This window comes from Magnolia sinica, chromosome 16, assembly GCF_029962835.1.
Source record: "Magnolia sinica isolate HGM2019 chromosome 16, MsV1, whole genome shotgun sequence".
Lineage (NCBI taxonomy): Eukaryota > Viridiplantae > Streptophyta > Magnoliopsida > Magnoliales > Magnoliaceae > Magnolia > Magnolia sinica.
The window spans coordinates 69,071,813-69,215,991 of NC_080588.1; the positions used below are offsets into that span (position 1 = coordinate 69,071,813).

Here is a 144,179-nt window from a genome sequence, read left to right on the forward strand (position 1 = left end):
TTGGAGTCCCTTGCATAAGAAATGGTCGTCATACTATCACGGTGATGAACGACCCATATTGAAGGTCCATCGCATAAGGTCGGCCCACATGATGAACGACCCATATTGAAGATGGAGCCCCACATGATGAATGGTCCACATCAAGTGGGCCCACATAATGCACGATTCACAACAAAGGTGAGCCCCACATGATGAGTGGCCCACATCAAAGTGTGGCCCAACATGATGGACCATCCACATCAAGTGAGTCCCACTTGATTGTCAGTCCACATCAAAGGTGGGACCCACATGATGGATGGTGGACATTGAAGGTGGGCCCACATGATGAATGATCCATAATAAAGGTGAGGCCCCACATAATGAATGGTATACATCAAGGTGGGCCCACATAATGGATGGAGTAAGCCTCACATGATGGATGGCCTACATCAAAGTGTGGCCCCTCGTGATGGACAATCCACATCAAGTGGGCCTCATCTAATGGACAAGCCACATCCAAGGTCTCACATGATGGACGACACATATCCAAAATGGCCCAACATGGTGAATGACCTACATCAAGGTGGTCACCACAAAATTGATGGTCTAAGTCAAAGGTCAGCCCCTAGCCCCTGATGATAAATGGTCCACACCCCAAGATGGGCCTCACATGATTGACAACCCAATTTGAAGGTTTGGCCCACATGATGGATGGTCCACATCAAAGGTGGGCTCCATGTGATGGATGATCCACATCCAATGTCTAGCATAATAGACGAGTCAAATCTCTTAAAACATGAAAATTGTAGCCATCTATTCTTTTGTCATTTTGGGTGGAATCCATCTATGGTGAGATCCACCAAAACGACCATATTGGATTGATTTTACAACGGAGTTGTAATTTTTAAAAATAACATCAACTATCTTTATCTTTAAAGAAATTCTTATTTAAAAGTTTAGAAAACATGCTTATTTCAAATAAGAACTTATTTTTTAATTTTAGAAAAGTAATTTTACTAAATAAACTTATTTAAAATGAGAGTTAGAATAAAACAAATTTATTATAATAGCTCTATTTATTTATTTTTCGCCCACGGACTCGCACCACACAGTAGAATTTCACCGTGACGAGTACTCAAACCTATCATAGTAGCTCTTGTTTGAAAAGCTCTTATTAAATTAAAAATGCCAAACGAGTATGTAGAATATTTGTCTAGATCTAGTTACAAAAGTCCTACCCGTGACTGCATGCATTCCATGAGGATCTATAAATAAATCAAAAGATGTGGAATTTCTGATAAGGGTGCTATGCATGCTCTACTTCCACCTTTTCCTACTTATTTTTAGATTATGTTTTTTTCCTTTTTTGTTTCCTGTGGTTGGAGGCGTTTGCAAATGACCAAATGCTTATACAAGAAGTGTTATATTCCCATGATGCAACACTCTTATCTCTCTGCAGCCCGTAATATTACCTGTAACACCTGCTCCCTCCGTCAATTAAGATGCACCCGATGTGGCATGTGATATCGATGCAGGCCTCTCTTAGGATCTGAAAAGATTAAATGGTGTATGTCCAATCTCATTTATTCCCTGTGATATGACCAGCTTGATATTCTGTGATGTGACATTAGATATGAAATTTACTGGTCATAAGAAATCCACTCGGTCCATTATTTTCTCAACGTCATAATAAGACAGGACTCGAGAAATCAGTCAGATCCAAATCTCATGTGGACCATACGACAGGAAACACTGTGGATTGAACGACTACCATTGGAAACTATGTGGGGCCGCAGAAGTTTTGAATCAAGATGATATTTTTCTCCTATAGTTTACCCCAGTGTAATAACATTATGAACGGTTTGGATGGCATATAAGCATCATGGTGGGCTCCAGGAAGTTGGTTGACATTTCCATTCTCACTGTTTATACTCTCGTGTGGCCCACATGAGTTTTGAATCTACCTGATTTTTTAAGTCCAATGGGTACTATTGTGAGGTTGAGAAACTAATGGACGGATTGGATTTCTTACAGGTCCCCACATAGCTTCCGGCCACTGGAACTTCCTGTGGTGGGGACGGGCAATCCGCGTCCGTTGAAAACGGTAAGTTTCCAAAATTTTCCATACATAGGAGGAAGGACAGTAGATAGTAAAGGCATCATTAGTGGATGCAAGTGGCTAGTTTTTCGACCAATCCGGACCATTCATTTATCGGGCTCTGAAATAGATAGCATATGTATAAACAAAAATCCACTCATTAGACAATTCTATTCATGTAATTGATTTGTTACTAAAGCAACAGTAAAGAAACAAATATTTAATGGTCAAAAGAAAAGTGATGGGTAGGATTACGTAAGAAATTTGATTTTGGAAAAATAAGATATCCATGTTAGGTCCAATAGATGGACGACCCACTTGATAATTCATCCTGTCACCTGCACCGTGCATCACGTGATGCATGCATTTCGTGGGGGAACGTTGTGACAAGAGACTCATCTAGAAGGCGACGTTTTACGTTGCAACAACATAGATGGGCCATTGTTTCTCTGATCTGAACCATTAGTTTTGTGTCATTGGAAAACCTTTGTTGTTGGCTACACTTTTTATTTGCAATCCATCGGTTGGACAGTTACGATCTTTTGCTGGAAGAACAATTTGCAGACTAGACGGATGTCCTGGAACAGTGAAAGTGGATCCACCTGTACGGTCGTTAACGGGCCCACTTTTTAGTGATCCATCCCGTTTAATGGAGATAAATATTTATTACACCACTAATCAAAGATGGGACCGCCGGTTGAACGGCCCAGATCATTTAAAGTTGGGGTGCACCTTTACCATTACAAGATGCTAACCGAAACAAGGGCTGAGATCCACGACTTGAGGATATCCACAGTATACTGGGGTTTTCTTTAAAGTCCATTGGCTCGGTCATCCACACCATTATTCTGTGGCGACATACCGTGCTAGAAGATCAGAGCCACCCAATGATGGGATTTACTTCAGTTGACTGTGGACCATTGCAATGCTCTATGCATCCATTTGAAATCCAGAAAATGAAAGGCTAGGATTATCCTATCCAGGATATTTTTAGAAAATGGTCAATCGGCTGTTGGAAAAGGCCAATGCTGGGTTGCCTGAGACACCTGTTGCACCAAGTTATGCAGTCTACGAAGACATCTAGAAAAGCCTGTTATAATGAGCTGTAATTGCTCAAAAATATTCCTAGAAACTTCCTAGGATCTACATATGGGTATAGGATGATTTTTACATTGTTTATAAGAGATTTTGTGCCCGAAAGCTTGAGTTTTGTTACTATGAATGACGAAAATTCCTCTTACATTAGGTGTAGGGTTTTATAGTTCTTAGATAATCTTGTGTTAGACTTAACCATAAATCAAAATATCATACTTTGGAAGCCATTAGTATTTGCGCAAGAAACTGGCTTAATCTTCTATACTTTATATGCCTAAGGAAAGTGTTTCAATGGAACTCAGGTTTTGTATGTGTTAGTGAGGAAATAAAGAAGTTAAACACATCATAACTTCTTTCTTTCTCGAGAGTCGAGAGTATCCACAAGATAAAGAGTCGGTAATGCAGTAAGAGCGTAACTACCCAGATTTATCTTTAACAATCACGGATATAGTGAGGCCTACCGGTATGCTCATCATAGTAATCGAATCACATGATCTAGCATGATAATTATGTGGGGCCCACCAAATTAAAGTCCTCTATCTCGGGCATGTAGTTTTAGTACATTTACCTACACTGAGTTGATAACTCTCATCATTGTATCAGAATATGCTAGCTCAGTGGAGTTTTTTAACTTGGCAGAAGAGCACTTCTTTCATATTGCCTAATTCTTGGGCCACTGTACATGCATGGTGGGTGTAACGAATGAATAGCCTAGATCTCACACGTGGGCAACTGTGGTGAGCGTGAGAAGAGTAAATATGGAAACTGTTCAGGTTGCATTTGGATCATAAGTTATTTTGCTTCAACTACTTTTGCCTTGTGTAGTTGATCTCGCTTTCTACTTATCCAACACATAAGCATGTAATCGTAAAAGGAATTTATAAATTACAACATATATGTTAAAGTACGTCTGCAACATCACTTTTGATGTATATATGTTAAAGTACTGATGCAACATCACTTTTGATGTGGATCGTCCACCATCCGGACCCACTTTTAATGTGGAGCCATCCATCATGTGGAGTCCACCTTTAATATCCATCGCCTATCATATGGGGCTAACCTCTGATGTGAACCATTCATTATGTTGGGCTTACTTTGCCCTATCTTCAACCTGAACTGTGTGAGGCCTACCTTCAATGTGGACGATCCGCCTTACAAGGCTCACCTTCAATGTAGGCTGTGGGGCTACTTTGGATGTGGCCCGTCCATCATGTGGGACATTTGATGTGGATCGCCCATCATGCAGAGGCCCATCTTTAATGTAGACCATCCATCATGCAGGACCCAACTTTGAAGTGGGTTGTCCTTCATGTAGGGCTTGCATTAGATATGGGTCATTCATAATTAGAGGCCAACATTTGTTGTTGATTGTCCATTATGTGAGGCCCGCCTTGATGACTTAGGGCCCACATCAATGTTACTTGTCTATCATGTGGGGCCACCTTAAATGTCCACCCCATCATGTGGAGCCCACCTTTGTTGTGGAGCGTCCATCGTACGGGCTGTCCATGCATCATGCGGAACCACCTTTGATATGTACCGCCCATCATGTTGGGCCCACCTTCCCCCACCCCGAGCTGTAGATGGCATTTTACCTAGGTTGGCTATTGAATTACTGGTGTGAGCCAAATAAGTAGCTTATTAACGTGTTCCCAAACACACCCAAAAGCTTTCTTCTATCAATCATCGATTTTCATTTTCTTTTCTTTAGCAAGAAACCATACAAATTAAAATATAATAAATATTCTCATCTACCAATTTATAAAAAGAAAAACCATTTTCCAAACGAGTGAGTTGTGTACGTACATAGGCAATATCATGTATTACATTAAAATGAAGCTAACCAGGAAATCTATATATATGTGTGTGCCCCATGGAATCAAAATCATCTTCTTCTTCCAAAAAACCCGCATAACAACCCAGTTTTTATGGGATATCAGATGAACACAGAAGCTATGGCAGTCGTAGAGGAACGTCGCTCTGCAAATTACCACCCCAACATTTGGGATGGTGATCGCATCCGATCCCTGAGGAGCAATTACACTGTAAGTTTAGCAGTGCATGCTGTTGTCGTTTTTGTGTTTGGTTCTTTTAGCTTGTATACATGTATATGTGGATGGTCAAGTTGGCTGTATATAATTGCATGTCCAGGCTCTAGTTTCTTTCTTATCATATAATCATAGTTATCCAATGAAATGGATGATAATGACCAGTTGTCCACATCTAATAGGGTCCCATTTGGATTTTTTTGGATCATCCAATCCACCATGCAACCACTAAAAATGAATGGCTTGAGATGATGCAGGATACACAACGCGATCGCCATGAGGAACTCAAACAAGCAGTTCAGAGAATGTTAGACGTCGACATGGAACCTCTCGATAAGCTTAGTTTGATTGATGACATCCAACGGCTCGGTGTGGCCTACCACTTCGAGAAGCAGATTAATGATGCTTTGGATGATCTGTACTCAAACAATGCGGAACTTGCAAACAAGAACAATCTCCATGCAGCAAGTCTCTATTTCAGACTGATAAGGCAACATGGGTGCTACGTTTCATCAGGTTTGCACAGGGCGATCAGCTATATATGCTGTTGATGAATATTTATTTCTTATACACATGGTCTAGTTGGAGTGCGTTTGGCAACCCAAAAGCAGCCTCAGCTAGATTCTTTCTCGAGGATAGCTTACAGGAGCTTTTCTATGGCAGCTCATCAACAGGCGGCAACATGTGACAGCATGGCACAAATGTACAAGCGTCCACCACAAATCACAGGATATGATTGTTCAACCAATCTGGTTTTTAGATTTAAGTTAGCGACAGTAGGTCCTGCAGTTTAGTCGGTTTAATGGGTTAATATATTGACCCAGGGATAAACGTGATGAGGTCGATCACCATCTTCCTCACTAATAACTACTCTGAATTCACGGAGCTTCTCTAGACTCATAGATATTCCTCGAATCCATGAGGGAAAATGCAAAAATATAAATAATTTAAATAAATTTAAAAATAGATTGACTGATAATAAAAACAAAATTACAACCTTTGAAATAATAATCTCAAGCCTAGGAAGAAGTTTCATAATCAAACTCCAGCTCAAACTCCCTAAAAATGTGGCTTATTATAAATAGTAAACTTACTATTTATAGATGGTCATGATTTCTACTAGACTTCATTGTTTTCAGCTAAAATTAGTAAGTATCCAATTTGATCTAACTATGTGTTCTACTAAATTTTCTAAGCCCTTTTCATATTTCGCACAACTCTTAAAGCTCAAAGGATTAAGGGTAATGATCAAATTAAAAATTACTATAAATAGTAAAAACAAAATTAAAAAGGACTTTCCACCATCAATCTGATGGAATCTCCCAAATCCGGCATGGCAACCTGGCAAAGCCAGGTTGGTTGGCTAAAGTAGCTTCTCCTACCCAAAATCATATATGGTATGTCAAATAACTCATTCTGGTTTGTAAAATATGCCTTTTTTTAGGGTTTTGACGGTATTGATCACTTCTGCCTTGATCCATCTTGGACATGAAAGTGCCCCGACCTGCTCTACATCATGTATGCGACATGTAACATTTCTAATAGCCTGCATATCAAGTGTCATCTATATCAATATTATCAAATAACTCTGCATAGATTTAGTTGTATCAAATGTGTTAAAAACGCAGATATATTCATCAAATTCAAAGATGGAGAAGGTGGTTTCAAGCCCAGCCTCAGTGAAGATGTGGATGGCCTTTTGAGCTTGTATGAAGCTTCATATCTTGGGATCAAAGGTGAAACTATCTTGGATGAAGCTAAGGCTTTCTCCACATCAAACCTCAAGAAGCTGATGGGCGATGTCGAGGCGGGCCACGCTAGAAGAATAGAGCACGCGTTAGATCTCCCCTTGCATTGGAGGATGATCAGAGTCGAAGCCAGGCACTGCATAGATGTGTACGAGGAAAATAAGAATGAGAGGAGCAATGATTTGCTTGAATTTGCAAAGTTGGATTTCAATATGGTCCAATCCATACACCAAAAGGAACTCAAAGATTTGTCAATGTGAGTTCTCTAAGACCCTCCTTACATACAGTCATTGTATGTGAACTTCTCAGACAGCCATGTCTTTTCCGCTGACGTCGGCACATGTAGGATATATATATATATATATATATATAGCTGGTGTGGGTGGGGAGGTGGCCCACACTATAAGATCAACTCGTTCAAAAATCAGGGTGATCTACTCATTGGATGCCCCACATGAGAGGCATGGTCTGACTCAATGTGCATGTTTTGCCCACCAAATGATTCGATAGGCCTGTTTCATGCCAGGTGATCTTCATGGTGGACCCTTCTTCTGCATGTTTGGTTACAAAACACTCATTCTCTCCACTAGATGTGGACCGTTTTACCTACTTGGCCCCACTGTGGATAGGCTCATTCCAAAATTACAAGCCTGATTCTATCCATAGATTGGAGAATTTTTGCTCATGAGACATGGATATGTTGATTGGACTTTTCCTAACCGTCCCTTTCTACTTCACACAAGTCCGCAATTAGTGGTTAAGATCACTGTATAAGCGTGATTGTTGGCCCATACTCAATCCACATTGTGTTTGAAAAGATGAAAGGACTGGCCGGCTCCTATACATGTGTATAAAATGTATGGATATTGATTGCTTGATAACTAACTTAGATAATAATTCCAATATATATATATATATAATCCATTGGTCTAATTCAGATTTTGCAATATTTTCAGTTGGTGGGATTCTATTGACTTAGCAAGGAAGCTGGGATTCGTGCGAGACAGACTGATGGAGAGCTTCCTACTCTCAGTTGGAGTGGTTTTCGAGCCAAAATTCTCCGAATGCAGGATGTCAATTACTAAAGACATAACCTTCATTACCGCTATCGATGATATTTATGATGTTTATGGTTCACTTGATGAGTTGGAACTCTTCACTGATGCGGTTAACCGGTATAATTCAATCCAAACAGTTCCACTGTTTTAGCTTCTTTTCTTTCCAGCCCACTTTAGGACATCGTCCCAAAAATTAAGCAGATTCGAATTTCAGAAGGACCACCACAGGAAACAGTGGTGATTGAACGCTCACCATTAAAAACTTCTCAGGGCACCATAAGCAGATCCTTAATGTTTATTTTCAGGTAAATCAGACATGGATGAAGGGAAAATACAAAGATCAGCTTGATCCAAAACTTTTGTAGCCTGCAAAAAGTTTTCCAGAGGTGTTGTCCACCGGAGATTCGGATCTACTTAAGTTTCAGCATAACTTCCTGAAATGAGCTGAAAAAAATGGATGGGCAGCGTGGATATACATCATATTCATCAAGGTGGGCCTACTTGGGTGTTACCGGGAAACACCTAATCCACTCCCTTGAACAACATACCAAAATAAATGGACCCCACAGACAGGCTACTTCATACACAAGGAAAGAATGCTTGTGTTATACTATGAATGGCCCTCTTAACCAAGTCTAGGAGATGGGAACCCTACTTAAAATTCGAGAGTCCCGATGAGAGTCACACAGCAACCCACATGCATAGATAGCTAGAGCATCTGCAACCTGATTGCCTTCTCCAAAAGCATATTAATTTCATCATGGATATGCTGTCCCAGCTTTAATTTTTATAGTTAACATGTAGAGATTTTACTTTAGGATACATTTGATTACACAAAATATCACGAAACTACATGATATTTCATGATTGATTAGTCTAAATACCGATTGTTATATTTCATGATATTAATTTGGTGAAACCAAACACACCCTACAAAATTCATAATGACTAATTACTATTTTACTTTGGACTGCAGATGGGATTTAGGGGCCGTAGATCGGCTACCAGAGTATATGAAGCTGTGCTACTTAGCTTTGTTCAACACTACAAATGAAATGGCATACATCACCTTGAAAAAGACCGGATGGAATGTCCTGGGCTACCTTAAGAAATTGGTATGGCTCGAAAAAGGCATCACATGCTAAATGATTAGGGTGGTTGCACGGTTGTGTGGCAGACTTACTGAACCTTTTTACCTTCCAAAAAAAAAAAATTTCTACCTACCAAGAACACCTGATGTGGAAAATCAGGCAACTCCACTCATCATGCGGGTCACTACTTAGAAAACAATAAACACCTGATGTGTGGATTAGCTTGATTTCTGTGATGGATGATCTGATGATGGGGCCAACCTTTTGGAGGGATTGTATGGTACACACTCATATTGGCAACAATGTGCCAGTAAAATAGCAGTCCAACCATGCATCCATGACTTGTCCGAGTCCAAAACCATGAGTCCAGCTAGGTTTTTTTTTTTTTTAATTTTATTTTTAAAACACATGCGCGCGCGCACACACACACACACTCACACCGTAGTGGGATTTCACCACCTATGGATACTCAAACCCTTGACTGGGTGTTGAAACTCCTAAGAGTCCAGCTAGTTTCTTTTGAGCACTTAGCACCAAATAAGTTACTTTTTCTACTTACAAAAGTAGATAAGTAACTTATTTCAAATAAATAAGTTTGGTTTATGATTACTTATAAGTAATTTTTTTACTTAAAGTTACTTAATCACTTCAGCTAATTTTTTTTAGCTTTTCTACTTTTCATTAGTTATTGAAGAGAGAATCAAGAGAGATGAAAGAGAGAAGAAGCCGATACGTATGTTGTTTACCAAACATATTTATCTGCTTAATAAGTAAAAATTAGGATATGCTACTTGAAGTATAAGTAGTTTATCTTAAGTAACTTACAATTCAAATGCCCCCATATAAGGCATGTAATCTTGATTTTCTTTGAGTAAGCATACAATGTTTTCTTGTATCTTGTGACATGCAGTGGGCAATGCAATGCAACACCTACCTTGTAGAGGCTCAATGGTTTCATCAAGGGTACATACCAACAATGGACGAGTACTTGAACAATGCAAAAGTTACTATTGGGGTGCCCCTTGTACTGGCCCATACATACACTTTCACACAACAACGCATGACGAAGGATGAACTTGATCGCATAGACAAAGATCTCAAGCTCATTTCATGGTCATCGTTGATCTTTCGGCTCTTTGATGATTTGGGAACTTCCAAGGTATGCTGCACAAACTTTGTATCATTGCCGATGGTAAAACGATGGCCCACTTAACATAGATTGCATTTTTATTTTATTTTTACAATTTTTCCAAGTGCCAAACATACAGTATTCCATATTGATTGATAAAGGAACATCATCTACATATTCCCTTAAGGTTTTTATATCATATTAATTCACTAACAGGTGATTTATTTTCTATAGGCGGAACAACAACGTGGGGACGTATCGAAATCAATCCAATGTTACATGCATGAAACTGGTGTATCAGAAGAAGTTGCACGGGAACACATCAAGGATCTGATAAGCGATGCTTGGAAGGGATTAAACGAAGAGAGTCTTAAAGCTGCTTCTTTTGGGAGGACTTTCGTAAATGCCATTATTAATGGGGCCAGGGCCGGTGTGTGTACCTACCAACATGGAGATGGTTATGGTGTTCCTGACCATGAGACCAAGGGTCGAGCCATGTCTCTATTTCTTAAACCAATTCCAAAGGAGGCCGACATCAAGTTGGTTTAAGGTGTGTTTGGTTATATATGAAATTTGGTGCAACCAAATACACCTTTAAAAAATTGACTAGTTCTATTTATAGTTTCTGTCAAAACAGCTTTCAGCCTATTCAAAGAGAAATGTATAATGAAAGGAGTAGAATTCCTAATGGTTGTGAATTCCTTATTATGAATATAATTCTATGGAAAAACTGTCAAAAGGGACTCTCTCTTTTTCTTTTTCTTTTTCCTTTTTTTTTTTTTACACACACCCACTCACACCACATGGTCACTCGATCCCTCGTCTGATTGCTCAAACTCTTTTGAGTCCATCACTGAGCCATGAATGTAGACCCCTTGACCTGGGACTTGGGCTTATCAAAATAGGCCCAAGTCCAAGCTGAAAATTGGTTGACCCATACCTGACCCGACCCAGCCTGAAAATTGATGATATTTTTATTTCCCACTTGAATGTGTTTAATTTATTATTGACCGAGTGAGCCACATATGTGCAAAGAAATGGACATTTACTGAAATGAAACCAACCATCTACATGGGAAGATTGGAACATTTGCTATGATAGATGGTCTATATCAATGATCTAATCTTTTCTATTGTAGTAAATGTATATTATTCATTTAAATATCTATGATCGGGCAGGTAGGAGCATGCACGGTGATTTGAGATAGATGGGCCATCAAGAGACCCTACATGATGGATGAGTTACATGATGGACATAAGATTAGATTATATCTATTTTTGAGAAAATGTTTCAACACATAAATTTTTACATATGAACATAGAAGGTAAAATCAACATGAGGATGTATGCTATCCTATGTGCGAAGGAAGGCTAGGCATAAGAAGACTTGAGGATATAATGTTTGTCTTATATTGTAAGATGGCATGGAGACTTCTTGAGGGAAATTCTTTATGGGCCAATCTATTCCATGCGAAATACTTCACCAAATTCATCAATGTAAGAAATCAGACCACCATTGGAGGATCGAGCATTTGGGTACAAGTTAGAGACACGCTCCTGTTCTGCATTCTCAAATTGAGACAGCTGATTGGCAAAAGTAACATCAAATTCTAGTTTCAAAATTGAACTGGTAACGGGCTACTTATCGGAGCGGCTGTCGCCCCCCCTCTTGGCCCCTCCAAAGAGACTTTGGTGAAGGATTTTTAGAATCAAGTAGATGGTTGGAATCTCTCATCCATAGAAACCATTCTCCCTGCGTCTTCTACATGGATAATCAAAGATAGCGGCATCTCTCTATCAGATAGACAAGACAAGCTTATCTAGAAACTCTCGCCATCAAGGAAATTCACCTCTAAATCAACTTGGAATGTCACCAGAGCTTCCTGCCCCAGGCAGCCCTAGACCTTTTGGGCCTGGAACAAATTCCTCCCTCCAAAGATTGACATTTTCATGTGGAAAGTGATGCATTTAGCTACCCCAGTTGATTCTACAATCCTGAGATTAGGCATCAGCCTAGCATCTAAATGTGAGTGCTGCAAACACCCCAGCCCATCTCAATCAGGCATCTATCAGCCCCATCCTGCCCCATTTCTTCCTTCTCATGCACAGGCCATCATCCCTACCTTCACCCCTCCCACCACAACTATTCTAGCTCATATTCCACATCCATCCTCCACGGTCTCAAGCCAGATAGCCCAGTCCAGTCATATTGCTAGACTAACAATCAACCACATCCTCCCTCCTCCCACAACGTCGAAGACCTCGATCACCTTCTCTGCAATGGTCTAGTAGCATCCCAAGTGTGGAGCTTCTTTGCTCAACTCCTCAAAGTCCGTCTCATATTAGGACAGTCCATATCCAACCGAATCCATCAATGGACAATGACTGCCAGAAAATCCTCGTCTTGAAAGATCCTTTGTGGCCTAACTCCCCCTCTCATCATTTGGGAGCTTTGGCTTGGTAGCAATGCCGCCAGATTCAATAACCACTCTTTTACAGCAGCCGCTACCATCGCCAATATCTCAAAATGGATCAAAGACATTCACCCTCAATTACCTCAACTGGACATCTCCTCAGATCAAGGCTTGAAGATTGGGCGAGCTTTGGGTATGAACACTCTATCCCTCCCTTTTTTACATAGGACTCATACTATCACTTGGTGCAAGCCTCCATCTGGATGGGTCAAGCTGAATGTGGACAGTTCAGCTAGGGGAAACCCAGACGAAGGGGGTGGAGGATCTGCAGAGATCACCTGGGTAATTTTATCTTTGCTTTCCACAACGGATATGGCCCTATCTCTAACATAGTTGCAGAGCCCCGTGCACTTGTTGATGGGCTAACCCATTACAGAGATCGAGGCCTGTGTCAAATCATGGCAGAAACAGACTCTTGAGTGATTTTTGAAGCAGTGTCTGATCCCAACAAGTTAAGTAGCTGGAACATTTGGTACCATTTGGGCATCATTTAGCAACTGACTCGGGCCCTCAACATCCACTTTTGCTTCACATTTAGAGAAGATAACTCTGTAGTAAACGGTCTCGCTAAATTGGCAAGTGGAGGTGTTTCGAACAAGCTCGTCCTTCATCAGAATGATCTCCCAAGACCCATTAGAGGCTCCATTCTTCTGGACAGATCAAATTTAGGGCATATCAGAGTATCTAAACCGAAAACAGGGGTTGGCTGACTCATCCATCCCCCATCGCCCATTGCAGCGTGCGGCTCACTCTACAGTCTTGTCCTCTTATTCTTGGCTACATCTCCTAGAAGCCTCTCTCTCCTCTGGACAGGTTCCTCTGTCTAACAGCTTTCTCATTGCAGCTATCTTCTGCTCCACCTTCATCTAATTCCCCCGTCTTGCTGTATTTTTCTTTCTTTTCTCTCTCTCTTTTTTCACTTTTATTTATCATACTATAGCTGTGGCCTCCTCTCTATGAGGCCCATCTGAATCTTCATCATGTACACTTGCCTATATCAATACATAGCTGACTTTTCTTAAAAAGAAAAAAAAGAAAAAAAAAAAATCAACATGCGAAAGTGACTTACTTTTTTTTTTTTCAAAGAATCTTTCAATTATATAGCTAAAACTTTGTACAACCTAAGATTTAGGAGGGCCCCGCGATTAGAGCCAGCCTATCGTAAGAGACGAAAGAAAAACTCAAAAGCGCAAACGGAGTAGCAGATATTAGGCTATTCGGAGGTTGCTCAGACCGTTTCTGTCTAAGAAAAGAAGACCTCGAATCTTGGAGGGGAGGTCTTCCATTGCATGGAAAAACCGATCCACTTGGCCTGCACTCCTCAAACGAGCCAGCTCATCAGCAGGGTAGTTTGCATCCATGGGACAATGGGCAAAACAAATTTCAATAGAAAGGGTGAGAGCCTTGATCCTAGTCATCCAATATCACATGGTCCAAGAGGGACGAATTATGTGAGAGAACTGAAACGACTGACTTGGAGTTGTTGGACACTTCCACTTTGTTGAAACCGAGTCTCACACACAGGTTAAGACCATCCAGAATTGCTCTAATTTCGGCCCACGTATTGGATCCAAGGCCATAAATATGAGAGAAATCAAAGAGGGCCTGGCTGCATTATTCCTGGCTAGACCAACCAGGGCCTGAATTTCCTAGAGTTGAACCGTTAACATTGAACTTGGTCTAGCCATCCTGCAGCCTTGATCCATTTGACAACTTGAGCCTTAGGATGCACAGAAGGAAGAGCGCCGATGGCCAAGGATCTGAGCGCAGCTGATGTGGAAAGATTAATAAATTTAGAAACGGGCAGGAGAGGGCCAATTTGGCATATCCAGCGTTGGACGTGGTAAACAACTGCATGGAAAACTGCATACCTATGTAAATTGAATTCCTGGTAAATACATGTAAAGCATTTATAGGTGTATGCATCCGTTTGATCCAAACCCTCCAATTTCCAACGCGAAATGTTAAGGGTGGACCCTGCAATCACATAATCCAATCTGTCTGATCAGTTCCACCGCGGATGTCAGCGTGTGGTTGGAATTCCAACGACCTCCTAATTTTCTGCCCAGACAAACGAAAGAGCCGCCCTTGCGTGTGACTGCATCTCGTGCGAACAGCTGCATTCCAGCTTTTAAATTTTAAAAAATAATAATAAATAATAATAATAATATAATATAATAATAATAATAATCTGATAATCTGCTACAGTTGTGGCCATCCATGCACATGCATACAACCATTGTATACGTAGAGAACATTAACCGATTTCCAAACAAATCAAAACTGAGGGACATCGTAGTTGTATCATAACCCAGAAATTACATTAATATATCATTGTAACTGCACAATTACTGGTACGAATGGACGGTTTTGATGACAATATCCAACCGTTCAAATTCAAAAAAAATATTCATTAATAAAAAATAAACATTTTAAATCGATTAGATTTTTTCTCTATGCACTATCAACAGTGGGTCACCATTTGGACAGTTTGGATTATGGTATACATATGCTTCATGTACGTTTACAGCGTGCACGAATATGAATGTTCATATTCTACCGGAGCATCAAATAGACAAGAAGCTTGGGGAGTTGAAGTGGGATTTTTAGATCGGGAAGCGTGCCACGTAAGTGGGCTCTTAAACAAAGTCACGTGAGATCTACGTAGCGGTCGGTTACGCTATGGACCCACTTGGATACCTAAGCCAACCAACCTATTTTCCTACAGGTAACCGAGCACCAACTCGAGTGGGACTTTCATGAGATCCACCCCGTCCATCAGGCAGACTGCCTCATGGTAAACTCGGATCATAAAATTCATTATCATCCAAAACTCAGGTGGGCCATACCATAGAAACAGTTGGAATGAAATGTCCACCGTTAGTTTTATGTAGGACCTACCACGATGTTTATATGCCATCCAATCCATTCATCTGATGTGTCTCATCAAGAAGAAAGGATTTCCCAAAAAATTGCAGGATTTGAAAATTCATCTGAGGTAAGCCCTAAAATCTATTGGTTTTTGTATAATTATAAAGTGGGTTAGTGTTGAACCAGGCTGATTTTTGGAATCAAGAACAAAGAAGAGGTGGTCCATCTGATAAATGGGGTGGATTTTGTGTACGTTGAATCGTTTCATCATGTTAGATAAAGTTACTCCTGTTGGCTACCTACCCAAGTTAAGCGAGGGTTTTGCTTCTTTTATCCAACCATTTGATGGCCATGACTTGGATGGTCACGATTACACGAACTTTGTGATACGCTCCATCCACAAACGGGCCCCACAATCATGGGTATGATCGTCTGGATGGATGTGAATTGTGGATGAAACGCCGCTTTTCAAAAGAACGTGTCGGCTGGCCAAATCGTATCCCGCTAATACAACCCGTTGTGGGAAGCGCCTGCCACACCAGAGCTTCGTGGGGCCCACCGTGAAGTTTCTGAGACATCCAATCCATTCCTCAGTTAAGACACTTCAGGTTCATCGATCATGACAAAAATCAACTCAATCCAAAACTCAGGTGTGCCACTCCATGGAAACAATGTAAAATCGCGTCTAATTTTCTAATTTAACGTGGTGCGGCCTACCTGAGTTTTGATCAGGCTGACTTTTTTGGATTTCTTTTCATTCCGCCGGCCGCAGAAAGCTTGCTACGGTGGGTGGTCCTCACCACCACTCTTCCCGGGCTCATGGCCCACCTGAGTTTTGGATCCTTCTTATTTTTGGAGTCATTCCCTCTAACATGAAGCGTGGAAACTTATAAACGGAGGCACACCCGGATCCATAGCTCAAGTCGTAAACTGAGTGAAAGTTACTCATTTCAACACTGAGGTCTTGGTATCGATTCCCCAGTGGGGGTGGATTCAGATCTGGAGTGGACCCCACCACAGAAAATAGTAGGAAGAGTGACAGCCAGTACCCTTAAAACCTTCCTAAGGTCCACTATGATGTTTATCTGAGATCCAACGTGTTCATAAGTTAAGACAGACACGAAAGAAGAGAAAACACAAATTTCAGTTTTCTATGGTGGGTCCACTCGAGCTTTGGATCTGGCTCATTCTTTGGATCATGCCTTAAATTAATATCTAAAAATGGATGGACGGTGTGGATACAACACATAAATCATGCTTTAGATTGATATCTCAAAACGGATAGACAGTGTAGATGCAACACATACATCATGCCCTAAATTGATATCTCAAAATGGATGGACGGTGAGGATACAATGCAGACATCATGGTGGGTCTACAGGACTTGGTGACGTCACTTCAGTAGCAAGTCTTGCCACTCTCAGTTAGAGCTGAGCATCGGACCGAGTCGGATCGGATTAGGTCCAACTCGATTCGGTCTGAAATCTACACAGGCCAACCCGAACTCGATCCAATCCGGAACCGTGTCCCGGACATCTGACTTGAACCGATCTGATGCATGGTTAGCCTAACCCGAACCGAATCCGACTCGGTTAAGGAAACCGAGTCGAATCGGGTTGGGTACAGTTCGGATCGAGTTGGGTTTGTGGGCCAAACTATTAGGTATGTATTATATTCAAACCGTCTATCCATTTGGAGAGTTTGTCTTAAGGCTTGAGCTAAAAAATAAGACTAATCTAAAGATCAGTTGGACCACATTGCCAAAAATAGTGGGAGATTGAACGTTTACCATTAAAACTCTTTTGGAGATCACGGAAGCTTCGGATTAATATAAAATTTGTTTTTCTTCTTCATCCATGTATTTTTAACCTTATTTACAGATTAGGTGGAAAATAAACGTTATGGTGGGCCCTACGAATTTTTTAACAATGAAAATCATTATCCTCACTACTATTTTTGGTGTGGTCCATTCAAGCTTTAGATATGATTCATTTTATTTTTCAAATGCTCTAAAATGATCACGAAAAATGGATAAGCAGTATGGATATAATAAATACATCATTGCGGGGCCCATGTAACTTTGATCTCATTTGAGCCATTCATACAACTCGGAGCTCGAGGCGCGTCTGCCCTCGTCTTCGCACGACACATATCTACACCAGTTGTATAGCTGGTATGTTTTACTTTCACACGAAATTGGATTGCGTGTCTGAGTTACTCAGTACGCTCTTATCTACTGAGTAAACTTTGTTGGGCCCATCGTGAATGCATGTGGTTTATCCACGCCGTCCATTCATTTTTCCAGATCATTTTAGGGGTTGAACCCAAAATTGATGCATATCCAAAGCTCAAGTGGACCATACCATACGAAAAAGTAAAAGTATTGATTTCCATCATATATCGGATCAGTCCGGATTATATGCAATCAGATCGGATCTCGGATCAGATTGGTCCGGATTGACCACTGATCCGAACTCAATCCAATGTACGGTTGGATCTGAGTAGGCCTACTTGATCCGACCTGATCCCCAGTTCGGATCGGGCGGATCTGCCAGATTGGGTCAGATTTTGCCCAGCTCTATAGTGTCATGGCTAATCCGCGTCTCTTTATAAACGGAGTGAATGTTACGAATACTACAGTGGGCCCACAAAGCACGGGTGTTGCATGCTTTTCTACAGAGGGGTTGAAGGGGATTCACGGGTGTTGCGTGCTTCTCTGCAAAGGGGTTGGAGGGGATTCCTTGGTCCATGTCTCGAGAAGAGGCAGAGAATTCCGTAGGAGAACAGTAGCCCGCGCGACCACCTCAAATTAAATACCCAATCTAGAACCTGCATGAGCCCACAGGCCACAACAGAGTAATCACATTGCTTTATGCAGTGTGCCTACTGAATAAGTGGACGCGTATTGGGTACTACCTCTACTCGATATATATTTTATCTACACCGTCCATTTATTTTGACAGATCACTTTCGGGCATGAGTCCTAACAGGAGCAAGATCGAAGGCTTACGTGGACCACACCACAGGAAGCAGTGGGGATTGAACTCCTACCGTTGAAAACTTTCCAGGGCTCACCGTTATGTTTATTTGTCATCCAATCTGTTAATAAGGTTACATAGGCATGCAGTTGCAGCTGGATCCAGAACTTCTGTGGGCTATGAGAAGTTTTTAACGGTAGGCTTTCAACCCCCACATCTTCCTGTGGTGTGGTCCACTCGAGCCTACAACATGCCTCCTTTTTGGGCTCATATCCTAAAATGATTTGTAAAAATGGATCAACGGCATGGATAAAACACATACATCATCGTGGGCTCCAAAAAATGGCTCCAGTCACCAATCGTGGGCCCTATATATCTTGGTAATAAGGCAAACAATAATCCGTTAGCCGGTGGTTGAGTGGGCCAGGGATCCTTAGAAAACCATGATGGGGCAGAAAACGCGGGCTATGATAGAGAGCACTCTCCATGATAAAGATAGGTTACACTCATCGTTAGAGGGGAAATTACATGATGGAGGTGTCTCTATCGTGATGTGATGAGCCACAGTAGTTTTCTATCACCTGTTCCCCCAATGTCAGCCGTTAGATATTTTTGCCTTTCACTGTCCATTCGAAGGCCACCAGCCCGGTGCCTCGGATCACCCATTTTGCTTCAATTTTTAACTATGGCCCATCCATACTGAGCTCCAGTAGGCCGTATTAACTATTATTCCTGCCTCCTGGGCACTGGAAGGGGGCTCTTTGACATTGTCCTTTTCAGTTTTCACATTCCGAGATGACTCGTGCGTTCATCCGCGGCTTCAGCTACGTAGCTGCGTGGGTGGGGCCCACTGCGATGTGTATCTTAGAATCCAAACCGTGACTTCAGACCCAGATTTCCTGAGAAAGCCTTCCGCGGGAAGTTCTTGTGCTGGAAGCCTAGGTAGAGCCAACCATGATATTTTGAGAAATCTATCATGCCCATTTGTTTTTTGAGCTCAGTTTTGGACCTGAAACAAAAAATGAGTAGGATGAAAGACTCAAGTGGGCTGAACTATAGGAAAAGGTGGGTGGCAAAAAAAAAAAAAAAACACAGGCTGCCCACGGAGGTTTCAATGGTTGAAAATTCCCCCAGTCGATAGTGATTTTTTATTTTTTTTTGCCATTCATACCATTCGTAATGTCATTACCACTTAGATGAATTGAAAACACAAATATTAGCCTAATTCAAAGCTTCAAAGCCCCATAAATATTTCAACTGTGTGTGTGTTCAATCTTTACATTTTTGGCCCACTTGAGTCTTATATCCTTCTCAATTTTGGCCTCGTGTCCTAAAATGATCTCACAAAACGGATGGACGGATTGAATTTCTTAAAAGCATCACGGTAGGTCCCACTTAAGTTTCCAACGCAGGAACTTCCTACAAAAGGCTTTCACAGATATTCGAAGCGGATTAGCTACGAATAAGTTGAGTAGCTAAACTCACGACTAAAGTGACATCACCAGGTTCTGTGGGCCCCACCATGGTGCATATTTTGTATCCAAACCGTCCATCCATTTGGAGAGATCATTTTAGGTCAGGACCCAAAGAATGAGCCACATACAAAGCTTTAGTGGACCCACCACTGAAAACAGTGGGGAGAGTGATGCCCACCATTAAAAACTTCTCAGGGCCACAAAAGTTCTCGATCAAGCTAATATTTATTTTTTCCTTTCTTTTATGTCTGTGTTAATTTATGAACAGCTTGGATCTTAAATAAACATAATGGTGATCCTTAGGAAGTTTACAACGGTGGGCATCACTCTCCCCACTTTTTTATGTGGTGGGGCCACTACAACTTTAGTTCTGTCTTATTCTTTGCTTTATGCCCTAAAATAATCTCTCCAAATGGTTGGACGATGTAAATGTGACACATACATCATGATGGATCCCAGAGAACTTGATGGCATCAGTTTAGTATCCGCTACTCAACCTGTCAGTAGCTAATCCGCGCGGCATCCTACCACCACTCGTCTCCAGCTATGAATGGGTAGGAGCTTTGAGTGGTCACGTGATGTATGGGTTTTATGCACACCGTCCATCCATTTTTCCTTATCATTTTAGGGCATTATCCCAAAACTGAGGCAAATCCAAATCTCAAGTGGACCACACCACAAGAAGCAACAGTGATAATGATTCTCACCGTTAAAATTTTTTAAAAGCCCACTGTGATATTTATTGGACATCCAACCTGTAGATTAGGTCATACAAACCTGGATTATGGCAAAAAACAAATATCAGCTTGATCCAAAATTTTGGTAGCCCCAGGAAGTTTTTAATTTTGAGAGCTCAATCAACACTGAGTGGCCCACTTGAAATTTTGATCTACCTCAATTTTGGTTTCATACCATAAAATTATTTTTAAAAATGTATGAACAGTATGGATTTACCACTAACATCTTGGTGGGACCCACCTAGCATTCAAGTGGAAGAACTTCATGTGAAAGGCTTCTGTCGCATCATTCACAGAGTTAAATAATAGGGTCAAGAGGCATGCCGAAACTCATGCATAAGAACGCATTCATCCAGACCGTTTGCCTTATCGACGATGGATAGCAAGATTCGCACGTAATAACGTGTGGTCAAGCTCATGTGAACTTCCCATGAGGTCGAACTATGTGGGCCCCATTGAGATGCGTGTCGAACATAATCAAATTATGATTATTGCAAATTAGGATTCTTGGAATGAGTCCTGTTGATGCAAATGTCCGGTTCGTCCTCCTAGACCCTTGTATGCCTGCACAGAAAAAGGACAAAGGAGACCCTGGCTCGAGCAGGGGACCCTCCGATGCCAAAATTAGGCCTGGACTCTGGGTCTAAATGTATTGAAAGGTTTTTAGACCGAATTTTTTCGTACCTCTCAAGGTGACCGGGGTCCTTCTTTTATAGCTACTGGGGCGTTCTGTCGCACAAGGATTCTCTTCCTGATACTGGGCGCGGGATCTTCTCCTGGGATCACGGAGATAGGATCGTGCCCATCTTGAGCCTTCATCCGATCCCGTGAGCTTCGGGGTCGGAGATCTTATCCCGAGATATCCGGGATGAGACTCGTCCTAGCGATGGTCGGTCTGGCAAGGTGGTCCGCCCGATGCGTGCCCGGGACGCTGATGACTCGTCCGAACCGACTCAACCTTTGTCTCGGTTTAGCGAATCATGCCTCGGTCTTGACACATCCTTCTGTGACCCGAGGCATTAAGTCCGAGTCTGCGGACTTGTATTTTTTTATCCCCAACAGTAAGCCCCCCCTACTCCGTGTGTTTCATATGACACCTAGGAGTAGCGAGTTTTGAGTCGGTTCATAACCCAGTCCGAGACAGCAGGTGGTCATTTAATGCGTTCCATGCCGCCTCTGACGAGAGGCGGTTCGGTTCCTGACATCTCATGCGCCGTCAGCCGTCAAGTCGCTCATCCCGCCAATGAGGGTTGGACACGTAGCAAGGACATTATTACCGTCAGTCGACGAGCGCCACGTGTCGAGTGGGGGAATCGATGCAGGCGTCGAATCATTTCCTCATTAATTACTCCCGCCGTATGGCAACCTTATAAATTGGTGGGGGTCCCGCATTTTGAACTTCTATTGACGTTCCTACTTTTCATTCCCTTTGGAGCCTTTTCAGTCTTTCATCTTCTTCCTTTCCTCTCTCTTAACCGTCAGCGCTTCCTTCCGCCATTTCCGTTTTCCTTTCTCCCTCCGGTGAGTTTCTCCTTCCTCTTTATTAGATAATAATAGCGGATAGGGGTTCTCGAAGTCCCCAGGGGGGAGCTTCCGGAGACGAAGGCGAAGCGCAACGTTTTTGGAATGTTGCGGAATTGCCTTCCTTACTGACGGAGATAGCAGTGGATGCCAACGCTGCGTTTCTATCTGAGAGAGTCACAGAAGCTCCGGCGGAGCGCCCTGCTTCCGTCGTTCCTTCTCGGGGCGAGTCATCTCTATTAACCCGCCCGGGAAGGCCTAACTTGCCAAGGGACGTGGAGGAAGATGAGGAGGAAGAAGATGAAATTTTAATCACCGAAGGAACCCCTGATCCTGCTCCTGTTGGTGAATCGGCGCAAGCCGAGTCTGAAGAAGAAGGATCGGGGGAAGATTTAAGTGGTCCGGTTCCCTCAGTCTTGACTGAGACGGACTTGGACAGAATCCGAGTCGGGTATCATATTCCCGAGTCGGTCATCACCTATCTCCCCCGTCCGAATGACTTGCCGGATCACCCTCCTGCCGGGGCAGTCGCGATTTACCAAGTGTCGATGCAATGCGGCCTGCGTCTGCCCCTTCAGACCATCGTCCGGGGAGTTTTGTCTCGCATACAGATTGCCCCGGGACAGATAGTCCCGAATGGGTGGAGGAACTTACTCGGATGTGCGGTGTTGTGGGCTGAGATGGAACAGCCACCGCTTACAGTCGACGAATTTCTCCACCTGTATCAAGTGCGAGTAAATCCGAACTATCCCGGCTTCTACGTCTTCGCTGCTTGGCGAGGCGGAGGCGGTTCCCTGATAACCGACCCTCCCACTTCCAACAAACACTGGAGAGAGCGTTGGTTTTGGGCATGTGGTCGCTGGGAAACGGATGAGTCCGGGTCCTGCGAGGCTCGTGTCCCTCGGGCGTTTCAAAGAGCAGGTGACTTGGGTCTTCTCTCCCCCTCCCCTTTTTTTTTATTTTTGTTTTTGTAATATTCTGAGTCTGACGAGCTTGTGTTTGGCAGATATTCCGAAGAAGCGGCCGAAGCTCGGCACCAGTGCCTCGGCTCGGATCAAAGAGTTGAGGTCGTTGGATTCGAGGAACAGGTCTTGGAAGGTGCTTCTACAGCCGGAGCGCCTTCATCTTGCAGGTCTGGACTCGGAAGTTACAGGTAATTGAGAATGAATCTTCTGGATTTTCTGAATTTCCCCCGACTTACTTCGCCATAACTTATTCTCTGTTTTTTTTTTTTTTTTTTTTTTTACAGATCTGCCCGAAGCTCGTCCCAACCTCAGGATTGTCCTCGAACCGGAGATGACTGGAGCTCGTCCTGCCCTTAGGCCAGTCACGAAGTTGAAGGCTCCTCCGCGGTCAGTTCTTCTTTCGGAGCCTCGGCCGCCGAAGAGGCAAAGGGTGCTGCGGAAGGAGAAAGAGCCAGCGAGCTCTTCTGCCCCTTCCGTCGTCGTGATTCCCGACCCGGACGAAAGGGCGGAAGAGACGGCGATTGCTGCTTCGGAGCCTCAGGCGGCACCTGACTCGGCACGCGTTGAGACGGATGTTCCGAGTCGGGAGGAAGAGACCGGGGCCGCGTCCTCCAGGGGGGAGGGAGAGACGAGGACCGCGTCCTCCCGAGGGGAGGAGACGAACCAGGAGGGGCCGTCATTCCTGCAGCAAGTGGTGTCGGGGATGGTTCCTTGGGCCCTGGCCCACGGGTGTGAAAGAGAGTTCGTGAAACTCTACAACGCCCCGTCGTCGCAGACCGTCAGCCACGCTGCCAGGATGCTTTTTGAACTCGCTCCTTGCTTGATCAAGACCAGCAAGGAGCTATCCTCAACTCATCGTGTCACGCCCCGAACTCGGAAACCGGGCTCACAAAATTCCCGATCGCCGAATCCGGCGCCGACAGCCTCCGTAGAACCCCATTTTCGGATCCCGGCACCCATTCACCAGGTTCCGATCCTGGGATACTACAAGGAGGATTTCAAATCATCAGTCTGATTCATAATGAGCATAACACAAGCATAACCCACAACTAATAACCACAAGAACACCACCACAAAATCCACTATGATCAAAAACTTTTTAGTACAATGCGACAAAAGGGAAAATACAATGTAACAAAAGAAGCAAACTCCAGAAGCTCAGCTGCACGCTCCAACTACAGCGAGACTATGGCTGCGACTGCGTCCTGGCGCATCAATCGTGCATAAGCTTATGGAAAGCTTAGAGGGTGGTGTAAGTGTGTGCGCAATATAAACGTACTCAAAATGCAAGGTCAGAGTGATGCGGAATCATGGTGATGAGCACATGAATGCAATCAGTCGTATCAAGGCTATGCGGTGCAAGATATGAATGCTATCGGCCATAACACGGCCATGCGATGCAAGATGCAACTCAAGCATGCCAATCCTCAACACGTATCAGTTTCATTCTGGATAATCACCGGGTTCAATACACTCCAAATGGCACTGCCGCTCTCCTAGCCGCATAGCCAAATGAGCGTAAAAAACCTCACTATCCGCCCGACCAATAGTCCGCCAATACCTATCCAGCACGTCGATAGCGGACCCATTCGCGAGCCGGTCAAACTCACTAGTATTGCCCCCTACCCTCGGGCGAGTAAGGCCACACTCCTTTCCAACCGACCATGACACAGTGGAAGACACGGCCTCCTGGTATTCGGCCCTCATGCGCTCATATATCCACTCGGTCTCGACATTGGAGTCATCCTCTGGTACCATCGGGTTTAGGGATTTTCACCCAGGGACATCTATGGTGCCCGTATGCTAGAATCAAATATTTCCGGTCTCCAATCCTGCCATCCACGATGTATCTGTGGAGGCCATGGCCCTAATGTCGCTAGGGCATATAGTAACTATAATCACACAAATGCAAGTGCATGAGTCACATTATCAGTCATGCAACAGTCTGTATGTACCATGCACTTATATGGGGCAACTCTGCCTATCAGGGAGCCCATAAACAGTTCGCCCAAAGGCATATGCTATGATCGGTCACTCCTCACGCCAGGCATACATATGATGCGAATGATCATGAACCATGGATCTATACTAAACATGCATATAGGGATGGGCTCTGCGTATCACAGAAATGGGCCTAGACGGCCTGCAGAGTATAAGTATGAACCTATCAGTGGCCTTAAGGAGTGTGACAATGCGGACATTTAACCAACATTGTCCTTACAATGTGGACGTCAAACCAACATTGTTCCCAAGGCATAGCCCGCCATAAAGTACCATTACACAACCATAGGAAATCACACATTGCAATGGACTAATATACATCTCATTGGGCCTCGACCCATAGTTCTCAGATACATCAAATGGGCCATCTCATATGGGCCTTATATAAGTCAAGTGGGCCGCATTAGTGGGCCTTATGTACATTGCAATGGGCCATAACCCATGAGCCTTTGAAAACATCACAATGGGTCTCGTAACATGGCCCTTATATATATCAGAGTGGGCCTCGACATCGGGCCACCAATACGTCGAATGGGCCTAACCTCATGGGCCTTATATATATATTAAGGTGGGCCTCCCCAATGGCCAGAAATACGTCAATATGGCTCCACTACATGGGCCTAGGGCCCACCATAATATTTATTTGAAATCCAACCTATTCATAAGGTCACTTGGACCTTGGGTAAGGCCCACTGAAATGTTCATTTGAAATCCAACTTATTCATAAGGTCACACGGGCAAGGGAGGAGGGGAACAACAATTTTCAGCTTGATCTGAAACTTCTGTGGACCCAGAAAGGGTTTCAATGGTAGAGTTCAATTCACACTGTTTCTTGTGATGTGGGCCGCCCGAGCGCTGGATTGGCCTGATTTTTGAGGGGGGTCCATATCAAATAATGGCCCACCAAATGGACGATGTGGATACAAAATATACATCATGGTGGGGCCCACGGATGGAGCCGTGGGTCCCTGCCTCTTGGCCGCCCGTCACGGCAGCAGCAGCAGCGCTGCTGCTGCTGTTTTAAATTTTTTTTTTTTTTTAAATTTTTTTTTTTGTTTTGGGGCCCACCGAGATGTGATTCACAATCCAGCCCGTTCATTAGGTGTGTCCCATAATTTCAAGGGTCCAAATCAAGTTTCACTTGCATCCAAAACTCAGGTAGGCCCCACCAAGTGCTTTTATATGTTTAGACATGTCTTCATATGATTTCAGATGGTGTGGCCCGCCTGAGCTTTGTTTATGGCTGATTTTTGGAGTGGACGTGTGGGCTGAGGGGACCCATCAAATGGACGGTGTTGATCAACAAAAAACATCAAAGTGGGGCCCACAGCTGGGGCCGTGAGCCCCAGCTCGTCCGTCCGTCATCAGCCGTACGGCATGGCAGCAGCAGCGTCAGCGCTGCTGCCTCCCTCTTTTGGTTTTTTTTTTAAAAAAATTTGATTTCTTACGGATTTTCATAGACGGGGCCCACATCCGCAAAATCCACTCCAGCCATGGGTCCCTATGGCTTGATACAAGCCCATAGAGTCCAATATCGGGCTATTTTTGATATGCAGGAGCCTTAGGGAGTAAACCGAAGGTAGGAACACTGTTTCCTATGGTACGGCCCGCCAGAAAATGGGATCAACTTCATTTTTCGGCTCAACGCCTAAAATGAGTTGATGAACAATATGGACGGTTTGGATCTTACATATACATCAAAGTGGGGCCTGCATGAGTGGCCCACCTCTCCCTACTCTCTTTTTTTTTTTTTAAACACAAAGGGGGTTGCTCGTCCAGCGTCCAGTGACGCTGGACGGCGTGAATGAACACATGTCTTGTGGTGGGTCCCACATGGACGTGGCCCACCAAATATATATGTATATATATATATATATATATATATATATATATATAAATATATATATATATATATATATATATATACACATATAATATATATATCATATTATATATATAATACATATTAAGTTATATATATTATATATATTATATAAAATATAACATATAAGTATATATATATACAAAAAAAAAGTGCATTGGGCCCATCCAAACAGTGGATGGTGTGGATCATCACCTGTGATAGAGTGGGCCACGCCGTCTGGTGTAGATGGACGGGGTAGACGTAGCACATATTGGTGGGATCCACACCATTACAAAGAGAGAGAAAGAGAGAGATAAAGGGAGATATACGGTGAGATAGAGGAACCCCGCCACTATGGGCCCTCTTGATTAGATCACATACATCCAAATGGGTCCCACCAACAAGTGGGCCCTGAAATTCAAAATAATGACAAAGCACCCACCTTATCTTCCTTCTTCTTGGTCTCTTAGACTCCAATGCCCCTCAGCTTCAACTTTGATGGAGGATGATGGACTCTTGATGGTGAGGATGAGAGATGGGAGGGTGTAGATGGATGATGGAAGGTGGACCACACTTGAGAGGGAGAGGAGGCTTGGACGTTTGGGGCTTGGGGTTGCTTGGAGAGATATGAGAAAATGAGAGAGAAAATGAGAGGATGGGAGTGATATGAGGTGATGGAGTGATGGGTGTAATTAATGGGGCATGGGTTTGTTTGAAAAGTGAGTAAAGGAGGGATGGGTGAAGAGAGAGAGAGTTGACTTTGTGAAGAAAGAGGTATGGGTTGTTGTACTTGAGATAAGGTTGCATTTAATGATGATTGATGGGACTAATTGTGTAGAGATTCTCTCGAAATCCGCAACGCGCGGTGTTTCTTCAGAATAAACGCTGATCGGCATCTTCTTACCTGGGTATCGGTTCGGTGCGCAAGTCACGGCGTTGGAACCGCGGCGACGACGCGGTCGCTATGATACAACTTTCGGATCAAGCCGACGTCGGTGCGCGGGACCTGGCCTAGGATCGTGCGCAAACACCGAATACGGTGCGAAGGTTGCCGGAATTTGACCGGAAGGACCGCGGAAGCTAACAGAATGGTACGGATTAGGACACGGGTCTTACACATCGGCTGCAGGCTCTTCTGTCTGAGGCCGTAGGTCGACGCGAGGAGGCCGAGATCCGGGTCGGCGTCCTGACAGGCGAGGCGGCCCTTGCCCGGAAAGCTGCCGAAGACGCGAGGGCAGAGGTGGCTTCCACCAGAAGAGCCCTGGACGAAGCGAAGGCAGAGGTCGCTCAGGCACTGACTTTACTCTCCAAAGCTGAAGAAGAGAATCAGCAAGTTCTGGCAGTCCATGCTTCGTGCGCGGATGACTTAGCTCGGGCTAAGCTTGAGGCCGCGGAGCACATTCAGCAGGCCGTCGAGAAGACTAGGGAGGCCGAGAAGGCTAGGGACCAAGCCGTCCAAGCATTCCTCGAGTCGGCGGAGTTCGAGGATGAAAGGGACCGCTTGTTCCAAAGCGGATATCTGGAATGCGTCAAGGACATAAAGAAATCCTTCCCTGACCTTGACCTTTCAGAAATCGAGGGTGGAGCAGCCTCGGGATCCGAGAACCCGGACGCCACTGCTGAAGATACTGTTGGGGACGAGGCCGGTGCATGAGGACCGTTACCGGGGCCCTTGGACATATATTTTTTTTTTTTTGCTTTGATGTATTCGCTTGCTTTGTACATACATATGTTTTGATGAATGAAAGAGAAATGCCTATCTTTACTTATTTGACTTGACTTTATCCTTTCTTAGTTCAGAGTCTTTAATCGTTGAATATAGAACTAGGGATAGTAGACTTTGAGGTGTTCAGCGTTCCAAGGGTGAGGCAACGGCTGTCCGTTTAGGTCTTCCAGCTGATACGTTCCCGGTCTAATGGTACCCGAGACGATGTAGGGTCCTTCCCAATTGGGTCCCAGTGTACCCGACCCAAATTCCTTGGTGTTAGAAAACACTTTCCGAAGAACCATATCTCCCATTCGAAACCTTCTAATCCTAACTCGGGTATTGTAGAACCGAGCCACTTGTCGCTGCCGCGCCTCCGTGCGCAGCCGTGCCACTTCTCTTTGTTCGTCCAGAAGGTCGAGTCCGAGTGCAAGGAGTTCTTCGTTTGCTTCTGCATTGAATGTGGTGATTCGAGCCGAAGGTAATCCGATTTCAACGGGAGTGACGGCTTCCGAGCCATAAGCTAGTGAAAACGGAGTCTCCCCTGTGGCTGTTCGAGCGGTGGTTCGGTAGGCCCAAAGAATTTTCGGGAGCTCTTCGGCCCATTCTCCTTTGGCCCGGCCAAGCTTGGTCCGAAGATGTTGCTTGATAATCTTATTAACCGCTTCAACTTGTCCGTTGGTTTGAGGATGATGAGGCGAAGAGTAAACGTTTCTGATTCCGAGGTTGTCGCACATCCCGCGAAAGCTTCTATTATCAAATTGCCTTCCATTGTCTGTAACGATGGTACGGGGTACTCCGAATCGGCAGATAATGTTTTTCCATACAAATTCGGTGATCTTCTGCTCGGTTATTTTAGCTAATGGTTCTGCCTCGGCCCACTTCGTGAAATAGTCAACCGCTACCACAGCAAACTTGGTCTGACCTTTTCCCATAGGGAGCGGTCCTATGATGTCGACGCCCCACTGTGCGAAAGGCCAGGGACCAGTCATCGGCGTTAGTGCTTCGGGCGCTTGCCTCGGAATTGCCGCGAACCGTTGGCATCTGTCGCATTTTTGAACGAGCTCGCGAGCGTCGTGTTGGATAGTGGGCCAGTAGTATCCCTGTCGTAGGACCTTGTAGGCGAGGGATCGCCCTCCAGAGTGGTTTCCGCAGATTCCTTCATGAATTTCCCGTAACACATAGTTTGCCTCGCTGGGTTTGAGGCACCGCAGCAACGGGGCATAGTAACCTTTCTTGTAGAGGGTTCCGTTGAATACGGTATAACGGGAGGCTCGAATCTTAATTCGTCGAGCCTCGGCACGATCCTCGGGCAACTTTCCTTCGTCAAGGTATTGGCGGATTGGATCAATCCAGGAAGGTTCCGAGTCGATTGTATTGACGGCCTCGCTAATTGGTTCATCTATGCTTGGCTTGTCAACGTATTCGACAGGAACGGACCTGGGTATCTCATCTTCATCGGCTGAGGCGAGCTTTGCTAACAAATCGGCTTTGCTGTTTTCCGTACGAGGGATCCGAGTGACACGACAGAGTTGAAATCCGTTGATAAGTTCCTTTGCTTTCTGCATGTATGCCCTTAACTGGTCTTTTCGTGTCTGGTATACACCGGTAACTTGGTTAACAACCAACTGAGAGTCGCTGAAAACACTTAGGTGCGTGACCTCCATGCTAGCGGCGAGTCGGAGGCCGAGTAACAACGCTTCATATTCCGCCGTATTGTTCGACGCTTGGAATCCAAGTCGTAAGGCATACTGTATATAGGTATGATCGGGGGTTTCCAGCATAACCCCAGCCGCACTTCGAGTTGAAAGAACCGTCGACATACAGTTTCCACGGAATAGGGCAAGGGGGAGCGGTTGAGGTCGGAACTGCACCGTCCTTCGGTGGATCATTTACCGAAAGTTCGGTTGAAGACGTTCCCTCGGCGATAAAATCAGCTACGGCTTGCCCTTTGATTGCTGCCTTTGGTCGGTATTGAATATCAAACTCACTCAGCTCGATAGCCCATTTGGTGAGTCGGCCGGAAGCTTCTGGTTTTTGCAGTACCTGGCGGAGCGGAAGGTCGGTCATTACAATGATGGTGTGGGCATGGAAATACGGCCTAAGTCGCCGAGAGGAAGTTATTAAAGCCAAGGCCACTTTTTCCAAGCTTGGGTATCTCGTTTCTGCTAGCAATAACGCTTTGCTGACGTAATAAACCGGCAGTTGCTTTCCTTCGGATTCTCGTATCAAAGCCGAGCTAACCGCTGCCTCGGATACTGTAGGTAGAGGAGCAACGACTCCCCGGTTCGAGTTTTGATAAGAGAGGTGCAGAACCGAGATGTGATTTTAATTGCTGAATGCCGCTTCACACTCTTCCGTCCAACCCATCGCTTGTCTTCCTTTCAATTGTTTGAAGAAAGGGAGACACTTATCCGTTGCTGTGGACAGATTAAGTGCTGCGACTCGTCCGGCCAACCTTTGGACGTCCTTAATGGTTTTGGGGGATTCCATATCAATCAAGCCTTTATCTTCTCGGGGTTTGCCTCTATTCCTCTCGTCGACCAAGAAACCGAGGAATTTACCTGAGCCTACTCCAAAAGCACATTTACTTGGATTTAGCTTCATCCGAACTTCCGTAGGATTAGAAACATTTCTTCCAAATTATTCACATGATCTGCCGCGTATATATTGACGAGCATGTCGTCGATGTATACTTCCATGGTTCGGCCTATAAGCCGAGCAAAGATTTTGTTAACTAACCTTTGATAAGTTGCGCTGGCATTCTTCAGACCAAATGGCATCACTCGGTAACAATAAAGGCCTTTGTCGGTGACAAAGGTCGTTTTTGATTTATCTGTTTGATGCATTACAATTTGATTATATCCTGAATATGCATCCATGAAGCTAAGGAGCTCATGTCCGGCTGTACTATCTACTAGCTGGTCTATCCTCGGAAGCGGAAAGCTATCCTTGGGGCAGGCTTTATTTAAGTCGGTATAGTCAATACAGACTCGCCACTTCCCGTTGGATTTCTTTACAAGCACGACATTCGCGACCCACTCTGGATAGTGTATTTCTTCTATGAAATTAGCCTGGAGGAGTTTGTTGACTTCTTCTTCGATGATAGCGTATCGTTCAGGGCCGAGCGGTCGCCGCTTCTGTCGGATCGGTCGATACGACGGATCGATGTTGAGTCGGTGAGTCACCACAGAGGGGTCGATCCCGGGCATATCTTCATGACCCCAGGCAAAGACGTCGGCGTACCTACGGAGCAGGGCTATCAGCTTTTCTTTCAAAGGGGACTGCAGAGACGAGCCAATTCGTACCGTCTTGGATCCATCTGTCTCGACCAAGGGGACCGAGACAAGATCCTCGACCGGCTGTCCTCGTTCATAATTCTCGCCCCGAGGGTCCAACGATTCGATTGTTAATATGTTGGTCGGACTTTTGTCGGCGGCTCCTTTTACGGCTACCATGTAACATCGCCTCGCATCCTGCTGGTCTCCTTTGACAATCCCGACTCCCGACTCGGTCGGGAATTTCATTGAAAGATGATACGTAGATACCACGGCCTGGAGGAGACTCAATGAAGGTCGGCCGAGTATTGCGTTGTATACTGAGGGTTGATCGACGACTAGGAAGTCAACCATCATCGTCGTCTGACATGGGGCGCTGCCAGCAGTGAGTGGTAACGAGACAATCCCTTCAGGCAGGACCTGTCCTCCGGAAAAACCGATCAACGGGGTCCGAACTGGGCGCAGTGTGGATCGTTCGATCCCCATTTTGTCGAACGCCTGGGTAAATAACACGTCTGCAGACGACCCCGTATCGACGAGTATCCGAAACACTTTTCGGTTAGCGATCGCCAAGGAGACGATCAACGCATCATCGTGGGGGTGATGGATACCTCGGGCGTCTTCCTCAGTGAACGATATGCAATATCTTTCTCTTTTCTTTTCCTTTGATGGCCGATCTATAATCATGAGCTCGGACTGAGGCTGACTAAGTTTTCGTGCGTGATTCCTTCGCGCGTTGTTTGAGTCGCCCCCACATTGTGGACCGCCGATAATCGTCCGGATTTCTTCCATAGGCTGACTCTCGGTCGGGCGCGCCTCAGATGCCCCAGCTTTGACCATATGTTCTCTGAGTCGGCCGTCTTTTATGAGTCGTTCGATCTCTTCTTTTAAGTGACGGCAATCACTTGTGTTATGCCCGTGATCGCGGTGATAATGGCAGTACTTATCCTTGTCCCGCCGATTGGGATTACTCCTGAGCTTACTGGGCCAGCTAACAAAGCCTTCGTTTTTTATTTCCATCAGTACCTCTTCCCGAGTCTTATTCAGGGGAGTATATGTGGAAAATTTTCGATCCGGCCGTTTTCCTGACCTTCGCTCGTCACGCGCTTGATCCTCTTTGCGTTTCCTTCCTCCGGCCGAGTCGGCTTCTTTTTTGGTCGACTCTTTGGCCGAGGTTTTAGTTTCACGCAGGATTCGCGCTTCCTCGGCGTTGGCATATTTATCGGATCGTGCCATAAACTCCGCCAGAGTATCAGGCGGAGTTTTGTCTAGAGATGCCAGGAATGGCTTATCCCTAACTCCTTGCATGAGCGCATTGAGGGCCGTTTCTTCCGAATGTTTTCGAACTTGAAGGGATTCGAAATTAAAACGCTTGATGTAATCTTTCAATAGCTCTCCCTGCTTCTGAACTACGTTATTCAGATGTGCAGGGGGCTTCAATTTCTTCTTTCCGCCGATGAAGTTGGTGAGGAAGGCGTCGCTCAGCTCAACGAATGAACTGATGGACTTTGGTTTCAGCTGTTTGAACCACAGTCGAGCTACATCAGTCAACGTAAGAGAAAAGGCCCGACACATTACTGCATCCGAGGCATCGTGGAGTTCCATATAAGTTCTAAAGCACTCAATATGCTCGGTCGGGTCGGTCTTGCCGGTGAAAGGAGTGATTTGAGGTAATAGAAACCTTTCGGGCAATCGGGCCTTCAGTACCGAGTCCACAAAGGGGGACGCTTTCGCTTCGGACCCGGTTGAATATACATTCCGGCCGTGCTTTATGTCCGCCATCTCTTTTGCCATCTCTTCCCGCACTTCTTTTTTGAAATTTTGAATGTCGGCTTTCCAAGGTTCGCTGCTTTCTGCCGTGCCTTCCATGGAAGGGCGTTTGCGCCTTCTTCGCTCTATTTCGTGCCGAAGATCAATCAGGGGGAGGGAGGCGTTGGCTGACTGCGCTGGAGATGGTTCTGATCCGCCTTGGGGTTGGCTCGGCCGGAAAGACTGCGGCGCGGAAGGTTGAGGATCAACCGCCGCCGTCGGTACGTGCGCTGTCTCCCCGTGAGGATGCGGGAGTGGCTGCATTTGCTGCTGATACATTCGTTCCAGCATCTGCTTCATCATATTCATATCGGAGCGGATTTCTTGAACCTCCTTGTCCAACCGCCCATCGTCGCGACCCTGCTGATTGTTGCTTGTTCCGGTCGCCCCTCGTCGGCGGTTGTTAGGTGGGTTCTGGGCTGGGGGAACGGCGATTGGACCCGCTGGCCCTGTAATCGCGTTCTCATTCAAATCTTCTTCTGGGACCGTCCTTCTAGTCATCACCATTGGAATCAGTATAGAGATACGAGATGGCTTTTTGTACGTTCCCACAGACGGCGCCAAACTGTTGATGCAAATGTCCGGTTCGTCCTCCTAGACCCTTGTATGCCTGCACAGAAAAAGGACAAAGGAGACCCTGGCTCGAGCAGGGGACCCTCCGATGCCAAAATTAGGCCTGGACTCTGGGTCTAAATGTATTGAAAGGTTTTTAGACCGAATTTTTTCGTACCTCTCAAGGTGACCGGGGTCCTTCTTTTATAGCTACTGGGGCGTTCTGTCGCACAAGGATTCTCTTCCTGATACTGGGCGCGGGATCTTCTCCTGGGATCACGGAGATAGGATCGTGCCCATCTTGAGCCTTCATCCGATCCCGTGAGCTTCGGGGTCGGAGATCTTATCCCGAGATATCCGGGATGAGACTCGTCCTAGCGATGGTCGGTCTGGCAAGGTGGTCCGCCCGATGCGTGCCCGCGACGCTGATGACTCGTACGAACCGACTCAACCTTTGTCTCGGTTTAGCGAATCATGCCTCGGTCTTGACACATCCTTCTGTGACCCGAGGCATTAAGTCCGAGTCTGCGGACTTGTATTTTTTTTATCCCCAACAAGTCCCATGATCAAATTACAAGCTATCATATTACATTAAGCAAATTGGGATTCTTGGGATGAATCCCATAATCAAATTACATTCTATCACATTTGGTTGTGTTTATATGCTAGGGACCTAACAAATAAATATCACAATGAGCCCTACAAAGGTTTCAATAATGGGTGTCATTATCAATATTGCCTCTTTATGTTGTGGTCCACTTGAACGTTAGACCTACCTCATTTTTTGGATCATATCCTAAACCTCATTTTTTGGATCATATCCTAAAGATCTAGAAATTTTGATGAAGGGTGTAGATAAAACCCATACATCACGGGTGGCCCCACAGAGCCCCTGGCTGCAATTGGCTTGCCACAATCTCATGTGCACCGATGGCAAGACGCTATCTTTGGCCAAACACAATCATAATTCTACGGCATGAATGCAAAGTTCTTTAGTGTCTCCCTTTTATAAAACATATAATCATACTGCATGCTCACATTTTCTCTATCAACCCATGAGAAATAATCACCCCACACGCCCCATCTTGAGGCATCAAACACATACCCACCACATGTGCTGCATGTGCGTCGGATCCTCAACGTTTATGGTTCCTTCCCATGGTGAATGTTACTCATCCAAAAATCCAGTCTGTCCATTTATAAGGTGGGCCACACAAACAAAGAATAGACGGTGAGGAAAATTATAACCAACGGTCTACATTTGATGTGCATCTTTTGCTCACAAGATGAAAGGGCCCGACTGATATGGGTCGAGCTTAGGCGTGTATTAAGACTCTCGGGTCATGTCTAGGCCTGATTTTGAAGCCCGATGGATAAATAGACCGGATCCAAACTAGAGCTTGCAATTTTTTCTATTGAACGATACGTCGAACATTATTTATGGGCGGGTTTGCCACATAAATCAAAAGGACCGACGTCTAAATGCAGAATCGAGACCACCTGATGAACGGTGTAGAGATTGCCATGTAGGCTATTGTGGGCCATCGTTATGTGGAGCTTGAAAATGGGCCGCCTGGGTTCATCATTCCTCATTAACCTAATGATTCATGGGACGTGAGATGCAAGTGATTAAAAGAAGTGTTGCATTGTAATCAACGGCGGAAAATGCGCTAGAAATGACCCTAGTTTCTTTAATATTTTACTGGCTTTTTTGGCCCTGGCTTGAGCTTTACGCTAGGGAGGTTCCATGTTGGATCCGAGGCCTCGGCGGGTGTCCCACGTGGGATGTCAAGCAAAACGCGTGGACCCACTGCAAACCACCGGTCCGTTTAGGCCTACTTTCGATGCACCATGCCCAAAACTTTTCTTTTAAGATACAATCCTAACCATTCAAACCCTCATGTAAATACACCAAAGATCCACCACTTCAGCTTAAAAAACAAGGCGCTGGCTAGGATGTTCCCATTTCTTGTACACGGTCCATCCTACAGGGTCCCACCAAGACCAATGGTCAGAATCAATGAAACATGATTCCCGTTTGTCTCCAAACCAAAAAGCTGGGACGGGGTTTGCCAGTGACCCCAACACCAACCAGCTAGTTGGTGTCATAGGTCTGGCCCCGGAAAGTTTTGGACGGTAGCGTTCAATCCCAACTGTTTTCTGTGATGTGGTCCACCTGATATTTGTATCTGCCTCATTTTCCGGTTCATGTCCTGCAATGAGTCTGAAAAATGGATGGAAAGCATGAATAAAACACATACATTACCATGGGACTCATAGAGCTTTGACATTTTTATTTTTTTTTGTTAGATTGTTTGTACACCCACTGTGAGTTCATACTTCACTGTTAGCCACACCCGCTAGGGAGTCATACTAAGACCTCGGTGTTAAAACACATCTAGTTGGCTTGCACTGGGGCCATTAGCTTCCAACTGGAACTAGATCTGTACATCGAGCCGAGTCGAGTTGAGGTGAGTCAACCTTGGCTTGACTTGTATGTGCTCTTCCTGAACTTGAGCTCACCCTCAAACTAATTATTGAACTTTACTTGACTCATTCGTACTTCACTTGAGCGCTTACCATCCGAGCTCCCATCTCCCAAACCGACCTCCGTATCTTTCAATTTGTAAATCACATGTTCAAAATTTCAAATTAAAAATTTTCTATTTTCAAATAATTACATTTAAAAAAATAATAATTAAAAAGCCAGATATAATACTTTTATGGGCATAAGAATGTCTCAACGGTGAGGGCAGGTACTAAAATGATCTCACAAAACTCATGAACAAGGTGAATTTCTCACAAACAAAGGCTTTCACGTGAAATCCGCGTCAGAAACGAGCTCAAACTTAAAAACGCAAAAGAAAAAAAAAAAAGAGAGAGAGAGACAGATGCGCATAGGTTACAGAGAGATGCGCATAGGTTACAGACTTACAGTGGCCGCTCCTAGTTGAAACGGTTTAGTTGAACAGTCCAATCTATTAATCTGAATTGTCCATTAAGTCCAGAATACATTTTCACAGGCTATCATGAAAATGTTGCACTTATCAGTTGATTCAATCTCTCTTTGTTTGGGCCTTTTTTAAGATAACCATCATTTTTCCCATCCATAGATGAGATGTTTACGATGCCTAACGGACGTAGTTATTTAAAATGATATGAAATTCATGATGCGTCCTAACAAATGGATGGATTATATTGCTGATTGGACCTAATTTTGTCTAAATAGTCTTAACCGTTCATCTTAAAAGCCATTGATCAAACGGCTAATATTTGTTAGATCGGCATGATATTTGCGTGCTAGCCCAAAGAGCGATGGACCTAAAGACAAGTCAATTTTCAATTGATTAGGCTATGTATCCTTAATGCAACTAGGAAGACTATAACCTACCATGCTCGCAGGAGCTTTTTTCATATATAGAATAGGGACATATTAAAAACTATTTAATTAATATAGAATTTATATTTAATTTTTAAGAAAGTTTCCAAAAAAAAAAAAAAAAAACCCTATCTATATAATTATCATTCCACTACCTTGCCGGGTGACAGGAAATGGGTGGGTGGCTTGAGTAGCCCTACATTGATGTTCATGTAAAACCCCACATCACCAGGTGTGCCACCCCATTTAAGCCAACAATTCAAAAATCAGCTCTACTTATGATTCAGGTGAACCACATGATTCAAAACAGTTTATAAGACAACGCTCATCCTCTACATTGTGTTTTATTAGCATGTCCAGCGTGAATCATGGATGAATATCACTTTTTTGGACACATGCCTAAATGTTTGTGTGAATTTGTTGAGTGAAAGCGACTTTACATTAAATCTAACAAGAAATAGAGAATGAAAAATTCAAGCACACAGATAACACACAAGATTTTACGTGGAAAATCCTTACGAGAAAAAATCACGGCACAAAGTGATGATCAGTCCACTATAATCAGAAAAAGGTTACAAGAGATGGAACAACTTACAAGTAGAAACCCTAGCTTTCCCACGAAAACCCTTGAGAATGAGTACTAGGCTTCAAAACCCACAAAACTCTGTTTTACTAGGTTCTTCAGACCCTAATCTCAATTAACGTACAAGATATTTATACACTCCTATACTAGATAAGGAAATAAAACACACACTTACACATTCTATCAGTCGAACTTAAAGAGACCTACAGTCGGACCTAGAGGGAACTTCGGTCGGACCAAACCGAACCGACTCACAAATCCTCAATCAAACCAAAAACGTGCAAAAGTGGACAGCGAGCAATCCAATAATTCACTCCTGATTCGGTCGAACTGACCAGGACATGATCGGTCGAACCGAGACAGGACTTTACTGCACTAGATTAAAAGCACTTGATCAACGATCTCCAGCGTGGCTTTAATCCTCCATCTCCATCACTCCAAACTGCTACCACCATCTCTAATAATCTTCAATATAACATCATCATCGCTTCTCGTGCACACTCTGTCTTCATTTCTTTTTTGCCAAGCTCAGAGAAGTCAAGCAAAACTTGAACTTCTCCACATCAACAACCTTTGTAAGCATGTTTGCAGGATTCTCACTGATTTAAATCTTCTCAAGAGTGACATCTCCTTCCTCTAGCATCTATCGGATAAAATGATGATGAACATTAATGTGTTTAGTTCAGGAGTGATACACCAAATTCTTCGCCAAATTGATCATGTTTTCACTACCACAATGCACAAGCTAGCACAACTTCCTATTGAAATCACAACTCATTAATTATTCCTTTCAACCAAACAACTTCCTTGAATGCTTTCATTACCGCTATATATTCATCTTCGATTATGGAAAGTGCAAACACGGACTGAAGCTTTAACATTTAATTGATAGCTCTACCTGCTAACATAAACGAATAACTGGAAGTTGACCTTCTATTATTCAGATTCTCTTCATAATTCGCATCCATATAGCATACAAGTTTCTCCTCAGAATTTTCAAAAATCAAGAAGTAGTCCATCATAGTTCGTATGTAATGAAGTAACCATTTCGTTGTTTCCCAATGTTGTTTGCTGGGGTTTGACATATATCTGCTCACAACACCAACCACATGTAAAATATCCAGCATGTAAAAACCATGGCATACATAAGACTACTAACCGTCCTAGAGTAGGGCATACGAGATATATACATCTTTTCTTTATCTAACATAAGACATAACTCCGAAGAAAGCCGAAAGTGAGAAGCGTGGGGTGTGCTAACTGATCTTGCATTTTCCATTCCAAACTTGAGTCAGACATTCTCAAGATATTCCTGCTTAAATAACCATTGCATGCTCTTTTCTCTATCTATGTGTATATCGATGCTGAGAATCCTCTTTTCAACCCCTAGATTTTTCATCTCAAATATCCTAGATAACTGAGCCTTCAATATGTTAATTTTAGATATGTTATGGCTGGCGATAAGTATATCATCAAAACACAATACCGAAATAATGAATTATGTTACTCAGTGATGTAAAATAGACACAATGATTAAATTCACTTTTGATAAATAACTGACTCAATATAAAATAATCAAAATTTTTATATCACTGCTTATGCGACAATTTTAGGCCGTACAACAACCTCTTTAACCTGCAAACTAAATTCTCATTGCCCTGCACCTCGAACCTTTCAGGTTTCTTTAAGTAAATCTGTTCTTCTAGTTCCTTATGTAGAAACGTCGTCTTCACATCTGACTGTTCCGGTTCCAGATTTTATTGGGCAACCAAAGTCAATACAAATCTGATAAATACTTGATTTATCACTGTCGTGAATATCTCATCAAAGTCCACACCCTCCTTCTGAGCATAACTCTTTGCTATCAATCTATCCTCGTACTTATGCACTTTCTTTCGGTAAATCCACTTGCAACCGATCACTTTCTGCCCAATGAGCAGCTCTATTAGCTTCCACGTTTTATTTTTATACAAAGAGTTTATCTTATCATGCATCACTACCATCTACTTCTCTACATCTTTATCTTCCAGTGTTTCGTGAAAAGTAGACAGGTCTCCCTCATCTGTAATGTTAGTAAATGCAACGTTTGAGTCCATGTATCTCAATGGTACCCAGCGGTCCCTTTATGTATTTTTCCTAACAAGTGACTGCTCCACCTCTTCCCGTACCTTTACCTACAACCTAGGTTCTTCAAGTGTTTCACCCTTGTATATTTTAACATCAATTTCTGATTTTATTTATTTATTTATTTATTTTGTTTCCTTATGTTCATCCTTCCGAAATAAGGAACCTTCATTAAACTTGATATCTCGGCTAAATATGATTTTTCATGAAACCTAGTCATACAATCTGTAACATTCTACCCCATTTCCATAGCTGACAAAAGTATACTTCATAGCCCTTTACTATAGTTATTCTCTCTCAACTAATAGTACATGAAAGTTAGCATCACAATAAAATATCTGTAACCCTGAGTAATCAATTACCCGACCACTCTATGCTGCTTTAGGAATTTTACAATCAATTGTTGTAGAGGAAAATCGATTTACTAAATAGTAAGTCATAAAGATGGCTTCAGCCCATAGTTTTTTGTCCAACCTAGAATTACTTAATATACTCCGAGTCCTTTCCAAAAGAGTCAAATTTATATCTTTAGTTACGCCACTCTGCTCTGGTGTATGCCTTACTGTGTTATGCCTCACTATCTCTTCATTCTTATACTATTGGTTAAATTTTCTTTAAGTAAATTCACCGTCATTATCTATCCTTAAAATTTTCACATTCTGTCTTGTCTGATTTTCAAGAATTGCTTTTCATATCTTAAAAGTGGTAAAAACCTTAGATTTATGTTTCAAAACATAAACTCAAACTTTCTTGAAGAATTCGTTAATAAATGTAATAAAGAATGACGACCCTCTTTTAAAAACAACAGGAGGCGACCCTTCTCTAGAGACAACAAGCGATGACCATCTTCTAAAACACAACAGGCGACGACCCTGCCACATCCGAATACACATAATCCAGCTAACCTTACTGACGTGCTTCTCGATTTTAAAGCTTGACCTTAATTGTTTCCCATATATGCAATACTCACAGATATCAAAATCAAAACTTTTAAAATTAGGAATTAAACGACAATCAAAAAGTACCTTTATACCTTACTTACTCATGTGGCCAAGTGATGTAGAGTGGGTCGCGGACAGTTACATGGCCAAGATGGATCAGAAAAGACCCGGTCGACGACAGAAGTAATCCAGACCATCGAACCTTAAATCGGGCATATCTTGCAATCCGAAATGAGTTATCTGACGCAAAATATATGATTTTGGGGTAGAACGAGCTACTGAAGCCAACCAACCCGGCTATGCTAGGTTGCGCAGCCTGGAATTGTGAAAAACCCCTAGATCGATGGTCGTTTCCCTGTTTTAATTTCGTTTTTACTATAAATAGCAAGTTTTAGTTTGATTATAACTCTTCATCCGTCGGGCTTTAGAAGTTGCGCCCAACATGAAAAGAGCTTAGAATAATTAGGAGAACGGTTTGGTGAAGCCAAATAGGACACTTACTATTTTTGGCCGAAAACCTTGCGCACTAGTAGACATCACGACCGTCTATAAATAGTAAGTTTACTATTTATAGTAAGTCGCGGATTCTAAGAGTTTGAGTTGTAGTTTGATTCTGATTTCTTTCCCATTGCTTGGTACTTCTATTTAAAGGGTTGTGAACTCGTTTTTATTCATCAATGAATCAATTTCAAATTTTTTAGAATTTATTTCTATTTTCTACTTTCTTTCCCCGTGGATTCGAGAAGTCTTTGTGAGGAGTCCAGAGAAGCTCTGTGGATTCGGAGTAGTTATCCTCATCACGTTCATCCCTGCGTCACCAAGGCACACATGCCATAAATGTATCGACATAGACTCTACTATAGACACTGTAGCTCCGCCTGATATAGTATTCCCGATCAACTTATAAAAATTTTCGCTCATCTGTGCTTTTATAGCTGTAAGTGCCCATTTTGAAACTTTTAAAACACTTTTATAACTAGCAAACTTGCACCTAAGTGCATTTAGAGCTCCTAGAGAGATCATATTCTTCTTTAAAATTGAAACTTGCCTCATATTGGTCAGATTACGCTCCACCCCATAAAACATCCTAATGCGAACTGAACCAATTCCAACCATCTTACAAGCATAATCATTGGCCATAGGAACCAAGCCATCATCATACTCGTTATATGTGGTGAACCAACTCTAATGAGGACACATATGATATGATGCTCCTATATGTAAAATTCACTCCTGATAGAAGCAACCATTTTAGATACTAACAACACATCATAACCATCCAATTTTTCACCCGATTCTACTGAATTGGCTTCTTTTGACCAATCATCTGATTTCTCCTCCTTCTGGATTTTGGAATATTGTCAATCCTTCTTTATGTCCCACCCTCTGACAATTGCATCACTTCAACTTGCATTTGTCTTTTGATTGGATATAGATCACGACTTCTCATTCTTTTCCTCAAACAATCTTCATCGAGCAAACAATGCCTTCGCAGAAGTATTGCCTCCACTCTTCCTTCTCAACTGTTTCGACTAAAGGGCTGAAATAACGGTATCGACGTCCAAGGTACCTACCATAGCACAGAGTATCAATTAAATACTCGTAGGACTCGGGCAGATATGTCAACAAAATTAAGGATTTGTCTTCTTCGTCGATCTTCACATCCACACTTGTCAACTCGTAAACCAGTTTGTTGAAGACATTAATATGCTTAGAGAGATACGACCTTTCTACCATCTTTAGAGTGTAAAATCGTCTCTTTAAATATAGACGATTGATGAGAAACTTTGTCATGTAGATGCTCTCCATCTTCGTCCATAAGCTCGCAGTAGTCATCTCATCAATGACATTATAAAGGACTTCATCAGCCAAGCAGAATTAGATTGTGTTAATCGTCATCTGATCAAGTTCATCCAAATCATCTTCCTTCATAGATTCTGGACAATGCATTTTCCCAAGGAGTGCATACTGCAATCCTTGCCGAACCAGGAGGGCTTTCATCTTCAACCTCCATAGTTTAAAATGGTTTTTTCTTGTGAACTTCTTTGTCTCGAATTTCACATTCGATCCCATCGATGCCATGTTTTTAGATTCAAATTAATACCTACCACTTGTTGGGCGCAGAAGCAACCTCAGTTCAAATTAAACAAGCAATAGAAAATGAAAAATCTAAGCGCACACAGAGAACATACGAGATTTTATGTGGAAAACCCTTGAGGAAATAAACCACAACACAAAACGATGATTATCCACTATAATCAGAAGAATGTTATAAGAGATGGAACAACTTACAGTAAAAATCCTAACTTTTTCATGAAAACCCTTAAGAATTCGCACTAGGCTCCAAAACCCACAAAACTTCATTCTACTCTAGGTTCTCCAAACCCTAATCACAATTCATATGATATTTATACACTTCCGTACACGATTAGGAAATAAAATCTACACTTATGCATTCCGTCAGTTGGACCTAGAGTGACCTTTAGTTGGATTGAACTGAATCGACTCGCAAACCCTCGATTGAATCGAAAACGTGCAAAAGTGGATAACATGCAATCCGAGAATCCACCTCTATTTTGGTCAAATCAACCGGAACACCAGTCGAACTGAGACAAGACTTCTTACACTAAATTAAAGGCACTTCATCAACATAATTTAATGATTGAAGTAGATTTCATATAATTTTTTACAGTGGGCCATGTAAAAATCAAGGGTGGGTGTCTCTCCTAACCATTTCCTTTAGTGCGGCTCACCAAAACCATAGATCAATTTTTTTTTGGGCATCCTTAATAACATTATACATTATAGAGGATGTAAAGGGTTATGATTTTTGGCAGGGTCCACCTTGATGTTTATGTAGCGTCTACTCTGATCAATAGATGCGTAATCCTAATTTAAGTTCACATTAAAATTAAAATTAAAAAAAAAAAAAAAAAAAAAAACAAGAAGAAGAAGAAGAAGATGACTTGTGATTCTAATAGTTCATATAAAAGAAAACAGTTGGAAAAAGATGTTCACCCTTGATTTCTATAGTCAATGATTACATGAAATCTTAAATATTTAAGCTTGGAGCCTGTTGAGTCCATCTGTGATTCAAGCGGGCTATATCAAAGGAATCATCCTGGAGGATGATATACTTTTCAATCAGGTAGTGCACCTGAATCAACGAGGTGGGTGCTTTTTCGGCCCTTAGCCTAACATGAGGTGATGCATCCAATAATTATGATGAATTTTACGTAAATATTATGGTGGCGCGCCATACCCATCTGTGGGCATGCAAGCCCAACCACTGAACGAAGTGGTACGATGGTAATACAGATTAATAAGGCAGCTGTTTGCAAACCATTTCTAAAAAAGTAGCAAAATTTAAAATTTCTGGTAATGATTAGATATTACCTGAATACCTCCTTAGTGGGTGTTACCCTTACTGGGTAGGGCTCACCTTGATAAATTTTTTATATATCCAGGCTGTCCACACGTTTTTTAAGCTTATTTTAGTTCTATTTGACTTACTAATGGGTTGAATTTAAAAGAAACATTACAGTAGGCATTACTGTAGGCCCTAAAGTTTTTAATGGTGGATATTCTATCATCACTTTTTCCTATGGTGTGGTCCACCCGAAAATTTGGATCCGCTTAATATTTTGGACAACGTCCTAAAATGGTGTGGAAAAACGAATGGACGGTGTGGATATAAAACACATCATTAAGGTGAGTCCAATGGTAAGGGTAACACCTACTGAGGTGTCACCGCCCACCGGTGTTGCCCGGTTAAAACCTGATCCGGTCCCAAAAATTCCATATTAATTAGGTAGTTGTTGGTTAAAGTCCTTATGAAATAATAAAATAAAAGCCGACTACTTTACTATACTTTCTAAAGGTCTTCGTCCTTGAATTCGATCATGGGAGGAATGGGAACCCCACAGGGACTGATAGCAGCATTTATGTTGGATCCGTGCTAAGCTGCGCAGATTGCGCACGAAAGCACCACCCATCACCAGAACTACCGCGACCCACCGTAAAGCTCACATAATCATTTCTCATCGTTGGCGAGATTCAAAGGGCATTTCGGTCAAATCCCCCTTTTATGCCTTCTGCTCTACATTACGCGGAAGCGCGTAAAATGCGCCGCAAGTGTGCTGAGGTGGCAACGCCGAGTGCTCGTTTTAAAAGGAGAGCTGTCGCTGCTGTGAGATGACCTGAGCGGTGATAGAGCTTGATCTGTCGAGGAGAGAGTATTGCAATCTATCAGGTGGGCTTGTTTGGATCTACTTTTTGTTTTAGATCGGGATTTGATTTTATTTGATTTGATTTAGTTGAGATAGAAGTTGCTAGGAGTAAAGAATGGTCAGTTGTCCGTACAAGTATGACCCATGGTTACGTTGATCCAGACCGTTGATTTGATGGGCATTGTAAGTGGTCATGGTTGGCCTACTTGATTTTACTTTGTTCTGAATGGTTGGTTTTTTGTCGAAGATCAGTCCTATGTACAAGTGGGGCCCACCGTTTTGATAATCCAGACCGTTGGTTTGATGGGCATTGCGAGGGGGGGTTTCGGTTTCTGCCAGTTGATTTTAGTTTGTTCTGAGTGGTTGGTTTTAGTCCAAGATTGGTCGTCCGTACAAGTGGGGTCCATGGTTTTTGGTGATCCAGCCATTGATTTGATGGGCATTGCAGGAGGGGGGTCATGGTTGCTCCTGGTTGATTAGAGGGATTTGTTTTGATCCTGTGAAACTGAGTGGGGCCCATGTTTTAGTGGTTAAGACCGTTGATCTGATCATCCCCACCGTGTAGATCGACGATCATCCCTCAATGTCATCAAGATAGGAACTGCATAGCCATTCAATATGATATCTGGCGTAATCGCCCATCCATGGTAGAACCCACGAGATGGATGATCTGGATCCTCAAAAGTGAGCCCCACCCAACTGAAATTAGCAGCATAGCATAATGTTGCATTTCTAATCTTATCATAAGATGTTTGAGCATTTAGTATAATTTCTGGTAAGATTGTAATGCTTATATGCTATGGTGTTCTATCATCTCTGCCTTTCTTGTTCTAAATTCTCTGTGCTTGTATATGTATGGATGCAGAAACCAGAGTAGCGCCGAAGAGATCTCTGTCTACGAAAATGAGACCAGTGGTCCTGCATTTGTTTTGTCTAGCTTTAGCTTGTTTGAGCATCTTTCAGGTGAGAGGAGACGACCCATACAGATATTTCACCTGGACTGTTACCTATGGAACAAATTCACCTCTTGGCATCCCTCAACAGGTTGGTCTTCATGACTTTGGTGAATTGGTGTGTTAGACAAATGATGTTATGATGCATGCTACGTCAAAGTTTTATAAAGTGCTTTCCCCATACAATATATTTAGCAAATACGTTTATTGATCTCATCTAGTGGGCCACCAGGATGATGGGCAATAGCCCAAAAACACAAGGATTGGATAATACTCGCCATCTGATCGGTGCAAGCTGCCTGCCGGATATGAACACCAAATTTCTAGTTTGCAGGATATTGGTTGGTTGGTTTGTTGGTCTGTTGTTCATTCACATGATGGTCAACTAAATGAATGGTCTTTATGTCTGTATATGCATGCCTCATGCGTGGGGTAGATGTTTTGGTGCATTTCCTCTTGTTAGACAAATGCTTAGGATGCACATTAGAGAACTGTTTTTAGTTACATTATTTGATATGATGTGATATTTTGGTTGGTTTTATTTTTATTTTATTTTATGTTATCTTGATGTTTTGGGTTTGTTGATTTTTGAAGGTTATCCTCATCAATGGAATGTTTCCTGGCCCTCGGCTTGATTGCGTGACCAATGACAACATTATCCTCAACCTCATTAATAAGCTGGATGAGCCATTCCTCTTGACATGGTAAGTTTCATTTCTTTCTTTAAGAAGAAATAGGCACTGTTTGGTTGAGTGAAATGGACCTTACAGGTGGACACGGTTCACCACAAATAGGAACTAATGAACAGAACAGCAATCTCATTTTTTGGCATGACCCAACCATGGTCAGCCTCACCTGTTGCTAGGCAATGGAAAAACTAAAATCATTGTTTTGCTTGCCAAACATTATATGATACCACTTCTTTTTATTCCCCTTTTTACTGAAACAAATTGAATGATAGAGATTTGAACTTGTATCAATCTAAAATTTTCAGGTTTAGGTTCTAGAATTCCCCAACTTCCTTGCTAGGAAAACTCCTAGTTAGCTTTAGCTATGGAAACTAGTATAGGAAGGAAAAAAAAAAAAAAAAAGTAGACAACTTCTCCCACTGAGATTGCAATTTGAGGATACATTGTTTTTTTTTTTTTTTTTTTTGAAATGGTGATCACATTATTAAAAAAGGCCGAAGCCAAAGAAATACAAAAGGAAATAAAAATACCAAAAAAAAAAAACCCCACTACAGATTAGACCAACTGCTGGGAAACTGATGTGTGTGCATAACATTAGCTGAATTGAGGATACATTGTATTTTAGTGAAATTTCTCCCTCCTAATGAACTACGCATTTTAGTCATTAGATAATTGGAAGCCCAGTAGAGTTCTACAATCGATGCTAGTGGGTTAAGCTTAAAATTCAGCTCTGCTGCATTGAAAGAGGTGTTGTCTGAAAAGGTGGTCAAAAGAGCACAATGTCACCCATCATTCCTAAATTTCATGCTGGTTTTGTTCAACATCATTCCATGTAATATCCAGTTTCTTTCCTTTCCTTTTTTTTTCCCCCCTTTTCTTTTTTTCCTTCCCTCCTTTTACTTTTTGACATTTTAACCAAAGATTTAAGCTTTTGGTCATGTTTCATTTTAATCACATAATTGCATATCTTTTTCCTTCTTCTTTTGACATGTATTGATTTTCTGTTTGTCTTGAGTTAGAACTATGTTGGGACTGATAAGCATTCTTTGTGATGAAAATACTAGGAATGGCATTAAACAAAGGAAGAACTCGTGGCAAGATGGAGTGCTGGGGACCAATTGCCCAATCCCCCCAAACTCAAACTACACATACAAGTTCCAAACTAAAGATCAGATCGGAACCTTCACATACTTTCCATCAACCCAAATGCACAGGGCTGCTGGAGGGTTTGGAGGTTTGAACGTCTATGAGAGACCAAGGATTCCAATCCCATTTCCCAGTCCTGATGGAGATTTCACTTTACTAGTTGGTGATTGGTACAAAGCCAGTCATGAGGTTAGTAAGCCATAGAATTTCATTTCTTCTGTATGGTCATACATATGCAGATCATGGCTACATTAGTACTGGGAGCGTTTGAAATATTCACTGCAACAAGGCAAAAACTGGATATCTGAGTGTCATTTTCCTAAGTGACGGCTGACCCCAAAATAACAATGATGATATTGGTGAACTGATCCAAAAGGTTTAAAAAGGCGCACCTCTGTGTGCGTCTTAAACAGTATTTCAAATCATAAAGAGCTGCATCTGGCCAGCATTAGACTAAGACCATCTCAGCGGCTGAACCCTGACTCAAATATATAGGATAATAAGTTGATATTCTCATGTTTGATAGCGATGCGAAAGCAGAAGAAATAATGATTTCATATTTTGCAGGCATTACAGAAAAACTTGGACTCCGGGAACCCTCTCCCATTCCCTGATGGTGTTCTTATAAATGGTCAGCCCCACTCCACTTCTTTCAGTGGCGATCCAGGTAATCATTCCCATCACAATATCTCCTTTCCACTTTTAATTCCTTTTCAGTTCTCTGAAATAGGTGTTTCTACCCTTTCAGACTTCCTTCTTTAATTGGGTTTCTTGAATATTGAAACACAAATTTGAAAACCGTAATTTACACAGAATTTTCAGGGTAATATTTATGTACATGCATTTTATCTTAATTTGTTATTTATTTGTTTTCCAGGGAAAACATACATGTTCAGGATCTCAAACGTAGGTTTGTCAACCTCATTTAACTTCAGGATTCAAGGACATAGTATGAAACTGGTTGAAGTAGAAGGATCTCACCCAATCCAGAATTTCTACAGTTCTCTCGATGTACATGTCGGCCAATCAGTGGCTGTCCTGGTCAAGTTAGATCAGCCACCCAAAGATTACTACATTGTTGCATCGACTCGCTTCACGAAACAAATTCTGAATGCAACAGCAGTATTACATTACAGTAATTCCCAAATGACAGTTTCTGGGCCATTGCCCGCTGGTCCTACTTACCAAAAACACTGGTCCCTAATGCAGGCCAGGACCATCAGGTATACTTTTTCTTTAATGACTTTGACCTTTAACTTTGCATACAGGCACGCATGTCATGAACACCTGTTTTTCCCCCTTTTTGGGCTATAATCATAAGCTGTAGCCAAGGGAGTTGTGTAGAGCCCTTCTATCACTACTACTCTCTATACATATGATATGGGTATCTATGTGTGAGATTCGGGCTGTTCATTAGGTAGCCCGGCTGTATTTGTCCTGAAAATGAGACATTGCTCAATCATCAGGTAGGTGACACATGTATGATGAGTATGGACCATTAATCATTTGTTTCACGATCTATTTTTCTACCAGATAAATGGCACAGATCTCTCACACGTTCTACACTGGCACGTGTGGGGAAAGAGTATCAATTGCATTTCTCTAGTATATGCTTGGGGTAACAGTACCAGTAAGATGCAGTATCAGTAATGGAAGCCAATGTTGCACAGATGCTTGTGGGATATATGATTTAGCTGTACCATGTTCCTCTAGTCTACTCTGTCAGAGTCAATTCGTTAGATGCCATATCTGTATCCGTGTCCTGGATTTTGAGAAATATAAATTGGCATCCCGCTGCCTATAACCATCTGTACCCTCAGCCATATCCCGCCATTATAACTGCTCTTTCAAATTCAAGCTCGCACTTGGTCTAGTTCCATGTTAATAAAGTTCTAAGCTTTTAGACATTTTCCAGTCTCAACAATGTCTCATATATATCGTCTGAAAAAAAGAATGTCTCATATCTAATCTATTTTGGCTAATCTGTCTTTCCTTTTTCTTTTTGTTAAGATGGAACTTGACAGCAAACGCAGCCAGGCCAAACCCTCAAGGCTCATACCACTATGGAACAATTACGCCAACGAAGACGATTGTGTTGGCCAACTCGGCACCTCTGATAAATGGTAAGCAGCGTTATGCTGTTAATGGGGTCTCCTACATTGTACCTGACACACCTCTGAAGCTCGCGGATCAGTTCAACATCCCTGGCATCTTCGAATTCAACACCATCCAGGACCTGCCAAAAGATACCCCCACAGTCCTTGCCACCCCAGTCATGCCTGCTTCCCTCCATGACTTTTATGAAATAGTCTTTCAAAACAACGAGAACACCATGCAATCCTGGCATCTTGATGGTTACGACTTCTGGGTTGTTGGGTAAGCCTAGTTTCTTTATATTTTCGGCTGGTATTGTTGTTAATTTCTGATTCATGTGGACAATTAATAACTTAAGGTGCACAATGTATAGACATGTGTGTATGAAACCATCATATGTGAAGTTCACATGCAAAGGATTTCCTCTGCCAGTGTGTCATGCTTGAAGGACATCCAAGCATGCAAAAGGTGGGCCCCACCATGAAGTGCTCCCTGGGATCAGATGATGCTGGAGTTTAAACATAACTTCCTGTGCAAACTCAAGATGTTGATGGCCTCACTAATACGTTGATAGCTACAATAATGTCATTTGAACTTAAATTCTAATAATTGGTTCATTTGCCTCTCATGATTGCAGGTTTGGTAATGGGCAGTGGACACCAGCCTGCAAGAGAAAGTACAATCTTGTTGATGCTGTCACAAGGCATACCACTCAGGTAACTAAAAGCAGTCCTTTTCACCAAGCAAATTTTGGCATTTTCTGTGGTGTCCTTAGTTGGGTTTTATCTGGAATTTAGGCACTGTTTGGGTGCAGTATTTGTACAGTATCTCAGTAATTACTTTAGCGTGTGCTTGGTTGCACTAAATATCATGAAGTATGATGATGTTTCAAGATTAATCAGTCTAATTTGGTGCAGATTTTCATGATATTTGATGCAACCAAATGCACTCTCAACAATAATACACACACATGCAATTGTCTTGCTTTCAACTTGGACTTGAGAGATTTGTCACTTCAATCCAGGGGCTACATCCTCACAATGAATATTGGTTTATGTTCTGATGTATCGGAATGGTTTCCCTTAAAACCATTTCTGATTTGTTGTTTCACAAACATGCACAGAAGTACAAATGCGCAAGCATGTGCACATAAGAACATACCTTATAGAATACATTTGATCAATGCGTATTTTCTTGCAGGTGTATCCAAGGTCTTGGACTGCAATCTTGGTGTCGTTGGACAACCAAGGGATGTGGAACATACGGTCTGCAATGTGGGCTAGGCAGTATCTGGGTCAGCAATTCTATCTCAGAGTATGGACCTCAGAACACAAACTTTCAAACGAATACAACATGCCTCTAAATGCACTACTCTGCGGAAAAGCCAAGGGTCTTCACGCATAGTAAGGTTTGATATCTCTGTGAATTTTAATTATTTTTATGTCACAATGGTGTGACAGCAATGTAAGGGAAAAGAAAAGGGAAAGAATGTGTTTTGAGTGTATCTTTATGCACAGTTTGCTTCTCATAGTTAATAATTTTAAGCATTTTCAACCATGTTTGAGGTTTTTTTCTTTTTTGGGGGGCCCACAGATTGATTGTTATGGATGGTCCATTTGTTGGGCAGTCCATAATGGGGTCCACCTGTCTGCTTGCGGGTGATCTGAACCTTTCAATTATGGGCCCTGCAGTAGATGGGCAACTGTATAAATATCACATCAGTTGTACAATGTTACGAGTCTGTTCTTGGCATTCAAACTGATGGCCGAGTCACATTGCTGTGATTTTTATGTAGTCACCTATCTGTAGTATGGCCCACCAGATCGCCTGCTTGCATTTTCTGTCTTTCCAGGCGCATATGCCAGGCATGGATAGGCCAATGGCAACCACAGGGCAACTAAGACAACCTCTTGTAGTTCAATAACCATACCTGACATAGAAACAAAATATTTAAGAGAAGAAAACTGTTCAGTCATTTGCCACATGTATTGATCAACGGCTGATGTTTGCCATGGACGGACCGATAAAATTCGAGGGTAGTTTTCAAGTTATTAAAAATCCCAAGTCTTCAATCTTTTTAGCTAATAAATAAAGGATAAGATACTATAAAATCAAATTGGTTTCCTTTCACTTGGCTGGAAATGGACTTATCTTGGCAGCTTACTATAGGAACTTTCATGTTAATAAACCAAACAGTACACGAGTGCTTCAAAATGATCTCAGCCGTTAGAGAGCCATCAAATGCAATTTTCTAATATACTCAGAAAGCAAGTATAGGATTCAAGGATCCATATCAGAGGATGCTTGCCTGGATAATGTGCAAAATATACATGTATTTTCAGTTTGTGCAAATGGGTCAGATATTGAAGGATCTGTACAATTGTTGTATTTGTTGGTTTTTCATTTGGATGCATCAATTTTCTTAGTCGTCCTTACACAACTTAGGTATTTGGGGATGTATTGTACTTGTCATTTTAAAATTATTTCAATTCAAATAAATATTGGAATGATATATGCTGCTAGAATTTGCAAGAGTTCAAAGAACGTCTACCACTCGAGATGATGAAATAACTGACAGATTTCAACAATCTAAAATCTGGATAATTTTGAGAATTATAGTAAGTTGGGACGGTGAAGGCTGCCCCTCGTTTGGAAGGGGGCCCTGAGGCCCAAAGATCATACAGCTCTGATAGCACTTTGTTGGCTTTTCAAAGCCCAAATGGTGACAGGTGCAGCTCACATATAAGGAAGAGAGAAAAAAAAATGTATTATATTATTTTCTCAAACAAAGCTACTGCTGCTGGAGACTGCTACTGCTGTAAAGAGAATTTCTTAAACAAAGCTACTGCTATAAAAAGAATGACTTGCTGTTCTTTTTCTAATTTTTCTACACTTCACAACATGGCTATTTATAAGATTAGCTAGTGTTTACAAAAGACATTACTACCCCTATCTAGTACATTCACCAGGAGCAAATGCCATTGGGCAGCCAAACAATTCTTACGGAGAAACCAACAGTCTGGATGAATCTGGATGAGACAGGGAGGATGGAGGATGCATCTGTTGGATTAATCTGCAAAGGCAGGGAGGATGCATCTGGTTTGCACGTTCCAACAGTATTGGGCCCTGACATAGGTGGATCCCAAAAACCCCATTTATATGACAATCCTAACCTCTTGATTTGTGGTCTGAAAATTGATAGTTTAGAAGAGAAATATGGCAAAGATCCGAATTCAACTAAAGGAAAAACCACAATATTTTGGTGATAAGATCTTTCTGTCTGTAAGCTTTAGAGCCTGATTCATTCACTATGGAGCCAAACACATTGATCTGTATGACTGAACTACTGACCTAGTTGTCCAAACTGCAAAGTGAGATTTATCCTGAAATAGAAAAGCAAAAGGAATAAGAGAAAAGAAAAGAGATTTGCTCAAATAATGCAATAATCCACTTCCTTATAACTCACCTTGATTCAAGCTGGCCATTGACGTTTTTCATGATCATGTGCTACTTGGTTAAGGGCGTGTTTGGGTGAAGTCTCAAATTGAATTGTAATTGTTGTAGTCCATTAAGTGGAAAAGTCATCAACTTGTAGTTATTCACAATGATATTGATTGTCCAGATTTCAAATAGCAATTTCATGGACTTGGAAATGACTGCAATCTGAGCGCGACTTCCTCGTTGTGACTGGGGCGGTCGATGGGCTGGGCTCGGGCTAGGAAAAATTAAAAAATATTTGAATAGGCCTAGCCCAAACAGTTCCAAATCTGGGCCAAAGCCAACCCTATCTTGGCCTGTTGACAACCTTCGTTGTGACCTGTCTGATGTGTCCGGGAAAATATGGCTTCTGCCTATGGCTGCACATTACAAGATGCGGAAAGCATCTCCCTGCCTTAATTTTGAATTCCGCCTTATAGGAGACGTTTTGCACCATGTCATGTAGCCATGGACTTGAGAAAACATTCAGAGCCTGTGATTTTGAGTTCTACTGTGTTCATGTTTTTCATTTGCCCCATGATTAACACTCCATGAATTCAATGGCTTAAATTACTCGCATTGTGCCTGACCTTATCATGATAAAACCAAATGCATATGATTGAGACCCATGGTTCATTGCTCTATTATCTATGAGAAAATATGCTACAAAAACAGCTGCATTCGGTTGCACAAGTGAATTGAATTGAAGGCATTCATTTTAATCAAGCCCAAATGACCAAAAAAAAAAAGAAAGAAAGAAAGAAAGAAAGAAAGATAAAAAGAAAGAGAAAATTAAGGAGGCCAGACCCTTGATACAAAATGCTATGAAAATTACAACCCAGTTATTGTCACTTTACTAGACTAACTAATGCAATTCATTTTGATAATACATCCAAACAACCTAAAGTGAATTTTTTTAACATTTTCATGATTTCCCAAAGGAAATGCTTTGCTTGTGGGTCCTCATTTTTGTTCATCTTGGGCAAAGAGTGGCATTGATCAGTTAAAATCTTAGATATTTTTTCCTCGCACTATTAATACAAAACAAGTTTATTACAATTAGTATTTTCAATATTGGAGATATTATCAATAATATCAGCAATATTATTGGTATCGTCCACAGCAATACTGGAACCCTAACTGATACAAAAAAAAAAATCCAAATGTCAGTGATTTATCTCTGATATTTGGTAATGCCAACGATATTTTGGTCTATGAACAATATAAAAGTTCCTAATATCAGGCATGGTAATGATAATAGCACAAATACTGGGAATACTTCTATAAAATGCCAAAAATTTGTGAGAATATCACAAAAAATCCCCTAAATCGAAAAAATTAAAATAAAAATCTCCTATGAGGTTTTTTTTTTTTTTTTTTTCAGAATTTTGTTCCTTAGGTGATTTAGGTCGACCCTCTTGATTTTTGTTGAATTAAAACTTAGATTTGGGAGAGAATTTCCACTCAATGTAGAGATGGAGCCATAACTCAAAGATGACAAAATTAAATATTGATAAAGCTTCTTTCTTCTTTTGTTTTCAAATTTCAACATGGATTGAAATATCAATGTATAATTCTATGCAGTGACATGAATTTGTGGCAAATCAATTGCATTTGAATAGATGATGAGAAAATTGGGAAATACTAATTTTTTCCATTTTTATCTCTCAAATTAAGAATTGAATATTTTATCATTTGCATTCTATGGTATTTGAATGATGTGAACTATAGATATAATTGCACATTGTTTTTTCTAACAACAAATGGCTTAGGCCCTTATAAAATAGAAACTAACTATGTAATTTTTTTTAATGATATTTTAATTCCTAAATATGTAAATTATCTTTTAATGTTTTCTAAAGTATCATTGAAAATTTTCAAATATTTTTCCTCAATCAATAATATTTTTTCAAATATTGGCAATACTATCAATGATATCAGTATATGTTTCCTATATACCAATTATTTATACAAGTAGTAATACCAATACAATACTTTAACACTGGCTGCAACACATCCAATGTATTGCTATTTTTCCATTGGGATGGTAGATGTTGGATATCCTTCATGTTAGAATGATCGAAACCATTTATATAATGAACCTAACGGTGAATGGGTGATACCCAAAAATATTTTTAAAAAAAAAAAAAAATCTTCAAGATCAAAAGATCCCATCAATGGCCCAAAAAACAATAGCCAATGTTCAAAGGAAAAAATTTTAATGAACAAAGGTTGTGCTCAATATTGGTCCATGGGGCCCACTTGTGGACAATAATTAGTAAATGTGTCCCACATGTTTTTTATCCTCTCTGACCCATCTTTAAAATTCCCGTTAAGTTGGATGAGATGAGATAACCTTTCCTTCATCTTAAATTTTTGATGGAGGCATCATAAACCATCACACATCCTCAAAATGATAAAAATTTAAAGAGAAAATAGAGAATGAAAGATACATATCCATTGTCCATTTGGTCTATCCTAAAGACAATCTAAGTATTGATTATAATTTGGAGGCCATCTTAACCATAGAATCAAATAAGTGATAAAATTTTCTGTACTCACTGACGTACATGGTATATTTTCAACTTTTACAAAATTCCCCAGACCGCATAGACCATCGAATCTTGCGTGCCAACCCATTTGAGCTGACTTTAGGTTGAAATATTCCAATACAAGAGCCTTTTATGGATATCCCCATCCATGAGAAGCCCATCATATAAAAAGTTTGGTGATGGAAACATGATCCTAGATCCAACAACAGTAGTTCCATCGCCAATGTAAACATCAAGATATATTGTAACAAACCCAAATACAAAATCCCTTTTGAAAGATAATCCTTATACAATTTTCTCCTTTTGAGTAGGTAAGATCCAAACAAGATCCAATAGGGTTTGAACATGATTTCAACCTTGGGCTGTTGCTTCTTAATATTTTTTTGTCTTAACATGAATTGTCACCGACATTAAGGTTAAGGGCCTCTATCACCATTCATGTTGTTAGACCAAAATAGGAAGATGTTTGTTCAATTGATTAGTGACTAATTACATATAATAAGCATGAGAGGTTTGCCACGTCGGCGCATTTGCAGAATTGTGTTGGGTTTTCTTATACAGGCAGTTGGGATGATGAAACCTCTAATCTTGATTAGTTCCTTTATTTTTATTTTTATAAAGAAGTATGGTTTGAGACATGAAAAAGTATAGACCCATGTCATTTTCAACCTTTAATTTTCACATCTATATCAATTAGGTCACACCAGTGGCCCATCTTTTTCTCACTTAAAAAGAAGAGTTACCATGTATCCATACTATCCATTGCCCGGGCACTTTATCGTGTGCATCTACACTAAAACAATCGTCAATCTGATTAACATTTCCAAGATCCAATGGATAAAGGCTTCTTATATCCCTTAATTAAGGGATTGAATTGATAATATATACAAATTCCTCTACTTCTACTGTTAAGATGTTTCCCAATATGTGATTTTATTTGAAAGATAAATAAAATTTATTAATTTTAGATGGCTAATAACCTGAAAATTATAAGAGACCAAGAGCAAGAGGAGAAAACCCAGGAAGGCAAAATAATAATAATAAAGAAAACCCACATCCAAAATAAAAAAATAAAAAAACCCCCACACCTCAGGCCAATCTGCAGAAATTGGGCTTACTTGATGAATGGTTTAGATTACCATGTGGTAATATCTCTTGTTTTAATTTATAATTTGTTTTGATGTAAGATTTTTGATTGATTGAAATGAATTTCATTAGCCAGTATAACATGCTCTAAACCCATAATTTTAAAGCATGTTAATAAAGCCTACACGGCACATGGGGCCCACATGCAATGATGGTCGGATAATTGGAACTGTTCATCCTCTGGGGATATTTAGAATGGCTTATGGTCCAATGATCATGCTAAGATAATGATCTGGCTATTGATTTGTGGCGTTGAATGTGAGCTATTGAAAATTTTCATTTGGATGTTTTATATTCAAGTACATGTATTGATGATCAGAATGCTTGCTGCGGCTCAAATGGGGTAGTACCAGAATCTGTGTGCTTCTGACCGTCAGATATGTGGGTCCCAACGGGCTGACTAGACCAACCAAACTCGAATACTTTAGGGCTGTCAACGAGCTGATCTCTACTGGGACCCAAGCCCAGTGCTTCTCTACAGATGGTATAAATAAAAACCTATGGCCCAAAGCAGATTGTACGCTGACTTGTCATACAGCCCCATCTTTCCTGCTAGCATGCCTCTTCTGGAGGACATCCGTACCATGCAAACGGTGGGGCCCGATATGGAGATGAGCCATCCCGAAAATCAGGCTAATCCACTCGTTGGTTGGAATCATACGGTTGTCCATGATTCCGACTGCGTGTGGCCCATGTGATGAGCGGACAGGGGTAATTTTTGTAATCTTCGTGATGGGGGTGGTAGTTTTCATGTGGGATGCTGCCTTGAAACATGAGTCTGCATTACAAGTTTACCATACAACAGCTTGCAGGTGATCTGTTTCTGCATGTACGAGTATTACGGTGCGATTCCTATATATGGTGCAATGCGCTGTACACACCCCGACTCAACTCAGTTCATGACCTCTTCTCACTCATCTTTTAGTCACAAATATCGTGAGAATATGCTCACCGCGATATTTTGTCATTATATCGATAAATAATGACAAAAGTAATCTGAGAATAAGAACATAACAGCCGTCCATCTTGAACCGTAATCGCCTACTATGCCAGTTTTACATGGGGGCACTTTTTTCTTTTCGTTTTTTTTTTTTTGTAAATGTAAAATCCACTCCGTACATCAGGTTCTATCCTAGGTGTTAGGCCCTGATTTTAAAAAATCAGCTAGGTTCGTAAGTCAGATGGGCCGCACCACATGGAAGAGTGGAAATGGCATGCGGACCGTAAGTTTATTTGTGGGACCGCCATGTGGTGTATCTTTGGTCAAACCTATTAATTAGGTATAACTCACTAGGATAAAAGGAAGAGAGAGAATCAGCCTGATAAAAAATTCAGGTGATCATGCCAACTTAAAGTTTTGGGGAGCAATTTTAAATTGTAAGATTGGTGTGGCCCATATGATTTTTTAATCAGGTTTATATGTTTTAAATGTGGTTCAAAAAATGTTTTTCATCAAATGGACAGAGTGGATTTTTCATATACGACATGTGAATACCATCGAGCTTGGGTGTTTTTGTTCTGCATGGAAAAGTATTGTACATGATTCCAGTACGTCTATCTTATTTAAGGTGGGCCTATTCAAAATTTGGATTTTCCTTTGTCAGCTTGGTACATTGACAACACCGAAGTAGTCCAAACGGGTCGTGTCTGGTCAGGCTGTGGGGGATTTACACCCACCTCAGACCCGTCCCATTTGGTTATTGCACTCATGTGACAGAAGAATTCAGACCCTGTGCTTTCTATTAATAGAACTTTTTTGTTTGCTTGCATGCTGATTGGTCCACGTCATTACTAATATTATCAACACTGCGGCGTTAAATGCTGTCTGTGATATTTGGCCAAAATCTACCGTAGCCAACAGAAAATTTATATTCATGACAAGCAGTGAATCCTTGCTGATGATAGAAACATGGGTAAGACCCCACAATTGCAGTAATTCAGCCCATTTATTGGAATGAAATTTCACACAACCTTGCCATGGAAAGCCGTGTAACCAAAAGCTAATGGGCACAACTTAAGTGGGCCACACCACAAAAAAAAAACTATGGGAATTGAATGCACACGAATCAGGATATAATATCTGTTTTCACCTTTTATCATGATGGGGATCGCCTTTACCAATGGATAAATAAAATATGTCTTACATTTTGTAAAACAATGCTGGCAACAAATAAAGAAGAGGACGTAGGCTTATGTTACTAAGTAAAGAAAATGCTAAATCAAGAAAAGAGATATTATGAAACCTTTGACCTACACATCTAACTAGCTCTCGTGGTTCACCCAACGGAGTGACTCAATCAATATACAAAGGTGCTTGTGGTGATTTAGGGTGGAGTTGGAGGTTTTTATTATTTGAGAAAGGTAGAAAGGTTTTTCACAATTATATATAGAGCAGTACACGAACCGAGTTAGCTCGGTTAGCTCGCTCGAATTGACTCGGAAAAGCTAGACTCGACTTGGATTGAAATTGTGTTTGAGCCGAGTCAATCTAGTTTTATTGAGCTCGAAAAATTTCGAGTCGAGTTCGAGCTGAACCGAGCTCGACTCGACTCGACTCAATCTTGAGCTCGAACCCGACTTGGTTCGGCTCTACTCGATTTTTTGACTGTGTTTATACATTTCAAAACATTTAAAATAATAATTAAAAAAAACCCTAACCCACTCGAGTCTCGACCGTTCTCCAACACTCGACCCTAAAAATCCTAACCCACTCCAGCCGTCTAGCGGCAATGCCTGATCCAAACCCTATCAATCTCTCTCCTCTCATCTCTCTCTCTCGCCGTTCTCCATCGCCTGAATGGCAACTGACGACCACTCTCCTCTCCTCTCTTTCTCACACGTTCTCCAGCACTTGAACGGAACAACCGACAACTACTCTCCTATACTCTCTCTCTATTCTCTAGTGTACACATGGACGACCGACAACTGAAAGGTACTCTCTCCTACTCCTCTCCCCATCTCTCTATTCTCCAGCGTCCATCCAATTAGTGGACCCCACCTGACCACTGGCCCAGTGGCTATGGCCCAATCAAACATTTACAACCCACCCGAAAACTCGAACTTGGCTTGATCTCAGCTCAAACTGGACCGAGTTGCTGACCTATTCGAGCCGAGTTGTCAATCCAAGCTCGACGACTGAGCTGAGCCGAGTTCAAGTTGAGGTATTGATGTAGAGCGGGTCGCAGACAATTTCATGGCCAAGATGGATCAGAAAAGGCCCGGTCGACGACAGAAGTGATCCGGACCATCGGACCTTAGATCGGGTGTATCTCGCAATCCGGAATGAGTTATCTGACGTAAAATATATGATTTTGGGGTAGAACGAGCTACTTTAGCCAACCAACCCGGCTATGCCGGGTTGCGTCGCCCGGAATTACGAAAAACCCCTTGATCGATGGTCGTTTCCCTGTTTTAATTTCGTTTTTACTATAAATAGTAAGTTTTAGTTTGATTATAACTCTTCATCCGTTGGGCTTTAGGAGTTGCGCCCAACCTGAAAAGAGCTTAGAATAATTAGGGGAACGGTTTGGTGAAGCCAAATAGGACATTTACTATTTTTGGCCAAAAACCTTGCGCACTAGTAGACATCACGACCGTCTATAAATAGTAAGTTTACTATTTATAGTAAGTCGCGGATTCTAGGAGTTTGAATTGTAGTTTGATTATGATTTTTTTCCCATTGCTTGATACCCTTATTTAAAGGGTTGTGAACTCGTTTTTAATGATTCCTCAATCAATTTTGAATTTATTAGAATTTATTTCTATTTTCTGCTTTCTTTCCTCGTGGATTCGAGAAGTCTCTGTGAGGAGTCCAGAGAAGTTCCATGGATTCGGAATAATTATCCTCTTGAGGAAGACGGTGCTCGACCTCACGTCCTCCCCTGCGTCAGTTTGGTATCAAAGCGAGGTTTCTCCTCGGATTGATGGCTTCTAATAACGGGTCGGGCAACAATCCCATGGGCGGTGCTCCAGGGAATTTACCTTTAACGGCGGCAGCTTTCGAAGTAGCGCAACGAGAGAATAAGCAAGCCATGCTAGGGCTGCAGGCTTCCATCGACCGCATAGCGAATCTCTTGGCGGAAAACCTAAGGCAACTCCGTGTTCCTGGTGGCAATCCTTCACCCCCAATTAATCGCCCTGATCGCAGGATAGTACCGACAGTGCATCCAAGGGTCATTCCTGAGGAAGGGGGCTCCAGTGAGGAGGAAATCGACGACATACTCTTCCAACACCCCAGACATGGCGGCGATCGAGTAGATCGAACGGATCGAGAATTCAAGATGAGGGTTGATATTCCTAGCTTCAATGGCCAATTACACATTGAGGATTTTCTCGATTGGCTTTCTGAAGTTGAGCGATTTTTTGACTATATGGACATCCCTGAAGCAAGGAAGGTCAAGCTTGTGGCCTACAAGTTGAAAGGAGGAGCTTCAGCTTGGTGGGAACAACTGCAACTCGCGCGAACCAGGCAGACGAAAGCACCAATCCGCACCTGGCAGCGGATGAAGCAGCTACTACGTGCCCGATTCCTCCCTAGCGATTACGATCAGGTATTATTCCAACAATACCAAAATTGTCGACAGGGTAGTCGGTCGGTGAGAGAATACGCAGAAGAATTTTATCGCCTAGCGGCGCGTAACAATTTGGTCGAGACTGAATCGCAGCAAGTCGCCCGATTCAACGGTGGATTGCGTATGGCTATCCAGGATCGGGTCCAGATGCAGTCCGTCTGGACAATGAATGATGCGATCAAGTTGGCTACTCGTGCAGAAGTGCAACTTGAACGTCCTAACACACGGACCTATCCTACTGCAAGGATTCCTATGGCAGGTCTGCCCCAGGGAACTGCACAGCCTAAGGGGAAGGAGCCCGTAGGAGCACGCACTCAACCTCCTACGTTTGAGAACTGAGATCAGGGAAGTGAGCAAGCTAGACCCCAAAGGGGTGTATCGACTGCTGCTGGTCCAAGTAGAATCCCGAACCCCTATGCTCGGCCAAGGCCCGATAACTGCTATCGTTGTGGCCAACCGGGCCACCTATCAAATACTTGTCCCCAACGAAAAGTGGCAAACCTCGTCATCAATGATGGTAGTGCTGATAACGCTTATGAAGATCCAGATATTGAAGAACAGGAGCATACCACCGAGGACGAGGCAGATGATTCAGGTTGGATTCAGTAAGATCACGGCGAGTCGCTTGTCGTGAGGCGACTATTATATGCGCCAAGAAAAGAAGTGCATCCACAGCGGCATAACATCTTCCGCACTAGGTGTACGGTGAATCGAAAGGTTTGTGACGTGATCATTGATAGTGGGAGTAGCGAGAACATCGTCTCTAAGGTCATGGTAGAAAAATTGCAATTGAAAACGGAGCGTCATCCCTCTCCATATACAATCGGTTGGATCAAGAAGGTCAGCGAAACAAAGGTAACTGAACGGTGCACTATATCCTTTTCAATTGACAAACATTATAAGGATGAAGTAGTATGCAATGTGGTTGGCATGGAAGCATGTTGCATACTACTCTTTCGACCCTGGCAATTTGACCGTGACGCCACTCATAAAGGGCGAGATAACATATATATCTTCGTCAAGGATGGTCGAAAGACCATATTGACCCTTACGGATCTAGAAGAGCAACCTGAAACTTCTAAAGTGGAGGGCCGTTTTTTCTTAACCATACGGAACTTCATGGAAGAATCTAAAGAAACAGGATAGGCTTATGCATTAATTGTAAAAGGGGAAGAACTTGAGCCTACCATCATCCCTAAAAGACTGAGGCCCTTGTTACATGAATTCAAAGAAATTTGGCCCGATGACCTTCCCGATGGGTTACTCCCCATGCGGGATATCCAACACCATATCGACTTTGTCCCCGCATCCAGTTTACCTAATCGTCCTAATTATTGAATGAGTCCAAATGAGTGCGAGATTCTACAGGGGCAAGTGGAGGAGTTGATCCGTAAGGGCCTTATCTGAGAAAGCATGAGCCCATGTGTCATATTAGCTCTATTAACTCCAAAGAAAGATGGAAGTTGGTGCATGTGTGTCGACATTCGGGCAATTCACAAAATCACTATAAAATATAAGTTTCCTATACTACAGTTGGACGATATGCTGGATATGCTAGAGGGTGCAAAAATATTCTCTAAATTGGACTTAAGGAGCGGCTACCATCAGATTCGAATACGGTTGGGTGACGAGTGAAAAACAGCTTTTAAGACCAAGGAAGGATTATATGAATGGATGGTCATGCCCTTCGGTCTTTCGAATGCGCCTAGCACATTTATGAGATTGATGAACCAAGTTCTGAAACCTTTCATTGAGCGGTTCGTTGTGGTTTACTTCGATGATATTTTGATATACAGTCAAGACGAAACCACCCATATGGAACACCTCAAGAAGGTCCTTCAAGTGCTCACTAAAAATAAACTGTACCTCAATTTAAAAAAGTGCAGCTTCATGACTGATAGCCTATTGTTCTTGAATTTTGTCGTCACATCCACGGGCATTCGGGTGGATGAAGAAAAGGTGAAGGCAATCAGAGAATGGCCGGTTCCTACAAATATTCACGAAGTGCGAAGTTTTCATGGACTGGCCACATTCTATCGTCGGTTCGTGAAAAATTTCAGTACCATTATGTCACCAATCACAGATTGCATGAAGAAAGGGCAGTTTCAGTGGACTGACGAAGCCGACAGGAGCTTTGCCGAAATCAAGCGCAGATTATCCACGACCCCGGTTCTTATACTTCCCAACTTCGACAAACTATTTAAAGTCGAATGTGATGCCTCATATGTCGGAATTGGGGGAGTTTTGTCTCAAGAAGGTAGGCCGGTAGCCTTCTACAGTGAGAAACTTAGCGATGCACGTAAGAAGTGGTCTACATATGAGATCGAGTTATATGCGGTGGTCCAGGCACTGCGGCACTGGCGACATTATTTGATTCAAAGGGAATTCATACTTTACACGGACCATCAAGCTCTCAAATTCATTAATAGTCAAGCTAACATTAACCGTGTGCATGCTAGATGGATCTCGTTTTTGCAGGAATTTACATTCGTACTGAAACATAAGTGAGGGCAACAAAACAAAGTAGTTGATGCATTGAGTTGCCGTGCAACTTTGTTAGTCACTATGAGCAATGAGGTTGTCGGGTTCGAGCGCCTCAAAGACATATATGCCGATGACGACGACTTCAAGGACGCATGGGTTAGATGCCAAGAAGGTCACCCCGGCGATTTACATATGCAAGACGGGTTCCTTTTCAAGGGAAATCGACTGTGCATCCCAAACAGTTCGCTAAGGGAACAGATAATCCAAGAGCTACATGGAGGTGGCCTCAGTGGACACCTTGGGCGAGACAAGACGTGAGCTCTTGTGAAAGAACGGTATTACTGGCCGTAATTGATACGTGATGTGGGAAAGGCAGTCCAACGTTGTTATATTTGTCAGACCTCTAAGGGGCAATCTCATAATACAGGCCTTTACACTCCGTTACCCGTGCCTGACGGCCCTTGGGAGGATTTATCTATGGACTTCGTGCTTGGTCTCCCACGAACACAACGCGGCATGGATTCGGTGTTCGTGGTAGTAGATCATTTCTCCAAGATGGCGCACTTTATTCAATGCAAGAAGACTCTCGATGCAACACACGTGGCGAATATATTCTTTAGAGAAATTGTGCGGCTACACGGGGTTCCCAAGACTATTACTTCTGACCGTGACACGAAGTTCATAAGCCACTTTTGGCGGACTTTGTGGACTCGATTCGATACACGACTTCAGTTCAGCAGCGCCTATCACCCACAGACTGACGGTCAAACTGAGGTTGTGAATCGCACGTTGGGAAACCTCCTTCGATGTATTTCAGGAGAAAAACCGAAGCAGTGGGATTTGGCTTTGTCTCAAGCGGAGTTTGCATTCAACAACATGGTGAACCGCTCGACAGGGAAATCCTCGTTCCAGGTTATTTATGGACGAGTCCCTCACCACACACTAGACTTGGTCCCTCTGCCCAAGCTCCCAGGCATGAGCATTGCAGCGGAACATATGGCTGACAAGATCATGGGCATTCATGCGGAGGTACAAACCAAGCTACATGCCTCGAATGAAAAGTACAAGGAGCAAGCAGACAAGCATCGGTGACAAAAAGTGTTCGAGGTGGGCGACTAAGTAATGGTCCATCTACGCAAAGAACGATTTCCAACCAGAACGTAAAATAAGTTAAAGAATAAAAAGATTGGACCGGTACCAATCATCCGAAAGATCAATGACAACGCTTATGTTATTGATCTTCCAGATGACATGGCAATCTCACGGACTTTCAACGTCGCGGACCTGACCGAGTATCATGAACCAGCGCAAGATGAGAACTCGAGGACGAGTTCTTTTGAAGTGGAGGGGACTGATGTAGAGCGGGTCGCAGACAATTTCATGGCCAAGATGGATCAGAAAAGGCCCGGTCGACGACAGAAGTGATCCGGACCATCGGACTTTAGATCGGGTGTATCTCGCAATCCGGAATGAGTTATCTGACGTAAAATATATGATTTTGGGGTAGAATGAGCTACTTTAGCCAACTAACCCGGCCATGCCGGGTTGCGTCGCCCGGAATTGCGAAAAATCCCTTGATCGATGATCGTTTCCCTGTTTTAATTTCGTTTTTACTATAAATAGTAAGTTTTAGTTTGATTATAACTCTTCATCCGTTGGGCTTTAGGAGTTGCGCCCAACGTGAAAAGAGCTTAGAATAATTAGGGGAACGGTTTGGTGAAGCCAAATAGGACACTTACTATTTTTGGCCGAAAACCTTGCGCACTAGTAGACATCACGACCGTCTATAAATAGTAAGTTTACTATTTATAGTAAGTCGCGGATTCTAAGAGTTTGAGTTGTAGTTTGATTATGATTTCTTTCCCATTGCTTGATACCCTTATTTAAAGGGTTGTGAACTCGTTTTTAATGATTCCTCAATCAATTTCGAATTTATTAGAATTTATTTCTATTTTCTGCTTTCTTTCCTCGTGGATTCGAGAAGTCTCTGTGAGGAGTCCAGAGAAGTTCCGTGGATTCGGAATAATTATCCTCTTGAGGAAGACGGTGCTCGACCTCACGTCCTCCCCTGCGTCAGGTATCTTGCTGCCTGAGTTGAGCCGAACTGGGCAAAGATCGACTCGGATTGACTCATGTACACCTCTAGTTATATATAAAGCCCCAACAAGTTACATGCATGGGTCCCAATGTGAAGATTTGAACCAAATAAGATATTTTGGGTTTTTCTATGTGAGAGGTATAAATATTTTTAATAGGAATTGATTTACAGTTGTGCAAAAGAAGCTTTTCTAAACTTTTTGGATGTTAGAAAATTTGAAGGTTATATAATCCCATTTTCCTTTTTAGCTGACAGAGATTTCAACATGGTCTTATTCTAAAAGTAACACACTGTCGGATCACATAATACAACGAATATAGTTATAGGCCAAAGAAAGGTTTCAATGGTGAGCCCTTTCCTCCTCATTGATCCTTTAACGTAGCCAACTTGAGTTTTGAAATTGCCTCATTTTTTGGCTTATGTCCTAACACAGCTTGTTAAAGGGTTCAATGTTTATATTGCATGGCCCACTTGATGGACCAGTTGGATATTGTACAAATATCCATATTGGCACATACACTATATGGAATGGTTAAGGTTCCACCCAGGTCGGGTTCATTTTAGGTTTGTCGAAATTCAATCCATCCAAAATTCAACCCAATAAGTGTGTCATGACCGTACGCTTTTGAGCATGGCCCATCTATAATACGCCCAGTTGAACAATCTCTATCATCAAAATGCGAGGCCCACTTGCACTTATATAATTGCTGGGCAAGAAAAAAAATGTCACAGTAGAAATTAACAAGGTATGGTGGCAACAGGCAGTTCACCCACCGGCCTAGATTGGACAGGGCTTGGATCTATTAGCTTAGCCGGACATGGGCTTGGCATGGGCAGTTAATCTATTCCTGCGCCGTCCTTGGGTCCAGTCATTTTGGTGCGCACGGTCCAATATTTGAGACGACAAGTATCTGCTCCAATCGTGATTGGCATGGGCAGCTGATCTATTTTTGGGCCGTCCTCGGGATTTTTGGCACGGTCCTATGTTTTAGACAACAAATATCCATTCCAAACACATGCATCTTCCATGTAGACCATTGAATGTTTATTTCCAAGCCCACCTTGTCAAGTGTGGCCGGGCCGAGCTTGGGCCAACCTCAGTTGGACTGGGCTTGGGCCGGGCGGGCCACATGGTGGGTCCCAAACTTGGCCCACTCTTAGTTTCCTGAAAAATCTCTCCTTTCGGATGAGAAAAATGGACCTGGATTAGGTACCCTGTCAGGACCTACCTAGAGACTGACAGTCCGGTCAAGGGCTACGTGTGATGTATATGTTTTATATAAGTGGACCCCATCACATGGTAGGGTGGGAAATCCTACAGTGGAAAATTTCTCAATGCTTATTATAATGTTTATTTGCCATCCAACCTATTTATAAATATCATCTCAATCCAAAACTTATGTGGTCCCCCTAAAGGTTTCAACAATAAGCTTTTAATTCCTACTGCTTCAATAACAAGGTCTATCTAAGCGTCCGGTCTACTTTCTTTTTTGGGCTCATGTCATAATTTTTAAAAATAGATAAACAGCGTCGATGAAATATATGCATTATGATAAGAGCCACAGAGCCCCGACATGACTCATCCTGTTATTTTTGGACTATATTTTGTTCTTAATCAGTAATTCCGGGCCAGAAATTCGATGGCTAGAATTTTGTGATGAGGTACCTTTTAATAACGTTACACATCCAAAGTGGGGCACAAAAATGAACGACAGTGATCATTCCAAGGTGGGTCCCAGTTGTGCTTTATATAAATGGGTTCGCCTAAACTTTTTGGCCTAGTGCTTCTACAAGGTCGGTAGCACGTGATGCACCGTTCTAAACGTGGGAGGTTAACACGTGTGCCATTGCATGGAGGTGCATGAGGGCTTCGCACGTGCTAATTTCCCACTTTGATCGGTGATTAGCAATGAATGATACGGGGCCGGATTCACTACAGTGCGTTGCGGTTAAGTTTCACCTAGACCATGTGTGGGGGCCACCGTGATGAGTGCATGATATTCCATCTGTCCATCATGTGTGTCTTCTCATGTTCTTGTCACAGCTAAAAGTAAGTCTGACGCACCACTCTGGTAGGCCACGCCACCAGAAACGGTTGGAACCGGACCCTCGCCATTAAAAACCTTCCATACTCTATGTGGGGCCCACTTGTTTTGACCTCGTCCAAGGCATTAAAAAGATGTGCCACCAGATCATGAATGGACACCTCAAAAGTCAGGCCATATGCGGATTGCCTGCGACCGCCGACCGCTACGTGGGCCCACCGTGATGTTTGCGGGGAATCCACCTCCGCCATCCATCTCGCCAGCTCGTGTCAGGGTATGAGATAAAAAAATGAGCAGATCTAAAACTCAAGTGAGCCATACAATGGGAATTGAAGGCCCACCGTTGACACATTGAGGGCTATGGAAGTTTTGTATGAAGCTAGTATTTTTATATTTTCAGTTCATCCACCTAATGAACGGTTTATATGCCTATAAACATCAAATTAGACTTGGGAAGATTTCAAGCCCGGCCAATAGCAAACTCCAGCTTGAACTCAACTCTGCTCGATCTTTGAGTCTCTTTTGCTAGCTCGGCTCGATTTGGTCAATAGCTCAGGCAAGATCGGGCCAAGTCCAAACATATTCGAGATTTTCTCAAAAATATAAGAAGCATTTTTAATTTTATCACAAAATGTAAAACAGTAACAGCTAATTTATCAAATGACTAAAGAGCAGCTTCAAAATCTAACACTTGGGCCAACACTCTGTTTAGTCATTTCATTAAATAATTGACAAGCAATAATCATATCAAAATAACCACGTCATCGAGCTGATTCAATCTAAGCCTGTTTGAGTTGTGGTTCGACTCAAGTTGGGTCGAGAGTTCAGGCAAACTTCCAAAAACTAGCCGGACTCAGTTCAAATCCAATTTCAAGACGCTACGATGGGCCCCACCTAGCTTTTGCATACAAGCAATCTGCCTCCTCCCAAGCTCAGGTAGGTCACACCATGTAGAAATTAGAATCAAGCCCAAAACCTTTATAATCATGTTACGTGGACCACCTGATTTTGGATTGGCCCGGGGTGCGTACCTGATTGGATGGATTGAATCTCATGCAGATATCACGTTGGACCCCACACATCGCAGTGGAAGTTGAAGTTTACGTACAAAGCTTTGTAGTAGGTACGGGCCCATGTATGATCAATGACCCTGGATGGTCCATTTGATTGTGATGTGCTTTCCACAAGATACAGCTTGCATTACTTGGACTGTTAACACAAAAGTCACGCTGATAGGATGATCTGATCCACACATTCAATATGAGAACATAATGGATAACTGAGATCATTTTTGGAAAACATAGGTCCAACCTTCAATCGTAGCCGTTTATGTGTTTAAGCCGATCATGGATTTCTTTGGTCCAAAACATCGCCTCCATCAGACAATCCAAACCATCTCATCCATGGCTTGTATAACCGATGGTTACAAAAGGGTAGAGCTGCTTTCAGATAGATCTAATCATCGGATGAGATCGAATTTTTCATGGTAGATTTTGGAATGGGTGAGGGATCCAATGGATGGTCTAGATCAATCAATTGGACAGTCCAAGTGTCCAGATGCAACACAAAAGCACCATTACCCTTGGAGCCTATCATCAAGCAATCTCCACCGTCGGCCCGTCAAAATTCGATGCACATGCACAAGTCGTCCATTCAATTCGCCTGATCTATTCGTGGAAGGTACAGATATGATGTTGGAACCTCCTTAGGAACGGATCACATAACATACACGTGTGAGGGCAGCTGCCACTCAATTTATCACGATATACGTTAAAATAACGATAAAATTGCGAGAAATTCACAGAATGCAACAAAAACCAGTTCTCCACCTTACGCTTCTCTTTTCTTCCCTTTCATCATCATCTCTCTTTTCTTCCTTGGCAGAGAGATAGAGTGAGAGGGTTTTGTTTTGGTTTATTTTAAGAATCTGATGATTTTCAGCTACATTTCTGGACGAATGCCGCCAGCCGTTGGATCGACGATGTTGGGATTTTGAACAGAGCTTTAGATTCGTAGGTGAAGATGATCCATTTGGAGAACGGAGATGTTGGGGCTACACCTCCCCTAGAATGGAAGTTCTCGCAGGTATTTGGGGAGCGGTCCGCTGGAGAGGAAGTTCAAGAAGGTATGTTTGGATCATCATGCTGTTTTCTTCTTCTTGAGATTGTTTGGATTGATGGGTATTTTCCCCTTTTCGTCAGATTTTGAGGTTTATTTGAAGTGGGCTTTTGGTATTAGGTTGATTTGTGCATTGAATCTATCATTTTCTCGATTTTTGGTCTTCTGGCTCCTCAATTTTTAATTTTTTTTTGGTGAAATCGAAATGGGTTTTTGATATTAAGTCTTGCTTATGCGTCGTTCGTGATTTTTCCTTGGTTTTCGTTAGTTTTGCTTGGTGGGTGTTTTTTTTTTCTTTCCGATTTGCTTGATGTAATGGAAGTGGGTTTCTTATTTGAGTTTTCTAATGCGTAGAAGTGTTTTTATTTTCAATTTATTTTTTGAAGATTTTGCTTGACACGATTGTTTGGCCTTCAATTTGAGGTGTAACCAAAATGTTTTTTACCCAAAAAATAAAATAAATTTCAACTGTATATTCTTATGCTAATTGATTTTAGACTTTAATAATTTACCTTACATTATTGTATTTCTTTTGCTTTTTTTAATGTGTTTTTTTTTTTTTTTTTGAGATATTATTGACACTGAAAATGAGTAATCTGATTTTATTTTTTTTCGACAATTTATGAATCGTAAACTGAATGGAGTTCTTGAGAATTAGTATGTGAATTCAATGCAAATCGTTACCAATGTGAAATTTGAACTGTAAAGTGAAAAGTGATCCTGAGTAGGTCCTTAGAGATTAGAGTCGTGAGATTAAACCGTGGCTGAATTAATGAAGATAAAACACTGAATGGTAGTGAAAGTTGGAATGTCACTAAATAAAAGGGATGGATGTCTTGGATCGAAGATCTTGTCCCCCCATCTGTAACTCGTGAGCAGATACTATTGTTTTGTTTTTGCTTCAAGTGGGTTTATCTTCCACGCCTGTCTTGTGGTGGATAATTTGGTCGGGTTTCATGTTGTTTCTTGGTCAAGTGAGATGCTATCAATGCATGTTCTGAAGCGTAGTTTCCAGGTGCATTGTTCACATGGCTCGGGTTCAGTTTTCATTTTGCAACTATGTGGTGCCTGGTGAATCTCAATTTTGGTTTGAGTTCTCACTGTTAGTTGGTTTGGAATTTGGATAACAGAAGTTTGCATGCTTGATTTTTTAAGTTCATAGATTTCATGACATAATTGGGCCATATCCCTCAAGGAAAATCTAGGGTTACTATAAGGAGATTCTTGTAAATCTGGAAGAAAGATGAGAAAAAATTGTCCAAACGATAATGACCAGCAAACTCTTATTCATGCAATCCAGTTTCAGTAAAATTGGAGGAAAAATAATGCAAAAAATAAAAAATAAAAAATTCTGAACAAATATGAAAGTCCAGCAAATCGAAATCAATCAAACTTGTTTTTGATCCAACCAAAGGAACAAATCTGTCCAGAATTTCAGGAAAAACTTCAACAAAATCTCCAGGACACCACAATGCAGGACCACCTCTAACAAATCACATACAATCAGTGATTAAAACGTTAGGACTCTCAAACCAACAGAAATTATATGAAAAGAAAAAGAAAAAGAAAGATAAAAAGAAAGGAGTTTAGAAGAGAAGGGGAAGAGATCAAGAGATCAAGAGAAGGGGAAGAGATCAAGAGAAGGGAAGAGATCAAGAGATCAAGATAAGGGGAAGAGATCAATAGATCAAGAAATAAGAAACACTAGAGACCTCTTGCTCTGATACAATGTCAGAGGAAAGAAAGAACCTGGGAAAAAAAAAAGAAGAAACTCAGAGAGAGACTTGGATGTCCAGCCCTCTCTCTTTATACATGAAGTGAATGGCAAAATTATATAAACTATCATTAGAGAAAAGGCATTGAAGGAACAAAAATAAAAGAGAACTAATAAAAGGGAAATAAGAGACCCACATGCCATGTAAAGGGAATAGTCCATGGCCCAATTATGTCATTAGGTTCATTCAACCTGCAAACCTCATTCATTCAGTGTGTTTCTTGATCCTATGATATGTCTTGTTTAATGCTCGCTTCAGCCCAAATTTCTTTTTGGTAGGTGACAAATTTTTCACTCCTTGGAAACTTGAGTCAAATGAACTCCAAATGGACAAGGAGTTTCTATTGGACTTAATGATTCAATAAATCTGACAACTTATGCTGAAGCCATGAGATACACTATTGTGGTAGTGAAATTCTGTCAAACATTTAGAATAATTCATTCTGATTGTAGCTGAAGGCAAGCAGGGAGAATACGACATTGGACTCGGATAGGCATAGAAGTTTGACTGTGACGGAAAATCTTTGATGAAAAAGCGTGTATTTGTTTGGACGCCTCGTCTTTGATTTTCATTTGCAGCTTGTAGTGCATATGTTGTTTTGGGCTGCTTAAATTTGGTGAATACTTCCTCTTAGGGACCTCTGGAGAATGGCATTAGCCTTTATTTTATCCGACCAGTTACAGTTTTAATTTTTAATTTTAATTTTATTTTTTATGAGGTTAGCCACCTTGTGCTTTGCCATAAAAAAATATTCGTTGTGTGGTTTTCTATTAGTTTTGAGTTGATGGGTTTCACTCAAGGTATTCCAAAAAGGCTACGTAACGGTAATGGTGGTAATAGTTACGCACATTGTATACCAAAATGGTCTCTAATGGTAACGGTCATAACTGTTAAGTGTTATGGGGCTGAAACGACTGTAATGGCCATTACAGAAAAAAAAGCTCCATAACGGCTTCGAAACAGTTTTGTTTTGTTTTTTTTCAAAAAGACAAAAAAGGATATAACGGCGTTAGCAGCCTGTATTGTAACGGTAATAGCAGTGGCTGTTATGGCCACCGTTACCATTATGGAACACCTTGGTTTCACGTTATAGGTTTGTAACAGCCTCAACGGCCATTAGGGAAAAATTGACCCGTAGTGATCCTGTAGCCGTAACTGCCCCGTAACAGTCCACGGTGCCAAAATAGGCTTTTTCAAAAAAAGAAAAAAAAAACCCTTAGTGATAACAGCGGTGGCTGTTACGGCTACTGTTACTGTTATGGAATACCTCGGGTTCACTTGCTTCGAAAAATGGTACAAAAAGGATTTGTGATCAGAGTCATATCACGATCAAGTGTCACGCAGAATGCCATTCAACCCCCAATGAGAAAGTCCCTGTGATGTCCAATCTTCATCTCAATTAATCTCTGGACTTAACTAAAAACTAGTTGAGAATTCGTAAGTCATAGCTCATGCTATGGTAGAAAGTAAGACTTCGTCCAAATCCCGAAATGATCAGTGAGTTGATGAGTGATGACTATTATGAGTACAATGGTCACTTACATGTATGGATGCCATGTTATGCATTCTTGAAGTAAATGAGAATCACTAGTTCTCTTTTGTTCTTTCTTTCTTTTTTAATGGATATTACTTGGGAGTTTTGGCATAGCTGTGATGTTATATACACCTACATTATCCCCTTGAGCTAGATTAGCTTACCTTGTTTGTATTCATTGTTTCTTAGAAGTTCGACACTCTTTGAATGAACTCCATATCTGTGAGTTCTCTACCTAACTTTGTTCTAGCTGCATTCTTTTTTTATTGAATATTTTCTTCAACTAATTGCCTTTTCTGTCTGTAGTTGATATTATCTCAGCAATTGAATTTGACAAAAGTGGTGAACATCTTGCCACTGGAGATCGTGGAGGTCGGGTTGTCCTATTTGAAAGGACAGATGGAAAAGATGTAAGCTTGTATTCCATGACCTTTTCATTGGAAATTTGGTTCAGTGTTCCTCTAGTTTGCAGTTTTGTTCACTACGGCACACAAACGGTGGGTCTTCTGATGGACCCAGATCTTGCACAAAATTGCCCTGTGCATTGGATTCGAGTACCACTTGCTGCATGAGGAGCTTTCACGTTTCTCTTTACAGATACTGACTTTGTTCCATATTGATTCAAAAAAACAAAAAACAAAAAAAACAAAACAAAACAAAAAAAAGAAAAAAGAAAAAAGGAAAAGTAAAAGTAAAAGAAAAGAGAAAAACAAAAACAAAATAGAAAATAGAAAAATAGAGGGACATTAATTTTGTTCTATTAGTCTCACAATTTCATCACAAAAATTGCTCCATGTGCAGCATACATTGAGAAAGGATTTGGAGAGAATAGATTACCCAGTGGCCAGGCATCCTGAATTTCGTTACAAGACAGAGTTCCAGAGTCACGAACCTGAGGTACTATCATAGTTTGTAGCTGTTTTGTCTGAATTCCTTGGCTATCTACATGATTGGAAGGGTCAATGTCACTACCTCTACTAAACCTTATTTTTCCTTGTCTAGTTTGACTACCTCAAAAGCTTGGAAATAGAGGAGAAAATCAACAAAGTTCGATGGTGCCAAACAGCCAATGGCGCACTTTCCCTCCTCTCTACTAATGACAAAACAGTGAAGTATTGGAAGGTGGGCGACACGTTTACTTTGTTTTGAAATTGTTTTTTATGAAACTTTAACTTGGATTGATTTTTAGGGATATCTTGCCTTTATGTTGGGGTTTGCTTCATTGACACATATTTGGATAGAGAAGCCCATTGTATCAAATTGCTATTTTAGTTAAAAACATTATGATCTTTTATATTGCATCTCTTTTGTCTCTTTCAGCTCCCTTTTCTTAATAAATATCAATTATCTCTCTCTAAGGAAAGGGGAGGGAAAAAAAAAGGATGTAGAATCTATTGTTTGTGATGACTTTGTAAATTCATCATCAATGATGAGAATGTCAATTTCCTACTTCCCTACATGTATTGGATGGGGTTATAGAAAGTCCATGCCTTAAATAGGATATATGGTAATCATTATTAAAAAATGGTTACATAACGGCTGTAATGGCATGGTGTTTAACAATGGTTGCATAATGGCCGTTTTCTAACGGTAATGGTGGGATCCGTTATGTGTCATAGAGCTGTAACATCTTTTCTAACAAAATGGTCCATAATGGGTCGATGTGGGCCTGTAAAAGTCCAATCCGGGGCCTTTACAGTCTCTTCCTTATTATTATTATTATTATTATTATTTTAATACCATTATAGGGTTGTAATGGCTGAGGGCCGTAATGGACATTTTGACCTGTATCATGATGGCCATATGGTTGGCGCTTACGGTCACCGTCACTGTTATTGAATACCTTGATGGTAATGCAAATAGAATAAAATAAATTGAAACTAATTGCAAATTTAGCTTACCCAGTTTGGCTCAAATATCCACATGCATAGATGGATAAAAAGAAGAAAGATTTGGAGCAGGGTTTAACAATCCTCTAGTCTTTATGCTAGAATCACAAACCTCCTACCCTCTTCAACTGTAAGAAGAACTCTCATCAATTATTATTGAAAGAACATCGCATAAAAAGTTCTCCATATGTATGGCCCAAGAGCCTATTTATAAGTCATTGAAGATTGCTATTCTTAATCTTTTTTTTTAGAGAACTAAAAATTTATTGAAAAACTTGCGGAAAGCAAGAAAAGAATACAAAACACCTGAAAAAGACAGCACAAACAGAATTGCGTAGGTGTTTATGACACTAACATTCCAGCGAGAGATAAACCCTATAATTTTCCTTATAGTGGCCTCAACAGAAACCCTTTCGTTCTGGAAACAACACCCGGAAACAACACCCGTTCCTGACTCCCCAAAGAGTTCAAAGCACCGCCATTAAGGTCAGCCTTTATTTAGATTTACCGGCTTTGCCGACTCCCCCATGCCATGCCCACAACACTTCCTCCAAGAACTTTGGCATAATCCAGTCGGTGTGAAACTCGTTCAAAACATGGTCCTACACTTTCGTGGTGAACGAACAATGGATGAAGAGGTGATCGATAGATTTTGTGCCGGCCATGCACATAACACAAATGTTGGTAAGGACTACTGATCTCTGCTAAATGTTATCAATCGTAAGGACTCTTTTCCAACCTAGAAGCCAAACAAAGGCCACCACATGAGGGGGGTAGATAAGTGTACAACAGATCATAAGAGGAAGGCGGTGTAATTAATTCGTAGAGTGAGCGAATTGAGAATTTGCTGGATCGGTGCAACGACCAAATCAACTTCATCAACTGAAGGATTGTAGAGATTAAGGTGGTCCAACAAGCTGGTGTGTTTAGAAATCTCCATATATGTCATGTTCCTTTGACAAGGAGGGCTCCAGACAATCTGACCTTTGAGGGGAGAGAAGCAGTCCGCCACTAAGATGTAGCAGTCTGGGGCAAGACATGTAACTTTAGGGAAGAGATCCTGAAGTGTGCTATTCCCACACCATATATCCACCTAAAAGCGGATTCGCCTACCATTACCGAGTGAGAATGCTATGCCCCTATGAACCAAGTGTTCCATTGTTGCAATCACCTTCCAACTGCTTGAGGCTTTATAAAGAGAGGACCTCTTTATGAACTAATATCCTACATGCATCTCAAATTTGTTGGTGATGACCTCCCTCCACAACCTACCAGCCTCGGTGCCGAATCTCCAAATCCATTTCTCGAGAAGAGCAGTATTCATATCATCCAGCCTTCTGAGACCAGCTCCTCCCAATTCCACCGGCTGGCATAGCATGTCCCATTTGAGAGGATGAAACTTCCATCCATGGTTTCTTTCCAAAAGAAATCCCTCCTAAGCTTCTCGAGTCTGTCGAGCACTGATTTGGGACACTTGAAAAGAGACATGAAGTAAACTGGCATGTTGGAAAAAGTCATCTTAATGAGGGTCAATCGACCTCCCAATGATAGATACCTGCAGTTCTAACCTGTCAGTTTTGAATCCTCTCAATGACCCTATCCCATCGGTGTTTTCTTGGTTACCAATGCAGAGCGGCAACTCGAGGTACGTGGAGGGGAAAGATCTCGCTTTGCACCCAAATATGTTCGCCAATTGACCAAGCTCGTTCTCGCTCACATGAATACCCAACATTTCTGATTTAGATGCATTAATTTTTAAACCCGATACTGCCTCGAAACAGATTGTGATTTTCTCAAGATTATCAACTGATGTCGGCTTCGCATCATAAAATAGCAATGTATCATCAACATATTGAAGATGGCTGATATGAGGAGCGAAAGTCGAAGTCCTGAAACCACTAAAGAGACTGTTGCCCACACCTTGCCGAAGTATAAAACTAAGAGCTTCACCCATCACAATGAAAATATATGGAGATGAAGGGTCTCCTTGCCAAAGACCCCTAGTGGCATGAAAAAAAACCTTTCGGAGATCCGTTAGCTACAATGGAGAACGATGCTGAATGCACATAGGCCCTCATCCACCTTCTCCACTTTTCGTTGCAACCCATTCTTCGAAGCCTGTAATCAAGAAACTGCTAGTCTACGTGATTGTAGGCTTTCTCAATGTCCAGCTTGCATACAATCCCTCTTCCTTTTTCCCTAAACCTTTCATCAAGACATGAGCAATGAGCGTGTAGTCCAATATCTGTCTACCCACAATGCAAGCATTCTCATTATCGGAGACGATCTTTGACAAAATTGCCTTGAATTTGGAGGCGAGAATCTTGGCCAATATTTTGTATAGACCTCCTATTAAGCTGATTGACTTGAAATGTTTGAGTTTTTTTGCTCCCTCGATTTTTGGTATCAAAGCAATAAAAGTGGCGTTGAGCTCAAGAGAAATGTGACTTCGCGCGAAGAATTCAGTTATGAAATCCATCACGTCTTTTTTCACTGCGTGCTAAAACTTTTAGAAGAATGGGATATCCATCTGAACCAGGGGCCTTATCCTTGCACATAGACTTCACCCTCGCTAAGACCTCTTCCGATGTCGGGGCTTCCAAAGATGAAGCATCCGAATTGGACAATTGCTGAATTTCTAAGAGTTCCAGCCGCGACCTCACCCACTTCTCTCCAGAAAGGTGCTGCTTGTAAAATTGCACTATGGAATCACAAATTTCGCTCTGCTTTGAAGTTCTTACGTCATCAACAATAAGGTTGGAAACTCTATTGGATCGGGTCTGGGCACTGGTGATGCTGTGGAAGAATCGAGTATTCTTGTTGCCTTCTTTAAGTTACACTGCTCTTAATCTCTGGCGTCATTTTATCTCTTCTTATCTTGAGATGCTAGAGATAAGGACAATAAGGTTGGAAACTCTATTAGATTGGTTCCGAGCATTGGTGATGTTGTAGAAGAATCGAGTGTTCTTGTCCCCTTCTTTAAGCCACACCACTCTCGATCTCTGGTGCCATTTAATCTCCTCTTCCTCATATCGAGATGCTAGAGATAAGGATGAGGCAACCCTTTTGTCTATATCTTCAGGAGACCAGCTATCTGTCTCTTTCATCATATCTAGATTATGAATCTTTTCCACCATTCTATCAAACTCTGCCTCACGGGCACCAAGCACCTCCTTTTTCCACACACTGATTTTCGATTTAAGTAATTTCAGTTTCTTGTGGAGCCTAAAGCTAGCATACCCTTCCACCGAGGAGTTCCACCAAACCTCAACAAGTTGAAAGAAACCATCCACCTCCAGCCAAGACACCTCAAATCTGAGCCCTTTCATATTTGCACCCTAACCACGAACGTTCCATGAGAGAACAATCATTGGAGACCGGTTTTGCCCAATCTTTCCCTTTATCCTCTACTGATATTGCCTGTTGAACCGTAATTAATAAAGCATCGAGGATAAGTTCTCTCCATCCCTTAGGGGAATTTTTTGGTCTCAGCGTTTGCATCTCTGTTTTCACTGTGCTCTTCTAGATTTGACATACTGGAAAAATCATAGACGTCCTCATCTAAAGCTCCATACAATATCCCTACTAGGCTCCCCACCCTTTGTAAAGTGTCTTTGGCCAATCGAAACTGCTCTTTTGTGATGTCAAGCAATATCATGAGAGATTGATGTCCAATCCTCATATCAACATTTGATTTAGGGGGAGCCGGCACAATACGTGTGTCGTTGCTATCCTTCATCTTCTCAGCACATAGAGGAGTCACCACTAAAGCCTCCTCCAGAAGCTCTTTTTTGGATCAAACTCTGTCTAACTCCATTTGCCCTATGCTTGGAGTTGCCACATCCCTCAGCTCTGCAGTCATACACATGTCTGAATCTCTGATTGTTACTGCTCTCTGTTGTTCAGAAGACAATCTCTCCTTAGGGCCTGACACTACTTGGGGACTTGGGAAATTCCTAGGGGAAGCCACTTTGGATTCTCTCGGATCATCCTCTACTTTGAAGTCGCCACAAGTGATAGGTTCAAAGCCACTGCATCCCCTCTCGACTCCACCTTTCTTTGGGTGGGAAAAATGATCGGGATTAGGGATATAACAATTGGGTTGTAAGTCACACATGAAGCGAGTACGTGTGGCTTTATTAAAACCTTTCTCTCGTGTCGGGAGCTGCAACATTAACTCACGTGCCAGAGGGATGATTAAAGTTGCCTTGTGTGACTCCTTGGTTGATACTCCCCTTGTGTTGCGACATGTGCCATCCTCAAATATTGCATTCGCCCTTGTTTCGTGCCATCTTGGTGGTTGAAATCATCATCTGATTTATCTTCTCCGTTCGCTTGGACTTCTCCATTCTTATTAGTACAATCCTTGCCATCTAGATGATGGCTAGATGCCTCCCTACCGTCCACATTGCAATGGGAGGTGGAAATCACAAATGCTAGCAAAGACTTCTTGGCATCCCATGTGTCTCCACCCTCCCTCTGCGCCTTAATAGGCGTCTAGCTTGGGTTAGGCATGAGGCCCAAGCCAGCTTCCAATCCTTGACCAAAAGCATGCATCGGCAACACACCATCCATCGAAGCTTGGTTCAAGTGAGCACCATCGACGGATAGTGCTCCCGTAGAGCAGTTATCCCTTTTCAGACCCATATTATTGGTAGTTGCCCCTCCAATCTGCTCTTCTCCACTAATGCATCAACACGTTGCTCCCCTAAAGTTTGGTACACCGCCGTAGCTCCCTGGGCGTGCTCCTTCACCCTCAGCTCGACCATGCTTGATGCCGTCGCCCCCTTCTTCCTCCTCCCTTCGCTTCCATATATCGCCCCATCGTGACCACTGCCCTCCTTCCATTTCCTATTGGACCCATATATCCAGCTGATCTTCCTCGATGGCCATTGTGATTGTCGCATGAGTCCTAAGAACTTTCTTCCTTTGCACATGGATTCGAGCTATCCTTAGTTCTACGCCATTCTCCGTCTTTGGGTTGATGGCCATCACCTCACCCAAACAAGAGCCAATTGCCGTAAAGAAATCGTTGAACCAAAACGCAAGAGGGATCCCCCAAATTAGGAACCAAGCGTCTTCCATTATGAAGAAGGAATAGTCCTCCCACTTGCATAAAAGCTTGATCGGAACATCGTGACAACTGACAGAGGCTGCTATGATCTTATCTAGATCGATCTTTTGGTGGAAGGAAATCCAAACTTCACACATTCCTATCGGGTGTAGCGAAAAATCCTCCGAGTCGTGATCATAGTACTTCTTAAGCCAGAGCTTGATTAAGGGCAGTGAGACATTTTCTATCGACTTTGCGACCAAAGAATGCTGGACATTATTGCGTGCTTGTAGAAGGACCTCTGGTTTACCTTGACCACGAGTAACCCTTTAGTTGTCTCTACTGCTACCCATTTCTTCTTATGTTGCTGCTTTCCTTTTTGAAAAGCTTATGCGTCTATAGATCTTCCATCTTCTCCTTTGTTGAGCTGATTTTCCAACCATCCCCACTGATTGCATCTCTGAATGACTTGATACTCCTTCCTCCCGAGCATCTAGAGATCCCTTGCACTGACCGTACTTGTTTTTCATGGTAGGTCCCTGTGTTGGGATTTCCTTTCCTGTATCTTTGGCATCTCTCGGCCGATCCTTGCTCTTCATATCCGGACCATAGCGGGCTCGTTGAACTAGCAACTTCTTCCCCTCGAACCTTTCTCCATGCAACAATTTGACCGCCCGAGCTAATTCCTCTTCCAAGCTCATGCGAATGAATGCGAAACCTTGATTTGCTGTGGTAAGTTTGTCTCCGAGTATGACGACCTCCATCACCACTTTTGCCCGCCCAAAACTCTTTCGAAATTGATCGTCATCCAACATTTTGTGAAGCCCGCGACATATAGGGAACTCGTCGAGATTGGATTTCTTCTCGGTCCTTGTTCCATTTTTCGTTGGCCCCTTTCTCATAAGCTTCCAATTGCCTGCTTCATCTTCTCCTTCGATTTCCCCTCCCTCACTCGCTGATGAACCATGCGCTGAGGTGGAGCCAAAAAGCCGAGTCGGTGGAGCGCCAGTTGGAAGTCAAGAAGGCATGACTCTCAGTTTTCGAAGAATCATCTCTCGCCTTAAAATTAGCTCATGAGAATGATTCGAGAAGGAAATTTCTCACAAAATTAGAGCTGGGCAGATGAAGTGGAGATTGCAACAATTAATGGACTCCTGCCATGTGTGCTTAAGGGACCCCCAATCTGGACCTCTTCTTGTTAACGTGCGTGGAGTTTGCATGTGTGGAATGAGATGCAATTGCATCAATTACCCCCAGCTTGGAAGAACTCAGATTCGTTGAGTTAATGACAATGAACTCATGGAGCTCTGGGTTGATGTGCTTGAAATCGTCCATTGAGATCTATGTGCTGTCATATCGCTGTTGACCCCTCCACTTGATGAGAAACTTTTTGTCCCCTCCTTGGCGTGTGGAAACTACCTAATCATCCTACACATCTTCAATGATTTCTTCAAACTGGCACAATGCCTTGTGTATTTGGATAGCTCGTTCTTGTGTGGTTCCATTTTCATAATGTCCAATATAAATTGTAAGGTCTTCCACATTGAATATGGGGCTGATCTTCATTTCGGGTGGAAGCTTGATCATGATGTGAATGCATCGTATAGTTTTCAAAATAAATCCTGTCATAAGTGGTGGAAAATTTTATGGGAGAAACTATGTTGGTTGCTCAATCCAACATATTCATATTATGGTTCTGAATGTTGGTATCGGTCAGCGTATCGGCCCGACAGAAAAATGATACGATACGACATTGTGTATCGGTATCATGACTGTATCAGTCAGAATTTTTTTAAAGCAAAATAATATGGAAACTACTAGAAAAATAGGAAAAAATGAGATATCCAAGAATCTATCATATATATATAAAATTTTTTTTTTTCCGTATTTTGACCATATATTCAATGGTGTATCGGACCATTCTTTGATGAGAATGTTGTCTGTCGATTTGACTTATTGAAGGTCAACTAAATGGGCCCTAAGTAAACACAAATCAAGCATGGTTTGGTGAACAATGGCTCATTACATTAAAATACAACAAAAAGAAGATGAAAATATAAAAAAGAAAGTGAAGGTTTACCCTTCTTTTCTATTTTTCCCATAATGGTCCACTTCGCTTTGATTTGTCGAATCCTATTCAAATCATTTGTTTTAATTCCAAAATAGGTCTAGATCTAGCCTAAAATAAGTTTTTAAGCTTTTTCTATGGTTTAAATGAAAAAAAAGAAGAGAAGACGTGAAATTTTGGAAAAAAAAAAAAAAAAAAATCAAAATTGGGCTTTTATAAGCATATCGGCCCCTTATGAGCTGATACGGGTCAATTTTTTTGTACTGGACTGATATGACGTTGTATCACGTATCGGCTCGTGCCAATACGGATACAATATGGCCGATATGATACCGATATTCTTCTCCATGATTCATATAATTTTAGACCCATAGATACCTCTCCATGTCATTCCAATGAATCATTTTCATGTTCTTCTCCAAAGAGGCAAAGACTAATTGCATGATTGAAAAACAATCCTTGATGTGGGGAATAATACTAATTCAATAAGGACAGGAAGAAGCTCACTATGATGCCATTCTCTGAGAAGATCACAAATTCTGTGAAGCTTCTAGAAGGATAAGAAGAGAGGATAGGGGTTTGAACCAAAATCTTACACAGAGGAGGGTTTTGGTCCTCAAAATATACAAGAGTTTGAGTAAAGAGGCAAGGGGTCTAGAAAAAAAATGAATCAAAGGCAAAGCCTGTTGCCAGGAAGATCATGCACTTAATGAGTGGAGAGAGTCAATTTCAGAAAAGATGGTGAAAAGTGCAAGAGAGTTGCACATTTTTATCCACAATGAAGGCAAGGAGCGAGATCAAATAGAAGATAAACTATGCTTTTTTCATAGAAAAATCAGTCCACATAGAGGGCAGATGCCTTCTTGGTGAACAAGGAGGAGGATGTTCGCTTGTTTGATGGAGTGTCAAATAGAAAAGCATGCTTCATTCATCTTTGAGAGGAGCTGAAGGACTTTCACTTCAAATACCTAATCTAGTTCTCAACTCGAGGCTCCAACTAGGGGAGAATTATGGACTACTAAATAGGTGAAAGAGGAATTAAAAGGGTTAAGATGCCAACTTGTGGTGCTGTTATTTTGTCAAATATGTTCCATGCCACTTTTTGGGTGTTAAATATGTCCAGATGACACTAAATTGGTCCAATTTTATTACCAAAAAGTCCCATTGAAAATTGAGTTAGCTTTCAAATGAGCCTAACTCATGATGCAAATCTGACTACCAATTATGTTATCGCTGATTTATAGAAGGCTATATGGTTGTAATGTCATTTAGGGGGATTTCAGTCATCAATATTTATTAAAATAGATTGCTAAGATTAGGAATTAGGATTACATGAAGGTTTCTTTTGTTTTAAGGAAAAATATATATGCATGTAGAGGAGTTTTTATGAATAGTTAAGTGAATGATTGAAGTTTTTATGCATAGATAGTTTCTCTTGCATAGGAGTAATTCCTCCTCTCTTTCGGTGTGATGCTCAAAACTGGCACCATTGCTTTTTATTTATTTATTTTTTAAATGTTTAGCATTGTTCTGTTTATTCTGTATTAATAGTTTCTCTTGCATAGGAGTAATTCCTCCTCTCTTTCGGTGTGATGCTCAAAACTGGCACCATTGCTTTTTATTTATTTATTTTTTTAATGTTTAGCATTGTTCTGTTTATTCTGTATTCTTCCTGCCATTAACCCCCATTCTTTTTCGTACACTGAGGCGCTTCTGGTAGGTTGCCAACCAGACTTTTGCCCTGGGTCATCTACATGGCGTGGCTCATCTGATGCATGACCAGATGTCCTACATGTGCCAAGCAGGCATGTATGGTTGCATGTGGAGGTTTTTATGGGTGCAGAATAGTTCGTACTTTAGCCTGCTTGGGAAATGACAGCTTACAAACTTAAAAATGAGTAAACCGCAATATTTTCCTGCATGCTTTTTTTGTTTAAAATATTGCTTCCTAGGGTGAGGCACATCAACAGTATTAATAAGGTTGCCGCATGTGCAGTTTTGAAGCTCATGAAGTCAATAAATCCTCCATAGTCTTCTATTTTACAAAGTTTTCATTGCTTATATAGTATTTGTATTGCTATTTTGTGCTTCTTTGGCATGCTAGAAGGTTGATGGCATTGATTTTTGTCAACATGGTTCCATGAATACATTTATCGGTCTTTCTGATAATATTATCTCTTGATGGGAGAGTTAATTCTTGCAAAAAGGCACAACTTACCAATTTTTTGCTTGACTATTTTATTTATTATTTATTTTTAAATAGGTTCAAGAGAAAAAGGTGAAGAAGATATCCGAGATGAACTTGGACCCATCAGCTTGCATGGGAAATGGAAGCCTTTCCTGCCAGAATGGAGCAGTTGACTTTGAATTTCCCCCTGGAGGAATTCCATCACTTCATTTACCAGTGGTAGTTGTACTTAATCCTGGCTACTGATTGTATTTATTCAAATCCCCAAATAGTGTAGCTCTAAATGAATAGAGGAATATCGTATTATGAGAAATGTTCCAGTGCTCTCAGGGCACTATAATTTATATGCCCCCCACCCCCCCCCCTCTCTCTCTCTCTCTCTCTCTCTAAAAAAAAGAAGAAGAAGAAAGCAATGTAAGTTATAGTGTTCCTAGTTGCATTTGGGATACTTAGACATGATCTAGAATGTTCATTTGGTCCAGTGCACATTCCATGTGCTAGCATGCAAATATCATGCCGATGTGACAAATGTTAACTATTTGATTGATGGCCTTTAATATGGACGGTCATGACCATTTACACAGAAATAGGTCCAGTCATTCAATATAATCCATCTGTTTGTTAAGTCCCATCATGGATGCTTATGATTCTAAAGAATCAGTTTTTTTTAAGGCAATCATAACCATCTAATCCATGAATTGGAAAAGGTTGCTATAAAAAAAAAAGCCAAATCAAGGATGGGTTGGATCATCTGATCATTGTAATTTTTGCATGGTAGCCCATGAAATGTGTTGAGAACTTAATGGACAGCTCAGATCGATCAATTAGACTGTCCATGTAAACCAATGCAACAAGGAACACTATAACGTATAGTGCTCTGAGAGCACTGGAGCATATCTCTTGTATTATAGTTTATCCATCTCTCTTGTGAGCTGTGCACATAGTTGCCAGGAGACGCTTACTTCTGTTGGTTTTGGCTGGACATGCAATTTGCCATATGGCTGCTACCAGTCCTTTAGTTCACTTTGAAGCCTACAATTTGTATATGTATTTGCAATTGGAGAATTTCATACTATTTCACAATTATGTTAATTTGTAAAATAGAATTTCTTATGTGTTTATATGTATGGCCCTTTTTATCCAGAATAAATGTTCAATGATACTGTTGCTGGCCACATCTATAAAGAAGCTAATTGAGTTTTTGATTGTTTAGTTAACGGAAGATGGTTTCATACTTAGATCTTCTGTGTTAAAGTTTCAATCAAGGGGACTGATTTTGTTTCCCTGTTGCCTGTCTGTATGTCATTGTTGTTGATGTAATACATGGATTGAAATTTCAAAGCTTCACAGCAAGGAGAGCATGTTCTCACCTCTCTCTCTCTCTCTCTCTCTCACACACACACACACACACACACACACACACATGTAATACATAGCTTCACAGCAAGGAGAGCATGTTCTCACCTCTCTCTCTCTCTCTCTCACACTCACACACACACACACATGTAATACATAGATTGAAATTTCAAAGCTTCACAGCAAGGAGAGCATGTTCCCACATCTCTCCTCTCCCTTCTCTCTCTCTCACACACACACACACACATGTCCAAGGCGTGCACATCCAGTCATCCATAGAAATTCATTACGTGCATGCAAGTGAACATACACATGTGTGACTTTTTTGGATGGGAACTTTAGAATCTTTTGTGTGTCTACTTCTCTCATTGGCTTCTGTTCTGGTTAATTTTGTTCTTCTTATTATGTTATCTACTATCTTATATAAGATAAAATTATAATTTGGTTCTCAATCTCCACTTGTTTCTCTTTTTAGTTGTTTCTTAATTTTTGTTTGCCTGCATGTCCAGAAGATCTATTTCTTTTGACTTCTGTGAGGGCTTCGTTTGTAGTTGGTCAAATTCTTTAATGGCCTTCGCTGTAATTAACCAGAAACTAACTATGAATACAATCTTGCATGGTTTGTTTGAGCAGGTTGTTGGCCATGAGACAAACCTTGTTCCAAGATGTCGGAGAATATATGCTCATGCACATGATTACCATATTAATTCTATTTCAAACAATAGGTGGGTTGGATACTTTGTTTCTTTGAATAGAGCATATTTTGCTTTTGGATGACCTTCTGGTCTTTGTTTTGACAAAAGGAATATGAATTGTTCATTTGTTTGACGTACATTAGTATTGCAAGTACCTAACTGCAAACTGCTTATTTGTGGTTGTTGAAAGTATGTGAAAACCAATGTTTTAATGGTAGGTAGTGCACATGATATTGCACATTTGAGAATGGGAAATACCGTGGGATATTAATGGGAAATATTTTGGATATTGTGTAAAGTAGAATGAGGGAAACACCATGCACATGATATCCCAAGTGTTGGGCTTTTTGTTATGTTGTGAGTTTTGCTGAGGTCAATCGAATTGGGTAGAGCTGTGGGGAGGATGTCTCTTCTTGCTGGGCTTTGGGCTATTTGGGGGGAAGGAACAACAGATGTTTTCTGGACATTTATGGAAATCCAAGGGGAACCTTTCTAAGGGCAAATCCAAATGTAATAGCATGGTCTGCGGTCTCTTCCAATTAAATTTAGAGGTTTGTAATTAAGCAGATTAGGCTTGGGTTGCGTTGTAATGTTTCTTCTTTCTTTTTCTGTTTTCTTTCAGCCTTGCTGCTTCAATGAATAAATAGTCACCCTTCAAAAATAAAATAAAAAGGGAAAAAAGAAAAAGAAAAGTAGTATGAAGGAAACTTTAAAAATGGTGGAATTTTTCAATGAAAGCTTCAGGAGCTATTGAAAGACACGATTACACATTTTGAATTCAAAACATTACAAAAAAAATAAAAAAAATGTATGCCATGGTCTTATTTCCACGTGACTCTATAACGGTCATTCATTTTTATTTTTTTTTAAAGGAGGAAGATGTACAAAATGTATGCCACAGTCTTAGATCCACCTGACTTTGTAATGGTCATTTTTTTTTTTTTAAAGGAGGAAGATCTATCGGCCCCATATAGGCCATTTAATAACATTCTTCATTTAAAAAAAAAAATTATAATCATGATAGGGTGTCCCCACCCCTTTATTAAGGCAAGATTAATCCTTGCGGATGCATGCAATCACCTGCAAGCCACATGCATAGGGTATATCTCAGGGAGGGGAATTGAACTCGCGTTTGTGGGGGAGCAAACCCACGACACTAACCATTCGCTCAAACCCTGAAGGAAGAGGAGGAAAAAAAAAAAAAAAAAAAAAATCTTATGAGGAGGAATTATAAAAAAAATCTTACGATTTACGATAGTATTTGTAATTCAATATGATTCAACCCCTATTACGATTTGCAATATGATAATGATTTTGAGAACACTACAGTAAAAAAAATAATAATAAAAGAAAAACGATTTTGACAACATTGTCACCAACAAAGAATAGCTTGAAGAAGCGTTCTTCATATTTCAGTCTTTGTTTCGCAAAATTATAGAGTACATTGAACATGAAAATTCTATTGTGCACCAGCTTGCAAATTCACAGGTGCGGATGAATAATTGCTCCCTGATGATCCTTCGATAGAAAATTAAATACCATTTTACCCAATGTTATTCATAAACTATAGTTTCAAATTTTCAATCAAGTGATAAATTATGATGATTATTAGAGGGTGACTGGTAAGGACTTTGGAGAAGTATCAGTTGTCTTGGTTTTAATATTAATGGAGATTGTTCTGAGTCAGTCTGGCTCCAGACCTCTGGTTCATGTTCGGTAGCAATGGTTTTCTAACCTATTCAGTCTAGGTACATCCTAGGGTGTCCTTTTTCATAGTTCTTTGGCAGTAGTAATAACTGGAGATTCCACAAGTTTGAGCTTTTTGTTGTGGAATATTTGTCTTATAGAGGTGCATGGGTGCTTTCTCTAGTGTGACGCGTGTACCACGCGGCACTAGACACATCTAGATACTTGACCAACACACCATATATTGAGTTATGCTACTCCCTTTTAAATGGCAATTCGACTGGGACAGTTTTCAACATCGGTTGTCTTTACCATAAAAGACACATGCCTGGGTCCGAATCTGTTGTTCCAGGGACTGTTTCTTCCGATGATACCCCAAAAGCTACATGCGTTGGCATTGCGTTTCAAGGTGTTGCCAAAAATAATGGGCTGTGTGATTGCTGACCCATTTTGTTTCTTTGGAAGTATGGATACTCTGGTAGTTTGGTTATAATTTAGTTGAAGAATATTATTATAGCACACACTTGTGTATACTTGTACAAAATCTAGGTATGTAGCGAGTCAGCTGCAAGGCAAGCTTAGAGTAGTCACAAACTGGTTCCTCCTATTTTGTTGTGGGTATTTTGCTAAATTCTTGTAGCTCTAGGATATAATGGGTAACGTATATGTCACAAAGGAATGTTTAGACATTTTTTTAATTCCAATGTTTTGCACAAAGCCTAAAGTCTTTTTTTTTTCAAAATAATCCAACCCAACTATAAGGTCAGAATAGCAATATTTTAGGCAAAATTTTATGAATGTAATTGGGTGATTGGTTAATCCTTCCGAGTGGGATAGGCTGTCAAAGCCACTGAACAGGGTGGTGTTAAATCCTTCTTTTAGATGGTATATTCTCTCTTTCTATATGTATGTTTGTATATATAAAAAGGTTTATATAGAAGCGGGTCATTGACTCATTGTTAATTTCTTTTGGATGGTTTGAACTTATACCACTACTGTATTTGTAATATCTGGACACATATACATTCTTATGGTCCAGGTTGTTGTAATAAATGTGATATTTCAGCAACCAAGTTTTCAGATCCTTGGGCTTGAAATATTTTAACTCTATCCCATCTTATCGCATATAATGCATCATTAATACTCAATGGGATATTGAAATTGATGTCCATTCTTATTCTAATCCTTGTACAACTTGTGTTTGTGTTTCATTCATTCACTCGCCAAATATTCTGTTCTGTTGTCCTCAGTGACTGCGAGACATTTATATCAGCAGATGACTTGCGAATCAATTTGTGGAACTTGGAGATAAGCAATCAAAGTTTTAATATAGTTGATGTAAAGCCTGTAAACATGGAGGACCTCACTGGTATGCATTGCCAATTCTTGTTCCAAGTGATTGTGATTTGGTATAATTTCACTTATGTTTGAATCTGTTAATGTTTCATATAAACTAGAATGCCATTACTTCCTTTTTCTTGATTTTGGTTTGGTATATGATTCTATAGTTTATTATTTATTCATTCATTTATTTATTTAGTTGAAGGAGGGAGGGAGGGAGGGAGATTCACTGGAGGAAAACCAACTCTCCAATATCATGGCAAAAGTTAGTAAAAAAAAAAAAAAAAAAAAACGTAACTTGAATTTTTTATATAAATATATTTTTGAACTTTTTAAATTTATTTATTAGTTACAACAAATATCTTAAATATTTTTATTTTCAGCCAGATTTCCCAATAATATCCCCAGGAAAACCTCAAAATTTGAAATCTTCCGAGAAATTTCTGGACCAAGAAATTGCCAAGAACAGCATTTGCCACTGGCAAGGACCCGATTGACTCAGGCATCACCCAACAATAATGAAATAAGTCTAAAAAGATCCCTCAGATGGTGTGCATGAATAAATGATCCACGGACTCAGCATCCTGAAGGCATAAGTCACATTTTTATCATCATTTTCCATTTTCGAAGGATATCGATGGAGAGCACTTACCCTTTGCCCACTAACCAACCAAAGACTAATCTGAGGGGAACCACAGAATGACCAAATGGGCTCTATTTACTCACAAGATTCTTGTGGACTGGGAGAGCAAATTGCTGACTGAAAAGATCTAACTGTGAATCTGCCAACCTTTCTAGTCTCCAAATTAACCATCCCTTTAAGACATGAGCGGAAGCTGACATTGCAGAGGGTCCAGCAAACCCATCATCTCCTCCATCTGAATGTCATCCATATTCTTTTAACAAGGTGGAGCTAGTAATTCAAAAACAGTTATTGTGTAATGGTGCTGCCTGTTGCATGATACGGGGCCATAACACCCGATTTGAAAAAAAAAGGCCCTGTAACTGCCATAACAGGCTGACACATTGCCGCCCATAACGGACCAATATGGGCCTGTAAAGGGCTGGTACATTTTTATATATATTTTTTTTCAATTAGAATTTTGTTTTGACTGTTTTATCTCTCTCAAAAAAAGAAGACCGTTTTAAGGCCATAACAGCCTTTATGGGGGTGTATTGTAATTTCCATAAGGCTGGCCATCATGGCCACCGTTTCCGTTATTGAATTCCTTGAGGTGGAGCCTAAACCACATTGCCTCCTAGCACTTACAAGCACTGCAAAACAAACAATCAAGCCTGGAAAGATAAGACGAAGCGGCCTCTCTGCACACCAACTGTCCTTCCAAAAGCCAGTATGGGTTCCGTTGCCCACCGGATATGAGTTTTCCTTCTTGTACAGAACTGCAGTTCTCAAAATTCCATGGGAAATGCTTGACGCACTGTAAATTGAGATTTAGTGACCCAACCTCCCCCCTGTCCCATATTTGCATAAAATAACTTGTTTCCGTAAACTGTCCTCTTCCACTTTGAACCTCCATAGCCACTTCCCCAATAATGCTACATTCATGGATTTCAAATCCACAATACTGGCCCCTCCCCCACTGGTAGGCCTGCGGGCATTGTTCAATTCATAAGACGAAGTTTGCCTCGTCTTCTCACCCTCTATGTTGAAAATGAAGCTTTTCCAATCTGCTAATCACAGATGGCAGGCAATGCTAAGGGCCAGTTTTGGGTGTAAGAAGAATTGAGGGCAAAAGTGTCCATCCACTGCCCAGAGTGAGAAAGGGGTCTCTCACTGGCTAGCATTGTTTTCTCAATTTGGCTTGCATTTTGCGAATGGGAAAAATTAGTCTGCCTTACCATCCACATCTTGTGGAATGCATGGAAAGACTCCACTTCTGGAACATGTTCACAGGTCCATGCACATTGATAATCCAATTCTGTGGTATGTCCAAACAGGTCCTAAATCTCACACACAGACCATGCCTTCTTATTTCTTCTTTCATGATGGTTGTGTGCCTAACTATGGGGGATATTTCATTTTCAATATCTTGGCTTATGTGCTCGGATGATGCCTAAGAATCCCTTAATCAAGCCCTCATGGGAGCATTCCATTTATCCAACACAAGCCTAATATGCATTCAATACCTGGTACTTTAGATGCAGTCTCATAGAAGCGAGTGCCATGAAGAATTTGCATTTGTTGAGATATTGGGATAGTTTTGCAGAATGTTAAACCAAAGTATCAACAATTAAGTTTTTATGATTAACTAAAGTAGTTCATCATGAAAATTCTATCTTTGTTTTCTTTTCTGTTGAAGGTGATATGATGGTAATTCTTTTTCCTTCCTAAAGCATTCTCGTGGAATATTACATCAGATGACAATGTAATCCAATGTTTCAAACTCAATGATCACAATATTTGTGGAATGCTTTTGCTCATAGATAAGACAATACTTGCAAGTATGCAGTGCAATAGGTTGATAGCTTTATTTAAGTCCTATTTTGGGCTTCATGCTTTAATGTTATTTTACAACCAAGACTTTACTAAATTTGGATTTTTAGCTTATTTGGTCAGTATACATGTATGATCTATTCATTTTGCAAGATTACTTCCCACCAGTGTTTTAAATAGAAAATAGCATGTGGCATAGCGTTCACCCCTTTGAAGCATGAGGCATAAGCTACATAGCCTGTAGCGTAAGCTATACAACTTCTGGATTATTAATCAAGGTGCTTGGTTGCACCATTGTCATGATATTCTATACCAGATTAGGCTGATTAATAATGAAATTTAACAAAATTTTATGATACCTGGTGCAATAAAATGCATCCTAAAGTAATAGGAAAGGGAAATTATTAAGTATAAAGGTAAAGAAAGAGCAATGAAATTGATTTAATATTGCTAGTTATATTATTTTACTAAAAGCATTAAAAAGGTTAACTAATTTTTATTGGAAATGGAAAAATGTAACAAATCATTGAAAACATCATGTGAGCTACATAGCGTGTAGCGTATGCAAATTATGATGTAGCATAGGCTACATGACACTTAAGCTATTTTCATGAGCTACAAAGCGTTAAGGCTATGCTACACTTCGTAGCGTAAGCTACACGCTACATAGTGTAGCTATTTAAAACACCGCTTCCCACTTACTCAATTACTCTATCGAGGAATTGCTGGTTGGGTATTCAGTGGTTAGCCCATACTCAATTCCTCATTCAAGGAATATGTCAGGCTGGTTTCGGAAGTAGAGGTCATAGGAAGGAAGCACCCTAGGGATTCTATATCCATGGAAATGCAATTTACATAGTATGATGTTGAAAACCCTTCTATAACTGATGTGGACAAGCTTGCCTTGGCCTTTTTAGAAGGTCATGACTATCAGATGTCAGTCAAATGGTTCATGCGATGACTATACATGTTCCTTTGGACCCAATGGTTACAATTGTTCTTCTACTGGACGTCATCTCATCTTAGCTGCTGGACATGGAATGGACACCACATGGATGGACTTGGATAGCAGGCCCACACCATCCATTCATCTGTGAGTGGCCCCACCCTGGTGCATGTTATTAAAAACGGTTACATAATGGTAACAATGGGACCCGTTATGTGATATAGGGCTGTAACAGCCATTAGGGCCATAGGGCTGGCCGTTATGGTCACTATTTCTGTTGTTGAATGCCTTGCCTTGGCGCATGATTGTGTGAGTGGCATGACACGTGGTTCCATGGGTATTGCATCATCAATGGTGTCCGCAAGTAGGATCCACATGGCTCGCGCAGCAAGGTGGACTCTCTTTTACGCCTTTGCTTCTCTCTAAGTGTTTGCCTTTTTTAGTTTTTCATTTAATTAGAGAACATGTGTCAATTCCTTATTGGACTTTTCTTTGTTAGGTGACTCACGCAAGCTATAGCCGATTGCTATGGTCGGTAAGGGTTTCTTTCATTTCTTAGATATATAACATATATTCTCTCATAGTAAGAGGGGAAATGACTTTTGATTTTGAATTAATCTTATTTCTTTGAAAGCTTTGGCTTTTGTGAAAAGAGAGGAGAGTGGATGTTGCCCCTCCTTGATCTTGCATGGATTTATCCACGTGTGAGGTTTATTGTCTTCTTCCCTCATTTAAATCGCTCTGATTCTTGCAAACTTGGACAATCACAATTAATCCTTTTAGGTTTGATTCTGAGATTCTCCCTTGGGTTAGGAAAACTTGACCTTAAGTTTTGTTTACTCTATTCACTGGATGTATCACGTACAAATGGTACAAGGTACTTGATGTTGAACATGTTTGACATCTTGATGTGGCTAGGAGCTTGAAGTTGGTATGCATTGTCATTTATGTTCTTCATAATCTGGTATGGTTCAATCTCTCTCCTTCAACTTGTTGTACGCGTGATGCAGGACACGAAATTTAAGTATGAGATGCAAGAATTCAGGCTTAGATCATACTAATTCAGAAATAGTTACACAAATTCCACATCCCACATGACAATCCAAATCATTCAATTAAAAAGGGGAATCTATGCGGGTTCAGGCCGACATATGCTAGGACTGGAACAATAAAAATTATAAACCAAACGATGTCAAAGGGAAATAGAAATCAACCACACATGCATAAAAATCAGTCCCTAATCCAAGGGATTCCCCAATTTCAATTCAAGGAACCCTAAGGTGAAAAAAAGGGACAAATAAATTAGGGCTAATGCAAACTAAGACTAGAGTTTAGGAAATATGAATGAAAAGAGGAAAACCAGAGGAAAACCTGACTCTGAGAAAGCTCCTGCGTGCAGATGGTGACGCGGGGCTGACGCACGTGCGCGGGTGGGCTGGCCGCATGTGTGATGGAAGCCCGCCTCCCCAAAGTGACACCCAGGCCTTGGTCGGACAGGGGAGACCTCCAATCCCTCAAAGTTTGACAACGATCCGACGTAAGGTCGATGTGTAGTGCTCTGCCGAAGTTTCAGCCCTCCTATAGGTCCAGATTTTGGAAACTGGCTATAGGGTGATGAATAGCTGTAAAAAGCTGAGAAATTCAAAGCAATAATAATGATAAAAGATGAGATATATGGATGAAAGAGGGTAGGGGCGGATGGAGATAGATGTGGCTTCACACCATGGTAGTTAGCCCTTCGAAGTAGGGAGGGTTTCGCACCCACTTTTGAATTCTTTTACAACTCACGAAGAGAACAGGAAAATAAAGTAGAGATTTTTATTAAACTTGAATGAATGAAAATAACTACAAGGGGTGCCTATTTATAGGGAAAACCCTATACCCCAAAATTCGCACCATGTGCACAACCTATTACTTGGCGATGAAGTAAACTAAAATAAAAACCAAACAAAGAAATCTAAAGCGTTCACGATGTTTTAAATAATAACAATAAGCAAAACCTAAAATATACAATCAATCCAACGAGTGGGCCACGATCATGAGATCCCATGATGGACTTTTCTTGATTATCGGGCCCGCCCTTTTAAAGCAAAACTTCATCTTCTAGTTAGGAGGCCCTCTCTGGATGTCGTCATCGAGCTAGATCGATGGTGGGGCCCTCCTTCTGCGTACGTACGTGCATAGGGGGTGTGCGTGCTCGTGTGCGCATAATGTCCCCATCAATTCTCTCCGGCTGCGAAGATTTCGCTACTGGCAAAATAAAACTCCTGAACCGATTCAGGATGTCAGGATCAAGTCTCTGAAGCTCTTCCTCAGTGAGCCACGTTCTGTCTGAAGCTGAGCGTGACTTCCATTTAACCAGGTACCTCTGAAACCCGCCGTCCGACGTGGATATTATCCGATGGTCCAGAATATCCTCTATTTCCTCTCTAGGTATGGGAAATGTAGGTATGTGAGGTAGAGGCTGAGAAAATGGGTCGGGAATGGTAGGTATGGGACGTAGTAGCTGGGAAGATGGGTCAGGACAGGTAGGTATGAGAGATAGAGGCTGGAAAAATGGGTCGGAACGGGTAGGTATGAGAGGTAGAGGTTGGAAAAATGGGTCGGCAGGGGTAGGGATGAGACGTAGTATTTGGGAAGATGGGTCGGGACGGATAGGTATGGGAGGTAGAGGCTGAGAAAATGGGTCGGAGGGGGGCCATGGATCAATGGAAAGGTCTAATGAATTAGGATGGTTAGGCAAAAGGCTGGACAATACATCAATGGCCCCTTGAAATGCAACTAGATCCTCCACATTGAATGTGGAACTAATTCCCATGCAGGGTGGAAGATTTGCCACATAGGCATTGAGACTGTTTCGTTTTATAATTTTGATGGGTCTAGCACTACGCTCGTGTAACTTACGAACCGCCTTCGGAGGATACCGCTCGGGCCTGATGCGGACTATCACAGAGTCCTTTACATTGAATTCTTTGAAACATTTATCCTGGTCTGCAGAAAATTTGTAATGTTTATTACTAGTAGTGATCTTCTGCCTGATTTTTTGATGCCATGAATGAATGTGATGCACAAAAGACTCTGTAGGCTCTGATGGCCTATGGGACAGTGACATAGGGACAAGATCAATAGGTTTCTCAGGTTTATAATCAATAACGACTTCATAAGGACTGAGACCGGTGGACTTATCGACAGAATTGTTAAACGCAAACTCGGCTGTAGGTATTACGGTGTCCCATGTTCTGGTGTGCTCTATATCCCTCCTAGGGGGAGACTCATCCGGTAGATCATCAGGAAAGACATCATGAAACTTATCTATTACCGGAGTGGCCTCAGTGGGTAACTCTATACTAGCCTCTGGGGCCCTCTATCTAGCCACAAGGCCATACGTGTTATGCCAATCAAAATAGTGGTCTTGATGTCCCTCTTGGGGTGGGTGCACGGGTGCATGCCCATGACTAATTCCTTGGCCACCTCCATTCATTGGTCTATCCTCCTGGCTACTTGCCTGAGGTTGGACATCTACCCTAATGCTGGGATTTGTCCCAGCGGAGGCCTTTAGTTGGGTAATGCGCACATCAAAGTGATTAAAGCGTTGGTCTATATATTGTTTATAGCGCTTACCCAAATACTCTATCTTCTGGGACAACTTGTTCAATGACTCTAGCGGTTGCTCCATGTTTAGTGTAGGGTGCAAGCCAAAACCATGACCCGTACGTGGGCATACACTGGCTAACTCAACCTAAGGACTTTCTATGACGACTATATGCAACTAAGTAAGGCTAAATGATCCTTTGTGACTCTATATGAGGGAACTATGCAGAGTTACTAAAATCCAGCAATATAGCTGTCAATTAAAGGGATAACAGAAATTCCAACAGCTTGTATCAGGATTTATGGACCTCTAAAAAACTATATATGATGAGACTGGATGCATGATGACCTAAATAAACTAAACCCTAAATATGTAATGAATCCCCCTCTAAGAACCCTAGGCTCTGATACCAAATTTGATGCAGAACATGAAATTTAAGTATGAGATGCAAGAATTCAGGCTTAGATCATACCAATTCAGAAACAGTTACACAAATTCCACGTCCCGCATGACAATCCAAATCATTCAATTAAAAAAGGGAATCTATCCGGGTCCAGGCCGACACAGGCTAGGACTGGACCAATAAAAATTATAAACCGAACGATGTCAAAGAGAAATAGAAATCAACCACACATGCATAAAAATCAGTCCCTAATCCAAGGGATTCCCCAATTTCAATTCAAGGAACCCAAGGGTGAAAAAAAGGGACAAATAAATTAGGGCTAATGCAAACTAAGGCTAGGGTTTAGGAAATATGAATGAAAAAAGGAAAACCAGAGGAAAACCTGACTTGGAGAAAGCTCCTGTGTGCAGATCGTGACTCGGGGTTGACGCACGTGCGCGGGTGGGCTGGCCGCACATGTGATGGAAGCCCGCCTCTCCAAAGTGACACCCAAGCCTTGGTCGGCCAAGGGAGACCTCCAATCCCTCCAAGTTTGACGACGATCCGACGTAAGGTCGAGGCGTAGTGATCCGTCGAAGTTTCAGCCCTCCTATAGGTCCAGATTTTGGAAACTGGCTGTAGGGGGATGAATAGCTGCAAAAAGCTGAAAAATTTAAAGCAATAATGATGATAGAAGATAAGATATATGGATGGAAGAGGGTAGGGGCAGATGGAGATAAATGTGGATTCGCACCATGGTAGTTAGCCCTTCAAAGAAGGGAGGGCTTCACACTCACTTTTGAATTCTTTCACAACTCACAAAGAGAGCAGAAAAATAAAGTAGGGATTTTTATTAAATTTGAATGAATGAAAAGAACTACAAGGGGTGCCTATTTATAGGAAAAACCCTACACCCCAAAAACTTGCACCATGTGCGCAACCTGGCGATGAAGTAAACAAAAATAAAAACCAAACAAAGAAATCTAAAGCGTTTACAATGTTTTAAATAATAACAATAAACAAAACCTAAAATATGAAATCAATCCGACGAGTGGGCCATGATCATGAGATCCCATGATGGGCTTTTCTTGACTATCAGGCTCGTCCTTTTGAAGCAAAACTTCATCTTTTAGCTAAGAGGCCTTCCCTGAATGTCGTCATCGAGCTAGATCGATGGTGGGGCCCTCCTTCTGCGTACGTACGTGCGTAGGGGGGTGTGCGTGCGCGTGTGCGCATGATGTCTCCATCAACGTGCCAGCTGGAAAATGATCTTTTGTAAAGACTGCCATACACAGTCACCTTTCTCAAATGTGACCTTTCTGCGGTGTTGATCTAGGGCCACCTTGTATTTCACTTTGCTTGCCCTGATCCTCCGCTTTACCTACTATTGCAAAGACTTCGAGATGTGCTTATTCTTCTGCCTTTGTGCTAGTCCTTTAATCAATATCAGAGTAAGATCCAATGCACTTGTTGAATTCTTCTGAAACTATTTTAAATAGACTAAGGTATGTGGTATGGTTCCTTGAATGATTGAAACCTAACTTGGCCTAAGGCAAGACCTAAGTCCCATTTTCTAGGCTTGTCACTAACCAAACTACAAAGCGAATTCTCTAAACTCCAATTTACAACTTCCCTTTGCCCATCTGCTTATGGATGATAAGCACTGATGAAATTTAGACGGGTTCCCTTGAGCTTCCACAGTCTGCCAAAATTGTCCCATGAACTTTGTATCATGATCCAATGTATGCTGCTTGGAACTCCATGCAAAGGTACAATATCCTTGAAAAAGTGATTTGCCACATGTAAAGCATCCATCAATTTGTAACAAGACATAAAATGAGCCATTTTCGATAAGCTATTGACAACTACCATGCTTAAATCCATTCCTTGCTGAGTATGAGGAAGTCCTAGGACAATATTAACACGAACGCCCTTCCTAGCACTGACAAGCCTTGATAAGTGCAAGTCTTGTCCTTTCCAAAGTGTTCTTCACCATGTAATTCGGTTATGAGTTGGTTGCACAAAGAGCATTCTCACTAGTTGAGGACCTCTGAAAAGAAAACCATCCTGCATAAGAAAACTTGTCGATTCTCCTTGAATGGATTGAAGTATCTTCTCGAAATCTAGGTTGCCCGAATACATCTCCTCGAACATGTGGAAACCAACTACACTAGCTTTCATGGTAACCAGCAAATTGGTTCTTTGACTCAAGGCATCCATTATGTGATTCTAAATTCCTACTTAATGTTTGATGGAGAAGGTATTCTTACATGAATGACATTTATTTGCAATGTCGAGTGCTCAACTTGTGCTGCCCATTAATGTAATTCAATGCCTCATGATTAGAGTAAAGGATAAACTCGCGTTACACTAAGTAATGTCTCTAATGGTGCAAAGTTTAAACAGTGGCATGAAACATGGTGTCATATATGGAGTGTCAACTCTTAGGCCCATTCAACTTTTCGTTAAAGAAGCAATGGGGCGTCTCTCTTGGTCTAAAACTGTCTTGATCCTGACATGAGAGTTATGACAACTTCAAATACTTTTTTAAAGTAGGGCATTGCAAATTGGTGAGCTTTCCCGTTATCATGCAATTGGTGATAGGTGCCACAATGGAACTAGAATTCCATATGTACCACCTGTAGAAACATCACCAAGCCATGAAAGCTACGATCATTAGGGTTGGCCAATTGCGTATAACTTGCGCCTTGGATGGATTCACTTGCACTCCATTGGATGTCACAACTCACAACATTATTGAGGAATACAACATGGTCAATCATGAAGGTAGACCTGGGTTGATTGATGTACAAGTTCTTTTGCAAGGCCTTGAAAACCTTACCCATGTGACACAAGTTCCTTTCCGTGGCCCCGATTATAAATCAAAATGTCATCAAAGTTGACCACAAATTGACCTGAAAGATCTCAATGCTCGATTCATCACCCTTATAAACATGCTAGGGGCGTTGAATAAGACAAAGGGCATCGCCAACCATTCCTACAATCCCTGGTTGAGACAATGTAGTGTGTGTGAGTGATCCGGGGTTCAATCCCTAGTAGCGTTATCTTTCAAAAAAAAAAAAAAAAAAAAACATTCATACAATCCTTCTCACATTTGGAAGGCCATCTTCTATTCATCTCCCAGTAGAAAACATATTTGATGGCATCCTCTTCTAATCAACCTTGGAAAAAGAGTTTTCTACTGCTAATTGATCAAGTGTGTTGTCTAAGTGGGGTATAGGGAAGCAATATGTAATTGTCATCTAGTTAATTTCCTCACTATCCATGCACATGCCCCATGTACCATCCTTCTTTGTCATCAATAAAGTTGGAATGGCACAAGGGCTCATGCTTTCTCAAATGTCCCTTGGATAACAACTCTTGAACTTGTTGTTTCTCGTGCCCTGTTGGACTCATTTGATAAGCGGCTTTTGTTTGGAAGAATAGAATCTTGAATTAGATCAATGTGTTCTTTGGATGTCTCTGATGGGAGCTCCTTTAGCATGATGTCCACATACTCATTAATTTACAATCCCATCTCCACTGATGTGATTCTGGCTCTTCAACTAAGGCATTAATTTGCCTTGTTTTTTAGGCATCTTGAACAATGGCCACCAAGAGCAAATTCCCTCCTCCTTTACAAGGCTTGGGAGCTTCCTCTCACATGGGACCAAGGATGACGTTAACATTGTCCTTGATGAAAGTTTAAGTGTTATTCCTTCATGAGTCGTATCATGATCATATTTCCATGAATGCTCCAAAAGTAGGTGATGTGTTTATTGCAACAACATTACACCACACATTGTCATAGTACCTCCTACCAATGGAAAAGGAGACTAAACATCACTTATGAATGGTTACCTCGTTCACTTTGTTGAGCCAAGAAAGTTTGTAAGATCGAGGATGCTTGTCTACCATCAAATTGAGCTTCGGAAAGAGTTTTGCACCCACTGATTGATCCAGCATGTCGTCTAAGCAATATTTGATGGTGATCTTGTTGATTGCGCTACTATCCACACACATGTACCACGCGCTATCCTTCTTTGGCGTCAATAAAGCGGGCATGGCGTAAGGGCTCATTCTTTCTCGAATGTTCCTCGCACAACAACTCTTGAACTTGCTGCTTCAATTCTTCATGTTCTCTCAGACTCATTTGATAAGTGGCTTGGAGGAATAGAACCAGGAATTAGATTAATGTGGTCTTGGATCTCTTGCATGGGAGGTAATCCTGATGGGAGCTCCTTCAACATGATGTTCACATGCTCACTAATTAATGTTTCCCATCTCTTTGGGCACCGGTGTGGAGTGTGACTCTTCTTTGGCAACTAGGGCATAAATTTGCCTCGTTTCTTTGACTGCTTGAACAAAGTGCGCCATGGAGAGCAAATTCTCCCCTTCCCCTTTACAATGCTTAGGGGGAGTTTCCTTTCTCCTGGGACCAAGGTCGATCTTAACATTATCCTTGGCAAAAGTGTGAGTGTTCTTCCTTCCATCATGTGTTGCTATCATATTGCCATGGATGCTCCAAAAGGAGTGACACACATTCATTGCAACAACATTACACTACACATTGTCAAGATACCTCTTACTAATTGGCAAAGGAAACTAAACATTACTTATGAACGGTTACCTCATTTCCTTTCTTGACCCAAGAAAGTTTGCAAGGTCGAGGATGCAGATGCTTCTCCGCTCTCAAATTGAGCTTTTTCACAGCCTCTTTGGCAATCAAATTCTCACCACTGTATCTTCCCACCAATAACGCATGTGGCATGAAGGATATTAGTGCATAGCAAATCATCTTGTAGCTTTTGCTTGGGCGATAGGAAGTTGTTTTGGCCAGCTAGAGGCACCCTTTGATCACCAGCTGCGCACCAGTTCGCGTGGAACTCGTGCAAGCTTTTTTGAGAACTCATCATACTTGATGTAACTCCAAAATCTGAACGGTCCACGTGAAGCAACACCTCATGAAACCCCCAGGGCCCAATTTTTTTCTTTGATCCAAAACTTTGGTGGGCCATGAAAAATGAAAACAGTTTCCTCCCTTGATTTGCATTTCTCTTTACTATGGCCCACCATAATTTTAGATCAGGGTGAAATTTTGTCCCTTGGGGTTTCATGGGATTCCACATCACATGGACCGTTCGGATTAGACACCCATGACATGTGTGCAAAAGATGTGCACGTGCGTAGGTGCGCACGTGAGCATGCCTCTATATATATATAGACACATGTACAGAAAGGAAGAAAGAAAGCAAAGAATGCCCTAACCGATCACGGCAATCGGCTATAGCCTTCATGAGTCATCTAACAAAGCAGAGGCAAGTAAGGATTTGACATGGCCTCTAATTAAATAAAAAACTAAAATAAATGCAAAGACTTGAAGAGAAGCAAATGCTTAAGAGAGAGTCTAACTTGCCATGCAAGCCATGTGGGTCCTACTTGCAGACACCATTGCTGAAGAAAGGTCCATGGACCGAACATGGCACCCACACAATCTACATTGTGTCTGCTCTGTCCAATAGCTGAGATGGGAAGACATCCTGTAACCTGTTGAACAATGGCTGTAATCATCAGGTCCAGAGGAACATTTACGGCCATCAGATGAACGGTTAGTTCTATTCAGCCCTACCATCTGACGGTCATGACCTTCCAGAAAGGCCAAGGCAAGCATGTCCACATCGATAAATCAAAAGGCTTTAATTTGTATGACAGATTTGGCCTATTCTTGACAATACTCCAATCTTAACCGTAAGTGTTCAGACAATGCTATCCTTTTCTTTAGGCCTTTGCAACATCCTTGTACATTCTCTTTGTTTTTTGTTTTTTTTTGTTGTTGAAAGTCCTATAGTGGTAAAATCACTTGGTTGCTTTGATATGGTTTTGCTATTTGCTTCTCCTTTATCTTTGAGTTTCTTTTATGTTGCTTTTGCCCTCATGTTGGAGCTTCCAATATCTGAATATCACCATTTAACTTATTACAAGGGTTATCTACCCATTTCCCTAATGTTTTCTTTGAACCTCATCTTGGAGCTTCCAATATCTGAATCTTACCATTAACTTATCAAGAGGGTCATGTATGGAGAATTGATTTCTTTTCTCTGCAACTGACATCATAGAGGGTTATGGTCTCAATAAAATCTTGTCCCTGTTTTGCAGAGGTTATAACTTCAGCAGAATTCCATCCTACTCATTGCAACATGTTAGCATACAGCAGCTCAAAGGGCACAATTCGGCTTATTGACATGCGGCAATCAGCTTTATGTGACAGATATGCAAAGCTGTAAGGATTATGCCTTGTATTTTTTATCACTATTTGACATTGGAGAAATGCTCTTATGATGTTTGGTCCATTGAAGTTACCATGAAGCATTGTCCCTGCCGTAGACGTGGCAAACATGGATGTTTTCAGGATGGTTGATCTGGTGGAACAGCATGTGGACGGGCTAGAGGCCAAAAATCGGGCATTGGCTCTGCTTATCCAATTGTTGTGACTTGTGAGGTTTGCCCATTGAATGTGGAGTGTTGCTCATTTTTTGTTATCATTCCCTTTTTCAGGTTACTGATTGGATGGCCATTGTAGTCATATTGCCTTTTGGTATATGGCCTTTCCACATGAGAGCCCACCAAATGAACGGTCCTGATCACCATACACATGCCATGGTACAATGGAGATGTGTTAGTATGCACCTCATCGAAGTCCATGAAACACATGGGTCATAATTTCATTCCTCTTTGATCAATATCCTTTCAACTTTCTGGTGATACAGGACGAGGTTATTATGTGCAATCCATATTTTGTCCCTACTCTTGCCATTTATTATACTTAAGTGGCGACACTGTTGGCATTCTTTTTCAGATTCGAGGAGCAAGAGGCATCGAGTTCAAGGTCATTTTTTACAGAGATTATCGCCTCAATATCAGATATTAAGTTCGGGAAAGACGGGCGATATATATTGAGCCGTGATTACATGACCCTGAAGGTTTGGCTGCTGCTGTTTTTTTTTTGGTTAACTTCTGAAGATCTTGCTGTAGCTAGCACAAGTTGTCTTTTCCATTACCTTTTTTTTTTTCCGGGTATTTTTAATGTGGAAATGCTCCATCAGCTATTGAATGCTTTAAACATCACTTCTGTTCCTAGTTTCCATATGAATGCTGACAGTTTTCTCTGATGCACCACATTTTATATTATATGTTTATTGATTGGTTTATCTCAAGTTATGTTTCAAGTGAAGTGAAAATGGGATTTGCACGAGTGCTCTTGCCTGGTGCACTTGCGGGTTCACTTGCCAACATGGCTCGCTGCTCATGTGTGCAAGATCCAAGAAACTTATCAGATATGCTTCACTGTGTTGATACGCTGGCCCCAAGACAGGTCTGCTCATCTGATGGGCATATATAGACTGAATCTGGACCCCTCATCATTTTCTTAATCTGTCCTTTTCTGTCATGCATTGCCCACATCACATGTGAGCAAATCGGCTTGATTTTTACACAAGGCATCTGCACTGTGGTCTGCCTGGTGGCTAGGATCTGTCACATGACATTTAGCTGGTGTTTAATGAATGATTTTTTTTTTTTTTTTGGTCTATGTACTCAACTCTTAATGGATATCTTTCAACACCTGAATGACATTATTCTTTATTTTTATTTTTATTTTATTTAATTATTTTTGTCTATCCACCAAGCCTTGGTTGGGCTCACTGGACTTCTTAGTATTATTTTCTACCTGCCTTCATATATAGTTGCAGTTCAATTCAAGAACGTTTTCAAACAGCCTAATATAAATTGCTCCTTGGAGCATCTTGCTATATGTCCTGAGCTAGGTGTAACGTATATGTGCAATATTTTTTTATTCTGTTTCAACTGCTATCTGCTCGTCGAGCTATGGAAATGGTTGTTATTTTGAATTTCTTTCATTTCATTTTGTCCACAAGCTTAAGGACCGTCTTTATATCCAGTCGTGTTTAATCTTTTTATGCATGAGCTCTTAAATTTTCTGCTTACAAAAAATCTGCTCTCAAGTTTTCTGTTCTTCAATTCAGCTATGGGATTTAAACATGGAATCTGGCCCTGTCTCAACCTTCCAAGTCCACGAGTATTTACGACCGAAGGTTGTCTTCCTGCCTGCTCTTACTCTTGAAGCTAGTTTTTAGTTTACGCTCACCGCTTATTCATTGATCATTTAACTGTGCTTTCATGCAGCTGTGTGATTTGTATGAAAATGATTCAATTTTTGACAAATTCGAATGTTGTTTGAGTGGCGATGGTCGGCGTGTTGCCACTGGTTCTTACAGGTTTTGGTTCCTGTTCTTCTTAGATGAGCCTTTGCTAATCCCACACTTGTGTATAAATATCCTCTCTACAGGCTCCCATACGAGATTCAAGGAGTCCACGAGGTAGGTCCCACAGTGTAGACATCTGGCTCAAGAATCGGGTCATTCCACTCATCAAGTGGGCTACCATTGCCAAAGCAGTTGGATCCCAAAATGAGTTGCCCAATTGTTTATAAACTGCTTGTGTTTCGGACACTGGCCTACCTGATTAGCAGACCAGCCCTATTGTTGGACCAGTACAGCTATTTGGTGGGGCCCTGCTGATGGGCAGCTTGAATGTCCCATGGACCTGCCAGCTTGCCACTTAGCCTGTCGATAGGCTGGGATGTAGACATGAGTGGATTGAGGAAACCTCCTCATTACATGTGCTTTTGTTTCTACAATTTCTGTTTGCTCACAGCATTTCATCGTTCATTGCAGCAATCTCTTCCGTGTTTTTGGTTGCGCCCCTGGTAGCAACGAGGCAACCACGTTAGAAGCTAGCAAAAACCCTACCAGGTGATTATTGAAAGTTTGATGTTTTAGTGATATGACAGTGGGTCATCTTATTATTTCTGTAAATTCATTGATTTGGTTTCCTATGATTGTTTTCAAAGGCGGCAAGCTCAGATGCCTTCCCGTCCTGCAAGATCGCTTACCACTCTAGCACGCGCTCGTAGACGAGGTTAGTATTGTGCAGGACTCCTGAGATTAATTGGGTCTTTCTAGCAATACGCTAATCATCGCAATGTGGCTAGACTTCAAGACATGGGTTGATTCCCTTGCCACCTGCTACAAGTGGCTGTAGGTCAATTTAACCAAAATCCATGTTCCCAATCACCTTGCCCTTCAGAATTTGTATTTTTAGGGGTATAAATGGAAGAAAAATTTCTAATGCACCAGCAGAGACCTGCACGGGGTTTGGGCCAATGGCAAGCGTCGTGGGTGTGCTCCCCGTAGATGTGAGTTTGATTCCCCTCCCCACGTGGTTTGTAGGGTGATTGATTGCCTGCGTCCGCAAGGAATAGTCTCGCCTCAAAATGGGCCAGGGACACCCTGATGTCCAAAAAAAAAAAAAAAAAAGGAAAGAGAGAGGAAGATGCACCGTCGGAGTGTGATAGATAATACACAGGCACAAGGAAATTACTTACGAATTGCATTCATGTAATACAAGTCAAATTGAACGGTCTAAATTTTGGGCCCCAGTTTAGATGTTCTGTGAACCAAACGTTCTGCTTATTTGATTATCTGACTATTGGATTGGTGGACAATTATTGGACTATTAAAAATGGAAAATATCCAATGGTCCTATTCCAACAAACAGGTGTCCATGAATAAGAGGGTAGGATTTTTCAACCAATCTGATTTTGGAATTGTGACTTAGTGCCCATGGGTTCCATAATTTATGCAATTTGGTTTATGGATGCCACCTACAATTTCTCAGTGCTTGCATATCAAGTATCATTCTCTGCCAGAGTATGAAATGAGTTCCCTTAACAAAATAGGCTGTAGTGTATGGTTAGTCGTAGGTTATCACTTCTCACTTACTTACAGTCATCGATCTGCTTGTATAGATATCATTGGATGGCTCCAGTGGCACACTATTAACTGTGATTGATTTGTGTATTAAGTTTACCAAGTTTTGCTAGGTCCACGTGCCAGGTTTGTGGATGTCCAAGTAGTGCATCAGGGGGTCTACTGTGTAGATGATCCAACCTAAATCAGGCTGGCACACACATTAGACAGCAAGCAATAGCCTTCCATTGTTTCCATACATGCACCTCACCTAATGTGGTGACTTTAATATCTCTTGGGCTGAGTAACCTACATGGTGGGGCACACCTGATGCACGACTTTGGGGCTTCACGCATCTCTGCATGCAGTGGCGCATGTTGGCTTAGCAAAGCTTGTTTTGATTACACTGGTCTGCGACCTCTACGATTCTGATTTGTCATTGCATCACAGGAGCTGAAGGTCCCGGCCTCGATTCAAATGGGGGAGCGTATGATTTCTCAACAAAGCTGCTTCACCTAGCATGGCACCCAACTTACAATGCACTCGCCTGTGCAGCCTCGAACAGTCTGTACATGTATTATGCGGAAGATATCATGGAAAACGGAACTACTAAACATCATCAGTGATAAAAAGAAAGAACTGATGAAATGGGAAGGTGGGACACTGATTCAGATAAGGCAGCATGCTCCGCTTCCGGCGAACCTGTATTTTGTTCCAAAAGCAAGAAGCAGCTCTCTTGTTCAATTCTTTTGTAGAAAAGATGCAATTCTTTTCGTTTCTTTCCTTTTTTAATTTAATTGAAGGGGGGACTAGGTGGAAGTATGTAACTCACAAATAGTGCTCGATGGGAGAGGTTATACTGTGGTAATGGAGCTTTCTTATTTCTTTTTCTTAAAAAAAAAAATCTTTCTTTTTAAAAAAAAATAAATCTTCGTATTGGTTTCATGAGCTACAGTTGTCTTGTTCCACCGCATACTGCATGCCTTCGTCTGTGTGCCTGCAATGCTAGAGTTGGGTCTTGCCTGGCTGTTGATCTGTGCATGCGCATATGTGAAATACTCCTTTTTTTATATAGCATTGTAAGTGCTATTAGCTGCATTTAGATGAGTCGATAAATGAATTGATCTGGACCATTCAGCAGGTTTTACCCCCTCTTCATGGGGCACCGAAAAAACCTCGATCCTAGATTAGTGTCCTGAAAAAAGAAAAAAGAAAAAAAGAAGAAGAAGATGCCAATGACCAGTCTGTACCATATATGACATGATTGACCAACTAATGTAGGAAAGGATCATCTGGTGGTGGGCTGGATGAACAGGCAGACCATATGCATTGATTGCTGTGTCAGTCCCAGGTGTGATGAGTCTATATATATATATATATATATATATATATATATATATATATATATATATATATATATATATATATTTGTGAAAATGGTCATTGATTACAGCGCTCAAATGAGGTATTTCAGCTACTAGCATGTGTTTCTGTTCATGGGCCTATTCTAATATTAAGAAGGTTTCAGTGCTTCAATCCATTCCCTCCCATAATTGGTCTCCTAGTCAAATTGAAACTCAGGTTGGCAGCCAGCAGCAGCTCTTCCCGAAAGAGTCCGTCTCGAGTCCATCAGGTGGGTAGCTAGTCTATGAACTTTTGCCAAGCACTAGATTAAAAAAAACAAAAAAATAATTCCCGTTCCGAGTGAGCTTGAGCGAGACCTATCTGCTACCAACAATTCAGGTCCAAGCACGAACTGGGACACATTACCTTGTGGCCCTATCTGACCCACATAAATTGCATAAGTCCAACCCTGACCAAACCCATTTGTAATCAGTTCAGGGCTCCACCAAACCGACCCAATTCATGTCTAGGAATGGAATATGAGGCTAAAGTCGTGCCTACACCAGCCATGTATACATATGCTCACACATACTTCGTATACATGCATCATCATCATTTAAGCCTTATCCTAATTAATTCTTAATTCCTTTCCACTCTTTCAAGGGCCATGACCATATCCAAAATCTGAGCTGTCCACCTGATGCAGCACTCCATGAAACTTTCAGGGCCCAACTTTTATGCTGATCCTACCAGAGTTTTGGATCAGGGTATAGGTTGGGATCTAGGGGTTTCATGGGGTAGTATATATTGAGAGAGAGGAATGCTCACCTGTACACCACCTTACCTAAGCACCCGTGTCTTGGGCACAGAATCTGAACGGTCAACACAATGCGGCACCCATGTGTGTGTGTGTGTGTGTGTGTCTTTTTATTCTCCTGGATTTTTTATCAGATGCTGTCGGGGTCATCTCGCCGGTTGGACTATATGGACAGGTTGGGTTGGGTGTGGTTCAAGCTGAGCTGGACCCATGTACTTATACAGGCATTTCTAGCCCGAGCCCAATTCATTGCAATTTAGCTTGGCCCGAACATGCATTAGAAGCGGGTCAGGCCAGATCTCAGACTGCGGTGAGATACTTATCGAGGATGAGGCCTCGGATAAGAATGATTGGTGAAATAAGGTTGGTTTCATGTGCAAATCAATCTCTGCTGTACACTATTCAAGACATATTAACAAAGGATTTTATCTCCCTTACAAAACACCACTAAGATCGTTGATGGCCCACTTAGAGAATCATCACATGCTTAGGCAACACTCGAAGATCAGTCCAATCTGGTCATCAGGTGAGCTACTAGGTTATGAAAGAAACAGACGGCTAGAAGAAGAAGAAGAAAAAAGAAGATGATTGATGGATCACATTCGAGGTATACGTGGCCCAAGTGATGACTGGACCAGCCTAATTCTCAGGCCGCAGCACATGCGTGGCGGGGACCCTGATGAATGACCTACATAACATATACGTGCCAGTTTGGCACATGTGGCGAGAGTAGGATTGGAATGGTTATTCTTAAGAGTAGCCTTTCTCTCAAGTCCTTCCTTTCTTGGCAATCGTTGCTAACTTGCACAATGAGAGATCAAGTACTGTTCCCTCATCAGGTGGGTCACATTCCATGAAAAAAGAAGGATGGTTTAAAAGATGGCCTACACTATACATCCAACATTGACCCACCTGATGAGTGGGGCATCTTGATCTTTGAGCAATTGCATCAGCACAATGGAACTAGCTCGATGAGCGGCTTGGATCTTGCAAAAGCGGCACATGCTGACAAGCTCGCCTGTGTTCTAACTTCTAAGGTGTGCATGGAATTAGTAAAAATAAATAAATAAATAGAGAGAAAATTTTTTTTTAAAAAAAAAAAAAAAAAAAAAAAAACTGTTTCTACATTGTACCGACTCATCCATATTCAAGACTTCAGATCATTTCACGGAAAACCAGACTGGTTCTTACCCACATTGAAGGAGCTTGTTATAGAATTAGTCTGCGTTTGGTTGCACTATTGAATTAAATAGCGAAATTTCAGTTTAATCAATCAAGAAGAATGACAAACAATTTAATGGTGTTTTCCAAGAATAACCATTCATTAAATTGCAGCTATATTCCCCTCAAATCCAACTTGAAAGTAACCTAATTTCTGTTGAGAGCCTTAAGACCATCACCATGAATGTTAAGTAGAGTACAATTCAGATAGTCTCAATTTCTAAGACCAATACTTGCAATTCAATTTGATAGTTCATCCAAACACGCCATTCGTATAGTAAGGAAAATCAGTGAGAATCTACTCCAGAGTAAACACAGTCACATTACATAAAAATGTAACCCAAAGAAAGCAAAATCCATGAACCTGTCCAACACTCTTTGAGGCCTTCAGAAGGTCTACTATAGCTTGCTTGAGACAGATAAGTCTTTAGATAAGACAGGACTACAATGCACGTGCAAGGTTGCGTGCATCATTTCCCACCATTGAATGAAACTTAATGGGAATCTATAAAGATTTCAAAATTCAAAACTTCAAAACTCATTTTTTAAATGCAAGTCAAGGTGCTCACCCATGATTGTTAGATGGTGGGAGATCTCCATGCACACCAAGGACTCCATAGGTTGTGATGCATTTGAATGTTGTAAAAACTAAAGAGTATTCCAATATTAGTAGGTAAGTTACATGCACAAGCTACTCAACAAACTAGGTAGTCAATGTACCAGATACAAGGGTTTCTTAGACATGGTTTCAGTACTCTTCCTTCAGATCTTGAAGCTCAAATCCTCCACCCATACTAATACCACCATGATATATGGCATGTCATCCAGACATACCCATGTTCAACACTAAACATATTAAGCATAGAACCACAAGACATACATACATACCATGATGTAAGATACTTCAGAATGGATGCCTCATCCATGTCATACCCGTACGTGTTCCATACTCACAAATTAAGCATAGAATTACAAGATATACATACATACCATTTCTATGCATTCATCCATACTAATAATCTAATACAACCATGATATAAGATACTGTAAAATATGCCTCATCCATGACATGCCCATGTTCAGTAAACAGACATTACGATAGAATCACAATATATATACATACACACATACATACATTCCTCATCCATGACATTCCCATGTTACTTAGATATTAAGATAGAATCACAAGACATATACATACATACATATCTAGCTATACACCACCATGGCCCAAGATACTTCAAAATGGATGCCTCATCCATGACATACCCATGTTCAGTACTTAGACATTAAGATCACAAGACATATACATACATACATAAATATCTAACTATACATCCATACCCTCGACACCATTATGGTGCAAGATACTTCAAAATGGATGCCTCATCCATGATATACCCATGTTCAGTACTTACTAAGCCTAGAATCACAAGACATACATGCTGCATCTAGCTATAGCCATGCTAATACGCCATGGTCCATATTTCAAAATGGGTGCATCATCCATGGCAAACCCATGTTCAATATTTCAATAGCATATGAGGAGTAGGAGGCATATCCATGTTCAATACTTCAGTAGTATCAACGGTAGGAGGTATTTACATGTCAATACTCAACTCTCTCTCTCTCTCTCTCTCTCTCTCTCTCTCTCTCTCTCTCTCTCTCTCTCTCTCTCTCTCTGACTTGCTCATGGGAAACCGAGCTAATGACATGCATATTTCTTGATTCCAAACAAACATATAGATAGGGAATATATCCGCGAGTTTCAAGGGAAGGATGCACGACAAAACACAACCCTCTGTAAACCATAAGGCTGCAGCGCAACCAGCTCCCAACTGCAAGAATCGAATCAATTGCTGTTTTTAGCAAACCCCTCCAAAAGGCTGCTTCAGCGCTTCTTTCACCTCTTTCTCATAACACAACAAATGAAGGGATTTCCATAACCTCACTCGCCACTCCAAAACCTGATTTCACTAAGAAGAGGACCCTTCTTCCATCTTCTAAAATAAAACGACAACAAAATGGCCAAATAGAAGAAGAAGAAGAAGAATAAGAAGAAGAAGAAGGTTCAACATTTTTCATACCACTTTAGTTAAGAATTCTTGCATATCAAGAACAAATATTTGAAATGTGAGGATTGTTTTTAAGAATTTTAGAATTTTTATAGACATTGAAGAATGCCCAAACTGATATTTTATATATATCAAAATGCGAAAGGGTGTTTTTTTTTTTTCCCTTCAATAACAAACACAAGAAAACACTTCCCATTTCCTTGATCTTTGTCCTTGATACATTACCACAAGCTAACCATACAGTAAACACACATGAAACACAAAAAGAACTACATAATGACACTACAATAAGATTCATATTTCATAACCAAACAAAGACAATGAGAATAACGTTAACTCGGAAAATAAGAAGGTTCTTAAGGAAATGCACCATTTGTTGTGGGCAGATCAGACCATGAAAACGGCGAATTCCAGTAACCCAAATCCCCTCCGGTCACAGAAGCGGGTTCCAGGATCGAAGATGTAGAAGATGTAGCTGCATTGCCAATTACTGCTGATGAGTGATCAGTGTAATAATTGGCGGTTGATCTGGTCCTTTGATAAAGCTCTTGGATTCCAGTGGGGTTCAGAACTTCACCCAACAGCATGCTTTGTTGCTGTGCCTGTTGTTGAAGCATTAGTTGCTGCTGCTGCTGCTGCTGCTGTTGTTGATGATGATTTTGATTGTTTCTCCAGAATGAACTGCATAGACCAATGGGAAGTTGAGTCAGCGGATCTAGGCCCCGAGTCCGCGTATTTAGTGCACCTGTCACTAGTGCTGACTGTGGCGCCATATGCGATCCAATCGTGAGCCCTTCATCCTTGATCACAGAAGAATTAGGGTTAGGGTTTGAGCTAGGGTTGGGGTCCTGAGTGGCTCTCAGTAATGCCAAGAGCTGCGAATTTTGCTGTGTGGCCCACACGATGGGGTTGGGGACCGGATCATGGCTGAAACCGTTCCCTAAACTTGGATTCCCAACATCTGATGATGGTGTGGGCTTGGACTTCCCGCTGCTGGATTTCCCAGCATTTGCTACACTCGTGCTCTTGCTCTTCCGGCAGCCACCCCCGATAGGGACGTTGCGGAGGGCCCCGCCTTTCGTCCAGTAGCGCCGGCAGGTCTTGCAGAAATGGCGGGGTTGGGTAAGATTGTAGTTGTTGTAGTAACAGAACTTAGTGTTGGATGAATCACATCTTGGGCACCTTAGGTTTTGGTGATCTGAAGAAGATGAAGAAGAAGAAGACCCTTCAACAGCTCCTCCACCAATGGAGATTTTCCTCTCTTCACCTCCTCCTCCGACAAGTACTTCTCCTCCACCTCCTAAAAGCTCTTGAATCATCTTCCTTTCTTCAATCTACAACAACCAAAAACAAGAGGAGAAGATAGTGATTTTTTATTTTTATTTTTATTTTTCGGGTGGAAAAGCCAAAGAAAGTAGGTTTTGTATTGTAGCGTATGTTAGATTTGAGAGGTGAGAATAGGACTTACCTTTGTGATTTCAGTTGGATGGTTTTATGAGGTGGTTTTATTTTTCTGTACTAGGAAGTGATGGAGTGTGGTTTTTTGTGGGTGAAAAAAGAGTAGAGGTTTTGGAGATGGGTACTTTAATATAAAGGTGATGGACAAAGAAACCGCTTATCTGTCAGTAAAAGTGGTTTGTGGATGTGGAAAGTGGTTTTGAAGGGAAAACGCAAAGGACCCTAATTTCCCTTGATTGGATAGAAGGCAAAACATGGAAACTGAAAGCACTCTTAGAGTTCTCAGAAGCAGAAACTTCATAATTCAACAGCAATTTCATTGTTTGCTTTAGAAACTATTCACTCTTAATTGCAGCATATATCCGCTTCTCCCCACATTTAATTGGAGCTGAGGCAGCGCGTGCGATGTAAATCTTTATATCGTCCACAAACGATGCATTTGTGACATCCACTCCATGCATTGTACTAGATCATATTAAGTTTTTGAATCAAGCTGATTTTATGATTTTCCTTGAATGGATGGAAGATCATGTAAATATCACATGGGGGGCTTGCATCCTGATTTCCACTGTTTTCTATGGTGTGGCCCACACCAATATGATTTTTAGACTTGTGTTCTAAGATGAACTGGCCCAACTTATGGAATGGAAATCACAAATGCATCACAATGATCTTCACAAAGCTTTTTGTTCCACACATTTTCTTGTCCAATTAAATGCAGGAAGGGAGAATGTGTTGATAGAGAGGGAATAGGGCCCTAGAGCAGTATGAAAGAATTCGGAGATTTTAAAATATGAAGATATTTACATAGAAATTTGATTAAATGACGTTATCCAGAAATATCTTGATATTTTAAAATCTCGACAATTTTTATTTTTCACCATTTGATTAGAACTTAAAATTATTTTCTAATTTGAAATAGATACTTTTATATACTTATTTTCAGCGAGATTTCTCTAATAAAATTGCGAGAAAAATGTCAAAATCTGAAAATCTTATGAGAAATTATGGAGGGAAAATCTCTGTAACATTACTCTTGTAATAATGTTTCCTATAAAAATATTAAAATGTCAACAGTCAAACAACAAGAGCTACTTCTCCTTGTATTTAACATATTCTCTTAGAAGAGATCATATCCATTTTATTTTTTTTAATTATTTATTTATGAAAACCTTATAAATTGAAATTGTTTCCCTGACTAATTTTTCTCTCAAACAGGAGAAACATAGATTTCCTGGAAATTGATGTTTTTCAAGAAGCTTTTCCACCTACTCAAACACTGACCCCATGGGAAGTTCCTGTGGTCGTAAGCTGTGTGAGGCTGCAGAGATTACCATGACAAATCTACTCTATCAATCAGTTTTACAAGATCGCAACACTACAGAATTCTAAAAATCAGCCAAATTAAAAACTCAGGTGGACCACATCAAATGAAACAGTGAGAGCAGAGACATCCAGCGTTAAAACCCTCCTGGAGCCGACCATGTTGTTTATATACCATACAAACCATTCTCAGGGCTATTACCGCTCCGATAAATTGTAGGCACAAATATCATGCTGATATAAACTTCCGTGGTCCCGGCAAAGTTTCCAATGATGGACGGTCAATCTCTGCTGTTTCATGTGGTACGGCCTACATGTTTGAATTTACCTGATTTTTAGATTCCTGCTGTACTGTGGTCTTGTGAAACTGATGGATGGAGTGGATTTGTCACAGGCATATCTGTGGGCCTCAAATAGCTTCCTACCAGAGGAACTTCCACAGGCATTCCACGTCCCTCAAGGTACCCCTGAGAAGAGTTAGTGGATCATATGTGTGTACGCGATGCATGTGACATTCATTGATAAAAAATGACAAAGTTATGGACTCCAGTGTCGACAGAGATGGCCGAAAATTACAGTGATTAGACAATCCTAACTGTTCATTTGTCTTTGGTGTGACACATGACCGTTTTCCTCCAGTACCGTCCATTTGATGTGATAGGACAGCTGTGATGCTTGATCATTGCAATTTTTGGAGCATGAGCCATTCACAATGGGCATGGGATTTATGATCCGGGCTACTAGTTCACCATAAACTGGTAGAAGGTTTGCAACTTGGGTTGCCCATAGAAAGAAAATTCTTTAATTGCATGTTTAAACAACTAGAAAATAATAATAATAATAATAATAGTAAAACTCCATTTTAAAGCTAAACCAAGTTGAAATTATATTTTCAAGCCATTTTTAAGAGATGATCAGGTAGACGACTGTATCAGAATTTATGATACATTCGTTTTTGCTAAAACATGTCTAGAATATCCAATGCATGCATGAGATGTAACACAACAAGAGGATCTCCTGAAATGAAAATCATGGCCAATCTAAGAGCGTGACACCATACCAAAATTAATGAACAGCCAATGGCGGTGTGTTGGTGTGGCCCACCCAATGAGTGTATCAGCCTGATCACATATCCCCATTCATTTTGTGGCCCACCTTTTGCACAGATTGGATATTCTATGGTTGACATGTTGGTGGGAAGAAAATGGTTGTATTGTACCTTCTCATTCTTTCTTAAAACGCCTATAACACGGCTTCAAGTCTTTTATTTTGGTCTGATATAGATATGCATGCATGATCTGATTGGTGCATTCATCTCAAAGACTACAGAAATGACCAAAATCACAGTGATACAATTATAATCCGAACCATGCAAAGAAATTGTAAAACAAAAACAATCACCGACTTTTCATGATATTTGTACATTGCTTTTCAATTTGTTAACATAGGTAGATCATTATCATTTTTGGTCCACGATCCATTTACTGTAGTCCTCAATGAATGAACGGTTTGGATCATATTCCCCAAACTCACGTAAGGGATCAAAAATGGGAAGATGAGATCACTTTCCCTTTAGATGGACTCCTCCCACACAAAACACACATAGTATACCTTTTTCAGCCTTTTGGCTAAGATTTAAAGTGTAGCATCTGTTCTTATGAGTTTGGTATCTGATATGCGGCCGGATGATATTAATCCAATCTCTTGTGGACGGCTCACATGTACTATTAAATGAGCTTGGTGCACACACCTAAAATGACTAAGGGTGCATATCTTCTTGGCTGACCTGGAGACTTTAGTCATTCATGGTCCAAAAATATCGCCAAAGTAGTGAGTTTCTTAAAGTTTACATAACCTGAACTTCCTGAGCATGACTTCTAAATGGGTTAGATTTGGACCACTCAAAAATAGACCCAGCCTAGGTCCAACCCAAATTAACTTGATCTATAGAGGTAAACCTCTAATATTTCAATTAGGGTTGTTAGGTTAATTGACTCATTTCCTCATCCAAGCGGGCTTTTTTTTTTTTTCTTTCATCCAAGTAGACTTAAATTGAATGTAGATGGTACACCCAGATCCATAGCTCAACTGGCAGACTGAGAGAAGATACCTCGTTTCAACACTTGAGGTCTTGGTATCGATCCCTAGCGGGGGTGGCTAACATGGAGTGTGTGAACTTACATAGGTGTGTACTAACAAGCTAACCCAAAATAAATAAATAAATAAATAAATAAATTGAATGTAGATGGTTTCTCAAGTCTCATTCCTACAATTGGCCTCCTCCAACACTTGAGCCTCAATTTCCTCTTAAGAAACCATCTACATTCAAATGTAGACGATTTCTCAAGAGGAAACCGAGGTGTAAGTGGTGGGCGTGAGAGGCTATTATAAGGATGAGAATGGAGATGTAGTATTTGCATTCTATCACCACAATGTTATGGCATGGAGCACTGTTGCGGAAGTGTGGGCCCTCTCGATCGGTCTCCCTATATTTTCCTTGAGGATGTAGAAAGTGAGTCCAAAATCATGGTGAATGGGATCATTGCAAGGTTATAAAGCTCATGAGCTGTTAGAAATTGGTTGAAGGAATTGCTGAGCGTATAGCTGGGAATATAAACGAATGAGCTTTTCAGTCGTGTTCTAGGGGAAGGTAATTCAGTGACAGATGGACTGGTTTGCTAAGAGGGATAGCAAGGGGGGACCAAATAGCCTTTTCTAATCATGGAATGACTCGCCCCAAGAAGTGAAAGGTGAAATTTTAATAGATAAAACTTGGATTGTAAGGTCTCAAGCATGTTGATGTATACTGTTTTGGAGTTTTCTTGTTCTTGTATGGCATTTTATATCGGTTAGACTCTACTCCTGCTTGATTAGGTGTACAAGTGTTTGGCCCTATTGAAATTTTAGAGGTGTATATATATATATATATATATATATATATATATATATATATATATATATATATATATATATATATATATATATATATATATATATAACATAAAACATAAAACATACCTGCATAAGATATGTAAATGGGCCTTAATAAGAAATCTATATTAAATAGGGGAATTAAAATTTAAACCAACCTAGCTTAAGCCTGACCCAGACCTTTCTCATAGATAAAATGTTAGTGGTCTAGGTTCTCTAAATCTAGACCTGACCTAAACTCGATCCAAACCAACTTAATAAAACTGTTCTAATTGTGGATTTTCGTCTCTTGGTTTATTTCCTCTTTTCTTATCCAATTACAGCATGGTGGCGCCGATCCGTGTTCACTCAAAAAATGAATTATTCATCTTTTCATGGCATTTGAAAAAAAATATTGAAACCCATTAAATTTTATACTTTTCTACCCAATCTTTTGCTGTTTCTGTTTTTCTAAACCGGAATTTTTTTTGTGAACGGTTAATAGACTAAACTCAGGCTTCTGATACAGCATTTCATTTTGTTGCCATTTTTGGCATGCTACGTTCAAATTAAAGGAAGGGTTCTTTTGTGCATATTTGAAATCTGCAGGGGGTATTTTGTAAATTAGTTTACTTTTCGTGATTCATTAATATAATGTGGGAAGAATCGAAGGGCATTTGTATATGGATGATTTGATTAGTTTTAGTTCTCCTTTTCTAATGAATGGTCTCAAGTCCAACAGGTTGGACGTGAGGTTGCCGTCCACACAACAGAATGACTTCTAAACTGTCATACGTGTATGACATCCAACCCGTCCAATAAATAGTCCCTATCATGAAGATCACAATGTGCAAAAATCAGCCTCATCCACTCAATACTTAGCTCCCACTTGTGTTTTGTCATTTATGAGTGGATGGACATTATTTTCTAGGATGTGGCCCACTTATTGAACAGTCAGAGTCGAATTTTGCATAAGATGATTCCCATGGTTGGGCCAACCTATTAGAATGGTTGGATTTCACACATACATGATAGATTATAAGTTATATAGTGGGGGACGGTAAATTATAATCCAGCCGGCCGGATTTGAAACCTTCTATTTTCTAATGCTATCTTGATAGTGGTGGGAGCAGCGTATATAATAGCTGGATTAGGTTAATACATAGTGGTTAGGGTTTGTAGTGATGACTAATTATATAAATCCTCAAGCCAAGGATACCTACAGCATCCATGGATCTTAATTTATACAAGTGGACCATAGTCAGATGATCTAGACCGTTGATCCAATGGGTGCCAAATGCATTGGCCAAGTTCCAAAAACGCCATCGATGTGATCATCCCAAACCATCAATTGGTAGACAAATAAGAATGGAACTATAGCAACGGTCTAGATTCAATTGAAAAGGCCATATTTGATGACCACCATATTCCAATCCAGGGTGTCATGGGGCATGGTCCATCAACCGTGAGCCCCACCTCATCAACGATATAGATCACTCACCAATGGGATTGCTTGCGGTGATTGGCAAGAGGAGGAATTATAGGATGCGCCACACCGGGCATTCATACACATTACCTTACGAAATGACAAGCAAGGCACATACTTTGATAATCAAGACCATTGTTCCGATGGTCCATCCATCATTACGTTTTATGATTGAAATATCCTGACCACCAATCCCTGTATCTTCATCATCTGAATGTGAATCTATTCTCAACCGTCCATTCGTGAACTACAGATAACAAAAGCTACGATTGTCCTGTCAAGGAGATTTTCTAGTAATAGTCCATCCACGGTTGGATGCAACAGATTATTGTACCATTCTACCAAACCATGGGCCCCACTAGCCAGAAATGGAAAGGCGTATAAAGCGTGAGAAACCTAGGGCCGTGCATCGTATGATTTCTATTGTCCGGGAAGATGCCCGTTCAAAGACAATGATTACTACTTCAAGGAGAAGGCTCATGACATGGAAATACGTGTAAAGTCGATGTCCCATGTATAAAAGGCGCTGCCGAAACTTATGGCTTGAATTCGGTCATCCCCACATAAACAAGATGATTACTCCCACTCGTGTGGTCTACAATCACCCAAGTATCCTTCTAGCACGAGGGCTCATCCACACGTGTAAGTGCATGATGTGAACATGCACTAGTATGAGGGCTTATTTACACGTGTTATTTCATGCATGTGAGCATATAGATGAGTGTGCACTCTTTCGCACGTGATTGCATGCTTGCATGCACGGATGGTACTGTGAATGTTACTCCAGAGCGTTTTGTGATGGCGACGATTGTTACGACGCATAAAAACATCGGACTGAGATTCGGTACTGACGCCTCCAGTGCCGAGATCACGGTATTGGTCGATGCTGTGGGCCCCACCATGATGTATTTGTTTTTTCTATGCCGTCTATCCATTTTTACAGCTCATTTTAGGGCATGAACCAAAAAATGAGGTAGATCTAACTCTCAGGTGGACCACACCATAGGAAACAGTAGTGTTTGAACACCCACCATTTAAAAATTCCTGGGGGCCACGAAAGTTTTGGATCAAACTGATATTTGTGTTTCCCTTCCTCCAAATTTGTACGACTGTACGACCTAATCAAAGGGTTGAATGGCAAATAAACATTACAGAGGCCCCAGGAAATTTTAACGGTGGGTGTTCAAGAACCACTGTTTCCAACGGTGTGGCCCACCTGACAGTTGGATCAGACTCATTTTTTTTTTTTTTTACCTATTGCCTCAGAATGAGCTGGCAAGATGGATAGAGGATAAAACGTATACATCATTGTGGGGCCCACAGCACCAACCTGTACTGATGGCACTGGAGGGGTCACCCTACCGAATCCGAATCCAAAAATATCAGGCCCACCAGAAAACTAACGGGCTGGATATATTGACCGTTAGTGTCATAACATGGTTTTCTTTCAAAGGCCTGGATTAAAGTTTATGAGTTAAGAGTCCATCTTGCGTCTGTTGCATGCGTAGTCCCATAGCCCCCCACCTGCTAAGATGATCTGTTGACTTGAACCGCCCATTTTATTTTCCGGTTAAGTATAGTAAATAATCCATTATCCTAAGTGATATAGGTAAACAGCGATGATCCTAAAAGTTGATTTATGAAGTTGAATCTGAGCAATTGAAAATCTTTGATGATCCTAAAAGTTGATTTATGAAGTTGAATCTGAGCAATTGAAAATCTTCTTTTAAAAGCTGCGAATCCACATACACCTAACAATGGCAGAATCCTTAGGTGGGATGATCCATATCTCAAGTGGTAGATTGAGAGAAGATACCTCGTGTCAACACTTGAGGTCATGGTATCGGTTCCCTGGTGGTGGTGGCTAACAGTGGAGTGTGGACTAATGGTGGGATGTGTGCCAACAAGCTAACCCAATAATAATAATAATAATAAATTATGGCAACATGTGTCAGAACAAATGGAAGATGAAACCCTTGACGATGTTGGGAACTGCGGAAGCACACAGAGTGGACTCAAGTAAGGTACTTACCAATTTGAACAAGTTTTGAATCTCATTCAAATTATATTTATGCCCTTGAACCCTTAAGAATATTTTAGAAAGCCTTAATACACCATATTCTCTTCTTAATTCCAATTACACCCGATATATATTGTTCGACAATCAAATAGAATTTTTTTGAATTTTCTCATTAGAATCGAGTGGCCTGTATATGACATTGATAGATTCTGTTGCAAACAGATTTAAGACATTTGACAACAGACAAAAGGCTACTTGGATTCAAACAAAGATGTATATGATGAGATATTCAAAAACAAAACTTTATTTATGATTTATCAAACCCATTTTCACATTATATATAATAATAAGACTATTAATCTCTGAATATGTACTCGCTTATAATAACTTGCTCCTAATTGAACATGTACATGAGACACTTTTTTTCTGTACACCTACGCATATGTTATGGGTTCAACTGCCCGTCTAAATTCAAATGCCCTAGATATGCCATTATCAATCTTTAGGCGCTCATATGTGTCAATATGCACATGCATTATAAATAATAAATATGTTATTATTAACATTAAGTTCTCTACATGTGCTATAATATATCGTTATCTTTTGTTAAAAGGGTGTTGAACATATAAAGAAAAAAACAAATTCCTTTGATAACATAGTTTGGATAGCCTATACTAATATATAGCTAATCCCCACAACCTCCTAGTGCAACTTTACTTGAAATCAAGCACTCTTGGTGGCTTGTAGTGATGATGAATTCAATTTATTCAATTATTGTGTGTGTGTAAATGTGCCCATGCAAGTGAGAATAGATGGAAGTGGCTCCACATGTATTGCACATGTGTGACCACTTGGGGAAAGCCTGTGGATTCATGGTGCGCTTGCCGCCATTGGTCTCATTTTTGGAAGGGAATCTGGATCGTTGATTAAGATAATTTTGTTCGACTACACAGATCTTCACTTCAAGCTTTTTTTTTATTTTTTTTTGGTATTATTTTTGGTACAAGAACTTTAAACTTTAGAATGATGAACACACTAGCAATTAGCTAATTATAATGCTAATTGGGATTATACTTTTGAAAGGGCCTTTTTCTGTTATCACTTTAACTATCAAGGAAGAATAGGTTCGTTTGTCTCTCGTCAGATAAGGGATAGTGCCAAGGAAGCTTCTCATGGCAACTAATAGTTCGGATAAAGGTTCTTTCATTTCTTTTTATAAAGTCTGAATTGTTGTTTTATATTTTCTTTTTGGACTGATTCAATTCTTCTTTTCCCTCCTCCCTCTTTTATTTATTTATTTTTTCTTTTTGACATATAAAAACACTTTTCTAGAAATTTTCAATTCTTAGAGGCTGTGTTTGTATGTGCAAGAAAATTGAATTATGAATGTTTGGCTTTAGTAAAGAAGGTGGCTTACTGATTGTAGTCCAGCTTAAAAGTAATCTCTTTTCAACTTGGACCCCAAATGCTCAGTTTAAAAGCTAAGCGAATTCTGTCGCATCCAAACATATAGCCTTTAAATATGACAAGCTGAAGATTAAAGTATACCTTTAAAGAGAAGTCTACAAAATACAACTATGGTGACCATATGAATTATAAGATCGTTATTACTGTTGTTGTTGATTTTTTCTATATACAGTTCATTTTTCCATTGTCTTGAGTCCGATCATTATCCTATGCTGTCATACTTGGCTGGATATATTGACCTATTTGGTAGTAGCAAAAATTTAACCTTGAATAACCCTACTTGGTTAACCCCGGCTATCAGACTCATGTAATCTTAGATTAATTATTTTCATGTGGTTTCTCAAGCTGGCAATGGAAGGATTATGTGCTAAATTTAGCTCATGTATATATTAAAAACTTACACATGTGATGCATGTGTCATGCTTAAATATGTTGGAAGATTTACAGTAATTAAAGTATGCAGCATATGTGAGACACTTAATAATGTAAGGTGGTATACATGACACTTGTTGTATATACGATTTGACATATGTGGTAAATGTAGCATATATGAATACATTTGTAGAGTTTGAAGATGAACAATGACATTAATGATACATTACACTGCATGCCATAATAATATCATTCAACATATATCATAACAAAGATAAGTTGGTTTAAAATTTTCTATAAATAATAAAATTCTCACCAAAAATAATAATTTTAAAAAAAAATTGAATTTCTTTATAGAAAAGTATTAGGCAAATCTTGGATAAAGCTTGTCATAAAGTGGCTAATCAAGGACTTCCATTGATACGGTGGGCCATTTTTAAGTTGAATAAATTATTACAATCGCCGATACGTGTGGAATAATTTGAATATCACTGCTAATAAAATTTTCTATGCCTCACATTCAGTGCAGAAGTCAATGGTTAGATTATCCTGTAAACGTGGTTGTTATACCTCAGGCGATTCCAAACTGCACCTAGAGGATGGACGGCTCCGATCAACGAAGCATCACTTCTGTAGGTCCATAGGATGACAGATGCTGGTTATCCTGAGCAGTGACGTGGGAACTCTGTCATCGAAATCGTACACTCGTAATGTCGTGATGGCGTGAAGAGATCCAGATGGATCTTTTGTGGGCCCACCACTTACGTGCAGCTCAAAATTGAGTTGGGTCAGCCATCACGGGCCATACATGGATAAGAGAAAAGGAATAGATCAGCAGTCTATATAAGCACTAACTCTTGGGTTAGACTACAGATACCATGTGGGTCCAACCTGATGAATGGTTAGGATCTCTAACACGTGGACTATTGTCACTGCGAGCCTACTCGCAGCAGATGCATGTACTCTCTAATCAGTGTGCCCCGAGAGAGCACACCAATCTCCCGCCACCGTACAAGCACCACTCAACGTGCATCGCTGCAACGGAGTAGGCCACAGTGTCGCACTGTATGCCAGGTGGCCTTCTCAACATGCTGTTTCCTTTTCTCTATCAGGAAAACATTGATTCTCTGGCCGAGTGTGACTGATGAAAGAAAGGCACTTAGAAATTACACACGTGGCACACAGGTAGTTAAATAAAACAGTCCAAATTAACGGAAAAATAAGCTAATTTAGTTATCTGAATGTCGGATTAGTGGACATTTATCGGACGGTTAAAAATGAAAAATATCCAACGGTCGTATTTCCAAAAACAAGTCTGGATGAATCAGGGATTAGGATTGTTCAAACAACCTAATCTTCGGATTCTGACTTTTCTACACTCGGATGCACAATCTAGTCAGTTTTATTTAATTTAATATGTGCTAAGTTTACAAGTTCTGAGTGCCTGCGTATCAAGTGTCATACGCAGCCAGAGTATCATATAGCTTTGTTTTCTCTATCCTGACACGCGCGCGTGCGGTCCGGGAACGCGAGAGACCCGTCCGAATAAGACCGACACGAGACGGACGACTTTTCAATTGGCCGGGCAGCGTGCGGGCAGAAGATAATGACGTAAGAGAGTCTACTCTCAACAGTGATACACTGTAACTGATACGTCTTGCGCTGGGCACGCCGGGCAGGCCGGGCAGTTGCCGTCGAACGCGATAGATCGTCCTTGGTGGCCGGGCTCCTGCGGTCCGTCGCTTTCTCTTTGCTAACCCCAACAGATTCCTTTACGAGGCCCCGTTCTAATCAGTCGCGTTGGATAGTTAAGGGATGCTTCTCGACCAATACTTGACACGTAGAAATGTTGGGGGGTGGATTTTACCTGTACATTTAGTGGCTCCTGCTAGCCTATGGCCATTGGATGAATATAAATACAGATGATGAATCTAGGAAGCAGTTTCTCTTTTAAAATTATTTCAATCTGGCCATCCATTTGAAACCCACTGTCAATACAGATAGATTTTAAATTAACAGCCGTATTCAGATCCGATCGAGTAGATAGACGGTCTGGATACATGGAACTAGCATTTTTATATCATTATTGGGTGATGAACATTTCTTCCTAATCCAGCAGACCGGACCAAGACCACACCATCCCTCAACCGCCCCCCGCCCGCCAGAGGAACTACGGAGTGCATGTGAACATTTCCTCTCGGACGCGAATTGCACGTGCCCCCCGCCAACATGAAGTTCGTGTAGATGTGGGGCCCATCGAGATGTTTGTGAGAAATCCACTGCGTCCATCTGTTTCTCAATATCGCAGTAGGACAGGAACCAGAAAATTAGGCAAATCCAAGCAAACAGCGGCGATTGAACGGCCACTATTGAAAACTTGGTGGGCCACAAAGGTTTTACATTGGCTAATATTTGTGTTTTCCGTTCATGCAGTTGGATGGCATGTAATATCATATTGGGCTTCGGGATGGTTTCAACGGTGGGCATTCAATCCGGCCCGTTTCCTGTGGCGTGGTCCACTTCCGTTTTAGATATGCCTCGTTTTTAGAATCCTGTGTGATTGCGAGATTGAGAAACTGATGAACGGAGTGGATTTCTCACTTATATACATTGTCGTGGGAAACCATAGCATCCGCCTACAAACCAGGTGCATTTGCCACTACCTTGACAATTGCCTTTCACACGTGACAACTTCCCACATGCGCAAGATCGAAGACGTTCATCTGTCGGTTCACAAGGCCTGGAAGCTACTACTAAAAGATTAGGCCGATCTGATCATCAGGCGAATGGCATGCGCGTGTTGAATATGGATCACTTTTCAGTTTCTCTTGATCGTCCATATCAGATCAGCCTGCTCTGGGAGAAAAGCAATCTAGAAACCTGAGCCAGCATGATGATGAACGGCTTGGATCTGACACACATGTGCCACTTTACCCTGCGTGAAACAGAAGTGCTCCCCAACGTGCCTCCACCACTTCCACAGTACACATGCACGCATTTTCATTGATCCAGTCCATCCAAATCATGGGCCTCATTTGTAACAAGGACGGTCCAATAATTCTAATAAATCAATTGAGCTGAAAATTTCTCTTTTCAAACACGTCCACTTGATGGCCACTGGGAAGCGACTATTTGGACGGTCTGGATTAACGTACACGTCACGAAGATTTCGACCCTTTGCCCATAATATGACACCCTTGCATGGATGTGATGCCCACATTCCAAGTGGGCCCACCTTGTCCCCCTTTACGAAGCACTTCAGCTTTTCTAGGGCCACCCCAATCGATGTACGTTTTGATAATTCATCTTTATATGATTATTTAAAAAAGACGTCTTTGATCTAGACTCTTGGGGAATTATAGAATCCTCGAGCCATGATTATACTCGGTTTTAGTTTTGTAAGAGTCCATGGTTCTGTGATCCAGACCATTCGTTTTTCTGAGTAAACCTTAGATGCACCATTCCCCGAAAATCTTCTCGTTAAGACAATTCTACCGTTCATTATGTAGCCCTAAAGGAGACGGTCAAGATGAGGAATGCGGCAACGGTCGACATTCAGCTGAAAGAAAGCCCAATAAGCAGGAAGTCCGTAGATGCGTTGTAATGATTCAACTGAAAGATGGACCAACGCCTTTCAAGTGGGCTGCACTTTAGACAATCTGTTCACCAAGAAAGGCCAAGATCAATGAAAAGAACACACCGAAACAAAAGATCTTGACCGTTAAAATCTGGTCAAGAGGATAGTGGATGTGAATTCTTTTTGTAAGGTAATTGGATTAAGGAACAATATATGTTTTTGTTTTTGTGGTCTGGATTCAAGGCAATTTCTTGTAAGGATGAAAATGAGATAATGTGATCAGGACCTTCCATGTACCGGGCCCTAACATGGATGGCTAATATTTTAAAATTCAGGAATATAAGACAATTGTAGAGACTACATTTTTTCATTTGAACCATTTTTATTTCCTCTGCCGTTTTAAAGTTAGCTGATTAGATGGCTGGGATGATCGGATGTACTTGTATTTTTAAAACATTTCATGACATACAGAGTAGGGTAACTAAATGGACGGTCCCGATACATAATTAAGTCACCCTATGACGTGTTCTAAGGAGTGATGTCTTGTGCCATTGTACAGTGCCACCTGATACACCGTAAAGTTAAGAAAATGGAGGGTTCTTCTCAGCCTCTTGTCTTTGTGGGGCCCACCTAAGGAAAGTGTAATGAAATAATAGATAATGCATGATGGGAACTCCAATGGAGGTTCATCTGACAAAAGCTGGGATGGACAAGATCCCTTGTTGGGGCACCATAGATCATGTTCCTGGCCACACTAGCCATGTGGGCGAACTCCTATTGGACAACTAAACGTGCAAAGATCGAAGAGATGATGAGCTTGCCAAGGTGAATCTCCCTCTCTGACATTCTGTGGGTCCACTTGCCTATGGAAGCTCGGTCCATCCTACGACTGAGACCAAAGATGTGGGGTCTCGTAACTTTTGGTTAGATGCCTAAATCATGAGACGAGATGTAATCGGTTAACTGACTCGGCGACTCAGATCGACTCGTTTGGACTTGAGTTGAGTCGTGACTCGACCAAGTCGGGTGTGACTCATATTATGAAATCGGAATCGGGTCCAACGGAGAATGAGTTTACTTGGACGAGTTGCTCATGAGGACTTGTCTGAGTGCAAGATGATTTTGCAGTGTTTACTTTACAGTTTTCTCAGCTTTATGTAGAGGTATCCCAAATCAGACGGCCCTTTTGCGATGATAACGGTCATAATCGTTATATAATATTGGGCTGAAATGGTCATAACAACTGTTATAGAAAAAAATAGAAAAAAAAAAAAACGTAGAATGTAATGGTATCATAACATCCTGTAATGATCATGTAATAGATATTGGTTTTTTATTTTTTTTGTTTTTTTGTTTTTTTTTGGTTTTTGTTTTTGTTTTTGTTTTTGTTTTTTCTTTAAGAGTTGCTGATACAAGGACCGATTGGGCCTTACACATTACAGGGTTGAAATGGCCTTAAAACCTATTATAGAAAAAAATGGGTTATAATAGTGTTGTAATGATCTTATGATAATTTTTTTTTAAAGAAAGAAAAAATTTAGAGAGAATTATTGATATGGGACACAACGGCTCTCATGGCTCCTATCATAACGGTAATTAAGTATGGTGGCCATTACAACCACCATTAACGTTGTGGAACACCTCCAAAAATAAATGATTTTTTTAGTACAATCGCTTCAAAGTATGAAGAAAGAAGGCTTTGGCTTCTCGTATCTAAAACTAAGTTCATTTCCTTTTGCCTTGAGGGTACTTTTTGTATTTTTACATGACAAAAATGTCACTTTGGTACCTGCTTTTATACGACAGTAGCTTATTTCGAAAGGTTAAAGGGCTTTTCAAAGAGGGAATTGTGGGTCCAACTAAATCATAAATGAGCCCACTCTTTGGCTGATCTAATCTGTTCATTTTAATTGGTAAACTACGAACCAGTTAAGGGTGTTTTTCAAATTTCGAAAAGAACCTTTTTATGGCCTACAATGGCATTAATATTATGAACCGTTTCCTCTGAGTGTAGTCCATATATGATGAGTTTTTCTCTCAAACTTTGCCCGATAATAAGAAATTAAAGCCACTTTTATATGGACGGGTTGGATTTACTTCACGACAAGTTAGTGGGCCCCACATAAGATCTCAAATAGGTTCCTATGGTGGGGTTCTACTGCAAGAAAATCATTTGACATTTTCCTACTTTTCTTCTTTATTATTATTATTTTTTTATGAGAGGAGACCACATGAAGAGTTGAAGCTTCATCAAAGTGAAGCTCCATCAAAGCTCTAGTGAAGCTAAGTATACTCTTTGGGTCGAAAACGAGGATTTGTTTTCAAGTTCACCTCATATACTCTTCGACGTAAAAGTTATGACAAGCAAAAGTAAGTTCTTTTATATGTGGTGTTTATTTTTATTGGTGAGGATTAATGGTTAGAGAAGGATGTGATAGTTCCCTTTATAGTTTTTTTTTTTATTTGGTTGGGTATGAATGATGAAAGTTTGTGAAAGGAAAAAAGGGTGTGGAAGAATAATGTAATGGATAAATTTTTGTATTGGAAGAATGTTATAATGGATGGATTTTGTAATAGAAGAATATTATAATGGAAGATTGTGATAAATGTTGGAATGGATAAATGTTATAATGGATGAATTTTTGTAGTGGAAGAATGGTATAATGGATAAATGTGGTATGATGGATCGTCGATATTCATTATGGATCACTGATATTCTGTGTAGATTGCATATTTTCAATATATGTATTAATCCCATGAAAATGACCATAACTCCCTCATTATATGTCTGATTGGGTTGTTGGAAAGATAATTTGATGGAATTTTAAACAAGATGATTTAAAACTCATTTAAAATTTCATCAAATTATCTTTCCGACGAGCACAAAATCATCTCAATTAGATATGTAATGAGGGAATTATAACTGTTTTTTTAGGATCGACAACTCACAACCATGATAAACTTTAGACTTACTTTTGGTCTATCAAGTGGTTCCTAAATAATATGTTTCTAAATCCATTTGAAATTTCATCGAATTATCTTTCCAACGAGTATAAGATCACTCTTATCGGACATGTAACGAGGTACTTGTGACCGTTATCGTGGGATCAACGATCTATAGTGAATATTAGTGATCCACAGTTCAATATTCTTCCATCTAAATATTAATTCATTACAACATTCTTTTATCACAATATTATTTTATTATAAAAATTCATTAATTATAATAGTCATCCATTACAACATTCATTACATTCATCTATTACAACATTCTTTTATTTTAAAATTCATACATTACAACATTCTTCAATTACAAAAATCTATTCATTACATCATTCTTCCACACCTTTTTTTCTTTCACAAACTTCCATCATTCATAATTAAGAAAAACACTTTTAAATAGGATGGTGTGGCCGAAAAGACCAACATCTGGAGTGCAGGTGTGATCCATGCTATGATAAATTTTGGGCTTACTTTTGTGCCACCAAATGGTGTTTAAATGAAATTATTCTAAATTCATTTAAAACATAATCAAATTATGTTTCCAACGAGTACAATATTATCCTAATCGGACATGTAATGAGGGAGATATAGCCATTTTTGTACATGGGATCAGTGACCCATATCCATGATGAACTTTGGAACCAATTTTAGGTTATCAAATGGTGTCTAAATAAGATAATTTCAAAGTCATTTGAAAATTCATTGAATTATCTTTCTAATCAGCATAAGATTACCACAATCAGACATGTAAAGAAGGAGTTATGATCGTTTTTGTATGATCGACAACCTATAATGATTATCAACGATTTACAGTGAGTATCGGCGATCCACAACGAATATCGACGATTGTCCATTACAACATTCATCCATCACAACATTCTTCCATCTCAACATTCATCCATTATACGATTCATCCATTTCAACATTATTTTATTAAAAAAATTCATCCATTACAACATTCATCACATTTATCCATTATAATATTCTTCCATTCAAATTTTGTATATTACAATATTCTTTCATTACAAAAATTCATCCATTATATCATTCTTCCATGCTCTCATTCCTTTCACAAACTCTTACCATTCATATTCAAAAATAAATAAATTCGAAGTCAGAAGGCCCGGTGTGGCCAGAAAGACCCACATTAGGAGTGCATATGTGATTTATACTATGATAAATATTGAGGTTATTTTTATGCTATCAAATGGTATCTAAATGAGATGAATTTAAAGTCATTTAAAAGTTAATCAAATTATCTTTCCAACGAGCACACAATCACCCTAATCGAACTTACAATGATGGCATTATAACTGTTTTCATAGAATAGGTGACCTACACTCATGAAAAATGTTAGGCTCACTTTTTGCTATCAAATGGTATCCAAATTAGATGATTTGAAATCGATTTGAAAGTTTATCGAATTATCTTTTTAACGAGCACAAGATCACCCTAATTAGACATGTAATGAGGGACATATGGCCGTTTGCATGGGATCAATGATCTATAGTGATTACAGGTGATAAACAATGAATATTGTCGATCCACAGTGAGTCCCGACGATCTACAATGCATATTGGCAATCCACAATGAGTATTAGCAATCTATAGTGAATATTGGCGATCCGCCATATGACATTCATCTATTACACCATTTTTCTATCATAACATTCTTCCATTATAAAATTTCATCCATTACAATAGTCATCCATGATATTATTCATCCGTTTCAACATTCATCACAAACAATATCCATTGCAAAATTCTTCTATTACAAAAATTCATTAATTAGATTATTTTTTCACATATTTCTTCCTTTTACAAACTCTCTCCATTGATACCCAACCAAATAAAAAACTATAATGGAAACCACCACACCTTTCTCCTTTTCACAAACTCCAACCATTGATGCCCATTAATAACACACAAAAGAACCTACCTTTTGACTGCCATAACTTCTACGTCGAAGAGTTTGGTTGAAGATTTTTTTTTAACAAATCATCGTTTTTGGCCTGAAAAGTGTACTGAGCTTCACTGGAGTTTTAATGGAGCTTCACTAGAGATTGATAGAGCTTTGATGTAGATTTGCCGAGATTCTCTTTGACGGAGTTTCGGCTCTTCATGTGGTCTATTCTTGTGATAAAAAAACAAAGAAAAGAATGAAAATGCCAAATGACCTTCGTGCAATAGGGGCCACCATAAGAACCCATATGATATTTTATGTGGGACCCACTGACTTGTTATGAAACAAATCAAACCTGTCCACATGATAGGGGTTTTAATTTGCTGTCATCGGCCAAAGTTTGATGGTAAAATTTATCTTAGATAGACCACATGGAGGAATCAATTTAGAATTAACGAATAATATTAATGTCATTGTGGGCCACAAAGAACTTCTCTTCAAAAATTGAAAAACACCATTCTATAGTTCACAGTTGATTGGTTAAAATGAACGAATCATATCAGCCAATGATTAAGCCTATTTATGGTTTAGTAGTATCCAAAATCCCTTATTCCAAAAGTCCTTTAATCTTCCGAGACAAACTACTGCTACTCAAGAGCAGCTAGTAGAGAGACATTTTTATCATGTAAAAAAATTAAAAAATACCCTCAAAGCTAAAAGTATCTTTGTTTTAAAGAGAGGAGGCTAAAGCCTTACTTCCATCATACCCTGAGGCCATAATATTAGGAAACCCAAAATCAAACCATCCCATGGCCCAAGTTCATGCCTAAAATCTCTAAAATCACTTGGGGCTCACCTCAGTCCTGGAATTTCCTTAGCTTCCCACTGTACCTTCATTTGGTTAGGAGTCAATATGAACAGCTTGGATTGCACATAAAGGTCATGTTAAGCCCCAAGAATAAAACCAATGGTGGGCGGTTACTTCTCCACCGTTCCCTGTGGTGTGTGACCCACCTCAGTTGCGGATCAAGCTGATTATTGGTCCCTCAACCTACCATCTCAGTGGGGCCATTTTTCTCGACACCGTGAAACTATACCAAGGGATTATATCTGATCAAACGTATAACTTTTACATACAATACTTTCACCATGAGAAATCTTCACAAACAACGTTGTTGTACGGTAACTTTTACATACAATACTTTCTTTCCCGCCAATTTATAATTTTTTCATAACATCCGAGCCGTTGGAAGGGCGTACGGAATCATAAAGATTACCTGGGACCAAAAGCAGGATTGTCCATTTGTAAGTCAGGGCACACCGGTCGATATCAATGTATAGCCGATGGGCTGACCGAATGATTTGATTGGTACTTATTTCTCTTTCCTGGTTTTCGTTTGAATGGACCACCTTTTCGACGGCAGGGATGTTCCACAGAATTGAAACATTGGAGGAAAATAAAGCGCTGTACGGGAAAACAAAGGAGGTATGGAGGAATGCTAGCATGCAGCTCCGGTAAGGTCACAGATCTAGAAGTCATATGCAGCTCCCTTGTGGAAAACATGTTCAGTCATCAGGACTGTGGATCTGTTGAGACATGTTGTAGATGAACGATAGGCCGAAAATAGCACTGATTGGACGTTTCTGACCACTCATTTGATGTGGAGTTTTCTGGTAGAACGTGGACCATTGCTCTGTTTTGTGCTAGTTGTTGTTTTCCCAGCCACAATAGGCAGTCAAATCTCTTTCCTTTTTGGATATGGCCTGTCCACGTGGTAGCCCATCAAATCAAGAGTCCTGATCATGCATGTGTCTAACGGGTTTACCGTGGTAAGGGAGTTGTATGTTACTTCTACGACGCGAGATGTATGCGCTTGGGTAGGTTAATTCAAATGTACACCAAAACATCTTGATTGTACATGAGGTGCTTGTGTAACACGTAGATAGGCAATAGTCCAAAAATAAACTCGATCAGACTGGTATCCATCGTATAAGTCAACCGAAAAATGAACTGGTGATAATCAGATGGTTAAGATCGTCCGATCACTACAATTTTTAGCTATGGTCACGATCACCATATATATTTGCCACTTGTACGGTGGGGATTGCACTTTGTAGAACTTATTATGACGTGCACGATACAATAGCATCTCAGGTCGATACAAATCTCGTATGGGAGACACCATGTTAAATCATGCCTAAAGTCACATGGGGTGGCCCACCTGAGTTTTGGAATGGTGTTGATTTTAGGTGTCCAATCATACTTGTGCAGTCCATATTATTATTAATTAATTGGATGGCATGTACAAAACATGGAAGGGTCCACGCACAATATATAAAAATCTTTAATGGTGGGTGTCCACATCCCAACCGTTCCATGACGCGTGACCCACCAGTATTTTCAATCAGTCTAATTTTCCAGACATAGGATAACTTGGAGGGGACACGTTATGGACGGAATGGATGTTGGCTCTATATCATAGTGGGCCCCACACACGTGGGGGGTACATCGAGCCAAACTGGGTTGAGCTGGCCTCAGCTCGGCTCGGCTCGGTCACCAGGCACACCCAGCTCGAACTTAGCTCGCCTTTGTAACTGAGCCCGCATCTCTTGATCGAGCTCGGCTCGGTTAGCAATTGGACCAGTTCAAGCTGAGTTCGAGTCAGTTTCGAACTTTGAGCTTTCGAGCCGAGTTTGAGAGAAAGAGAGAGGTAAGAGGGGCGTCAAACGAGCAGAGAGAGAGAGAGAAATGAGAGAGCTTAGAGGGGCAGCTATATATATACACACACACACACACACACACACACACACACCGAGTCGATCTGAGTATCCATCTGAGTCGAGTCGAGCTGGGTCAGCTCGAACTCGGCTTGAACTCATTTTTGAGCTGTAAAAAATGGCTTGACTCAGATCAAACTCAGTTTCAAGTCGAGCCGATTCAAACTATTTCGGGCCGAGTCGAGTGAGCTAACCGAGCTAGCCCAGTTCGTGTACACCCCTACACACGTAGCAGCTGTGGAATAACCTTATTTTACAATAGTTGTAGGAGGGATAGGGTCATTTGTTTAACATCTGACCCATCTTAAATACTCGGCTCGCATGTGAAGATCCGATTTGGGAGATCAACATAGAATTCCCATGAATTAGATGCATGAAAAAACGAGTCATCAGGCCCATCATATGTGTCCTCATAATCCACGTGGTCGTCTCATCAACCAATGATTTACTTCCATATAAAAACAGACATGCTTTGGCACGTCTGGGAGAGAGGAAATCGATGATAGAGAAATGAGCTGTTTGGGAAAACGTTCACATGAATCCATTTCTTTCCCTCCAAAGTCACATGTGTAGAATATCTGATCCATCCATAAGGTGGACCAGACCATGATGATCAGCTATTATGAAAATCAGGCTCATCTACTCCTTTATTAGGTCACCTCGCTACACTCAGTCGTATGATCGCCTGTCTCTTGATTTTGATATTGTGTCCCGTTCAATACGTTGATGGGCCTGATTTGTATACCAGATGATAATCATGGTGTGGTGCAACGTTTTCACGGACTGGATATTCTTCGTACGTGATTCGTTGGTCAGATAGAAATGGTCGTATGTATAGTTTACATACAGCCGCTGTCGGTAATCATTTCTCTGAGAAAATATCCGCCCTTACATACGTTCGATAATGCGCATGAAAAGTAATAGTGCAGGCCCAAATTAATTCCAGCCGTCCGATCAATGTGCCTCCTCTTGAATGGACGATTAGCCTTAAAGATACCATTGATCGACATTCCTAAACAGCCGTCGATCAACCAAAAATTAAGGGAGTGGACCATTGCTCAAAGAAGCATTACATGACACGTGTCCAACATCTTTGTACGGAAGACTGTTGAGCCTTACATGAAAGAATCGATCAACGGTTCAGTCCAACTTATCTCTGTGGCCCACTACATGATCAGATCCACCTGATCTTTGGGGCCAGGAAAAGTACACGTGGAGCCCACCCAAAGGGCTCGGGTCTGGCAACTTGGAGCGTCCGGTGAGTGCACTCGCGCAAAAGTGCACCTCGTATTTCTCGGGTTTTCAAGCATTTGAAGTGGGTCGTTGGTTAGTCTAAGGAATTTCACGTGGGGCCCACCATTATAAATCTAAGGAATATCACGTGGGGCCCACCATTATAAGGAAAACGACAAGATGGACGGATCCCATGACTGCTCGCCCCCTACCACTTCCATACAACTAATATATACTACAACTGTCCGATCGATGTTCCTTAGAGCACCGTTCGGGCTTTCCGTTGGTACAAGTGGGCCCAGGGTTCAGTCATCCAACCGTTGATTAGGTGGGTCTCACCATGTTGGCCGATCCATCAAACATCCCACGGTTTTTATAATTTCTGACCCGTCAATATGCGGCCAAGAAAGAATATTGTTTACAAATAAAAGGCTAGCATTGGTTAATCCACGGTGATTATCATCATTCACTGAAAAATGGGTCCCACTACCATAAACCCTAACGTGGTATCAAAGACTGGAATCCTCTCCAGCGACTATTGCACACAGCGGGTACAACACCCAGGCTCTGTGGGGTCCACCTTCCTATGCGTATCAAATCCACTCCGTCCATAAGGTGAGTACGTAGACGCTATGCCCTGGGGCCAAAATGTATGGTAAAAAAAAAAAAAACGTGTGACACGTCTGATGTGTCGCACGTATGACATGACCATAAACACACGGCTAGAGAACAAAAAGCGAGTCCAAGTCCACACCACCTTTTGAAGAATCTCATGTCATCATGTGTTTAGATCCACGGATTAAATTTTTAATTGCGATTAGTGGATTAAAACGACATGCATGAGAATTCATCATTTCACTCGGCATACTGTAAAATTTCGAGCTCCACGCGAGTGAATTAGGGAGACTATGTACAGACCAAAAAATGAGCCAGAAGGGCATATGAGTGTGATATCCCAGCAGTTCATCAGATGAGACTGACTATTTAGATGTCCTGGACAAAAAATCAGACCTATCCAATCATCCAGTGGGCCACACTTTACTAAAAAAGTAAACAGCTAGAAAGAACTTTGCAAAGTTTCTCATGGATATCCACCTGTTTCTAGTATTGAGAATGAGCGGACCGTCTGATTTTTCGGCCAGCTGACGTACACAATAAATGCTACCCAATGGACGGGTTGGATCTCTCCTGTCAGACATGCTGGCACTTGTGAGGCCCGTTCATATAATTCTTTTAGTGGTCAATGGCTGAAAGTAATTTTGATTTTACCAAAAAGAGATGGTTATGATCAGATGATCCTCGCCATCCAACTGGAGGGCTTTGAATTGAGATCAATACTCGATCTTTTTCCAGCTGATTCGACTGGCTACCAATCAAATGGTCAGGATTGTATGATGAAAGCGAAGTTTCTGGGAATATCTTATTAAATGGATGGGCCGATCAACTATCTCTATCATGACCTAATTTAAGCTACGTGCCCTGAAACACCGATTTGGATGTGGATGTTACTTCATGCAGAGGAAATCATATGATGTTTGCGCCCACATTGTTCTACAGTACACACGAGTTTTCTATTTTGTTAAGTGGGCTAATGGGTCTGTATCCAGACCATTGGACACGTGTTAAACAAAGGTGGAGTACACCTCGAAATGTAAAAATTTTCGTTTATAAGAGGAATACAGCAACGGTCCAGATTCATTTGAAAAGGGTCCTGATATTGGTTGAAGTAATCTTTCAATCTGGCTCAGATTCTGGATTCCTGCTACATCCACTGTGATAAAAAAAACATAATAATGGACTGGATTACCGATGTATGGGCCCCACTTATCAGAATCGAGATCGCCTTTATATTATGCAAAACGTGCGGTCCACATGTATCATATGAATACTCCAGATTGAGATGGGTTTTGTCTTCTTATGTTTTTGATTGAGCTGTGAGGTGCTTGGAATATGACACCTCCTTCAGGTGTTAGATTCCAATGTTAGTTTTGCACCATTTAAAAAATGGTAGTGACTCCTCAACCCTACGCATGGCATTGGTGTACTGCAATCTAGACCATCCAAATCATCGAACCAATTGTGCACGGAGTGTAACCAAAAGATTGCAGCTGGAAAATAAAGTTAAGATATGATCTTCCCTTTCAAATTTGGACCACTCACTATTTTCCTTTTTAACCACCATTCCATCATCACCATCATCATCTAAGCCTTATTCCAATTAACTATAGGGTCCGCTCTTTTCCACCGTTCTACTCTATCTAGGACCATAACTTCAGTGGACCACAGGTCTTTTCTTACTTCCCTTAGACCTTCCTCTTGCTTGATCAATATGATTTAGGAGATATATTCCATCACATTAGACCAACAATTTGAATGGTCTGGATGGTGGTATATCAGTGGCACGTGTGAGAGGATGAGTAACCATTATTATCAAAGTGGTGCTAAACTAACATTAGAGTGCTTACGTTGGATGTGACCCAAGGGCCGTTCACATCCAGCGGTCTGTGTTCATCGATGAGATGTGTCATGCCTTGGGTGGTGTCCATGAACCATGACATGGCATGACGATGTTTTCTACATCATAACGCAATTTTCAAACTGCACTCGCCTCACAGGTTATACAAGGCACACGTGTGTAACATCAAAGGCGCAAAAAAAGTTGTACGTGATCATCAGCTGGGCCATAAAGATGAAATATATTAGGGCGCGGCTTCACTAAGTGGGCCACACTTGTATGTTGAGACGGACCGTTGGTTGTCCATCTGATGAACGGACCTGTCTACCTTCATGGTGGGGCCTACTGTTACGGTGGGACCTAATAAATTCATCTTAACAATTGTGACCTCTATTTTGTTGTCTTGTTTTTCGGTGGTTATTTTCTCGTCTCTCCAATAAAATTCTTAACTTTAAAATAAAAAGAATAATAAATAAATAAATAAATAAATAACAAACTCAAATAAATAATTATTGTTAATTGTGATTTTTTTTTTTCCCAGTTTGTGCAGTTGCCTTAACAGCTCTAGTTGCCATCTTTAGCAGCTATAGTGGCTTCTGCCTTGCTTAATGTCACCTTTCTCTGGCAGCTAGTGCAACTCGACTTATTGGTGTTTACTCTATTAGGGCAGTTTACTCTATTAGCTGGGCTCTTTAAGCTTAAGGTGTGCAGCGAAGATCACATCCTTTACAGATGAAGGGAGGCTTGAGAGCATGTGGGGTGCAACGGTTAAGACAAGTAATTGACAGACTACTAAATAGAGCTGGGACATTTCTTTTAACTTCTAATAATATAATGGGAGTAGATGTGGACAATTTTAACCAGAATTGGTGAAAGGAATTTGTATGTCTCTTCGTCTTTTTCTACTTATATCATCGTCATTTGTCCTTTTTTTTTGCCATCTAATATTAGTCGGCTACCACATCTCTTTTCGCATTTAGCTCACACCGACAATGCCAATCTTCTTGCAGTGCAACAAATAGTTCTACTGTGAGATGTTGGTGAGACCTTCACTCTGTCCATCAGTTGCAATATCTCATGTGGGGACATGAGTCCAAAAAACTAACATAAATTTAACACTCCAAGAGAACCACAACACCAAGACACAGTTGGAATTGGAGACTAAAACTAGCTATGATTCACTCTTTTTTTTTTTTTTTAGCCAACATCTTTTCTTCGTGTGTAGCCACACCCTCTTGGGTTGATCTCTCTCCCCTTATCTCTCCAATCGTGAAAAATATCCCTTGATCTTGTAACCTTGTCTCCTAGAATTAAGTTGTGGAGACACTTTTTGGAAATGGGAAAATAGCCCAAGAAGAGGCCTGTTGCAGCACATGCGGTCAAGATATAAACTAGTAATGGGCTTGGTCTACAAAAAGCAAGATGATACATTCATTAGATGGGCAACAAATCCATGTTGAATGTACACCATTGGTCAGCTTCTTCTTCTTTTTTTCCTTTTCTTTTCTTTTCTTACACCAGGTTGCCAGGAATTGTTTTCTGTAACATCTGTTATGGCCAATGAAAGGCATTGTATGCACCCATTATATACGGAGTTTATAGAGAAAAACAGAACATCTAAGATATACACATGACTCCTTTATTTTAAGCATGGTAAAGGTTACCAGGAATTCCTATATTTGCATCACTCAACTCTGAAATTCATAATATTATAAGGGTTATCAATGGGCTGGGCTACTTCAATTAGTCCAGATCAAACATTCAAACCTATTTATTAGGTGGAAAGCCCATTGGCCCAGCCCGAGCCTGGCCTGTTCACATGTATCTTATACATGTCACCTGCTTGGCACCCAACTGATTATCAGACGGGCATCCTTTTTCGGCCACAGGACATGAATGATGGGACACTTACTAAACAGCCTGGATCTTGCACAAAAGTCCTCCAGCTCAAGCCACTTATATTTACCTTAGGGTGGTTCTCGAGCCTGTTTCTTTTCTCCCATCAAAGGTTCAGTCCTAGGATTTTCTTTTCGCCCAGCTCAAGCCCAGGAAATTCTTAATTATTAAATATCGAGTTGAGTCAAGCTTTCAAGACAACCTGATCGGTCTGGATATCAAGTTGAGTCAAGTGTTTGGGTTTTCAAACTATATTGCTTGAAACCCTAATTAGCTCTAGTCATTTGTTCTTGATTGAACTGAATGAATCTTCACAGTTCAATTCATTTGTGCTTCCAAATAGGACCACAATATAAATTCAGATGGACAATCCAGCATGATGTATAGATGTTCGCTCCAAACACCCATAGAAACATATCCTCATCCATTTCATGATGGATAACTATTTCACCTGAAATTTCGGATTCATCCAAACAGTCCCTAATCAAAACTGAGAAGAAGCAGTATTCTGGTGAGGCTCTGCTCATTCTACTTAAGAAAAGAATCAATCGCGGAAAACTCACCACTTGACTGGATTATATCGGTGCACAAGGAACAAAACATTCACCAGGTTAATTGAATCCGATTCATGTAAAGTGACAGGAAGCCCTCTCGATGCATATGGATCTGTTTGAAGGTATTCCGCAACGGTAATGGTGGCTATAATGGCCACCACTGTTATCTTTATGATACGGGTCATAATGGCTGTTGCGGCCCCCCTAACGGTCTTTATGGCCTCTCTTTTTTCTTTTTCTTTTTTGTTAAAAAGAAAAAAAAAAACCTCAAAAAATCTTAATCTGCCCCGTAACATTAGGAATAAAAAACTTAATAACCTATATCTTCCCTGTAATAGACCATTACAGGGCTGTTACGGCTTTTAGGGGGGGCGTAACGGGCCATTAACAGTTGTTGCAGTTCATTTTTATTTTTTTTTCCATAACAGCTATTACGGCCATTACGACCCTGTAACGTATAATGGTTACCACCGTCATCTTTACTAAATGACCTTTACAGCACACCATGATCCGTTTATAGGACGAAGGTCGATAATAGGCAGTTGAATAATACCTCTCAAAAGATAAGATTCATTAAGAAACATAATGGAAATTCCATGAAGTCGTCATCTTCTTCTTCAGTATCATAGAGCCTTGCCGTGACTAACTGGGGTCAGCTTCTGAAACATGAATGCTCATGACTGCTTTGCAAAAGCTCAACAACCATCTGCCTACTGACATCATAGCAAATTCAAGTGAGTAATTCATATTATTATCAAGCTCAAATATTTGTATTGCACCCAAGGTTTAAAGTTCTGCCTGAAACCAGTGTGTATTGCCCCAGTGAGAACTGGTTTTGTACATAAACATTACAACTGTGGGGCAGTGGGCGCGTGGTGAAAAGGGAAGAAGAGATCATTGTTTTCTACCTCTAAGATAAATCCTTGAATCTACAAGAATTCTTGTATCCGCAATGCAAAAAACCTCTAAAAGGTAATATTATTGAGAATAATGAAAACGTCCGTCTACAATGCCTTTAGTATGACTTATATAAAGCCACAGGTTAGTAACTGTCCCAAAATAGTAAAACATTCCAAAAATAGAAATGACATCTAATTCTACCCCAAATCTCCTATAACACTCAAAACAAAGACTTTTAAGTGATTTCATGACTCACTAGATCCCTAAAACAATGAACAATATTAAAAACTGCAACTTAATAAAAATAGTGAGTTTTAACCTTTAAATGATCGAGTTCTGCAAAACCGTTTGCAAGCCAATAACCTTCAGCATTTGGCTAGAATGTAGAGCTTGTCGATAGCTTTCCAACAATATATTATATAGACAAAATGGATAACCGATCACAATGTTATGGCCGTTGGAAGCCATATTGTGCGCTAGACCCAGGATCAAACTTTCTGGCTCAGTTTCTTTTGATTTTGATCTTCCATGGAATTGTCCCTGACTTCGTCTCACAACAAGCTCTCCCTGAAATGAGCATGTTACTGGGTGATACCTGGCGATATTAATGGGTTTCAGTGGTGACCGATACAGTACACCAAAACCGATTTCCAATCCTTGATTGCGCCTGAAAACTTTTAACCCAACTGCACTGATAAAGCATGGGTGAGAATCAAAGATTGGCTGCCCATGCCTTACATGTATAATTCACTGAAAAGTATGCTCCTGGCAAGGTGTTGAGACGAGGACAGGTTGTTGAGAAGAAACTATCTTATTGAAGCTCGACACATTTTTGCCGCCTTGCACGTGGGCCCATTTTACGGCACTTGCACCAGGACTCCCAAGTCAGGCAGGGTCACCCATGGAGTCTAAGCATATAGATACACAGAGGAGCTTGTTTGAATTGCAAGCTAGAGAACTGTTTGCAAATTTCCCTTTCCATCTGATGTGCAATAGTAGGTCAAATGTGGTGTTACGCATTACTGTCTTCATCATGTGGGTGGTGTTTGGTTAACATGTATCCATGGGCTCTCTGCTATTCCTAGCAGCCAACTACTCAAGTATATGCTTTCCACCTTTGCTCCGATGTTGATACATTTATTTGCCTTAATGCTTAGCTGTTTGTATTGGAATTGCCTTTCCATGAGCCTACTTTGGCTTGTTCCCCTTTGGGGCATGCACAGTTCTGGTTCGGAACTGTGTTGTACCGTACAATCATGTGGTTGCTGCCAATGTGAATCTCCACCCAGGCTAGTTCCAAGAGCTGCTGGTAAAACACTTTGCCATCTACCATTAAAAACGCCAACACAAATTGTAGGAGAAAGGCCAAGATGATGACAATGATGGAGGTGGTGGTGGAGATGATATGACTATGTTATATATCCTTGAATGGTTACTTAGGCAAGATCTAAGATTCATGCATATGATGGTTTGATTTATAGTTGCACAAAGATT

At 41.0% G+C, this 144,179-nt stretch overlaps 5 protein-coding genes and 1 pseudogene across 10 annotated transcripts in view; 4 read left to right on the forward strand and 2 right to left on the reverse strand.

Annotated features, from left to right (window-relative positions):
- Positions 1–5,060: 5,060 nt before the first annotated feature.
- On the forward strand, positions 5,061–10,988 carry LOC131229650 (sesquiterpene synthase TPS3-like). Its single transcript, XM_058225639.1, has 7 exons — positions 5,061–5,220; positions 5,481–5,739; positions 6,852–7,227; positions 7,928–8,146; positions 9,006–9,144; positions 10,031–10,279; positions 10,484–10,988. Exons 1-7 carry the CDS (start codon positions 5,104–5,106, stop codon positions 10,796–10,798), a joined length of 1,674 nt encoding a protein of 557 aa, XP_058081622.1. The 5' UTR covers positions 5,061–5,103; the 3' UTR covers positions 10,799–10,988.
- Positions 10,989–45,461: 34,473 nt separating this feature from the next.
- LOC131229299 (L-ascorbate oxidase homolog) lies at positions 45,462–52,173 on the forward strand. The gene is made up of 9 exons (XM_058225209.1): positions 45,462–45,757; positions 46,600–46,778; positions 47,282–47,391; positions 48,441–48,711; positions 49,090–49,189; positions 49,400–49,745; positions 50,533–50,898; positions 51,254–51,332; positions 51,817–52,173. Exons 2-9 carry the CDS (start codon positions 46,638–46,640, stop codon positions 52,018–52,020), a joined length of 1,617 nt encoding a protein of 538 aa, XP_058081192.1. The 5' UTR covers positions 45,462–45,757; positions 46,600–46,637; the 3' UTR covers positions 52,021–52,173.
- An 18,638-nt stretch (positions 52,174–70,811) lies between these two features.
- Positions 70,812–108,775, forward strand: LOC131229792 (serine/threonine protein phosphatase 2A 55 kDa regulatory subunit B beta isoform-like). 4 transcript variants are annotated; one of them, XM_058225808.1, is made up of 15 exons: positions 70,812–71,114; positions 74,606–74,638; positions 74,723–74,826; positions 75,218–75,313; positions 75,419–75,538; positions 85,690–85,836; positions 87,604–87,695; positions 90,602–90,720; positions 104,224–104,347; positions 104,924–105,047; positions 106,110–106,178; positions 106,270–106,361; positions 106,821–106,898; positions 106,997–107,064; positions 108,345–108,775. In XM_058225808.1, exons 1-15 carry the CDS (start codon positions 71,012–71,014, stop codon positions 108,518–108,520), a joined length of 1,545 nt encoding a protein of 514 aa, XP_058081791.1. In that variant the 5' UTR covers positions 70,812–71,011; the 3' UTR covers positions 108,521–108,775. The 4 variants fall into 4 exon arrangements, with proteins under 4 accessions (XP_058081791.1, XP_058081792.1, XP_058081794.1 ...); XM_058225809.1 differs by having other exon boundaries at positions 85,690–85,833; XM_058225811.1 differs by lacking the exon at positions 74,606–74,638 and having other exon boundaries at positions 85,690–85,833.
- A 4,745-nt stretch (positions 108,776–113,520) lies between these two features.
- On the reverse strand, positions 113,521–115,064 carry LOC131229415 (dof zinc finger protein DOF1.2-like). The gene is made up of 2 exons (XM_058225373.1): positions 114,820–115,064; positions 113,521–114,685 (listed from the first exon to the last, which is right to left on the reverse strand). The coding sequence occupies exon 2, from the start codon at positions 114,668–114,670 to the stop codon at positions 113,708–113,710; it is 963 nt and encodes a 320-aa protein (XP_058081356.1). The 5' UTR covers positions 114,671–114,685; positions 114,820–115,064; the 3' UTR covers positions 113,521–113,707.
- A 2,675-nt stretch (positions 115,065–117,739) lies between these two features.
- On the forward strand, positions 117,740–117,910 carry LOC131229953 (U2 spliceosomal RNA; annotated as a pseudogene).
- Positions 117,911–142,236: 24,326 nt separating this feature from the next.
- LOC131228953 (uncharacterized) overlaps positions 142,237–144,179 on the reverse strand; it is a 19,794-nt gene continuing 17,851 nt past the window's right edge. The window contains exon 4 of one of the 3 annotated variants that reach the window (XM_058224789.1): positions 142,237–142,491. The gene's annotated coding sequence lies outside the window, so the exon portion shown is untranslated. Of the gene's footprint in view, positions 142,499–144,179 lie in introns of all 3 variants that reach the window. The other 2 variants (XM_058224788.1, XM_058224787.1) reach the window with 2 other exon arrangements.

Coding starts and splice junctions, on each gene's coding strand:
- LOC131229650 (XM_058225639.1), top strand. CDS start 5,104: ATGGGATATCAGATGAACACAGAAGCTATGGCAGTCGTAGAGGAACGT. Junction 7,228..7,927: donor GAACTCAAAGATTTGTCAAT/GTGAGTTCTCTA, acceptor CAATATTTTCAG/TTGGTGGGATTCTATTGACT. Junction 9,145..10,030: donor TGGGCTACCTTAAGAAATTG/GTATGGCTCGAA, acceptor TGTGACATGCAG/TGGGCAATGCAATGCAACAC.
- LOC131229299 (XM_058225209.1), top strand. CDS start 46,638: ATGAGACCAGTGGTCCTGCATTTGTTTTGTCTAGCTTTAGCTTGTTTG. Junction 50,899..51,253: donor TACGACTTCTGGGTTGTTGG/GTAAGCCTAGTT, acceptor TCATGATTGCAG/GTTTGGTAATGGGCAGTGGA. Junction 51,333..51,816: donor TCACAAGGCATACCACTCAG/GTAACTAAAAGC, acceptor ATTTTCTTGCAG/GTGTATCCAAGGTCTTGGAC.
- LOC131229415 (XM_058225373.1), bottom strand. CDS start 114,670: ATGATTCAAGAGCTTTTAGGAGGTGGAGGAGAAGTACTTGTCGGAGGA.
- LOC131229792 (XM_058225808.1), top strand. CDS start 71,012: ATGATCCATTTGGAGAACGGAGATGTTGGGGCTACACCTCCCCTAGAA. Junction 71,115..74,605: donor TGGAGAGGAAGTTCAAGAAG/GTATGTTTGGAT, acceptor ATTGTTTCTTAG/AAGTTCGACACTCTTTGAAT. Junction 106,899..106,996: donor GCTAGCAAAAACCCTACCAG/GTGATTATTGAA, acceptor TTGTTTTCAAAG/GCGGCAAGCTCAGATGCCTT.